The sequence below is a fragment of the Oryza brachyantha genome, chromosome 3, assembly GCF_000231095.2.
Source record: "Oryza brachyantha chromosome 3, ObraRS2, whole genome shotgun sequence".
Classification (NCBI taxonomy): domain Eukaryota; kingdom Viridiplantae; phylum Streptophyta; class Magnoliopsida; order Poales; family Poaceae; genus Oryza; species Oryza brachyantha.
In genome coordinates, this window is record NC_023165.2 from 27,502,910 (window position 1) to 27,628,930 (window position 126,021).

Genomic DNA, 126,021 nt, shown 5'->3' on the forward strand with positions numbered 1-126,021 from the left:
GATATTTTCATAATTTTTTAAATAAGACAAATAATCAAACATTAAAAAAAATCAAACTTTTTACCTCATAAAATGAATTTTATGATGGGAGTAAAAACTTAAAAAAAATACATGATAAAAAACGTCTAAAATATGAAAACAGAAACGAAAAAATAAGACCGTAATAAGGAGCACCGCCAAAAGGCTTGACGGCTATAAGTGTTAAAGTTTGGCACTGGACATAACATCCACCGTTAGGGGGGTTTTGGGAGAGTCCTCGCAGTCTGAAAGTCTGAAACCCGAATGCACGTGAACCCATTACGCGCCAAAGTGCCCGAAAGTGGTCTCAATTCGGTCACCAAGTTCGGCAACTTTACGCGTGTACCACACTACGAATTTTCATTCTGATCACTGATGTTTCTGCACTCTATAAGTGCATTACTGTGATCACATCATCATCGTCAGATTAGAAAGAAGAGCAGCAAGATCGAGAGAGAGAGATTGTTGCTGTGAATTGTGATCGGCGATGGATTTGGCGGCGTGGTTTGGGCCGGTGAACTCGGGGCTGGCGCTGCTGATCGTGACAATGCTGCTGCGCAACCTGCAGAATTTCCAGCTGGTGCAGACGTTCGTGGCGCGGCAGCTCAGCCGGCGGGCGCGGCGGCTGGCGGCGCTCATCGACCCGTACCTGTCGATCACCATCCACGAGTACGACGCCGGCCGGATGACGCGCAGCGACGTGTTCGCGGAGACGAAGGCGTATCTCGACGGCGCCGTCGGCTCGCGCGACGACGTGCGGCACCTCACCGCCGAGGACGCGCGCGGCGGCGGAGGAGGAGGGGGAGGGGGGAGGGGGAGGAGGCGGGAGTAGCAGCAAGGGGCTCGTGCTCAGCATGGCCGACGGCGAGGAGGTGTCCGACCTGTTCCGCGGCGCCACGCTGTGGTGGTCGGTGCACTGCGAGCACGACGACGACAAGGGGCGCCGCGGCGGCGGCCGCTCGTCGCAGCGGCGGTCCTACCGGCTCGTCTTCCACGAGTGCCACCGCGACCTCGTCCGCGCCGCCTACCTCCCCCACGTCCGCGACCAGGGCCGCGCCTTCATGGCCCAGAGCCGCCAGCGCAAGCTCTACACCAACATCCCCAGCTCCCGTTGGGGAGACGACGGGTAATCCAACCCCTCTAATTAATCCTAACGTCTTAATCACTCACACTAATTAACACACACACACACTCAACTTCTTAATTAGGTTGTTAATTAGATTAATTAACACTAATTGTGTCAGGAGCTACATGTGTTCGCTGTGGACGGAGGTGCCGTTCAAGCACCCGAAGACGTTCGAGACGCTGGCGATGGATCCGGCGAAGAAGGAGGAGATCATCGAGGACCTCGACATGTTCAGGAACGGCAAGGAGCAGCACGCGCGGGTTGGGAAGGCGTGGAAGCGTGGGTACCTGCTGTACGGCCCGCCGGGGACGGGGAAGTCGACCATGGTGGCCGCCATGGCCAACTACCTCGGCTACGACGTCTACGACATGGAGCTCACGTCGGTGCACACCAACACCGACCTCCGCAAGCTGCTCATCCAGACCACGTGCAGGTCGATCATCGTCATCGAGGACGTCGACTGCTCCAGCAACCTGACCGGCCGCCGCAAGGCCACCGACGACGACGACGACGGCGGCGGCGGGGACGCCAAGGCTTCCAAGAAAGTCATCGACCGCGGCGGCGGCGGCGGCGGCGACAGCAAGGTGACGCTGTCCGGCCTGCTCAACTTCATCGACGGGCTCTGGTCGGCGTTCGGGGAGGAGCGGCTGATCGTGCTGACGACGAACCACATCGAGGACCTGGACCCGGCGCTGATCCGGACGGGGAGGATGGACAAGAAGATCGAGATGTCCTACTGCGACTTCGAGACGTTCAAGTCCATGGCCAAGATCCACCTCGACGTCGACGACCACGGCATGTTCGCCGCGGTGAAGGAGCTGCTGCAGGAGGTGGACCTGGTGCCCGCCGACGTCGGCGAGCACCTGACGGCGAAGAACCCCCGAGACGACGTCGACTCGTGCCTCGCGAGGCTGGTGACCGCGCTGCAGGAGGCCAAGGCCAAGATGGATGCCGCGGAACGACAGGACGAGGACAATGGCGTGGTTGTCTGATTCTGATGTGCCGGGCCCAGGAATCGCCTGCAAGACATGGTCGCCGGCGGCCAGTCACCGCCGGCCGCCGGCGTCCAAGTGGCGCCGGCGCAGGTCGAGCTGGCCCACCCATGTTGACATTTCGTAGAACGCAATCTTTATCAATGGCAATATCGTAGAATTTCATTTTAGTACAATTATACTCGGCTCATCTTTGAGTAGAGTCCAGTACCCAGGACAGGACACTGGAATAACACACCACAAACCAGCAATGATTTTGGTACACAGTTTCGCTCTCATTTCTCTATCTTGAGTGCTAAACTAGGTGAATCCATCGTTGGGATATAATAGTTGTGTTACAGCATGCTGCGATATTATAAGTTACCTATCAAAATTTTCATAGGGCCAGGGGGGCCTTTGGGACTCATATTGAGCATTTCTAGAATCTTGAAAACTGTCTCTTGTCATCACCACCTTTTCTCCCGTAGGGATTTGCAGCGCTGATGCCGTGTCTCTTTCCACCCTCCACTTTCCTCATCTTCCTCCGGTGTTTGGATGCAGAGCTCTCCAAATCGATGTTCACCTTTGGTGGGTTCTTGAAACAGAAAGACGCCGCCACATGCTGCCAGATAGAGAGGATTTAGATATTTCTCCCCAAATCAATAATCACTACTGGTAATGTGGCAGTGAGTCTGTCATCCACCAACTATATTGTTTCAAAATAGTCCTATATATTGGTACTATTTTTTATCTCTGAAAATCAAGTTTCTATACTATTCTAAAAGGTAATAGAAGGTAATGGTAGTGGCAATGAATCTGCCATATATCAACTATATTGTTTCAAAATGGTCATGTATATTGGCTCTATCTTTAATCTCTAGAAATAAGTTCAAACAATACTAGCATGCGTCTAATTCATTTCTCCGTATCAAAGCATGTGTATTTAGCTAGTTGCTAGAAAAGAAGGAATTAGTCGTAAACACCAACGTACATTAGATAAACTCAATTCACTTTTCAAGAAACCTACTTCTACTGTATTATGAAAAGAAGGCTAAAAAAGCCACCAGGTTAGTACTAAGGAACCTAGAAATTACCATGTTAATCCAGAAACAAGAAGAAACATTTGGTACAGGTTGATTGATACAGTTGCATACAAGACACATTTGCATGTACACTTTATTTTTGTTTGAATTTATTTTTTTTCAACGAAATACAATTCTTTTCTTTCTCAAATAGTTGTATCTAGCTCGGCACAGAATTGCACAAGAAATTCATTTAGTTTAAGATGGTCAATTATCAGCACTTACCTTGCACAAACTATTTTCACACAGAGAGCAAAGTACTACAAATAAACAAGCTAAAATCTACTAAAATTGAAGAAAAATCAACAGGCACTACACTTGACAGCTAAAAAGATTTGGAAAGTGAAAAAAAATAGCATTTATTGTGAGTTGAATGTCCAATGAAACAAAGCACATAATGGGTAACAATTGATCATGCAAAGGGAAACCTAATATCCTTCAGAAAGAACTTTAATAAGCAGTGTACCTTCAGATCGAGTTTATGAACATCAAAGATGTCTTTCATTGAGTGTGAGTCGTATGCCAAAATGTAGGATCTGTATGCTTCTTTAGCTGACTGATTCAAGAAGTAGTTCTCACCAACAATATTCTCCTGCCCAACAACTTGAGTTACAACTACTAGACACATTTGGAAACAGTGCTGAAACAACTAACCACGAAAAAGCACTTACAAGGTGCGATTGCAAATTTGGAACTTTGTTTTCATTGAACACTAATTCTGTCAGGGAAATCTTAGCAGCCTGCAGGCACCAATATATGACAATGTTTAATTTCACTTAACTTCTGAAATGGAAAACATATTACTTATATGTAAAATATATTACCTTCAGGTAGACAAGAAACTTCAGTTCTTGTGGCAGTAAAAACAAAAGTGCTTCTCCTTTGCCTTTTTCACCACGTGCAGTACGTCCAACTCTGTGAATATAATCCTGAAAGTAAACGAGTACGGCAAAATAAGTAAATGAAAATAATAGAAAACTAACTTGGTACATTCAGAATAACCTACCTTTGGTTCATCTGGAGGATCATATTGCACGATGAAATCCTAAACAAGGGTAAACATACTTATATCAGCAGAGGGGGACTCAAACATGAGATATTTGAAGGAAATCACCACAAAAAACTAACCACATCAGGAATATCAAGTCCACGTGCTGCCACATTAGTGCATAGTAAGATACCCTTTTCTGCCTTGCAGAAGTTAAAGAATGTTGTAGTACGTTTCTGCTGCTTTTGTTTTCCATGGATATCAGAACATTCAATCTGGAGGAAATTTAGAAGTTCTGCATGGAACTTGACTGAATTGCACGATGAGAAGAACACCATGACCTTCTTGTTCTGTTTCTTTTTTAGGAAAGCATAAAGAACCAAAAACTTTTTTGCACTATCAATGACACAATATCCTTGCTGTAAGCCCTCAACAGTAGCCTGTAAGAGCATTATGGTTATTATCCTACAAGACATTATGAAAAGAAGGGAAAAAAACCCAACATTTCCTTACATTGGTTTCACCATCATCAACACCGACATAAACAGGTTTTGTTGTACTTTCTTCGTTTTTCTCAAATGACAACTTAGCAAATTCTTTAACCTGTGAAATACATCAACAAATTAGTACACTCATCTAAAGCAAAAAATAACAAAAAGTTTCAATAAACTGAATAATAAATTCACAAACCTGTTCTGTCTGTGTAGCAGAAAAAAGAACTGTCTGTCTATTCTGCATAGCATAAGTAGTGATTTACAAAATAAAAACACATTATGTCAGCATAGAACTACAACTTATGGTTTGCATATAGTGATAATTGTCAGATGCAGATGATATATACCAGAGGAATGCGTTTAAATATCTGTTTCATATCCTCCTCAAAGTTCTGCTCAAGTAGACGATCAGCTTCATCAATTATAAGGCACTACAAAAAAAAAAGTAGCATGGCAAAAAGGTATGCTTTTAGTCCTGGCCGATAAAGGTTGACCCAAAAGCACAAAATGCATTAGCAAGATAGTGTAGACAAGAGAACAAAAACTGATGATGTGAACAAGTTTATATTGCACTACAAATATGAATTTCGTGGCTCCTCTTCAGTTAGCTCATGTGATGGTCCTAATACCTACACTATTTCCAGAGACAAATTATATCCATCCATTGAACCAAAAGAATAAAATGTGAGTTCCTTTACCTTTAGCCGTCTATATATGAATCCCTTGGTATTCTGAAGATGGTCCAAAAGTCTTCCTGGTGTAGCAACCAATAAATTGACTCCCTTTGCAAGCTGATCTGCTTCACCTCTACGGCCATTACCACCAATAATATACCCAAGAGTTTGTGAATGATACTTCATTAATTCCTTGGCAACATTGTGTGTCTGAGGAAAATATCAATTGTAACACATAAATAAGAACAGAATAATCCATAACTGCAATACACAGGCATATACTGTGAATGGAGTATAGAGACTATTTCCTGATGCAAAACCATACCTGGATGGCAAGTTCCCTTGTTGGGCAAACAACAATAACTCCAGTCCCATTCCTTGGCATGAAATGCGCATGGTGAAGCATCTCGATTGCTGGTATGAGGAAGGCAAGGGTCTTCCCTGAACCAGTCTTGGCCGCACCCATCACGTCCCTCCCTTGCAACAGGTGTGGTATAGACCTGGCTTGAATCTGCGAGCACAATAAACAACAACAATTCCATGTGGTTCAAGCGCAATAAGCAATGATAATTCCATGCAGGCACACCTCTACTAAACTCAATTCAGTTAAAGGCATCCAATTGAGTGCCACATTAACCTACAGAACACCTAAGTGTCACAGAAACAGCTACCAATTCATGTGGCGTTCTGAGAACACTGATTCTATGTGGCACACATCTACTAAACTAACTCGGTTACATGCATCCAATTAGTCATGCAATAAATAATTATCGATTTCTCAGAACTAATAGGATATTTAGCAATTTACTAGCTAATGCAGGTAATGAGAAGCTTTGCGCAGATGCGATGGCATGGTTCGTAGGGAGGTAGGGCGAACCTGGGTTAGGTAGGTGTAGTTCATCTCCCTGATGGCTCTGGCAGTGGGCTCGGAGACGCCGAGCTCTGAGAACAGCATGTTTGTCAGAATCCCCGATCCCCCCTCGCTCCCCTTCTTCTTCCTCTTCTTCTCCTTGCTCTTCTCCTTCTTCTCCTTCTTCTTTCCATCGTGTTGCTGTTCCTGCTCCTCCTCTTCCCCTTCATCTTCCTCTTCCTGCTCCTCCATCTGGTCCGGCGCCTCCTCCTCGTCGGCCGCGGGGGTGTCGTAGGACAAGTCCTCCGTATCGGAGTCCGGCTCCGGCTCCGGCGTGGGGGCGACGGGCTGCTTCCGCTTCTTCGACCGCTTGGCGGCGCTCGTGGTTGCAGGTGCTGGAGGTGGAGCCATGGCAGCGGCAGCGGCGGCGGCGCGGCGGCGAGAGGAAGTAGGGGGGGTTTGCCTTCTCTAGGGTTTAGGATCTCTCCGCGACGCCGGTGGAGGCGGACGAGGTCTGGTTTTGTTAACTCTTCGTCCGCACGGAGCCACCAGCCCCTACGATAGGGTGTGTCGGATATCTTTGGCAACCTGGGCCTTGTGGCCCAGCCCAACCAACCTGGCATTGGCTACAGCCCAACTTCTCCTGTCGCTTGCCATTTTTGCTTTTGAATCTCCTTTTTGACTCGTGGCTTAGTTCCCAAAAAAAATTTTACACCGTCACATCGCATGTTTGAAGATATATATATATATATATATATATATATATATATATATATATATATATATATATATATATATATATATATATATATATATATATATATATATATATATATAAAGTATTAAATATAAAAAATAATTACACATATTACGTATAAATCATAAGATAAATCTTTTAAGCCTAATTTTACTATGATTTGGCAAAAATACGATGCTACCGTAAACATTTGCTAATAGCGGATTAATTAGGCTTAATAAATTCATCTTATCTTGTAGTTTCCTAACAAAATCTATAATTTATTTTGTTATTAGACTACGTGTAATTTGTTTATTTATTATATTATGTTTAATACTTTAAATGTGTATCCATATATCCGATGTAACAACTAAACCTAAAAATTTCCTCCACCTCAACAGGGCCTTTAACAGATGCAAATATGAATAGTAGTTTTGTATGAACACCATTCACGAACAAATAGTTCGCTGCTTAAAGCTTTCTAGGTTTTATGGTAAACTGTCAGTGGTTCAAACTCGCGGGAAAGGGAACAAGAATCACTTTCGTCTGCTAGGGTACGCATAGACTGAAGTTGCAACTTGCAAGTGAAGCAAAAAAATACACAAATTAGGGAAAATAGAATCACAACACGAAAGGCAGCGATACATCCTCGAGCGGCCAAGCCACACCAACAATTGTTACTCATTTAGGCCTCGCGATTTCGCAAGCATATGTAGCCGGGGGTGAAACAACAATGACTCGAGAAGAAGAAAAAATGGTAATCTGGCAAGCAAACGCTATCAGTTGATGCGAGCCAGACATCTAGCACACACATTTCACCATGATCTCCACTCAACAGACTGGATCAGCAGAGGAATCCTACCGCTGCACTCATGATGGACCACCTCGTTTCTTCACTGGTTCTTCCAAGTTGGCAGACCGGACGCACCTGCAATCAGGTTGATGCATGAACATCAACCTCTCATGGATGCTCAGTGGCTTATGATAGGTCAACAATGTTACGCAGGATCTGAATCCAGGACATGATCCTCAGCTGCTATCCAGGTGGTCGCCTTTCGCTGTTGCGAGTGTGTGTTTCATCAAAACAGCCAACAGGCGCAACCTCGTTTAGGTCGAGGAATCTTCTCTCAGCGCTTCCATTATCCCTGCTAGGACCAAGCAGAGATGGCCGCTCTTTATTTACTTCAGCCCCTTCTTCCTCCTGGTCTTGACTAGTCGTCGAGAGCTCCATCTCATTTGGTGCATCACAACCAGCATTTGGATCTGATGCATTTATTTTACCTGGCTTTCCCAATTCTGTATCTGTGCCAGAAAGATCATACTGATGATACTTAATTTGTGGGCGGGTGGAACGCTTACTTCGTTTGATGCCTGTTTGGAATCCATCAAAAGATCTCAACTTGGTCTCTCGAGGACTGCAAGTAGCCAATCTCTTGTACCGTTGGGGCTCCTTTTCATCTTCACTGGTACTTGAAGGATATTCCACTTCATAATTATCATCATTGGTTACTTGCTCCAATTGAAATTCTTCATCCTTTTCTAAAAGTCTCGCCTTATGTTGCTTTCGACTTCTAAGATATTCCTCATCATAGATTGCTTCACCCATGATATCGTCATCACTGTCAAAGTTTGGGTCAATGTCCGAGATAGCCTCAACAAAATCTTGTGTGTACCTTTGAGATCTTTTCCTCTGCCTGTACATATAATGGCATAAATATGTCTATAGGTCACTAGTAAGCATCAGCGGAGACCCAGCAAAACAACAAGCATTTAGGAAGTTACCTGCGATCGAGAGTCTCAGATTTTATTTCACCATCACTTCCTTGGTGGCCATAAGACCTTGGTGGATATTCTCCATAGAATCCATTGCACAATGGCGAAGGACCAGTAACATTGGTCCCTATATCTCGTTTTGGATGTACTCTTCTGTTAGAAGTAGTGATGAGCTCAGAAGAGTTCTCACCTTTTCTGTCAATGATAATTCAGAAATTTGCATCACAACATAGTACAGAAATTTGCATCATGCTTCCAAAATTGCAATAAATGAAAACATTAAATCAGAGATGATCGACCTACTTTGTTGATTTTATGGCTTCATTTATTGAACGCTCATAATCATCTGCATGACAAGTAAAAATGTTTTCAGTAGGGGAAACAGTAAATTATGCATATGAATATGAGTTTGCTCCAATTGACACCACTCGGTGCATCAAATGACCAGACTGTGAAACTGAAAAAAAAAATTATACAGCAAACTTGACAACATATCAACAAGTTTGCTGAGAGTAATTTGCTCGCATTTATCAAATAACGAGATAATCAGATTATGTATAGCTTTACTCAAAGCCTCAAAGAAAACAGATAAAAGCTTAGTAAATTACAGTGCATGTTAACTGACATAACAATCAAAACCAAAAGTTGACTGAACATCTAACTACATGGACAAGATGTAAGACTTATGAATTGACCAAAAACATTATTGGGAACTGCCACTGAACCAGATGAAATATTAATAGCAATTCATTTCAATGCAAAAGGATAAAAGAAATGCAGTATTGTCTTTCCAGGAAGAACCATGACACAAAGGCCAAAGCAGATATGGTCCGATATTCCTCCGATTGTCACCTTTTTCCTTAAACACATCAGCTTTAAGCTTACCAAAAGTATAGGTGACACGCTTTCTTTGACGACGAGAGCGGACAGAGGTGAACCCATCCACTGTCAAGCGGTTGTCAAGGAGGAGTGCTTCTCTATGTTGCTTTTTGAGCAGCCTCTCTTTCTTCTATAAGAGGAGCAAAACGTTGTGATAGAATAACATGGTACTATATTCTATGACCAGCAATTTTAACTCTCTGAGACCTGCGGTTAGATACCTTGTGAATCTTTTCAAGATCTGGAAGATAATTGATCTTCAACTTCTTGCCAAGTGAGACCTCAGTCCTGTTCCTACTTGAAAAGAGTTTTTCCTACATAAAATAGGCAGAAAATAACTAGAATCAATAAATTTCCATAAATTTGATCCAAACTACTTCCTCCGTCCAACAATAACTCCACTTTTCACCCATTCCACACATGACACATACCAATACAAAAGCAAAAAAGAGCACCCTTCACTTTATCGATCCCCAATGCGATTATCCCCTACTTTATCTACTTTCAATGTATTATTCTCTACTTCCACAAACTCCCCTGCAATGATTGCTCAAAGATGAAATCATTTTGGGACAAACAAGAGGGTGAAAAATGATGTGAGGTGTAGTACTACAAGATAATCGATTGTTTTGTAAAAGTTCTTATACAATATATTCAATGACAATGTTGCACAACCATCTATATAGGGCTATAGGCTCCTCCTTTTCTAACAAAATTCCAATGCAACATATGCCAGCCACCAGTAACTAAGGAATAGCAAATCTTGTAACCTTTTTTACATGCATGAGAAAGAACTTTTTCTCCTTTACCAAATTAATCTCCACAGTGAGATGTTAATGCACAGACAAACATATGCCCCCATCAATCTTTTAGAGTGATATCATTCAGCTTTCAAGATTTTTGAGGTTACACCTTCATATATCCACAGCCAAAGCAATGTTTTCAAATTGGAAAGTTGAGTCTAGTCGCCTCAGTACCGATTAGGATGACTAATCAAAACTAATCGGGCGACTTTCTAACTAATCACGGTTAGAATCAAGTGTCCTTAGTACCGACTAGAACGACTAACCATGAGTCCATGACTAATCACGATTAGTCGGACGACTTAAAAACATTGAGCCAAAGTACTTTTACAGTATGTATGTACGTATATATATACACACACTATCCTACTACCAGGTGTAGTTACTCCTTCCACGTCTAAGGTGCAGAAACATCTTCATACATATTTATGCTCTCTTCCAACAGAAAGTACAAACTCTATGTATATAGTTGTATCATTCATATGAGATTTAACAGTGTCTATACTTTCTATTAGGTGGGAACAGAAACCGTTATGAAAGTGTTTTTCATCATGGACGTGAAGGAAGCAAGCTACACCTGGTAGGAGGATCTAATTTTCCTACAACAGAGAGAGAGAAAGTGTTGTGAAAAAGTTAACTCCACAGGTTCTCCATCTCAAGTTACGTGATTGTAGATGGCACAATATCCCGTGGTGAATTGTAAGTAATCAGTTCTAAAAGGCACCCATGCATGTGTGGTTGCCAATTTAAGTTTTGGAGGAGCATATGTATCATTTGTGGTGACAAACACACAACATTTTTCCTCTGTTAATTTGCAGAATATGCAATAATAAATGTTAATGCAATCAAAGTTTTAATCTAACAAGCAACAAGGTTTTTGCTATACTGAGCAACCTGCCACAACCCATGAATTCAATCTTATTGTAAGCATAATTGCTACATGGAGAATAAAGGAACAGGAAAACTATTCAAGAGCTTAAATCATAGAAAACATAATGAAATGCATATGTTTCACTCAAAACTTACTGCTGCTACTTCAAATTCATCAAAGTTGCATGCGACAGTCTCCCATTTATAGGATACAACTGGGACACTTGAGATTCCCTTCCCTTTAGCTTTTTTGGTCAGCTCCTTCCCATAGTCCACTTGCCTAATCTCACGATACAACCGATGTCCAAGGATTGAATCCTCATCATACCTGTAGCATATCAATTTATTAGAGATGCCCCTGGACACACAAAAAAAGTGTTCTTGAAATACATTACATAATTATATCGAAAGTTGGCTGTTGCGCACCAGTATGAGATTCCATATGAATCTCCTCCAATACGTTCTTTACGGAACACGGGAAGCTCATAACCGCGCTTTAAAGACCTGTCTATGAAGTTCCGAATATCCTCTTGCTGAAAAATTAGATGTTAATAGATCAGACAATTTGTCAGCAAACTTGGAAGAAACATAAACAATCCATGCTTAAGACTAGAAAACATAACAATAATACTTGCAACTACGTTTGCGCTCCAATCCAACCTTAATGAGTAAGGGCTAAGTTAGCCCCTGCCCCCTGCTCAATTAATATTCCTTTCCTACAAGGATCCACTACAAGTATAAAGTTGCTAATACAGAACAATTTTGGAATATTAATTAGGCTTCACCTTGTTTCTTTGGCACTACAACTGTTTTCAGCTGTCGTATAACAAAGCATCATCATTAAACATAATCTATTTGAGTGTGAAGATAAAGTTTAAAATGCTTCACAAATTGAATAGCTTGTCTCTGGAATACAGCATAAATAATGTACTCGTCCTTGGTTGAATGGAATGTCTAGCAGAATCCACTAAGAAGTTGAGCATGAGACAGTTACATGTAATATGAAGCATGCAGTGGGGGCAAGACAGTGGATCTTAATAGTTACTACACATTGATATAGGAAACTGATTCAAATATATTTCAAAAAAATCACTGGAATCATAGGGAACATACCTCAACACGTATATCACATATCGCTTTCAGGATCACTAATCGTGTTGCTGGCTCAAGTGCCTTGTACATTTCAATTTCAGCTCTGAGCAAGGAAAAACAATTTCAAGGTACAGCTGTAACTGGTGATTCAATCAACAATTTATTGCCTGGGTTTAGAACTCACCCATGTGAGGCCACAATTGGAAGATCACCTTCTGCAACCTGCAGTACTAGCTTTATTAGCTAAATAACTGAATATCATACTATTCCACATAAATATGTTCTTAGAAAGGACAACATCATGTACCCAGTTCCACCAGTACTTCAATTTCCTACATAACACTGTTACCCATGTTCCACGTCCCATAGCCATTCGAGTTATTGGAGGAATCGACTGCAAAATGCAATTAAGAAGCATGAAAATAGGTAATATATCTCAAACTGTTTGTGCAATGTTTGGGAAGTAGTAGATACATGATAGGCAACTCAAAACAGACTTTGCAACACTATGTTGTACACTACTCTACAAACTGGTGTTCTTGTGTTTGTCTCTAATTATCAAGATCGTTTTCTTAAGAAGATATGTTCAGCAAACTGCAAGGTAACATGATTTTACTAGTAAAATGGGCATTAATTATGTATCACAACAATATGTTTGACTAACATAGAAGCATTGTACTATGTTAACCTTCGCCTTGGGTTTCAATTAACCAAATTTCCTCGGTCGTGAATGTTACTTATATGATGATATGGATAAGAAAAGCACATCTTTGGCATCTATAACAGGCAAACACTTTGTTCTCCAGAAACCCCATTCCACGATAAACTAAGACGCAGCGGCCTAATAAAACCTTATAAGGGGAGGCATAAAACGAACTAAGAAATACTACGTGATCACCTTCAGCAGAGGCATATGGACGTCATCCAACGTATTATTGGGACATAGGATCGCCTCCTCCAGCTCCTCCGCTGTGAACTCCACTGCAATGTTCAGCAACGGCCGGAACACCTGCGGCGCCGTAGCAGAGCAACCATGTCAAGCCGAAATACCGAGCACCATACGATACACCCTAAACCCAGAGCCTTGGAAGGGCAGGATTCCTAGGCAATGGGAGAGGCAAGAGGGGGGGCGCTCACGTGGAGGAAGTTGATGACGGACGCGAGCTCCCACATGCCGCGCAGCCTCCACCGCGGCAGTTCCGCGGGGGCCTCGGGCTCCGCCACTAGCGGCGTCACCACGCGGCATTTCGGCGTCTCCTCCGCCCCCTCCTCCTTCACCGCCGGCCTCGCCCGCTCCTGCCGCGGCGGGGGCGGGGGCAGCACCTTCGGCCGGCTGTTGCACGCGCGCGGGAGCCGCGTCCTCCTCGGGGTCAGCTCCACGGCATCCTCCCGCGCAGCCGCCCCCGCCTCCTCCTCCTCCCCCTCCTCCTCCGCCCGCCGCCGCTGCTGCTGCTCCCGCCGCGCCGCCATCGACGCCGAGGCACGTCACAGAGTGCCGGATCGGGGGTCCGGGTGGGGGCAGTGGTAGGGTCTGGGCATGGGCCGGTGCAGGTCACGCGCTCGCGGCGGAATGGGCAGGCTGCGCCGTGGCAGCGGCAACCATTGGGGAGGGCGGAGGAGGAGGAGGGCAAGGAGGCGGAGAGGAAAGGAGTAGAGAGAGAGAGAGAGAGAGAGAGAGAGAGAGGAGAGAGAGAAGGGCAACAAGGAGATTTCGCGTACTACGCGAGGCGAAGGAGAAACGGAACGGTACCGCATCTGCAGGGTCAAGGGTAGAATAGTAATTTTATCATCTTCCGAACCGGGGTTTTCGGGGTTTCTAGTACTGCAGTTGCGCCGGTCCTCCCCCATCGATTTTCTTCTTCGCTTTGGAATTCGTATGAATTTCGTGCAAAACCGTTTGAACTGTCTGGTGAAAATTTTCTCAAATGGATCAAACTAGCACACGTTTAAGTTCTGGAAGTTCAAATTACGTGCAATACATGTTCAAATCCAAAATGAATCATGTGATGACAAAGCAAAATGTGGGGATTTGGGATTTGGCAAGAAAATTATTGATGGTTATTACTTTTTCATTCATACTAAGAACGAGCGTGGCCTGCAGGAATTCCGTGGAATACATGAATCTGATAAACATTGTATCCCGGTACAGATGTAAAAAATACTGCACTCGCAGTCTCTAAATACATGAGCTCCATACTATGTGTGCAATCGAATTTGAATTTGGAGCATGAGAGTTTCGAAAAAAATAATCTAAAGCCGTGGTCTCTGACTGATCATGAACTCATGGTATGCTTTATTTGGGCCACCATCCTGAATTTGTTCTGTTCATGTCACTCTTTCATAGGCGCCACCAATCTGCATGTGGAGCCATTCAGATGGTGTAGATCCCTGGGCGTACTCCCTTGGTGTCTGCGGATCGAACGTCAATCCAGGAGCTGTGCTGTATATCTGAGGACCAAACTGCAACCAAAAGGCCATAACATTTTGGAAGTTTAAATGAAGCCATGGTAGACAGGCCAAAAACAGGAAAAATATTCAATGGTGTCTTAGCCCCTGCAAATCGAAATTGCCTCATACTGTCTTTTTTTTTTTTTGAAATTCAGCAGTATAGGTTCAATATAATTCAGTCAATCTTCAGACGACACGAACAAATAACGTGTTACAGAAAACTAGAACATATAGTAGCATATATCTGGCTTAGTTATAGAGTATGGACCTGTTGCAATTTGAAAAGAACTACATGTCTGACAGAGAATTCAAAGTCAAACAATGGAGCTAAGATAAAGAACAAACAGCACTGTATGTCATAGGATCTTTGTAATATGTCTTATATGTAACACTAATCATGCTAATTGAACTGCTAAGTCTACTACTGGACTTACATCTTTGGATGGAAATGCTTCGATTCCATTATTCACATGGGCATTAACTGCCTCAAGCTTCATGGATAAAAACTGCAGGTAATAGCAATTACAAAACCAGTATTATCTGAGATATGTACGGTAAAGAAATTTCATAAAGTAGAAATAGTGAAACAGTATACCTCAACTTGCCGTTGCAAAGCCTGGATATAATTAATTATCTCATCAAGTACTGATGCTTTTCCGATAACCTGGCCAAGCAAGCAAAAGTCTTATGATGAAAATCACATACAGAAACAGAATCCTGGATGGCTTAAAGCTGAGGTGATGTAACAAAAAAAAATATCTATGGCCCAAATTGTGGCACAAAATAATATATGGACTGCTTGTTGAAAGTAAAATATACCTTGTTGCATCCAGGGACAAGATCCTGGAGAATTTTCATTCGCTCACTTATTTTCTCACGACGTGCCTGTAAAAATTAAACAGAAGTTTCAGAGGTCATATTGTAGTATCAACATGATTGTGACTTTTAGGAAAAAAATTCTTCAGATTCAATTTGTAACCAGATTTGATACTCCTGTAATGGGAATGTGATCAATGAAAACACAAAAAAATAATGCATTAACTGACCCTTTCAGCAAGGCTATGGCTATCGGTAGCTTGACCTCTTCTTGCCCTCACATGGATGTAGTCTTGTTTTGGTAATTCTGGTGGTGGAGGGTTTTTATCAACAGACTTGCTAGCATTTCTTGAATCAGTTTCAGCCTCTGTTCTTAAACTGCCATTATCTCCACTGGATTTAATTGCCTTGAAACGCTTTGCTTCTGAATCAGTCTGCTCATAAAAATGCCACATAATCCGCCGATCAAAATACTGAGCATTTTTTTTCTTTAAAGATTATGGCACAAAAAACTGTATATTGCCTTCTAACCTCAAAAGCAATAAATAAAAATTAAAAAAAACATACAAGTTATCAACACAGTCCGTAATTGGTGAATATAGTGAGCAAAAAAAATCATAAAAGGCACCAATAAAATCAAATATCTAGTATGACAGATAATGATGCCTTCCACCGATAAGATTATGCCTGCCTGCTAAAGATACAGCACTGTTTGCTACTAAATACAGGCAAAAGAGTGTTAACTACATCTTGTATTTGATCTCATGCAATTTCTAGGGTTATACATCTGATGGTACTTCACTGTGGACCATGGAAACACCTAGGATCTGATCTCCAGCCAAAAAAAAATGTGTGGGCCAACAGGTTGTTGATTTTTGTTGGGTCAGAAGTTAGTACTGGAGAATGGAGATAATAAATAGAATTTAATAGTTTGTCTAACAGCAGTTCTAATCCGTGTGAACATAGTTAAAGATCAACAACTGTTGCATCGCAATCATAATTACCAACTACTTAGCATTCAACACAGATAGTTAAGTCAAGTGTTGGCCTATAGCTTGATCATATATATATTCAAGACACATATGGTTTACGTAAAATACAAAATCACAACGAAGGTCTGTTCCAAATATTCCAGTACAGCAAGACAAACATTAGGAAGCTGTATGATTATATTACAGCACCAAATAAGGTCCCAGCAATAACATATTGTTGAGTGCTGACTATGGCTGTGCAGAGAAGAAGATTGAGAAATTCTATGGCATATTATCGTCGATGGGTGATTTGAAAAACACATAGGCTATCAACATTCCAGTGAAACGAACATAACAAGCATTACCAAGTCAGCAACAAAAGTCAAAATATCATAATAGAAAATTCACTCTACATACAAAACACAGCGCTACTGAGTGCTAAATGCATGCTTTCCATCCACAAAAGTTGAACATAAGGTGCAAACCCCCTACAAGCAATCCTTACCAAAAGAGGCACCTAGGGTAAAGATGGATATAGTGTTGCAACCAAAATAGTGGAACATAGCTATAGAGTAGTCATTCTTTTGCCCATCTGAGGCTCCAAGTTTCATCAGTACTAAAGGCCGAACACTACTTATGGTTGAATGAGAAATTCACTTTGGATTTTTTTTACAGTACACCAAAGTGTTGTGAGCCATCCATCTTTCATGATCCAATGGCTAATATTGCTCTTACCGCTTGAGAGGTAATGGTCTCATTTATTACTATCTAAAGACAATTAATGCCAATTACTAATTTACTATACTGCATTAAGGCAAGAATGTGTTTCCTTAATTCAGTGTCAAAATTAGATCTAAAACAATATGAAAAATTATATTCCAAAATATCATTTCAATAAACTATAAATAATCTGAATACAAATTGTGCTACCTGGATTGAAGAAAAAACAGTTTCAGCTTCAGCTTATAATTAAGGGAAAATAGTAATCTATAACTGTTTTAATCATAAGTATGGTGGTACATTTCACAATAATACATTACTAGGATGAAATTATTTTATATTTGTAACTTTCACCTTTTGCATGTAATATTTTCTCGGAATATTACAAAACTCACAAAGTATTTACAAATGAAATGACATGTGAATCCATAGTTAGTATTGCATGCATGCATACTACTTTAGACAGGATAAGTAATTCTCATTCATACTTTTCATTCTTTGATTAATGTCTTTATGGAAGGAGATAATAGCTTTTAGCTGGAAATATAATCATGGAACAATCAACGATTAGGATCTTCTTTCCTGGTCTTACCTTCTAGGGAGGTAAGAGGCATCGTGTAAAGGCTCAATTCTATAACATGAGACCACATGGATGAACAGCTGCACATAATTTAAGCTTATCCTGCACTTCTACAGTTTGGTCTTTATTTTCCCTGTGTAACAGAGCATGACACCGTCAACTGTGTTCTGCATTTTGCTACAATGTAATTCCATCCACAACCAGAGCAGATTATATATCAATCAAAAGGCTCAAAACCTCATATGGTGAAGCCTTCCACGTGCTGAGGCCACATCCCATGTTCCTATGCCTAACTGCATTCAGCACAGACGAAGTGTATTCCGAACACTCAATTATCAAAGGTATGCTAATTATGGATTTTGAAACTATTGATAGTGCTAGCTTTTCCTTACTGCACTTTTTGTGCACGTTCTGTGTTCTTTTCAATTCATACAGCCATCTACTGATCTACATACAGGTTTCACAGAAGCAGCGGGTGGATAGCTACTGCCAGAACTACAGGAGGGCTCATAGTAATCAAAATATGCATCCACGGGAACCCTGCTAGAGCTATGAGAAAGAAAGCATCAGAGCACCATTCCAATCAGATACAAAGGCAGACCGCACAAGCAAACTAATTAAGTGTAAGGCTGCCATTTTCCCTGGTAAATCTCCAGATTCCCACCCCCGAAGGCTGGCACACCAAAATTTACCCGCAACTCACCCAATGCCACACGGATCACGGCCAATGCGAAGCAAAAACCTACCAAATCCTGGCCGCCGCCGCCGCCGGAGGTGGAGACGAGCCTGGACGAGTCGTCCTCGGGCGCCGGGGCCTCCCGCTGCCTCCTCCGCCCTGCGCGGCTCCCACTGCTCTGCTCCGTGACACCGGAGGCGGCGGCCTCCAGCGCCCGGCCGCCTCCGCCTCCGCCTCCGCCACCTAGGTGCGGCGGGCGCCAGAGCTCGGCGGCGAGCGTCGGCGCGGGGTCCATAGCAGCGCGGCTGACTAAGCGCCCGCGGGGACCCCGGAGGTGGCCCGCCCGACGGAGCTCTAGGGTTTCACGGGAGGGGGCGACCAGATCGGGGGCGGAGAGGGAGGGAGAGCTCGCAGTGGCACTGTACACCAAGTACTAGTGAGAGAGAGCTTTCAGAGAAGACCGGAAGCGAGCCGTGGAGAATTAAAAACAGCGTGGAGATGAGCGAGAGAGAGAGAGAGAGAGAGAGAGAGAGAGAGGGGGGGGGGGGGAAGCTCGGGATTTGGCCACGCGGTGATTGGCGGACGCGGTCGTGCGGATCGGAGAGATTCGGAGTGCGTGCCCGTGTGGGTGGTGGATGGATGGATCGGAGATTCGGACCGCTTTGGCCAAAAGATAGCGGTCACGCGCGCGCGCGTGCCCGTTCGCCGAGCCCGCGTCGAGGCGTCGACCAGAGCAAAACTCGCTTCGTCGGCGGAGGCCGAAGGGATTTTTGTTTCCGATTTGAAGAACCGATCGTTTGTTTTTTCTCCGATTCCAATTGATTGTGATACCTGATCTTTGTGCGACATCGCCGTGTCCGACTTGGGATCGAACCCGTTGAGGCAGCATTTTTTTTTCTGCCTATAAAAGCGGGGGGCTGCGTACGGCCGGGTTACAGATCCAGCGAAGAGGAACGTACGCGTCCGCGGGGCTTGGATATGGAGGAGTCGAGCCGTGCCCGTCGTGCCTTGCCTCGCCCTGAAGCACGGCGCCGACGGAGATAGGCCGGCGTTTTTCAGCATCTCCAAGAGGAAGGCCATCATCGACGACGCCGTCGTTGTCCCGGGATGACGAACGGCAACGCCTGGGCGACGCCGCGGGGGTGGATCCTGATCCGCGACGCCGCCGCCACGTTCCTGCCGAATCCCCGGGACCCCGACGACAAGATCCAGCTGGCGCACCTGCCCGAAGCCCTGCACAGCAGATGCAGCTGCGTGCTCTCCGGCAAGCCGACGATCCCAGGGTGCGTCGTGCTCCTTGTCGAGCCCGTCGACACCGTCATTTGGTACTTCCACGTCGGAGAAGACGAGGAGTGGACCAGGCACGAGTACGATATTGGCATACAAATGCTAGACCCACCCATAGACGGCAAAGACCATGAGAAGACGCCGATATGCTCTATCGGTGCTTACCAGGGAAAGTTCTATTTCAACTCTAACTTCAAAGCTATTAGCAGGCTAGAGCTCACCCCGACGCCAGTGTTCAGCTCCATAAGAGCAAATACAACAGTCTAGATAGTTGTTGTAACATAGAGACAGCTAAATAGATAATTTGTACAATGGTCTTTGTTTGATCGTCTATAGACAAATTAATTCATCCTAGGACTCAAAAATCATGGTGATCCAACACATAATTTGATTTTTGTAGCTATTTTATTGCATACATCAGTTCACTCCAAAGGAAGATGCCCACACGCGCTCGTGCGTAGCAGATCCTTGCCGCCGTCGACGAACTGACATCGCCTCCGTACAACGCGTGCTGGCCTCGTCGTATCGCGTGGGAGCACACGCTCTTGCCGTAGATGGATGAGACGACGGCAGCGTTCTCTCTCCTCAATTAATCCCTTCCACATCAGCTGATTTTCCTCAGTTAAACGCGAGTCGACGACAGCCGGCTCGCCGCTGGACATGCCCTAAGGATCACCGACCCCATTGCGGGAGGATTAGGGGTTTCGGGCGCAGCAAGCGAATTCTCGGTGGAATCCGAGAACGATCTTTACATGGTCTGCCAGCTTCTTGACTGGGACATCAGGACCGTCTACGATGTCACTGTTTATAAGATGGATTTCTCCAAGCATAAGTGGTGCGTGGCCGAGGACATTGGTGGCCGTGTGTTCTTGATAGCGCCATGGTATTTCGGCCCTTCGTGTTCGGCTGAGGAGTGTGGGCTGGAGAAGGACCGTGTCTGCGCCATTTTCGCCCATTATAAGTATTTTGAGGTATCCAAGGTGGAGGATGGAGAAACCGATGAGCATGAGCTCATCGATGCTCCATATTCAGAACATGGAATGTGGATTTTGCCCACTGAGACATAGTCTAGTTTTAGAACTAGGATTATTCATAAAGTTCGTTTTTGCATCCTTTTGGTTTGTAAAGAAATAAGTTTTTTTCCTGTGTAACTCATAGTTAATCTATCACTATAGGCACAAACATATTTTACTCATTCTACATCCTTTATTTATTACTTTTTAAATTTAATGGCTAAAATCATCATCGTAAGATCGACGATCGAACGGTGTAACAAACTTAGTGTTCTTTAAATTTTAGAAGATTATTTTACAGTTTTTTAAAACATAGCAACTCCTTGACTTTTATTTTCTTTATCATACTTTACTACATATTGTAGCTAGCTCTGTTTACTTCTAAAAACTTTTTCCAAATACACAAATCTTTGAACAAATAAATAAAGCATTAAACAGAGATGGAAAAAACTAACTGCACAGTTATGGAAGAAATCGTGATACGAATCTATTGAGCCTAATTAGTGCATAATTAGCCAGTGCTACAGGAACTAACATGTGCTAATGACGGATCAATTAGACTCAAAAGATTCGTCTCGTAGTTTTTTGGCGAAATCTGTAATTTGTTTTTTCATTTATGTCCGAAAACCTTTTCTGAATTTAGTCAAATTTGTTTAACGTTTAACATAATATTTGTTCCAAAAAATTTTGAAATATAAACGCAGCTATAAAAAACGGATAATGATTCGCCCAAAACTTGTCCGTGGGTCCCACACGACGCGTCTGTCAACCATGATCCAAGCGCGTCCGCGCCGACCTCTCCGTCCGCCCGTCGACGAGTGGCAGCTCAAGTCTGCGCTCCTCCGCCTCCTCGCCTTCCTCCGCGACCCGCCCCTCTCCCTCCCCGTGCTCCCCGACTCCGACCTCTCCGTGCGTAGCCTCCTGCCTCCCCGACCTCCACAAGTGCCAGCGCGAGGAACCCGTCGCCTCCGGCGTCTCATGGCGGACCCCGCGCCAGAGTCCGACCTCCGACGCGCCCGGTCAGACCTTCACGTCGGAGGACGGCGTGCCGAACGTGCGCGCGCGCGTCCTTGGCGGCGCGCCTGCGCTACGTCCATCAACGCCGGGTTGTACCCGCCACCCGGACTGGTTCCGCGGCCACGGCGAGGTCCGTGTCTTCTCCCCAGCCTTCTCTGCATCTCACTGCCTTCGGTTGTTCATGTGTGTGGAGTTCGGTTTGATGTTTGCTTTGTTCAGGGAATCCTGTAAGGAAGATAGCGAAAAGGCCGGACACCATTGTGTCACTTGTCCAGGGTGGGCATCCAGCTAGTTTGCGGACGAGGACATGGGCAACCATAAGGAAATTGTTTGATTCGGTTCTTTTTTTATCATCAAAAGGTTTGATTCAGTTTTGTTCAATGTCCATGTGTTTGTTGTTCCTTATTTGTTTGTAGACTCATCATTCTTTCTTGCATCCCCATTACTAGTATACACACTTTCTGATAATTTAATGTGCGCATCAAAACTAGCATGACTTTAAATGTTGAAGTTATGTCCATGCTTAATACCCTACTATCTATAAAACAATATCACATAAAATTTAGTAAGCGACAAGGAGATCGTTCCAAGTTATGTATAATTAAAATTATCTCTACGGGCAATTTTTCTAGTTCAATAGAATAAAAGGAAAAACACATTTCAGCACAAATAGAACAAAAATAGGCTTATTGTGCCATTTTTTTATTTTTGGCCCATTTCATACCAACTAATTGAGGCCCACGGCCCTATATTGCTAACCCTAATGAGTGTTTGCCTGTTGGGGGCAGGGGCGGCGGCTGCCTGTTAGACTTGGCTTGAGCAGGCGAGGAGGGAGGCCGGCGGCGGGCGGGCGGGTGCGCGGGCAGGCGCGACGCTGCTGCCCCGCGGAGGCAAGGAGGCGAGGAGTGGCCGACGAGCCGAGTGGGACGCCGCGCCGACCGAGCTACCGAGCAGCGAGCAGGCGAGCCTCAGCCCTCAGCCCGTTAGTCGCCGAGGTCGACGTCCGTCCGAGAGGGCGAGGTCGCGTGGAGCCGCCGACCGGCCGACGGCGCCGTGGCACCGAATCCCGAGTTCCCGATGGCGGCGCCGGGTGCCGAAACCCCGAATCCCGTCCCGGCGTCCCGACGGCTGACGACAATGAGCTTCCGAGGAGGCGAGGTCTGCGGGCCTACGGTGGTGCGGGGCGGTGGTGGTGCGACTGTGCGAGGCGGTGGTCTCCGAGGCTCCACTGCCCTCGTGCTCCCCTTCCACGGTGCCGACATGGAGCTCAGGTTCTTCCTAAGGTCACACTGCCTTGTATGAACATGTTTATGGTCTACGAGTACTAGGCTATGGATTTCACGTTCCTGTTTGGTTCTTGCAATCTTGTTTGATCTGTGGTGGTGTAGCGTGTAGGTACCAGGTGTTTGATGAATTGCTTGTGCGTGTGAGGGCAGCAAGCTCTTCACTGATCGCTACATTCTGTCCTCCTATTGTTTGAAGAGAATAGGAAAAGGAGCGATAGTCCTAGTTTTAAGTTATAATTCATTAGGTTAGCATGTATTTTGGTTTCTCGTTCTCAAATTTTGCACTGCCAATCTATTTTAGGAACATTTGACATAGATTATTTTCGATAAAAGAATTTGTTTTATTAACACAATTATATTAAACTAATACAATCATCACATAGAGTATGGTTAGTTATTTAGGATATTTCGATTTTAATATGCTGATCAAAGTATCAGTGGATATAAGTTTTGTCTCAGCTTCAAGCTATGAGCTCATCATGCAAAGCAGTATTTTGGGTCCTTGTCAATTGCCACTACCTGTTACTGATGAGTGTTGCATTTGATCTCATGTGTTTTAGGTTTTAAAGTACAAGAAGAGCCAGAGGAATGAACCAAAAGCCTTGAAGCCTGTTGCCGTAATTGTCCGCTGCAGGTATGCTTCATCCAGTGCGTTTTCTGAAACCCTTTGCTGTTGTTTTATTGCGTAAATTCAATCTCTATACCGATTCAGTAAAATATGACCCTGGCCTCAATTTGTGTTAGATATAATATATCGTAACATCACTAAATGGTTGATGTTATACAAGTCAATTATTGAGATTTTGGATATAATTTTTTTTATTAATCATTAACATTTTGAATCCCAACCTCTAAATCCTGTGCCCGCCACTGTGTGTGATCAGTCATTAGTAGCATTCAGACCCATTTTTATGACTTTGTTATGCCCTGATAAAATGTATGTATACGTTGTATGCCAGAGTTACTCAATGAAGCTCTCCCCATTTCCATAGCCTAGACATAATCATTTTGATTAGAAAGAGAGTTTCTGAATAAAGTTCTCTCCACTTTCAGGACCTAGACATAATCATTTTGATTAGAAAAGACTTGGACTGTAGATTGTAATAAGTGTCAACTGGCCTTGGCTTTGCCTCTGGTTTATTCTATCGGTGCAAGATATTAAACTAAATTACTAAATTTACAAACGGATGGTAACCTTTATTATCTAGAGGCACATAACAATATCTAAGAAGGTACTCTACAGTGGTCAAACTAAACTTCAAAATTATATGACCGAACCTACAAATTGTTAGGACTATCTCAAAACAGAACAATAAATGGGAGTACCTCAGAACAAAGGTAACAAAACATTTCCGGGAGGATTGCAAGGAAAAAAACACATACACATGTCAAAACCTCAGAACCTGAGTTACAAAATAATCACATAATTCCAAACTTCTTTAGTTCAACGTTTCATTGTTCATCAGTAAATTTATGAGATTTGATATGTTTTAAAATTTTGCAATTGGCGAGACTATACTCTATCACTAAAATTTCGCAATTTAGTTTAACAGCATACAAGAAGTCTGACATCCGATTCGTCCAGTCAGACAATAATCTATACTCTGGTTGTGGAGCTACGCGTAAGTCATTTATATCTCTGGTTGTGGAGCTACGCGTAAGTCATTTATATCAGTTTCGTCAAGTCAGTCTGTTTTGGAGAGCCTGCAATGGCAACAAAATAAACTGTATTAGTTTAAATTTATTAGACATGCTGATATCAAGTCATTTAGCTGTGAAAGTCATTTCTTCAGTGTTACTTTTCTCTCTTGAAGATTAATTTTTGCACTAGGGGTAGGACAACTTTCAATTTGTGCTGGCATGTGTATTTTACTTCACTGAAAGGTTTGTTTGTCCTATTCACTTGACTAATGTCATTCATTTTCGGATACAGGATGCGATTAGTATTTAGATCGACATGGGTGAATGATATTGTGTTTCATTCACAGAAGAATGTTTGTTTTATCTCAAGTCACTTTTCTAAAATTACTGAGTACAGAATATAAAGTCTATATCTCATGTTGCTCATATCGCTTTTGCCCGAGCCATAATTTGTTTCTGGCCTCGCTTTTTGCTATACTGGTCGATTTCTTCTGTCAATGTCTGGTCCACGTTTAACGGGGTGGTTTATCGTGATATGAACATGGAGGAAATCGTCATTAAAACTATCGAAGAAATTGCACAACACAGCTGGTCACTTGTAACACTCGCGTCCGTAAATGTCCATACCTGTGAGCATAAAAGAAAAGCTTAGTGATCATAGTGATCAAGCAAGACGTGAAAATATTCTCAGGACTAAATCTTTTAGGGTATACCTGAGATTTTGTGGTTTGTTTCGTTGATTTCAGGGTATACCTGAGATTTTGTGGCTTGTTTGCTTGTTTCGTTGATTTCAAGTAACATTACAGATATAGGTGGCGAGGTAAAAGTAAACATATTTTTTATGATTGTTCTGAACACATATGGTTTGTATATGTTATTTGATTATATTTTCAGTAAATCTGTTTTAACATATGTAAACATATTAAAATCTAGTGCTCCTATATTCCATACTATCATGGCTAACTTTTTTTTCTTATCGGTCTCTCTATAAACAAACACACTTTAAACACCAAATTTTTTTTCTTATCGGTCTTTCTTTATAAACAAACACACTTTAAACACCAAACATAGTAGTAGCACATATGAACGCCACACAATCTCATTTGATTATTTTTCTGCCTTATTTTTTTTTATTTATGGTTTTTAATTTCTAATAGATTCATATTGGAAACCAACATAGTGACAGAAGCAATACTATGTTGACAGAAGCAATACCTTATCTAGCAACCTAGTACCAAATATATAGACATACGACATATAAATATCTCAAGCTACACGGGACATTAAATAGATATAAGTCACATGTCTCATATTGCACAGGAGGACCATATCATCATATCTCAAATATATATTGCGGTGTTAACTTAATTTGAATGGTTGCCACATGAAAATGCCATCCAGTACATATTACGGGCCAAATTACAAAATACAGTACTATCCTATCATGAACATGTATCTCTCACCAAAAAAACAAACAACAATAAATTTTACGAAGTATTCAACCATGTCACTCACAACTACACTTGTAACATGTCCATTAGTATGACTATTCCTAACCACTTCCAAGTAGCACGTGGGATGTCACCATCTCTTCGGAGTTGATTTGCACTTGTGGGATGTCACCATCTCTTCGGAGTTGATTTGAGAGGTGTGAAACACCCTGATGTGTGCTTTTTTAGCCTAAGACTCCATCTTGAAAGTGTCGACCTAAAACATATGAGTGAAGGTATTCATTGACTTGTTCTAGTCTCTCTGAGATTAGGCCTGCTTCCTCTCAACAACCAACTTTAGTTGTATATGACTTCGACCATTTAGTTGCAAGTTTGTCCTAAAATTCTTTCATTTCCTTCTTTTTCTCTTTCTGAGCTGCTTTTGCTTCCACTAGAGTGTTCAGTCGTTCTGCAGGCTCTACGATGGCTTGTGCAATCTCAGCTAAGACTCTCTTAGTTTTCTTGGTCCTTTTAACTCCTCCAATGGACCACTCTTGTGGTGTTGGTACAACATTCCTGTTTAAGTCAGGATTGATTCCTTGGCCCCTTGTCATCATTTGTAACACGGACATTCCATTTTGGAGAATCACAAACAAACCTCCACCAAATGCACAAACCAAAAAGTTTTTCCATTGCTTTAACTCTTATATAGTTCCATAGCACCATCCATCAACCGATAATCACTCTTACCACTAGCATATGTATCCCTAAGTTAATAGTAGTACCCATAGAACAAGGTGACCTTATTTGTTGTCGTGTGCCAATGCTCCCTTTAAGGAATCAGCATCCCTATTCCTTTTTATTCGGGATAGTCTTATTGTAGGTCGTTTCAACATCTTGAGTCTAAAATGCCTCACCCTTTCTTGACACACCCTTAAATGTATCGGTGAAATTGTTGCGCCACAAGCTCATTTGCACAATACATGTGAAAACAACACATATATAAATGCCTATTATTATTGCAACATAAAATACAGTAGCCATATGTCCTTGTAGAAAATCAAAGACAACATGGATATATAAAATAGAGAATCAACACAACATTGGTGATAGCACAAAAATATTAACTGAAGCACACAACTCGGTGTAGTGAGTAGGACGTATATATGATCAATATATCTCAGGAGTGTAAGTGACAACCAAACCTACATACTCAGTTATTGCCAAAAAATTATAGTACCGCTACAAATGAACTAAATAGATTGTTGTACGGCCACAAGCCGAAAAATATGCTTCTTCATCCCTAAATACGTTCATTTTCAGTTTTTTATATAATGTTGATCTTTTGTTTTATTTGAATTCTTTGTGACTAATATTTTTATTATTACGGCATGATAAAGCATGAACAGTATTTTGTGCGTGACTAATTTATTTAATTTTTTCTAGAAATTTTTTAAATAAGATAATAGTTAAACACTAAACACAGAAATGAAAAAAATAAAGTTATTTTAGGACGAAGGTATCACGCACCAATCAAGCACCAAAGACCATCAAATCAAACATCTCATCTTGGTCAGCTGCTACTATTTACCTATGTTGTTATTATCAAACCAGCTTTTCTGGTTCCCACCGTGGTCACAAGAGAGATCACAGGCATAATGTACTTTCCAGAGCATTGACCGTAGCAAAAGAAAATTTTGTGGATGTGAGCACTAGTCATAAATAACGACCAAGTGGCTAAAAATGAAATAACGAACACGAAATATTTGTGTCTATCCTTTTCAAGGTTGTCATTAGCATGCCTCATTAACTAGTTTGATTAACACACATTCATGATGCAGCTGTAACCTACCGTTGATTTTCGTATTAAACCATAAATCATGAAGAAAAATATACTTGCATACCTTTTGTTTCATTGAAATTAAATGGCTTATTACTAAATTAAAAATAATTTATAAATAAAATTTTTATATACATGTTATTAGTTATCTTACATAAAGAATGAAAAATATAAATATATTATGATAAAAATCCCAGAATTAAATTCAAAATTAATTTCTAAAATTAAATTTTAATAGCTTATAAACACAAGCACAGATGAGAAGATGAGAGTATTAGGCGCAAAGGTCAATATAAACAAACTTGAAATAAGACCGGTCCAAAATGCCAGCTAATCTGCTAATGGCAATCGCTTAACCACAAAGAAAAACAGGTGGCGGCGAGGGGTGCGTACCTAAATAGCAAGAAAACCAAAGGGCCTTTCTGCAAAACTCCACCAACCAAATTTGATTTCTTTTCCATTTCCACCCCCATCATTCCCCCTCCCACTCCCCAAAGCGAAACCGACCTTTCCCCCTCCCCCTCCTACCTTCTTCGCCTACCTCGCCGAGATCTAGCCCTAGGCTTCGCTCCCTTACCCCGGCGGCGAGGAGCACGTCACCGGCGGCGAGGTCGTATCAGCAGGCGAGCGAGGGGAGAGCGGAGAGGGGGGGCCATGGGGCAGCAGTCGCTGATCTACGCGTTCGTGGCCCGCGGCACGGTCATCCTGGCCGAGTACACGGAGTTCACCGGCAACTTCACCACCATCGCCTCCCAGTGCCTCATGAAGCTCCCGGCGAGCAACAACAAGTTCACCTACACCTGCGACGGCCACACGTTCAACTACCTCGTGGAGGACGGCTTCAGTGAGTTCCCCCTCCCAGCCCCCGCCCATCCCGACCGATCACTTGCTTCCTATCCCCGATCGATTCCCTGCGGAGTCCGTCCGATCTGCGTGGATCTGATACGTCGCGTGCTCGATTTTGGATGGTAGGTGTAGATCCCTCTGGTTCGTTGGAGACGCGACTAGGTCGTTTTCGTTTTGATTAGCATCGTTGATCGGGGCGTTAGTTGAGATCGTGATGCGCTCTGGAGTTGGTGCGAGAAATTAGAAATTTGCTCCCAGTTTTGCATTTGTTCACTTTTTGGTTTGGTTAGATGCAGGTGTTGATTAGGATCAGGGCCTTTTATACTTCCGTCGTGTCGAAGTGGATAGGACAATCCATTACTTTCTTCACTCTTATCCTCATTTTTAGACCCTGCCCTCTATTTTACGAGATATGTACTGGGAGATGGTGTAAGAACTGGGATTATCGGTCTGCCTCTACTGTCTGCAAAGCGCGGTAGCCGATGTCAGCACTATACTAGTAAAAGAGTAGTAAGTCAATGGCGCCCCCTCTAGACACACATGCTATTTTTAGTAGACAGAGCTGTTGTTGAGCTTTGCATGCTGTGTCTGTCAATTTTCAGCTCATATTTATGCATTTTAGATGGTGTGGTTATCGAATTTGATTGTTGCCTTGTTATGTTACCGTGTAAATTTAAAGTTCACTCTCCATAGCTGAATATCTTATTGCGATACAATCGATTGCATAAGGCCCGTGGTAGCAATAGAACAGGGAAACTATTATCAATTTTTTGGTTAAAATGAGAGATGCTGTTTCCGTGGTGATTAAAACGCTAGAAATTCCAGTATCCTGTGATATTTAAAAGGGTTTGTATTAATTGTAAGGTATCACATTGCCATTTATTGCTGAATTAGTGCTTGAAAAACTTTCGAAACAGGAAGTAGGGGAAATATATCAAGCAGATGCTCTTTTTTATTTTCACATACTCTCCACTTCACAAAATTGGCACCATTAGCACATTTCTTAAAAACTGGATCCTCTTTTGTTAAAACCTCATCTGAGAACACCCATTATATGTTTTCTCCCATCTCTAACTAAAAGCCTATGACATTGATTTGCTAACACCACACTTTTTCAGCATACTGTGTTGTAGCTGTTGAATCAGTAGGACGGCAGGTTCCCATTGCATTCTTGGATAGGGTTAAGGATGACTTCACAAAAAGATATGGTGGAGGGAAAGCTGCTACTGCTGCAACGAACAGCCTCAACCGAGATTTTGGGTATGTATAGTTGCCAGGGGGAGGCTTGATAAAGATATTGTGGTTCCTTTGAGTAATACTTCTCATATTCACTATTTGTAGATCGAAACTTAAAGAACACATGCAGTACTGTGCGGATCATCCTGACGAGATTAGTAAGCTTGCTAAAGTGAAGGCACAAGTCTCAGAAGTTAAAGGTGTTATGATGGAAAATATTGAGAAGGTACATTGTTTTATTTGTTTCCGTGGATTACTGATTACCTCTACATTTTGTACACCCTAAAATTCCTTTGAACAATGTTTCTGATCTTGACTTTTTTTTCCTTTTGAATGCAGGTTCTTGATCGTGGAGAGAAAATCGAACTGCTTGTTGACAAAACTGAGAATCTGCGTTCACAGGTCCTCCTTCAGCCTGCACCGTAGCTGTTATTTCACTTCTGTTGCTTTTATTGTTAATGCTACTCACATAATACTATTATTTAGAGAGTATAGACCCACTTTGCAATTGATTTCCTTACTAGATGCCACATATTTCTAAATACTTTGAATGTTAGGGGTCTGCATTTCATTGTTGGCCATTGTTGGCCAGTCACTACTTCACTAGCATACTGGTGGTGACTACTTGGGCAGACGCTCTTTGTATGGTTGAGCATCTAAAGACACCAGTCATGGCACTAGCCACTAGGGGTGTCTCTGTTGGATGAAACCACTTATTTGCCATGCTTGGACTATAACAGTGGCATGAATATGATTTCCTCCTGTAATGCCTGTGATGCATAGTTCCATCAGCGGAATGTCTTACCTATTAATTCCAGTGTTCATCAAGGTGCTATTTGGGTGGCAGACTAGCTCCTTTTGGTGATTATTAGGTGGGCCTAGCGTTTTTGCCTTTTAAGAACACAGAATTGTTCTAATTATTATTTTTTGCCAGTGAAAAATGGTGATGAATCAGCATCAGTTTTTACTTTAAAGGTAGAATTATTGATAGTTTCTACTGGGAAGTGCTTACGATCTTTTCTGACATAGAATTATTGATGCTTATTGTCGTTAAAGGAATGAAACAAACTTTAACGTTGATGACTTCGCATTTAAAAGCAGCGTTTGCACATTGAAGTTTCTGGCACTGTTGCCATCTGGGCTAAATCACACGAGCTATTGTAATAGTCATGCATTGGTTTTAGCTAACATGTATGTTGCTAAGGTTTTGGGGCTCTAAGAAGCTCTAAGAAAGGACAACTTGGTATTGTAACTAAAAGTATGAAGCTGAGATTTCCATCATATAAAACATTTTATGAAATTATTATGTAATTTGATACGTCTGAAATAACGCTATATCTAATCCTTTTGCTTTTGGCATATGCAGGCTCAAGATTTCAGGCAGGCAGGAACACAGGTAAGGAGAAAGATGTGGCTGCAAAACATGAAGATCAAGCTGATTGTTCTTGGCATAATAATTGCGCTCATTCTTATCATAATCCTGTCCGTGTGCCATGGATTCAAATGCAAGTAGGCAGAAATTGACACATTCAACTGCACTTACAGTACTGCTTGCTTGGGGCAAGAAGGGAAAAAGAAAAGGAGAGAGGTCTTTGGTTCTTTCTAGTGTGCATCTCTGGCCTGGTTACGGCGCCTGGGCGTTTACGCTGTCGTGTGTGTTGAATGCTGGTTGGTGACTCGGTTCAGTGGGTTGAAGTGTCGTGTATTTTTGGACGCTATGTATGTATAGCTTGGATCTTAACCTCCCTGTTCTATTATTATTATATGATGATGATTAGATTTACTTAATTTCTCCACCGGAATGCTGCCTTTCCTCCTTGTTTACATGCTACAAGTTACACAACGCAACAGAAAAAATCTCGTTTCTAATTTTTTTTCAGCAGCTTCTCATAGGGAAGCAGAGTTCCGTCCTGAACCTCTGGTGTAATAGTACGTGGTATGTCGCTGTGCTGTTTTGTACTTCCAAGTTTTGGAGCAGGAAAGAGTGCTGTTTTGTACTTCCAAGTTTTGGAGCAGGAAAGAGTAAAGTTGGTGCCTGGGTGGTGTGCTGCAGTGGATACAATCAAGGCCTACCAAAGTTGAGCTAGTGCAGTGCGATAGTGCGTGTGCGCCGTGAATTGCTCGGTGCCTCCCGGAACAGGCAGGGCGCAGAGGCTGTTCTAGGCAGCCTCCATCAATGGCGGATACCTCGGCACATGCAGGCACGCAGGCGGCCGCAGGGGAGGGACGCAGGCACCGGGAGAAATCCTGATGGATCCCGACGGATCCGTCGCTGCCACGGCCAATCCGCGCTCACCGCCGCGCCGGGGCCGATGTGAGCGCATTTACCATTCTCTCTCTCTCTTCGCGTAAGTTCCGCCGCGAATTTACTACGGCCTACGTTCAGCTGCTGAGCTGCAGCTCACCAGCTCGCATACCTGCATTTTTTTTGGTTTTTTTTTCTTAGCGGAACGTAAACGATATATTTATAAATAAAACGTTACTTATTAATAAAATTTTTATATATGTGTTTTTTAATAATCTAAAAGTTAATACATAAATTAAAATACAATTAAAAAGCCTGCAAAATTTGCTTTAAATTTTAAGGTTTAAAAAATCAATTGACTTATAAGCATAAGAAAAATGAAAAGATATTAGTATTAGTTTTTCCTAAAACTTACACTTTTATATTTTTAAACTGTCAAACGATATGTTTTACCATGAAGTTCTTAAACAATAGTTTACCCTCTTATATTTTTAGATTAGATTTTCAACTAGTTAATTCTAATATCTTTAATACTATTAAATAACCGAAAAATCAAATCAGCTCCATATCTTACAGCACACCACCCCCGCGCTAGCACTCTCTCCCTCGCGATTGGCGATTGCACTCTCACTGTGGTGCTGTGTTGCTCTGTGCGGCCAAGTCATAAATGGCGCCTCTCGCCGTGCCAGACGCGGGGGGCTTGAGATCAGCCGGAGCCACTGCTCTATCCTCGAATTCGAAGTACACCAGCTCGATGGACAGACAGGTGGGCCCTCCAGCTCGGGCCGTGATGGGATAGGATGGGATCTCGAGGTGGGAATGGGATATGGATCCATCAATGCAGCTGTATCGATGGCCGGTGATGAGCCATGGCTTGGCGCCGTGGGCCAGGGATCTCCTCGAAAGCGACTACACTGTAGCGTATCTCCGTACGACGGCCTCGCCTTCAAAATCCGAGGTCCAAGGATCGATCACTCCTCTGTTGCTGCTAGAAGGCTGCAGCAATGAGTACTCCAATACTCCACCAGTCGAAATTTTTTTTATTACGGGACGTGATATATTCTTATTATAATGATTTAATATATCTTATAATATGTTCATTTTTTTTGAGTGGAGAAAGTAATTGTCAAGACATATGGATATTATTCCGCTAAGTAGTACTCCCTCCATCCATAAAAAATATCATAGTATAACAAATCTAGACAAATGTATGTTTATATTTATAGCAATAGGATGTGTTATATTCCGTAATAGATTGATTTCCATAGGCCGGAGGGAGTAATTCGTGATCGACTTAAGTTGAAATAAATAAACTATTTTTTAAATGTAAATATAAAACTTACTCTCCCTATTTTATAATGTAAGATAAGATGTTTGATTTTTTTGCTTGCAATTCTTGACTATTTGTTTTATTAAAAAATATAAAAATATCATTTATTTTATTTGTGACTTACTTTATTATTAAAAGATTTTAAGCACGCCATATTATTTTTTTATATTTGTACTAAATTTTTAAATAAGACGAATGATCAAACGTTGCAAGAAAAAATCGAACATCTTACGTTATGAAACGGAGATAGTATTTTATTTCTTTTAACTATCGCCGGTCGCAAATTATTCACACGCAGATGCAGCATGGCCATGCATGAACAACGAGGAATAAATTCTATCCTATACTAGCTATAGCAGGAGCAAGTGGAGCAACCACGTTCCACGCACCACTACTCCACTACTAGTACACTACCACCTGATCGATGCCCAAACCAGCGTTGCGAAGCGAACCCGCGATTGGTTTCATCGATCGGGACAGCGACGCCACGCCACGTACAAGCTCTTGCATGAGAGTACCAGTATGCACTCCATCTCGACCCTACTCCTCTGGGTGAGTGCTGTAGTGAACACTGCAATATGCTGCTGGGTAACTAATGTGTCGAGTACTCGTTATTTACGGCAGGTTTGGGTCTAATTGAATTGGGTTACTTGGACCTGGTTTGAATGCGTGTGCAAATGAGTAGTGCCAAGTACACTTGTGATCGAGTATATCTGTATATGTAGTATACAAACTAGATAACTTCAATTTCTTTTTCTTTTCATAAGCATAAACAAAACAGTTTATTAACGGTTAAAAAATTATAGAGGAAATATTTTTTGCACGTGTACCCATCGATCTTAAAACAAATGATATCAAATAACTCATAAGTAATTAAAAAAAATCTAAAATCAACATTAAATTTATAACAGAATCGAAAAGATATGGGCAAAAGCATCTTCATCGGGCTTTTGTTCAGGTTACAAGTTAGGGAGAGAGATTTACCCCCCGGGGATATATCAGAGTATCAATATCGTGCCATGAAACAGATGCAAAGTAGCCATTCCATTAGAGAACATTTTACACGCACGACATTATTCATCATACCATTAACTAGTGATTCATGCACGTGGACGTAACCACGCAACACACAGCCTACTTGCTCGTCTCGTTCTAACAAACCTACGAGTAACACAACCGGAAGCTCCCAGCAAACTCGACTCAGAGCTAGCGTCTTGCCATGCCATCATCAGGCCACAAAACCCAAACTTTTACACAGACTCAGCCTCACTGCTCACTCCTGGACACACACATAAGCAAAAGATAATACTACGTACTACGTACTACACGTGATCGATACATGCATGCATGCATGCAGCGTACGTGTGCTGGCGCGTACACGGCTCAAGGCGTGACGCCGCCGCCACCGAACCCACCGAACGGGACGCCGCCGCCGCCCCCGAAACCGCCGAACGGGGTGCCGCCGCCGCCGCCGCCGAACCCTCCTCCGAGCGGGCCGACGCTGCCCATGCCGCCCCCGACGCCGCCGAGCGGGCCGGTGATGCCGCTAAAGACGGCGCCGCCGTTGTTGCCGAACCCCCCGCCGTAGCCGCCGCCCACGGCCGGGAAGCCCGGGAGGTCCCCCATGCCGCCGACGCCCACGAAGAGGTTCTTCTTGTCCGCCACGCCCGCCCCGGCGCCGTTCTTGGCGTCAGCAGCAGCCGCAGCCGCCGGAAGGGATGCCGTCGTCGTCGAACCGCCGCCGCCGCCGCCGGGCACGGCCCTGGCCGCGGCGGCGGCGTGCGCCATGGCGAGGCAGAGCAGGACTAGGGAAGAAGTCGCAACGGAGCCAAGGCCGCACCGCTTCGCCATTGTCTCCAGCTAGCTAGCTGCCACCACCCGTGCCCCCTCCCCTACTCGATCTCTCTCGTGATCGTCTCGTGTTCGATCTGCGGCGAGCTGAGGCGCGGCCGGCGTCGCTTGCGGGCGGCTTAAATAGAGGCCGGGAGAGAGAGACGAGGGAGAAGGAGAGGGGGGGCAGGTGAACGGCAGTAAATGGGAGCAAGTGGTGGGTGTAAATGCGCGCAGTGAACAGTAGCAGCAGCTTTCGGGGAGGGGGCGGGAGGACGACGACGACGTGGCCTCCGGATGGGTGAAGTGCCAGCGTGCGCGCGAGTGAATGATGTGGAACGGGCTGGGCCGCGAGATGGGCCGGTTCCGGCTGGAGCAGATCGTAGGCCCAACATTGTCTCGAAGTCTCTGGAGCCGTTGAACCGGCCCATCTTTTCTCCAAACCGTGGGATGCGAAGTTGTCGGAATAAATAAGTGGCCATGAAACAAATCATCCCGAATTGCAGTCTACTGGTCAGCTGCTGAGCACAAGTTTGGTTCAGATTACAGTGGCTTCTATAAGTTGCATTCTATATGCCAATTGGCAATACAGTGATTGTAATTTGCAAGTAGACTTTACAAGAGAGAAAAAAAAATCAAACCTTTGCAGAACTCGAGAAGCTGTGATGACTAACAGCTCGGCATAAGAACCAGGGGTCCAGGAGCCCAACCAGAAGATCACGCGAGATCCTGGCTTGGCTTGGGTACACCTGCCAGGCCTGGTAAAGTTTTCTGAACATTCAGAGGTAGATGAACACTACACTCAATGGCGTTCTTGAAATTCCAACGCATCTAAACTTTCCTGTTTGTACCAACGAATGAAAATATAGCAAAACAATAGGGCCTCACTGTCTCAGTGCATCTAGAAAACTAGAGTGAAGATGTGTATCTCTGTCTCTTCTTGAATTGTCCAAACAAGCACTCCCTCTATAATTTTTTTTATACGACGGCGGTGACTTTTAGGTACACGTTTGACCATTCGTCTTATTTAAAAAAAGTATATAATTATTAATTATTTTGTTATAATATGATTTATTATTATAGGAACTTTAAGTATGCATTATAATTTTGCATCTTTGGATATAAATTTTGAATAAGACGAATGATCAAACGTAATCCTAAAAGTCAACGGTGTCATACATAAAATATGGATGGACTAGTATATATTATTGCTGAAATTGTTGCTTAACTAAACCTGTTAAAGGTGCTTATTAGTGTTAGAATTATTCTAGATCACCAGATCAGATGGATCTCATGGATGATCTTAAGTATTCCTTATTTTGTCTGGGATTAAAACAGACGAAAGTGATACTGAAGACTGAAGAGTACATTGATGCAACTCTGGTCTCTGTAGACTGTAGTAGAGTAGTAGTACTATGCTTGAGATCAGAAGAATACAAGCAATGGGTCTATGCTGGGACCCTGGAGCATCTGTGTGGGTTCATGTATAAATAGGAAATATCTCTGTCCCCACTTAGGCCTGCATCTCTTCCAGTGAACAAAGCAGTCCATGCTGCATACACTGCTGGTCTCCATGTTGTACATATCTCAGTTCTTCCAGGACACAAGATGACTGGTCAAGAAAAGAATAGATTAGTCCTTCAGAAGTTCACATCTTTTGGACACAGAAGCAGCTATTACCACAGCCCTCTCCGTCCTTGCTTTGGAGCTCAACCAAGGCCACTTTAGCTGTTCAAACTTCAAAGCTACTAGCTTACAACAAAAGAAGTTAAAGAGGTGAGGGACAATGGGAGGAGAGATGGAGGGAGGAAACAAAAGGAGAGCAAAAAAAAAAAAAGCATTCTTGCAGCTCTGCCTGGCTGCCTGGCTGGTGTTTCTTTCTTTTCTCTTTAGTCTTTATCCTCTCCCTCCCTCTCCCTCGCCCTCCCTCTTTCTTTTCTTTCTTCTTTGTTTGTTTGTGGCATGTTCAGTGTGCAGAATTTGTTTTTTTAGGGTTAAAAGTGCAGTAAGTAAGACAGAAACAAGACAAAACATAACCAATGAGTTTGAATTTTTTACAGCATAAATTAGTCAGTTGGTGCTAGGACACAAGGAAATTTTTACAGCATAAATCAATCAGTTGGTGCTAGGACACAAGGTCACAAGCCGCAATTGATTATCAACATCTCATCAGAAGATAAGAGCCAAAGGCTAAATTTTTTTTGCTGGTCCTTTGTTTCCTGACCTGTTTCCTCTGTAGCAAACTTATGATATGATGTTGTAAGTGATACAGTGACAAGGGAAAAGAATGAATGCCCTGAAACAACAAAAACAAAGTACTACTAACATGTCTAAAGTTACTAGTGCCAAAAAAGAAGGGAGCTCTTGCCCACATCCCTTTGCCAAGAATCTTTGTTGCTTGTTTTTTTTGTGAGAGGGAAGCTTAATACTCACTGCTCTCTTTACAGAAACCCCCCCACCACTAGAACAGCCTTTGTTTGCAAAAAGCTAAAGTTTTTATGCTTAAAACTGTCTTAAATAGCAGTGCTTAGAGAAGATAGGCCACCTCCCCCTAGTTACACCCAACATCCACCAGACCAGACCCACCATAATGCTCTTCTTGTTTGTTCCTTCTTGCAAATTGCAATGCATTGCACCACCTCCACAAATATGCCTTGCCTCCTTGGATTGGAACCTTCCGTGCCTCGGGATGCGTGCCGCTACGCTCGGCCTGGAGATCTTCCTGACTTGCCGGTTCCCCTGCAGAATGCATGGAGGGAAAACAAAATCAATTTTTTTGACCAAGGAAGGAAGGATTTGAAACTGCCTGCAAGTTTGCATTTCAGGTGACCGACCCTACACTGAACCGTTAGACTTTCAGGTGTACTTTGTTTGATTACCTACATATGCATGCACTGTAATCACTTCAAGTATGATTTGTGGATCAATACTAGGACTAATCTACTTGCTTTTGCTCAAATAATTGCATATCATCCTAGGGGAATGTGATTGTGATCATAAGGAGGAAAAGGGATGCGTGGCATATCTTTTATATATTCTTCTAACCTTTTATGCTCAAACAGAATTTTGGCACCAAATCACCTTATCCTCTTTTCCACCGTCCTATCTACAACTTGTTTTCGAGAAAAAAAAAGGATTTGTAGTGTTATGGAGTGTTAGTTTGGTAACAAATTTGAAAAACACAGATATATTTTGGTAGGTACCAGCACATTGCTCACATCTCCTTAACCACAAGTTGGCAAGAAAACAAAGAAAAAAGAATAGAAGAAAAACATGCAATGCAGTTTAGCCTTCTTAACTGAGAACTTCAGATTACTGGTCAAGAACAACGCAGTAGAAGTTCATTATTTTAAATTTGATGAAGAGCTGCAGCAATTTTGTCAACCACTGAAAACACTATAACAAGGCCACACCTCAAACCAAACTAGGCAGCAGCTCCAAACTTCAAGAAACCTATGCATGGACATGAATATGGAAACTTCTGTTCTTTGTTTCTTTCTTTTTTTAAAAAATAAACTCCATTTCTGATTCTTTCAAACGCATATGACATCCGACACTTTGACACACTAATATTTTGAACAGAAGTTGGAGGCACAAATCAAGATAAGAGAGAACAAAGAGGCCAAATCCAAACATGAACCATGGTTTGGTACAATGCAATGCAGAAGAGAGAATGTAAAGTAGGCACCTGTTGTGGATAGGATCAGGGCCATTAGGCACCCTCCTCTTGCTGTCTTGGAAAGGATCATCAGTCTTGAAATCCTCCAGAGTCCTCAGCCCTGCGTCTGCTCCGGCCAGCATCCTCCTCCCGACGACGATCGCCGGCGCAGCCGGTTTCTCGACGCTGTCCATGAGCAATGCCATCAAGACAAGAACCCCGAACAAGATGGCCAATGCCACGGCCGCCGCCGACGATGACCCGGCCGGCCGTCTCATAGTAGCAACCTGGTGGCCTTCTTGGTTCTCACTCTCTGCTTCTTCTTCTTCTTCCTCTATCTCTCTTCTGCCACTTCACTTGCTGCTGCTGCTGCTGCTGCTACCGCTCTACGAGCTTCTGCTGCTCATGGGGGGTGGTGGTGTTGCAGCTGCAATGTGGCTGCATATTATAATGTGGGCAAGTAGAAGCAGGATTTGTGTCAGTCGCTGTTGTGGTATCCTTGCTTCTTGTTTTGTTCTGGGTTTCTTTTGCTTTAGCTGATTCTGCTGTGCTTTTGAAGGACCTAAATGGAGGTGAGAGTAGAATCAAAGGCAAGTGAACCATGCTTTCTTTTTTGCACTTTGCTTTTTGAGTTATGTTGTTTTCTACCCTTTTTCTTTTCAATTTCTCGTTTGTTCTTGTGGATGGGGGAGAAAAGACAGTGAGAAAAGAAAAGTTTTAGAGGAGGCATTGCTATCTGATCCTTAAGGCTGCCACTGTTCTCCCTCAAGTACATTCCTGTTGGAAGATGATTCAGGTCACATATAGAAAGATATGTGGGGAAAAAAATAATCATCTTTCAGTAACTCTAGGAGAGGGGAATGACACATGAGAGATTGCCCTGGCAAAGTGAGGTCCAAAAGACAGCTCCAAAGTGAGCAGGCACCCTGAGGAAATAAACTCTACTTTCAGGTGATGTGTCACAATCCTTTTTACTGAGGGTGAGATAACAGAGCAATTCCCTTCTCAAAATCTGTAATGATTCTGATTCTCTGTTAAGTCCCCCTTTGAAAATGACATTAAAGCACACTCAATGAACTCCATTCATTTCAAATATTTCTCTGCTGGCAATATTGATTGCTCTGTGTGGATGGTATTAGTGTGAAGCCGATTGATTGATTGATCTCACATTATTTTGCAAAAGAAGTGCCTCAAATATTGCGGAGATATTATCTCGTAGCCCATCTTTTCGCTCGTGTTTATGCTTATAAGCTAAAATTTATATTTTCAACCTTAAAATTGAAATATATTATAGGGTTTTTTCATCATATTTTAGTTTTCACTGTTAGCTTTTAGATCGCTAAGAATACGTATATAAAATCTTTACTCACAAATTATTTTATTATTTGCAAATATACTGTTTGCTTTTCCCTAAAGAAGGCCAAATAATTGCCCCCTTACACTGGTGAAATGAGTCTGAATTTCTTTGAAGGAGCATACTGATCCCAAAGTAGCTTCCACATTGTGGAAAGGGCCAAACAAGTTGGTTATCATCGAGACAAGCTGACACAGTCTCTGTTCTGAAATCCACTGTGAAGCAAGACAACAAAAAATAAAGGAGGGAACAGGTCGTTGCTTACTTGCCTGCCAGCATGACACTCTGAACTGCATAACAGTGAATTACATAACACTGCTTCAGCATTTGCAGTAATAACATAATATATCCAACTAATGGCTATTGGTAGTTTGGAACACAAATTCACCCAAAATCACCAACAAAACTGTAAAATCATCTAAGTTCACCATCTGCAAATTTGTCAAATGAAACCAACTAGACTGGGTGAGTCTACCAAATGTGAAATGTTCTATAAACTGCAAGCATTGCAGCTCTTTTGGCACTGGCCTGGTGAGTCTTCTGTGCCAATCATGTAGACCGCATTGTTATCGCATTCACCAGATGCAGCCCAGGCTGCGCAGTTCTCACTCAGATCAGAACATTCTTCACTTTGCTTCAATGCATTGTCGTAAGACCGCACATGAATCCACTTTGGAGCAGACCATTTCTCGCCCTCTATAACCGGGCAGCTTCCATGGAGACTAAGTGGGTCTGGTGTGCCATCAGCCTGAAGATTAAAGAACAGCACAGAATCACCCTTCACTGCTTTCACTGCATAATCAGGCATTGTTAGATTAATTTCTTCCCATGGGTTGCATTCTCACTTAAGTTCTTCGAATATTACCTGCCAAGCCCTTTTTTGCGCAGTCCGAAAAAGAATCATCTTTAACTTGAGACTCCCATCCCTACATCAGATTTGGATTCCGTGTTACAATTCAGAGCCTTAATTGCTAAAACAACAAATGCCTCCAACATTAAATCAGATACCTCAGCATTTGGGAAGATAGTTTCACCTCCTTTCTCAACAGTTGATAGATATGTCAACACCGTTGCATAACGGTGACCGCCTTGCAGTTGATTGACTTTGTCATGAAAATAATCAAAATGAGGATCATACTTTTGCCCGTGCTCGTATCGGAGTATCTGAATGTTCTCAGCATTCTCTGACAAAGTAGCGTTCAAAAATTTAATTTGTTAGCGGACATTAACCAATGGTCATAACTGAAAGAAAAACTAAACACCTGAAGAGGTTTACCTTCTGGAAGCAGGGTCCAAGCTGCAATTCTCTTCTCAATACCGCTAACGACGGGGTCCTTCAGTAGGAAAACATATGATAATTACAAACGATTCAGAAGCATGGAACTCGTATATAAACAGCATGAATTTCTTCCAGGTGCTACCTGTTTCTTGTCCAAGAACATGCCGGAGCTGGTGCGCACCTCGCTCATGACACTCTTTCCCGATTCATTGTCGGCCACCATTGATCTCTTCATCTTCTCCTTCCCCTGGAAGTAGAAACATTTCACGCTTATCCACTAAATCCCTTTATCATTTCAAGAACACAAATCACATCATAAATAGCAAGATGATGTTTATTTCACACCAGCTTGACAAGGTGGTCACATTCATCATCTGAAAGGAAGCCCTTGTAAAGAAATATCCTGCACAATACCACACAAGAATTTAGCAAAACATCGAAGACGCTATACACTGATAGCAATACTACCTCCTCCAGTATCTCAACACCACCGTACCTTGGTTTCCAGGAGACAACTGTGACGTTGGACGAATTGAACGGAGGCGCCGCGACGACGATGACGTCACTAGCACTGCCCTTCTTGTCGGGCCAGAAGAATACCGGGACGACGGCGGTGACGGAGAGGAGAGCAAACAAGACAAGAAGGCGACGCATCTCCATTGGTGGAACAGAAGCCCGACCTCCCACTCCAAGAACTCCAAGATCAATGTCTTTTGATCTTTTCTATTAGTCACCTCAGAAGAATCATTTATACACAGCATCGATTTCTCGAAACAACGTGTCGCCGCCTCGCCGGCCCACGGCATCGCGCCCCGGGATGGCGGAAAACCGCAGGAGCGGCGACCGCAGTAAAAACAACTGCAAGTTGGGGGCTTTTGACTTGGCGAGTCTGACGCAATATGAAAATCCAACCAGCAGCCCACCTGCGTACGTGAATACCTGGAGCAGCGCAACGCCGACACGGAGCCTACATCGCCGGCCCGCGCCGCCGGCCGTGTGTGTGTGTGTGTGTGTGTGTTGGGGGGGGGGGGGGGGGGGGGGGGGGGGGGACAGGCCGCGCAGGTCGGCAGGAGATGCTCCACCAGAACCATCCATAGACGGCTGGCTGCTAGAGATCCACTGGATGGATCCGATGGAAGGGAGGATGGTGGGAGCCCCGCCGCGGTGGTGCTCCGGCGAACGGGCGGCGGCGGCGGAGCCGTCGTTTCTGCTGCCCACCACGTCGTGAAGTGGCTCCCACGTAGAGTGGGCCCCACATGTCATTGGCCCCTCGAGCTCTTCCAACCGTTCGATTCAACTTAGACGGTCGAGATCAAAGTTGCGGCGCGTCATAAATGGGCCTAAACGGGATCGCGACGGAAGGTGCGGCCCGTAAAAAATGGGCCAGAACGGGTCTGCGGCGAAGGTGCGGCCCATAATAAATGGGCCGAAATGAAAGGGCCCATGAGCAGAGCAGTTGGCGGCGCGCGCTCCCCCACCTCGCCGCCGCCGCCGCTTCCTCCTCCGCCGCTCTCGCCGGCGAATGCCTCCCCCGAAACTGAACTAGCGGGTGGGGGTATTTGCCAGGGACGGGTGAGCTTCCCGATGGAGTCGTAGAGGCGGAGGTTCTCCGGCGATGTTTGGTCCCAATACGCGCCAAAATTTGCAAAAACCCAAATGCGCCGAGCGGCCGCCGCCGCCGCCGCGGTGGCGCCAACCGACACGCAGGTGCTGGCGGCGGCGTTCGAGTCGGCCATCGCGTCACGCTCGCCGCGCCTCGGCCGCGCCGCGCACGCGCGAGCGCTGAGGCTGGTCTCCCCGGCACCCCCGCCCTTCATCTGCGCGCACCTCGTCAACCTCTACTCCAAGCTCGACCTCCCCGCCGCGGCGTCGGCGGCTCTCGCCTCCGACCCACACCCAACCGTGGTTTCATTCACGGCCTTCATATCCGGCGCGGCGCAGCACGCCCGCCCGCTCCCGGCGCTCTCCGCTTTTGCCGGCATGCTCCGCCTCGGCCTGCGTCCCAACGACTTCACCTTCCCGTCCGCCTTCAAGGCCGCCGCTTCCGCGCCTCCACGGTCGACCATCGGGCCCCAGATACACTCCCTCGCCATCAAGTTTGGGTACCTCCCCGGCGACCCCTTCGTGTCGTGCGCCGCGCTGGACATGTACTTCAAGACCGGCCGCCTCATGCTGGCTCGCCACCTGTTTGGTGAAATGCCGAACAGGAACGTGGTTGCGTGGAATGCGGTGATGACGAATGCTGTGCTCGATGGGAGGCCCCTGGAGACAATCGAGGCCTATTTTGGACTCTGGGAAGCTGGTGGGCTTCCAAATGTGGTCTCGGTCTGTGCATTCTTCAACGCGTGTGCTGGGGCGATGTTCTTGTCGCTCGGGGAGCAGTTCCATGGCTTTGCTGTGAAGTGCGGGTTTGAAATGGATGTCTCCGTGTTGAATTCAATGGTTGATTTCTATGGGAAGTGCCGATGTGCAGGGAAGGCAAGGTTAGTTTTTGATGGAATGGGAGTTAGGAACAGTGTGTCCTGGTGTTCGATGATTGCTGCATATGCTCAGAATGGGGCAGAAGAGGAGGCTTTCGCAGTATACCAGCGTGCGAGGTGTGCTGGGGAAGAGCCAACGGAATTCATGATTTCCTGTGTGCTCACCACATGTGCTGGCCTGCTAGGCCTTGACCTTGGACGTACTCTACATGCTGTCGCCGTCCGTTCTTGCATTGATGCAAACATTTTTGTTGCAAGCGCATTAGTTGACATGTATGGGAAGTGTGGATGTGTGGAGGATGCTGAACAGATCTTTTTTGAGATACCACAGAGGAATCTTGTTACTTGGAATGCAATGGTTGGAGGTTATGCTCACATTGGTGATGCTCAGAATGCACTTTCAGTATTTGATGATATGATTAGGAGTGGAGAGACAGCACCTAATTACATCACTCTTGTCAATGTGATCACTGCATGCAGCAGAGGTGGTTTAACAAAGGAAGGTTATGAATTGTTTGAGACAATGAAGGAGAAGTTTGGGATAGAGCCACGTATTGAGCATTATGCTTGCGTGGTAGACTTGCTTGGTCGTGCAGGAATGGAAGAACGGGCTTATGAGGTCATTTGTGGGATGCCTATAAGACCTTCCATTTCTGTCTGGGGAGCCCTACTTGGGGCATGCAAAATGCATGGGAAGACAGAACTGGGAAGGATCGCAGCTGAAAAGTTGTTTGAACTTGATCCTCAAGACCCCGGCAATCATGTGCTGCTCTCAAACATGTTTGCTTCTGCTGGCAGGTAATACTATCTTATCCACTTTGAAGTTTATGTTCGCTGTCCAAATATAGCTCAAGCCCAAACACACGTTCGCGCACACACACACACACACCCACACAAACTCCCAACAGTTCTCTATGCTGAATGTGATTCCTTAGTAAATGGTGTAATTCTTCATGGCATTAGATTATTCATAGCTCTAGGCATACCAAAGTACCTTTCATTTCTTTTGGCTTCTTCTGAATGTGGACTATCCCCTAAGCTTTAATGGTGGTAAAAGTTCTCCGTTTTCCATGACCAATGGTAAACTAAAGGCTAAGCTGAAGCACTATATTTCAGAATAATAAGGGACATTCGACAGCATATCTGCCAGATTATAATGCAGATTAGATGAGCATCTGTATGCCATAATCCGTATGCACTTCCAATCAACTACCAAACTATGAATCAGTAATCTAACAAGTTCTTGTTCAAACCTTGAATAGACTAATGCTGGTTTCCTGAAACTTGGCCTTACAGTTAATTGTACTTGCCCATTATTTTTATCACTTAATGTATCTTTCAAATTTATCCAGGTGGGCAGAAGCAACATATATAAGGAAGGAGATGAAGAATGTTGGAATAAAGAAGGACCCGGGTTGCAGCTGGGTCACCTGGAAAAATGTTGTTCATGTTTTCCGAGCAAAGGACACCAAGCATGAGATGTATGATGAGATCCATGCATTACTAAGCAAGCTCAGGAAACAAATGCAAGCTGCTGGATACATGCCAGACACACAATATTCCCTTTATGATCTTGAGGAAGAAGAGAAAGAATCAGAGGTGTTCCAACACAGTGAGAAGCTTGCCCTTGCATTTGGACTTATTTGCATACCACCTGGTGTACCTATAAGAATCATGAAGAATCTGAGAATATGCGTGGATTGTCATCGAGCTTTCAAGTTCATATCTGGTATTGTTGATAGGGAGATAATTGTGAGGGACAATAATAGGTTTCATCACTTCAAACAATATCGATGCTCGTGTGGAGATTATTGGTGAAGCCTCTATGCATGGGCCTTTTGATGAATATTATCTCCAAAAATCTTTTGCAAAGATAAAAGGAAAAGGTATGTAAGCATAATTTTTATCTGACTTCTTTAGCTGCTGTGTTAGTTCATATGCAATAGTTATGTAAGCATAGTTTTTATCTGACTTCTTTAGCTGCTGTATTAGTTGAAAAGTCGGAACCTTTGATACGAGCTTCCAAGTAAGTGTTTTTTTAACACAAAAGGTTGAGAGATTCTACCTTATAACCATGGGACTGAACCCTCATTCCCACCACTGGTCATTGGTTGTCCTTTTAATCATGACAAACAGTTGTTTAAATGGCTAAACTGGACATGAGTGTGTTTCGACTTATTATTTCTCTTTTTTAGTTTTTTATTTTTCTAACAGTTGTTTGTAAGGATATATTTCTCAATATTTTTTGCTCCATTTAGTTGTTTGGATCTCTGCCTGCACAGGAATGTGGCATTAAACATGCAAGATATGGAAACTGATGAAAATAGTCAGGTTGGGCAGATACAACTACATGATGCTCCTCCACTCTCACTATGCTTGGAGTTAATCCAGGTTTACCTAATTAGCTTGCTCAACCAAGTAAAAATGCAGACTGATAAAGCAACAGAAGAGAGCAACTGGCATGAAATTTTGGGGTGTTGGTAGAAACGACGACTTCCTGTTTGATGTGCTACCCGGTATTACCTCAACATTGCATTCCCGCCACTGTTAGCCTGGATTCAGGGACATCAAGGGCACATATGTAGTATGCATGAGAAGCTCAGGGATGTTAATACATGATTGCTGGGTGGACCGTGGACGTAGGATGTGGTGCTAGCTTAAGGATCTCAATGTATGTTATTCTTTTTTATGCAGGGGCAATCTCTCTTTTTGGTACCATTGTTTGGTAGTAAAATATTGAGCTGTAAAAGGATTATAACTTTTCTGCATCTGAATTTTCAGGTCGTGCTAGAGTCAAATTGCCGTCACGACTCATTACAAAGTAATCTTCTAAATAAGTGCACCCTGTGTAGAAATTTGCAAACCGTCAGGTTGAGCCTATTGCTGGCGTCTGTCGGTATCCTGAAGAACTGATGTTTGGAGGCTTGAAATGTTTTATTTTCAGCTTGTAGCTCTTTGTGAATCAAACCGATGAATGCAGAACTCTGGACTGAAGCTGACGCATCACTCATCCCATACCCCATATTTTCCACTTGGTTAAGTAGTTTTTGGTTATTCTTTGATAGGTTGGGTGGATACTTGTCCTGGTTCTGGTAAATTAAACATGGTATAGTTCAGTACTCATTTTCTCGTCTTTTTTGTTTGCTAGTTGGTCTTCTTACTTTAATACACTAAAGGAAAGATGATTTATTATACTGCAAAATATAGTTCGCACACACATTATAGAGAGGAAACCGAATATTTGTTTTCTGTTGGCCACTTTAGCTAAGAAAAGAGTAAAATAACCTTTCCAAACTCCATCTGGGGTTCTTCCCATCCTTGTTTGTGATGATAAATTCATGACTTTCAGATTATGTTCAACGTTTATTTTCTAAAGCTTATCTTAGCTAAACATTACACTCACCTTCAGTTTCAGTTTTCAGTCCTTGGAACAAGGTTGCTCCACAATTTCAACACTGATCTCTTTTGGCCGCTTGTTATGCCTGGGAGCCCACTCATATGTAGGATTAATTGGTAGGGCTATATTAGATGTAGTAATCTGACAAGCAATGCGTATGAAGCATCTAACTAGGATACTAGTATATTTAGTATGGAAACTGGTTGTACACTTGTGTTGTACTGGCGTATTATCCGTGCAATGCAACGAGATTTTATTAAAGAAAATTATTATTAACATTCAATTACCCTTATTTCCTGTATATTCACCTCTTAATCACCGCATAATTTTTTTCCATATAAAATAGAGTTAATATAGAGTGGTTAACTGTAGATTCCATACTATTATTAAGTTGGGACATTTGTAAATTTATCACTGGTTTTTTCTAAATTACAAGGATACCACCTGAATGATAGTTATAGTGATATTTTTGTAATTTTCTAGTTTTACAATAACGTTTCAAATCAGTGGCAAATCTGCTATCGTCCCTATTAAGTTAGATAACAGATTCACCATTCACTGTCACCACATTGCTTTTTCAACGAAGATAATGGTCCGAATGCAAAATAGTAAGGGACCATCTTCACTTTAATGGGCCATCAGCCCATCACAACCTTAGTGGTCAACTTACTTTCTTTGATAGGCTGATATCTTTGTCTTAACAGGCTGTATTCAACTCCTTAATGGACCTACATTTATGTGGCCATGGGCTGTATTCTCTTTGTGGCCCGACCTCAATGGGTGGATGATGGGATATCGCTTATCCTTGGGCTGTACAACACGACGCAATCAGTATTTTTCAGCACAAGTTTTTTTAGTGTTAAAAATTTTTTTGCAGGGAATTGTTTTACCATAAGTTGATACATCTAATACAATACTCCTTCCGATGCAAAATGTTCGACATTTAGGACATAATTCGGTCAAAATTTTAAGATTGAATTAATTTCTGTCAAAAATGAATTCCAAAAAGCCCTACAACATGTACAGAAAGATAGATACAAGGAAACAAAGCAAATCAGCAGTAGCTCTTTAATCCTGAAAAAAAATATCATCACTTTAATCAAGATGGTCTAAGGTTAAACTACACTGGAAAACAAAGGAGTAAGCCTGCTTCATTTCTTATCTACATCTCAAGTAGTGTAGCTGTGTTACACAGAGTGGAGGCCAAAATACGAGCTAACAGCTTAACATTTTTACCCCAGATGACACTTTCAGTTTACATTGGTGGCCGGGTGCAGTTTAAGCATCACAAACACCGCAGCTCTTGCGGCAGAACCCGAGCGAATCCTTGTTGCCAACCATGTATGTTGGGTTTCTAAGACACTCTCCAACAGCTGCCCATCTAGGGCAGGACTCGTTTTCGTCGGAACATGGCACATCCGGGCTTACATCTGGAGGATGATCGAATGACCTGACATGGATCCATTTTGTTGCAGACCATTTCTCACCTTCGATCACCGGACAGCTTCCATGGAGACTCGCTGGATCCGTTGTCGCGTTAACATGGAGACTGAAGAACAGCAGTGCATCGCCTTTTTTGGGTTTCACTGTAAGATAATTAAGAGCACACCTTGGTTTAAGGTTTATGGCAAAGTGACAAATGTACATGAGCAATGTGGAGAAAGGCAAGTCATGTTATCCATTTCCTTCAGAAATGTACTTATGTATAGAGGGTGGAGAGTACCTGCTAGGCCAGATCTTGCACAATCAGACCACGTTTCATCCTTGAGTTGCAAATGTCTTCCCTGCAAGCAATGAACAAAAACTCTGAATTCGATATCGCAGAAAATGCAAAGTAATTGCCAAAGTTAATCGCATACCTCAGCATTTGGAAATACAGTCTCTCCACCCTTTTTGACATCAGTCAAGTACATAAGCACAGTTGCTACACGATGACCGCCCCGCTTAAGGTTGTTCTTGTCATGAAAATAATCGAAGTGGGCATCATACTTCTGACCAAGTTCATAGTGCAGAATCTGAATTGACTCCGCGTTTTCTGATAAACACAGGTTCAGTCATTTAGAGAACGGCAATCTAGCTCCATAGGACAAACAAAGTCCCGCGAATTATTACCTTCTGGAAGAAATGTCCAAGCAGCTACACGCTTTTCAATTCCAGCAACAATGTCGTCCTTGAATGGGTCAAAATAACAAAGGAGCAGATTAGCCGTCTTGACTCTTGAGAGCAGAGTATCAAAGTCAAGCAACAAGGTCTCAAGAAACAATGGTGATAGAAATTGAAACCAAATACTAAATCAATCTCTTTTGCAGTAGCACTACAAAGCCAGATCTGGTGCAATTTCTCGTGATCAAACACAAGCAGCTAATCCAGTATACTTGCCACAAAAAAAGACAACTTTTTTGCTGTCGATTCTCACAATGTATGAACATATCACCACTTATGATTAACTGCGTCGATAGAAATGGCAACACCACGAATCAACACGGCCACAAGCCTAGAAAGACACGAACAACCCAAGAGTTTTTGGTTGGTTACCTCGTGCTTCGCCAAGAAGGTGCCGGAGCTGGTTCGCACCTGGCTCATGATGCTCTTCCCCGAGTCGTTGTCCGCCACCATCGACTTCTCCAGCCTCCCCTTCGCCTAGCACCACAACCCAGCCCAACAACAAAAGCATCAAGATCACAATAACAACAACAGCAACCTCGCATTCGCAATATCGCATCGCGTCGCCAAGAAGCGGCAGCTCACCAGATTGACGAGGTGGTCGCACTCGGCGTGCGAGAGGAAGCCGCTGTACAGGAACGCCCTGCAAAGAGGAGGAGGAGGAGGAGGAGGAGGCTGTGCGTGAGATGCAAAATCGCCAAGCCATCCAACGAAAGGGAAAGAGTGAGAACAGAGAAGAGCATGACTGACCTGGGGCGCCATGACAGCTGGGTGACGCGCGCCGGGTCGTAGAACCCGCGGCTGTCGGGTCGCGCGAGGGCCGGGGCGAGCCCGAGGAGGAAGAGGAGGAGAGGCGCCATGGAATGGGAGCGAGGGGAGGCGGGTCAGGGAGGTTCATGGCGTCGGTTTCTCGCTTAAAAAATACAAATTGTAACGCCTCCAGTGCTATGGCGGCGAGAGGAAGAGGGGAGCAGGAGCGGCGACTCCATCGTCGCAGCGGCGGCGCCCACAGGAGAGGGAGAGAGTGGGAAGGAATGGGCGTCCACGGTTTTGACCTCGCCCGGTCTCTCCGTCACGAGGGACTTTACAACGCGAGTGGTTTTTATTTCTCCATATCATAAGGAAAGGTTAAATACTTGATATAATACTGATTTTTTTTGGCGTTTGAACATTCGTATCATTTAAAAATTTAGTATAAATATAAATAATGATAAGTCGTGTTTAAAATTATTTTGATAATAAAGCAAGTCAGAAGCAAAATAAACGATGTTTCTATAATTTTTTAAATAAAATAAATAGTCAAATATTAAAAGCAAAAAATTAAATATCTTACATTATAAAACGGAGAAAGTACTATTTTTTCGATACAAATATTATTAATTAATTTAAAAATGATATTCCTCTCTTATATGGTTTTAAAAGTGACTTAGAAATCATATATCACGAAATACCTTTTTTCTTATCTTTCTTCATCTTTTATTGTATATGACGCTTATATTTAATTCAATGAACAGCATTTTAGTCAATGCTCTTATATTGATAAATTGAAGGGTTATCCCGATGTACCTGAAACCACTCAAAATAAATCTTAGATTACATATATAAAATCTTTTTATTGCTAGATTTATACGTGTGTTAATAAATTTAGATGCGTATATAAAATTTCATGCATGGATATATGAATAAATCTAGTTAAACCTAAAAATTTTATAGTATGAAACGAAGCGAATATATATGTGTTAAGAGGGAAAAAATATAATTTATTAATATATTCAATATGCGCATTTGATCAATATTATATTATATTATATTATATTATACATGTAGTATGTTTTAATAAAAAACTATAAGTTAAATTATTATAATAAAAATACTAGATACGTCGGTGGGACACTGGGGCCCTGCCTTGTCGGTGCGCCGATTCTCAGAATTTTCTCACAGCTGCCCCTGCGTGCAACGCGAGCCGGTGTTGGTGGCGTGCAGGTGCAGGTGCAGGGTATCGGATTCTCTCCCGTTTCCCCGCCGTTTCTTCCAACGACGGGTGCGCAAACAATGTACAGAGGCTAACGGCGACGGTGTAGGCAGACACCAGTGTTTGAGCCTCCGTTTGATAGCTCAATCACATGCGAACAGCCAAGTCGACACGCGGCACTCGTAGTCTGTTTAGGCCAGGTTTGCAAGGCCAACAGAGTAGATAGCTTTAAAAATTATTACCACCCATATTTTTCCTTTTTTATGCTTATAATCTAAAATTTAAAATTATAATTTTAACTTTGTTTTTGATTTTTGATTCTTAGGGTATTATCACTGTAATTTATTTTAGCGTTTGCTTTTAGATCGCTAAAAATATTTATATAAAAAATTTTATAATTTTTTTCTCTGTAAACATGAAAAAGTTAAGCAATCATCACATATATAGTCTATAACAAATTTAATGTACACTAACGGTTAGCTATTGATATGGATATACGTTAAAACATTAATATTCTGATCCACCCATTCTCCTACATAGCTTTTAAAAGCGTATGTTGTGTTGACTATAGATATGTAACCTTTGTTTTCTTTTATTCCCTAACTCACCGTAAATTGAGACGACGGCACTTACAGTCTATTCATGTATTATTGTTTCAGTTTTGGACGAATCTATAAAAGTTTAACGAGACTAAGAATTTGATCTACGATACATGCCAGAGTCTTAAATCTACGGTCATGCAAATTATTGAGAATTTCGGCTGGAGATTTAGCAACATGATTTCTTCCTGATTTGTTATTCTCTAGTTTATTTTTGTTTAGAGTCTAGTGTCTTATTATCATTACTTGCGTCTAGAGACTTGGTTATTTTTTTGTTGCTATGGATTAAATTTAGGTTGTAATAAATGATTGTAGTTTCATTTGAAATCAAAAGTAAGATTATCCATTATCTTAAAAAAATAGTCCATTCATGTTACCCTGTTTTACCTACTCTAATAGATTGATAGGTAAATGCACATTTTTTAACTTTTAAATGATGCATTATTTTTATAAGAAAACTTTTATAGGTGGATTCTTAATACTGTTTATCATTTTTCTTTAACTTTTTATAATGGTTATTTCATTTATTTTTGTTCTCAAATAGTTATCATAAATCATTTATCTGCTCAGCCATTAACAGTAAGGACAAAATAATACATACTTCGGATGATTTTATTATAGCATGGCAGTAAAGATACGAAGAACGAATCAGCTTCCACCAATGCAGAATTTTTCGTGCCTCGCCACAGGTTCTGAGGACCAACAAAATGACGAGTCAGGATATATTATATACATATATTAACTGCCGGTACACAACTAATACATGGACATCATCAAGATCTCAACTTCCTATGTCAAGAATAATTGACACATGTACATTAACAAATACTGCAAGGAACATGTGGTTAGCATCAGTAGCTGAATAGGCCACTGACCAAAAGAATGAACGAATTGCACAAGCCACAAGGTATACAGAATGCTGATCCTCCAAACACACAGCTGTTCTTGTCAGCGTCCATAATTACCGTATCCCCTCCGCATATAGAGCATTGTGTTGGGGTCAATTTTACTACCTCATGTTGCAACATTGAGCGCTCCCGGATTGCAATTTTCTCCACAAGCAAATCATCTGCTGTGGGGACTGATAGTGTGCGGTGTAGTAGCCATCAAAACAACCGGACTGGAAGAACTTGACATCATGCGAATACTCCACTGGCTGACGGGTGTTGTTGAACTTCTCAACCCACATTCCCATACTCACGTCCTCCATCTTGAACAGCTGCATCACATAGATGGTACGTCCATTTATCAGGTTTCTATGTAAACATAACTCTGCGTTTGTATGTTGGGTGACCAGGGATAGGGTAACATACTCTTAGCGTCTGATTATCAAACTCAGATACAATGTACCGAGCAATGTCCGACGAAATTACATAGCCTGGCCCATTAGCGTAAGGTGGGTATACTTCCTCTTGCCAATCCTGAAAGAAGCAGGAAACGACATCAAACTCCTGTTGAGTAAAACCACATATATATGGAGAGGATCGCAAGTCCACTATGAGAATTTACAGTAAATATGATGACAAATGTCAATACCATGTTTACATAATAAACGATGGTATGTTTAAAAGAGGATCAACTTGAACGCACTAAAGCATATTGATATAAAGTTGAAAAGGAAAATGAACGAATATGGGCTGGCTCTATAAAGCAGCATTATGCTGAACAACTAGGTTCCGTTCCACTGATGCAGAAAATTACAAAACAAAGACCTTTCGATTTTTTTAATCAAGGATTAGCATGGTACATAGTGTAACTCCTTTAGTTACAAAGAAAATGGCATCTCACGATTCTTACCTCATATGAGACAGACCACTTTCCAGATCGTAGTGGTCTGTGGTAGTAGTTTATATTACCAACATACATGCTTCCATCCCTCTGTACTTTCTTCACTTGATCCAGCACTGAATCAATTCTAAGGTATGTATCGTCATCACACTTCATTATGTATTTTGCAGGAACAACTCGCACCTACAAGGTTAACATTAGGATCAAAGTCAATGAAATTGAAGAATGGTGTAACAATTTAAGATGTATTTGTCCACTGAAGTCCAAATGCTTACCCCATACTCAGTAATGGCTATGGTCTTCAAAACAACAAGGTCATAGCTATCCATGAAAGGCACTACAACAATGTCATTAAAGAATTCTGCCTCCTTTTTCAGCTCTTCATTGACCTCTTTTTTCGCATTCTGTGAAGGTGCTCTATGGTTATTGCATCATGGAAATAACATATTTGAGAAAAAGTCAATCATGAACTAAGTGTCTAAGTGCCTACCAGAGCTACAAAGAACCGGGCAACGACATTAGATGATTTTCTTGTGTCAATCATCCATGACTTCCGAACAGCCATACGCTCAGCGAAATGATTGGCTGCAGAAAGGATGCCAATGAAAAGCTCAACAGGTTCAGTTGGCAACGGTGATGCCTTCCACTGTTCAGACATTTCCAGGTATCTGTGTGGAGCAAAACTAGGATGCGAAGTGGGTAAATGGCCCGCAAAAATCGATTCAATATCAAGGTCTCCTTTCAAAGACAAGCCTGTTGCATCCTCAAGACTGTAACCCTGTTACACCAACAATTAACCACAATCAAATTTCATGACGAGACATAAGAAAAAGTATTTTCATCGCTCGGTTGTTTTGTATATCATCTAAATAGTTATAAAAATTTGAAAAAAAGACAAAATACATTAATATGAGATATATCACTCCACTATGCAAGTTCTAATTCGACTTTAAAAATAATAAATTTAACTTTCAATATGTACCTAGTAATAAATTTAAGTTACAGACTTCGAATTTTAACTTACATGTTTATGTGGTGATATATTAATCTATCTAGCCATTTTTTTCAAATATTTTGATGACTATTTAGGTGATGAAAATCCATCTTCGACATAGAAGACTGATGAGCAATCTATAAGAGTACAATAGCACACTTACAGTGCGGTAAGGGAACGATGCAACATGTCTTCCATCAACATTGAGATGGTAGCCATCCAAACCAGCTGTTACAGTTAAAGCAAACAGCCTGCCCTCCTCAAACGGGTATGGCCTATCGGCAGGCATCTTATTTCCCCTACCAACCAAACGGTTTAACCACCATTTCGCATTCGATTCCTCTGCCTCGCTGTCACCATCCCGAATCCATTTCTCACACTTCACTTGCCCGTCAACTGAATGGCCGAAAACCATGCATCAAAATGTGAAAATTCACATAAATCTCAAGATAATTTAACAGTGCAACTTTCAATTATGCATTTTAGAAGTGAATTTAGCTAAGGAATGCAAATTACCCGTCTCCTCGTCTGGCCGCGACGCCCAGCCCTCGCACCGCTGCGGCTGCGCCCACTGCATCCGGTAGCAGGTGTTGAGCTCGATCACGGGGCGGCCGCTGAAATCGCCACGGATTCTGGGGTTGAAGTGCAGTATCCGCGGCGGCTCCTCCCCCTGCACCGCCTTGGTCCCGAGCAGCTCGACCATGAACTGCGACACCATCACCGCCGTCTCCCCTTCCCTCCTCTCCGCGATCCTCGGCTCACGCTCCGGCCGCGCGGGCCGCAGCCGGGCCACCACCTTGACGTGCGATCCCACCCCCATCCCACACGGCAACTCTACCATCACTCCACCGCCTCTGCTGGTAAACCTCTGTGTAGGCACCGATATCGTCGAGGGGCATGAGGTGGACGCGGACGGAGAGGGAGAGGGGGAGGACGACGGGGAAGGGGAAGGGGAGAGGAGGTGGTGTAGGTGGGGGCGCGCGGCGGCGAAGGCGGACGAGGCGGAAGCGTCGATGGACGACGACGAGGAGGAGTTGCTTCGGCGGAAGCGAACAGAGGAGATAGCGAGCGGCGAACGGCGGGGCGGGGTAGGGAAGGCGCTCTTGAGCGGGCGGAAAGGCGAGGAGGCGTACCCGTGCCCCGACGCCGCGGCCGCCTCGAGCTCGCGGCGGCGCGGGCGGTGGGTGGTGGCCGCCGCCGACGACGACGCGGTACCACCGGCGGGGGAGATCGTGACGGAGGGGAGCTCGAAGAGGAGCAGGAAGAGGAGGTACGCGCCGCCGGCGGCGAGCAGCGCGAGGCGGCACGCGCGCTTCGGCGGCATTTCGCGGCGGCCGGCGCAGAGGAGGGGAGAGGCGGAAGCGACAAGCGAAGCGAGGGTGGGGTGGGGTGGAGTCCAGTGGAGGCTTGGGTGTTTAAAGAAAGACCGGACCGTTGCTGGGGTGGGGGCTCACCGGATTACGGGAGCGGGAGCGAGAGGCGGGCAGCGCGCAACGGCTCGTTTTGCGTGTGTTTCCGTGCGTTTTCTTTGCCTTTCGCGTGTGGGCGAGCCGCGACCGCGAGCTTGGCACTGGGAGAGGGCACGAGTACACGACACGGCGGCGGATTTAGGAGAGACCGCGCTGTGCGCTGCGCGAGCGAGACGGCACCGACGACGAGGAGACGAGACGCCGGGGTCATGGCGTTAGGTCGGGGCCGGGTTGGGCTATCCGGCCGGCGTGCTGTTGCTGGTTAGGTTGGTTTGGTTTGAACGCAATGGAACTATCGCGCCCGCTTCCGCGTGGCGTGGATGGCCGGCACGACGACTCGCCGCCCGCGTGAGTGGCGGCAGGTACGACGACGATCTTGGCGTGCCGCGTGAGTGCGGCTGCGCCGACACCACCACCACCGCCTCGTTCTGGCTGGGCTCGGCCACGGTGGGGGTTGGGGGAAGCGCGACGCTGTAATTCTTCGCGGTGGCAGCACGTATGGTTTGGGGGCACGACGGGGATGGGAAGGGGATGGTAGTTCGGGCGGAGACAGTCGCACGGAATTGCCATCACACGGTTCTTTAGTTTGTGGGCGGTTGTCTCGCGGGTTCGGTTTTGTGGTCGTTGCGTTGGCTTGCTCAAAGGAACTGGACCACGCCTTGGAATGGTGTTGCCAGTTGGAAACTTGGAATGATTGTTCGTCTTGTGGTCAGTTGGTGCTAGTGTCCCTACTACATGTTGGCGCAAATGCATTTATATAGGCCCTAGTCTGAAAAATATATGTTGATGCAAATGCATTTATATAGGCCCTAGTCTAAAAAAGTTAATGACATATTTGTGAACAGAAGATGATATATACATAAGACTTTTATATACAGGTTGTTAATGATTTAAAAACAAAGGCTAAAAATTAAACAATACTAAAAACACAAAAATGGACTTTAAATTTATAGTTAAAAAATTAATTTTAAGCTTATAAGCAGAGTGAAAAGATATGAATGTATAACCTTCACACCAGCCCGGACAAAGGATCAGACACCTGGTGGCCAATGTTCATCCGGTCAAACATCTCAACAACGGGAATGATTTCGTATATTCGAAAGCTCATTGTAACTAAAATATGGCTTCCAAGATTGGAGTGCATGGTGTGAAATTGGTGAATGAATGATTCTGGTACTGTTGTAAAGACCTCACGGTAACTCAAATCGAGACATTTCTGTACAATTGTTAAGACTTCTAATTGTCATCAGGCATGTTCATCTGTCCACAACCTCGAACCGAAAACCGAGGCCACGACGTTAGATACAATACAGTTACAACAGCTAACGTTACAATTTTAAGACCTATGACATGGCCGATAAACATCGCTAGACTTGGTATCTTGAGAAAGAATAGAATGGGGTTACTATGGAAAACTCTATGCTGGTAATGTGATGCCAAACAAAACTGCGCAGGTCAGTTTATACCTATTGAGGTAAAGATGCAGGGGCAAATCACCCCTTCTTAGCGAGTAAAGGCTTGAAACCAAAAGAGCCATATCTCAACGGTTAACCTCAGTTTGCAAATCAGAGTTGCCTTCAAAGTAACGGCGTTTTGTTTCACCACGCTGTTGCGCCATTACGCTCTCTGACATTACGAGGGCAAGGTGCAATGATTTCTGCTGACAAAGCTTGTATGGGTTCTTCAAAATGAGAAATCTTGCCTTCTTTGTACCTGAAAACACAACATAGGCAATACTTGATGAATCCCCTTTCTCTAATGCAAACTGCCATTCCCTCGATGTAATGTGGAACCATTCTTTGGTACAATATTTTGTTGCCTTCACTTCCACATACTCCGTGAAACCCTCTTTGTGCGTGATAACAATGTCATAAGGCAATCCCGTTTCACTATCTTGATTCACCCACCTGACATTATTGGACCCAAAAATATCAACAAAATATTGGTGGGCTGCAGCTTCGCCACGCCTGCCAGTTTGCAACACCTCGTTTGTGTCTGGAGCCTTTATGCAGAGCCTATCCCTCTGTTTTGAAACATTGGCCAGTTTATCATTGAATTCTGTTAGCTCAATATCCACAACTGAGTTTGCTGAACTTCCAGTTTCCAAATCCAAATAAGTCGGCACATTGGCAGAGTTATTCGACATCATCATATGAGGCTCATCGCCAGTTGCCACTATACGTTCTGCAAGCACTGTATTTTCTGACCCCAAATCCTCTTCTGTAATCCAATCCCCTTCAAGCTCAACAGGACCCCAAACATATCCTGAGTTTTCACACTCAGCAACCTTGGTTAAGTCTAACGATGGTACACCATTGTTCAAGTTTGTCTCCTGAACTGATGCATACTGGTTATTGTGAGATGTTATGAAATCTGGAGCTGTTCTCCAATCATTAGGTGGCCAACTTGAAGCAACTCCCGACATTCTTTGATACTTGGAAATATTAAGTTCACACGTAGATCGAAATTCAGTTTTTTTACTGTCACATACAGATGGGCATTCAGTTTTTTGGCAATCAACATCTTGGTCGGCCATGACCAAGGAAGAAAAGGACCAAACAGCTTCCTGCTCAGGCAAATCAGGGACATTCTGATTATTGACGATAAAAGACTCTATTTGTTCAGCTGTGGTGCCCGAATCTGCCATGGTTTTGACCATGTGCAGAAAGTTTGCGAAGTGCAGATCAGCAGATCCATCAAAGAAAAGTCTAGACAGCTCCAGAAAAAGTGAATGTGAATCAGCTTCTTGTGTAGCATATAGAATATTTCCCTGGAAATAAGGAACATATCAAATAGACGTTTGCATTGCAAAAAAATTCAAAAGGTGTGAAACTTATGTACAGGAGGTAAGGAGGTCAAATATACAATGCTACCCTAGAGACCCCCACATGTGCACAAAAAAACATTCAAAGCTTAAAATAAAATTACTGCTGGTGCAATTCTAGCAATATAGCATTACTTGGATGTAAATGCAAAGTACACCACTATATTCAGTGCCTCCATGGTACCACATCTGACCTGAGAACAAACCATCTAATTAAGCAGCCAGTCTTCCATCGAGGGTTCTTCTCGAGTCCCGGAAGACCAGCTGGTACCCATGTAGCAAACCAAATGTACCTTACCAACTTTAGTGTAGCCCACAACAAACTTACCAAAATTTGGTAAAGCCAAAAATTTGATATTCTAGTTTATAACAAAACCAAATAATACCTAAACAACGTTACCAAAATTTTGGTAGCAAACCAAGCACCTCTGCCTTACAAAATTTGGTAATACCACAACTTACCTAGGCTTTGGCATTGCTAATTTTTGGTAAGGCATAAAACCAAACCGACCCTTTTTTGACAAAATAAAATGTCTGAAAGAAAGGGCTCCTCCAGAAGCCTCTCTGTTCTGGGATTTCTTATGAATAACAAATAATGGAAAGCAGGTAATCTGTCTGCTAAAAATGGCAGAGTAGAAAGGTAGATACTAACCTGCAATAGACAATTGCATTTGAATCTTCTGTTAGAAGAACTCTCACGTCCTTTCAGCTTATACTTGTGGAATAACTTCTCAACGATAATAACTTGGAGATTGATAAGCTTTGTGATCTCATTTTGTTGAAAGTTTATATATGTATCTCTATGCATCTTATAGATGTAGCGTTGCATATATGATAATAGCAAAGAGATTAATGTAACCTTTTCTCTGTTGTCCATTGTACCATAAAATATTGCTTCACGATAAACAACCTATGAAAAGGGCAACAATTGTGGGTGAGAAACAAAAAGAAAATGGACACTAGTTGTTGCTAAAAATATTCAATATGTAAGTTCCTACTTCTATGCTTATGCAATTTGAAGTATTGAAATAAATGTGTTTTTATAGTTACATAATCAGTGAAAGAAGTATCTGTATGAGAATTAAATATCAAAGTATGCATCCAGCCAGAACGCATACTTCCAATTGCTATTAGCCTGGTATCAACTGAACTGAGCGACTCACGAAGTGCTGCTTGCAATCAATTTTGACAGTTATCTAGAGTCAGCATCATCCAAACAAATATTTCACACTACAAAAAAGGTTTTTTAAGATTTATCCACCTAGAAGTTTCTCCAATTCACTACTACCCACTCACAGGATGAGCTGAGGTGGATCGAAGAAAATGGGTATCTGTGAAGTGCATGAAAAACACACTGGTGTGGTGCCATGGCCAGTTCAGTTATTGCATCATTCTATTTTCTACCTTTTTTGGTTCTCTTGATAGAGATCAATTTGGAACATGTTTTTCATCCATACTAAAGAACACTGAGAAGTTGTCACTGTTCACATAATTTCACATCCAAATGAAAAAAAATGGTTGGTCTTCAAGATGATTTTTCCTGCATGAGAACTTGGCGCAAAGCAGATAAAAAAGGGTCAATGACCGTGCCAAAACAGCATTTTAATTACCTTAGAAAGTGCAGGGATACCTAGGCTTTTCATCAATGCAGCAAGTCTCCCATACAACATTTGATTGTCCTCATAAGAAAGTTCTCCAAATTGTATGAAGTCAACACCATTGTAGTCCTCAACGTGTTGCTTCAACTCATTATCATCTACCCAGCAAACAAGGCCAAAAGAAGGATGCAGAGAGACCCATTTATCACCCAAGGTTGGCAGTATTGTCGTCTCCAACTTTTGAAGAGATCCTTTCAAGAACAATATATCGTTCATGTTGCCATTTGCAGAATGGAGATCATTAGCCCACCTTGCAAACACACGGAAGACCTACATAGAGAGAGTAAATGAGAGCTGGTAATTTCAAGGAGATACTCCCTCTGTATATGCACATTATTGCCACTTTTTCCAATAGTATACTGCGACTATTGATTATTTTCATAATGTATTATTTCAACAACTACGAAAACGAACAACATATGGAAGTAATTTCAAATACAAATCTAATGATACCACATGTGTGACACTGAATATAGTTTAGTAATTAGTCAAATGTTATGAATGTTGACTTTATGGAAAACAAGGATGCCAAATATTTTTTATGCAGAAGAATGGTAATTTATTTTAAAAGTAACAATTAGATGGAAATAGCTACATATAACATTTTAAACATTAAAGTACAACCAACAGCTAGTACCTTCAGTAAAGTTACGGATCATAAAAACAAACAACTTGCCTGATTAGTGACTTGTGAAGGTAATGCAGCATTCGACAGCCCCAACAGTATATCAACATAATCTGATGTCTTTGGAACCTTTGGTACACCACATGCCTCAGTAAAGAATTCACAAAGGCTGGGATAGGTTGAAGATAGCATCCTTCTCGGGAACATACTCATCTTCATTGAAATGGCTTTCTCTGTTATTATTTCAGAACAGCCTGTTGGGTCATGCCAATATAGGTCTTTTGGGGACAAGAATTTTCCAGCAACAGGATCACTAGATCGAGCACGCTTTAGTGGTGTAAATATAGAGAAGCAAGACAAAAATTCCTGTTTAATGTCAATAGTTGCAGCGGCAAAACCTTCTGACACAAAGGTGTAGAATTTGAACATCTGGTCCATACTGGATAAAAGGAACGTCAAAGCATTTTCAAAGTTATTATATTTATAAAAGAACACAGATATGCCATGTACTAAAACTGTACATACATATAGGATATAGATGGGGTCAGGGAATATTTAGATCACTAGTCCTTACATGACTAATTTACACTCTGAAATTGCAGATCACATAATGCTATGATTAAAATGCAGACATTGAAATCAAGTACCTTGCAGTAAAAGGGTTCTGTGAAGCAATCCAGGATTTGAGGATCATCAAAGCATCACTATATGATACCTTCATTTTGAATCCAATATCTTTCGCAAGTGATCTGCTGCATATCTGTTCCATAGGAATAAGGTTATGCCTAAGGTGAATGGGAGTTTCTTTCTTATGGCAGCAAAAAGTTGGTGATCATATTCTTTTATGAGTATTCAGACATGAAGATTAATAAATATAAACACTAACCTGAGGTACAGCATATGGCGCCACACTACCTAGAATGGAGCTCACATCTTCCGTATTATAAAATAAATCTGTTGGATAATGAAGGTCCTCATCCATAGCTGATGCTATCCATTTCAAGCTCTGAATAGAATTCATAAAGGACGATTCAACTGCTATGGTTTCACCAGAATGTGTCACATCTGTGTGGATTTTAGCTTTTGCACTATAGTGAGCATCCCAGAATTTGTCAAGCACCTCCAGAAGATACACACAATTTTCTCGACATTCTTTTGAAGAAAATGTTGACAAAATACTAGCCAATTCTGGTGACTCCCAGTCATACACAGTGCAGTATGCTCCAGAATTATGACCTTGAGAAAGTCTTCCTGCGACAAAAGAACCAGCCTGAGAAATATTTTTCTCAACTTTCACTACCTGAACAAAGTCTGTCACGCCCATCTCCTCAAAAAATTGTCTCCATTTTTTAAGTTCAAGTGGTGGTAATGAATCTGAACGACGATTCATCAAATAACAACTATCAATTTCAATCCATTTTATTTCTACATTCAGAAGTAGCTTGCTTATGTCCACAGAATTTCCGTATTCTTTACTGAAGTGAATTGGTTCATCAGATGGGCACTTGTAGCCATGGTTTGTAAGTAAGATAGGCCTCCTCCGTAGTTCTGACATTATCTCTTCTTTTTCAAAGTTACAGCTTGCACAAGGAGACTGAAAGTGAAGCATTACAAAGCTCACATACTCTATCATCATTGTATTGGCCATATTCGCTTCTGTGTCACTAGACAAGGACACCAGGATGTGATTTTTTATAATGTCATGTCCAGATAACTTCCGCAGTCCCATTTTCAGCAGAATGTCCATCAGGTCATTTGCTCTCATTTCTTCTGTGAGATACTTGTTTTGACCAGACACAGAGAGAAGCTGAGGATTTATTATGCGTAGGTTACTATATAGAACTGGAAAGTTCAGCATGCTACTTTTGGAGTCAGGTTTTGAATTGAGGACATCGTAAGGCAACCATATAGGTCCATCTGCTATGGAGCTAAATGAACCATTTGAAAGTGGAATACATGGTATTTTTCTGAGAGCACATAAAAGATCTTCAGGGCTTGCTGTTGATGAAGGATTTCGAGAAGAATGGTACATCAATGATAAATGAAGAGCAATGAACCAAGCACATAGCCATTCCAGCCCCAGTGACTCAATACAACCATCAACTCCACAGATAGATGACATGATATCAATCAAAACTTTTGGTCCGTAGTCATGAATACCTAGGGCCCTTGATAATGTATCAGATATGATTATATCTTTTGATAGGTATCCAAGACCAAGATGCTCCTGAAGTAAGCTATCAGAAAACAATATTCTAGTCTGTTCATCCCAACCGCGAAGTGTGTTGCATGGGTAGACCCATTGCAAACTAGAGCCCTCTAAAACCAGGCAGCGGGTGAGACGCAACTTGGAAAGGATCAAGTGAGGGAGCTGACAAAAGAACCCATGAACTTCTCCCACTAGAGGAACAAAACTCATGAAGGTTGTAACAGCCTTTCCAGGGCAACTCTGGAAGAAGGGAAGAGCACAAAAGGATTCTTGCGCACTGACAAACAAAGAAGGAAATTCAGACAACAACCACTGGTTCCATGCATTATCAGCATCCACTTCCTCTCTGGAAGAGGGTAAAACAAAATCTCCTTGAACAATGAATTTAAGACCATAGTTCCTTAGAGGTAGATAAGCAAATACGGGTTGTAGCTTCAAGTAAGGCTCATACTCTCCTTTCTGAGTCTCCTGTAATGTAAATGCCACAGCTATCTCTGTAGAGCACACATCATGGCGTACAATTGTGCCCTGTAACTTCTTGCTAACTACCAACCAACTCATTATATCATTCCCATGTGAAATTCTCACAATGCCATTACCAAGGGCCTTCCTTCTCATAACCAAAAGGGTATCGTTCATCATGTTCTTAAACTTGATACATTTTAGTCGATGAAGGAACAGGAGGAGAGATGGGTGGAGATCTGAAAACATAGATGCAATGGAGTGCATACCAGTGCCCTCCCTAAATTTTGCTCTGAATGGAAGAACAATGCAAGTATTCCAAAAGGAAGGAGAGTTCTTGTCGTCTTCAACAGATAGCATTCTACTTACAGAATAGGTATTGTAAGGTGCAACTGCAGTTGGCAATACAAAACCAATTTGACCTTCTGTAATATCAAATTTCACGTGGAAACCATTTGAATGGATCTCTGGAGCATCAGTTACCTGAAAAACACATCATAACAAAATGAAAACAGAACCATTCCCACATAACTCAAAAGTCCTACAAAATGTAAAAGTATAAATAGGAAACAATTGATTGTTGCGATGAGATCATGGAACTGTATGATGACAAGGCAAGCACGAGAGTTTACACCGTACTAAGGTAATAAATAACGCAGTAAGAATTGTTCTATTAAACCTACCCGAAATACTGATTTGAATCCAATGCCCTTATTTCCAATATATCCCTGGTTGGATCCTTTCTTTGTTGAGTTACCAACATCACATAGTGCTCGAATGTTTTCAGCAGAGAAGCCACTCTCATTGTTGAGAACAACAATACCATTGTCTTGAAGAATAAATGCTAATGTGGGCTCAACACCCTCAAGATAAGTATTATCATCGGCATTCTGTACCTGATTAGATTACATGAATGTCAGCAAAAAATATACATATGTTCATGCTAACGCCTCCTGAGCAAGGAAAGGAACCAGGGCAGCAAAAACTTGCAGAGAGAGTTTACCAGCTCAAGAAGTAGGTGAGAATCCTGGGAGTATAGTTCTTGTGAGAGACAATGAAGTGCTCTGCCAAGTCGAGCGTGCTGCTTTTTTAACAAACTATTATCAGTGTAACTTAAGGACTGATCCAAACCAAATTCTTCACGGCGTATGGTCTCAATAACTTGGGTTGCTTCCTCAAGTTTCACTTCTCCCATCGTGGGAGATTGGTTAGCGTTGGATTCTGCAGTATCAAGCTTTGTTGTGACAAGATTTAATATATTTTGGTTTTTACTTACAGCAACAATTTGATTCTCCTTGCCAGACAATGACTTGCCCCTCTCATTTGTTATATCAACATCAGTAGCATTAAGCAAGTTGTTTTCACATGTAGCAACTCCAGATGCATCTGATGGGTACCTAGAAGAAGCATGTATCTCTGCCTTTGCATGAATTTCGTCAGTCAAACATAATCTACGACAATCTTCAGCCCATTCTGCTACACCAAGTGACAACCCAATATCATGAAGCATGCACAGCTGCCCAGTTTCAGTGGCTTCATGCAAGATGGCTGAATAACAATTCTTTGTAATAGTTCGAAGTCCTGCCAATAATATATCTGCTGCAAGACTCCGGAATTCAGAAGGTAGATGACCAAGACAGTCAAGTATAAATTTGGCAACCAGATGAACAGTGTCATGAACATCAGTTGGCATATCAGACCTAATGTTCCTTGCACTAAAGGATTTACCTTCAGAATTAGTGTTCAGCAAATCATTGCCGTTGTCCATTATGATACCTATTGCTCGTTGCGCATAACATTTCAACAAGGAAATTGGAGTGTTAGTAGAACCATTATAAATGTGTAGCAAGGAAAGCAGCTTCGCTGCCACTTGAAATGGTGAACATTGAATAATGCCTTCTAAATATTGGTCAATCGTAGCAGATGGATCGACTCTAATAAACCTACCATCCGTGGTCACAATGCAAGCTAGATCTTGAACTGGACCTGTATTCAGCAACCAGTGTATGAAGGAGCCTAGAGAGGGAGCAAACAACAAATCCCAATGTGACCAAGCAAGTAGATCTGAAAGCATTGGAGCCTTAAGCAAACACTTTATTGCTTCTTGTGATGAGACTGTAACAGAACAAGATTGTTGAACATCATTCATTAGCCCATCAACAGTATCATGGTTACCTTGAACAATTCCAGACCACCGTTTCTCCAACAAAGACATAGAAAACATGATGTTATTTGTTTGTATGTTTTTCCTTCGTCTCTCTATAGACTCGAGAAGTCCTTCTCCAGATTTGTTTTGCACAATATCAAAGCCAATAGTTGGAAATTGCCTTTTAAGAAGCATAGAGAAACTATCCTCTGAAAAACCGCCATCTTCAAGCCAGTTACCCTCAGCTTGGCAGAGTAAAACTTCAATCTGTTGCTGCAGTACAGAAACTTCCACCGATGAAGGAACAAACTTTCCCTCTTTCAAGAAAGGGCTCAACTTCGGGGGTAAATGTTGCTCATGTTTCCCCAAAAACTCGAGGAAAGTACCATGGCCAAGAGCGCTAAATTGGCTGGCTGAAAATTTAGCAGTTATGAATGTTTCACAGTTGATAAGCATTCTCAGGAATGTAGATTTTCCCCCTTGCAAAGCATCGGCTCTGGACACTCCATGATTGGACTCAAAAAATTCAGTAATTCCCCCGATAACATCATCAGTGGTGACACCTGCAGGAATATATAACAAACGTGAAAAGGTGGTATATCTTTGACGTATGAATTGCGCAACAAAAAGGTGGTGGTGGAGGGGTGTGTGCGTGTGTGTGTGTGTGTGTGTGTGAGAGAGAGAGAGAGAGAGAGAGAGGGTACTGAATCCAGGATCCTTGCTGCCATCATTGCTATCATTGGCTTCTTTTGCAACACATTTTGATTTCTTTTTACTTGGTGGGGGCTCAACTTCCATAAGCTCAGTGGTGGTGTCAGCAATACTTGATGATGATTTATTCTCATTAAAGACATTGATCGCGTCATAAAGACTATCCAACAGTCCACATCCCATCGCTCTAACCTGCATATCCATGTCGCATTACATAAAACAAATGCCCCGCAATGGTACTGAATAGCATAGCAAATGGAAAGAAAAAGGAATGAAATGCTCTTAAGCAAGTAAAGTTGGTTTGTCCTGCTCAATATTTCCCAACCAAATGTTTTTGACTGGGCCAGACTTTGCTGGTTGGATTTACATTGCTAGTCCTTTAAAACAACTAAACAAGTCTATTCACTTAATAATGCAAGATGTTAAAACACATTCAATCCTTTATTGGTTCTCCGTACGAAATCAAATAAATCCTTTATTGGCTCTCCATGCAAAATCAAACAAAACCTTCACCAAGAAAGGAAAAGCAAAAAAATCTCCAGGGAAAAAAGCATATGTAACTTTTTCAGCCACTTGATTGCAATTTTTTAGCAGTCACTTGATTGTAAAATGAAAATAAATCAATGTCACATATCCACATGTGGTAAAATCTAAGAGATCTTATCAATTCAATTCTTGAACTGGCTGGAATTTGCAGTAAAACCACCCAAACCAGCATGGAGGAAGCTGTGTACTGTAGCAGCTTCAATTCTGGTAATTCCAGTCCGGAAAAAATGATAATATACTCTTTTCTCACCGTTTTGTATTTATATACACATTTTAGAAAACAGCAGGAACATATATTTCCCACGGTTTGAGGGCACACCCCTGCACCATTGGTGCAGCTCACCGGCGCAGGAGCAATGGGCTGAGCAGTGGCGCAGGAGCTCCATGCGCCACCGCGCTCAGTGCCGCAGCACCCGCACGTGCCATCATAGTGACACGGCAACAGGAGCGGTGGCGCGCCATAGTACCGTGACGCTAGGAGCGGTGGTGCGTGCCCAATGCATGCTATCACTCCCACACCACAGCTCCGATTCTACACATTCACGATGGATAGAGCCAGATATGATTGAGCAGATGGACGGTTAGAAACTGCTTCATGGTGCTTCACTCAACTGAAGTGTGAATCATACACCGTCCAGGTGTATATGTATGGACGAAGCTAGCCCATGGGAGCCCATTGCCTCCCATGCATGCGATGCATTCCTTACATATTAGTGATGTGGAGTATTTGTTAAAAGAAAAACATATCAGTGATGTATTTATATGGTTGAATGCATAGGTCACAAAGGGACTGTACACTGGGTGGCACCGCGTGTTGTTGGGATGGCGGCGTGGGACCATGGCGGTGCGCCCCCGTTCCATGGTATGTGTATATTTTTGTGTTTCTGTGCCAGATGTGTATATATATGCAAAACAAAAACAAAGATTGTATATTTTCAAAAAAAAAATCATTCCAGCCCATCTTGGCGGAATCAGCCTTTCCACTCATTCAGATACCAGCTCCAGATAATGGTTTCTCCATTCCAAGCCAAAATGAAATAATCAGGCTAAACTGCCAGAACATGTACTCATATTTTTTTTGTGTGAGACCAGTGCGATGCTCAATCGGCAGGGAGCTGCCAGGAGCAAGCCACTGGTCAGGGTTTCAATCCCTGGTACTCGGTACTCACCACCCCCCAAAATTAACTTCTGGGCAAGATTGAGTTGCCTCTCTCTTAATACAATGATACTTCTGGGCAAGATTGAGTTGCCTCTCTCTTAATACAATGATACTAAGCTCCTCCTTAATATCCCACTTTTTTTGTTTCAAAATTTATTATATTATAACCCCGCATGGTAAACTGGAATGTGCATGTACCAGAATATTACATTCCAAAAGCTAAACTGGAATTTTCTCCAGGATACATGAAATTGACAAATGTGGGAGGACAGGAGATAAAATAGTAAACACGAGCACATACGTAGGATTCATCACAGACAGATAAATCTTCTTGTGAACCACACAATGATGGTCTCAGACACTGTCAGACATGGAATGGCCCACTCAACTGATGATATAACTTGCAGGTTGCATCTATAAATCCTATGAGTTCACTAACTCTCTGTCTTAAGGTGCACTAGGTAGCAACTAGAATGCTGAAGCCATTTTGCACAATATATCACGGTAGTATATACTAGATATGGAGTACAAATAAAATGAATGAGGGAGGATGGGTTAAAGAGAACAAATCAACTCACAGCAACATTTAGGAAGCCAATGCCAGGGTATTTGGAGAAAAACTTTATTATTTTCTTCTTCTCCTTTGGTGTTTCCACATAGTAATTTGCTAACAACTCCAAAACCTTCATGGTGAAATGCAAGACAATTTAGTTTAGAAATAGGAAATTTCAAGACCAAATTTCTAAACAGTCAACCATGTGTTTTTAAATAAGTAAAGAGATAAAGGGCATTGTACGACCAAACAAGTATGACAAATATCAGAAATAAATCGATATTGGTGAAGGTCATCAGTACAACAGAGCTACATAATTATGGTGTTTGTTTGTGAAGGTCATTCAGGTCCACAATTATAGAAATACAACAAGAATATGATCATGAATATAAGCATACCTGTTCAACTGGATGTTCATGGCATGCTTCTTTCCAGGTGGTTATGAATTTCTCTAACTTTCCTATATTCAGGGAGCAGTTAGGTAATAACTCCTGTTTTTGCATTTGCACCTTTTGCTTCTTCTTCGGCTGCTTGCACATGGAGCTGGGGCTCCTATTTTCTTCAGATTTCCTTTTTTCTCTCATGTAACCCTTTTTGCCACTCTCTTTTACCTTGTTACTATCCAAAGGTGGCTTTTTACTCACTTCAGACTTCAAGCCAAGGCGTTCCATTTCTTCTGTTTTTGAAGGATACGGACAGCTACTAACACGCTTATCAACATCCTTGTTATCAATAGCAGCACAACCATGTTTACTATTGCTGTTCTCAACTGCATCGCACTCGGAGCTAGAATTGCCATCAGTTTCATCATCGGTTGAATCAAAACGGATATGCTTATTGATACCTGGTAATTTCTTAATACGACTAGTTATAGCACTGAACCTCTCGTCCAATGCCTGTTTGCTCAAATGAAATTTTCTATTTTTCACCAAATCCTTCTCATGACTATTATCACATGAGCCACTGGAGGTGCCTTGAATTTTAACAGCAGACACTTCAGTTCTCCTAGCCTGCCGGAGAAAGGAAATATGCAACCTACAAAATCTCCCCAAATTAGATAAACAAAAATATTGTTGAGCCAAAAATAGGCTACTAATAGTAGCAGAAAGACCAAACGAGATTGTTTCTATTTCAAACTTGAATATGCACCACTATACGCATTGGATGCATGAGGGAAGTAGTACATGCCCAATTCTAACATACATACATACCTCAAGCTCTGTATCCGTACACCGAGGTTTTCCTTTCCAGAGATTGAATTTTGCTCTGCAAGATAATCCAAGAAGTTTTCCACTGTAATTTTCTTTTTAGAGCTATCCATAAACTTCTGAAGCCATTTTATAATCTCCTCGCTACTAAGCTTAGGTATCATGGACAAATCAGCAGGTACTGAAAAGTAATGTGCAACAAGTGGCTGCTGAAGAAAAGGCCCCAATCCCAACTCTTCAAACTCCCCAACGCTCTCATTCTTGCATATCTCAGACTCTAAATCATAAACTGATACAATTTTCCTTGCTGCAACATAGCAATGGATAAAAGTATTCACCTAAGAAAAATAACAAGCCATGGCCATGTAAAATAAATCAGCAGCATCACCAAGTAAAATTGAAAGAAATACTGATGGTTTGATTTGATAGTAACAACAAAAATCCAGGAAGCTTTATGCTTATTCAGAAGTTAGAGATGTTTACATGGAAGGTTCTTAATATTCATCTTGTTCTACGTCAAAAGCAGTTTGCTAATTTAGAATTATGTGCTCACCCACATTATAGACCATTCAATCTTTTTGGGATCATTACCATCAAATACCTATCATGACTTCACATAATCACAGCACTATATGCAACTGGTTGTCTATCTTCTGCCAAGACATACTAAGCAACATTGACTTTGGTGATTTACTCAACGGCTTAATTCTTGCACCAACAGCAACAACTTATAATTTCAGGCTAAGAGAGTTTCTTCGCCTTCATATTTATTTTCCTTTCTTCTGTTTCAGCAGAAGAATAGAACAGTATTGTAAAGGAACAGTATTTTAACAAAAAACAGAGAAGAAATGGAAATTCAGCAGGTGATCCAACTATCTGACAAAAAGAAATAAACAAAGATCGCAAGTAATGCTAAAGAAGAAACGTGAAATTTGCATAGTAACGCTACAATTTCTCATAAAACCTAAAGCTTTAGCACCTGCCCACAAAGACTGAGAAGAACATATACGAATTTTGCACGGTTACATAGTAGCAACATTTAATTGCAAACTATTGTACTTGCAACCAATCAAACAAAACTGACCTTGCCCTCGATGAGGAAGAGGTCTCGCAGGAGGGGCACCTCATGGAGCTGGACACCGAGAGAGCCCCAGGAATCCACTTTGAGCGCCACCAGCACCGCTTGCGCCACCTTCCACCCTGTAACGCCCTCGCCGGCCTTAATGATCTTATCCCGTGCCTTCCTCGCAGCCGCATGCGCCCTCTCAAGAGCCGCGTATTGCTGTGGCGGGGGCAGGGATGGCGGCGGCTGTGCCTGGGCCTGCGGAGGCGTCTCCTGCTTCTTCTTATTATTATTAGACTGAGGCTGAGCCGGCGTGGGCGCCGCGGGGGCGGCAGGGCGGTGCTGGAGATTATGGGTAGGGTTCGGGGCGTATGCAGATGGATGGAGGAGCTGCTGGTGGTGGTGGTACTGCTGCTGCTGCTGGTGGTGATGGTAGGCGGCGAGGGCGGCGGGGTTGTGGAGCACATGGTTGAAGACGAGGTTGAGGGGGTTCGGGACGTACTGGGGGTTGGGGACGTAGATGTAGGGGTTCACCCCTGCCGCCGCCGCCGCCGCGGAGGTCGAGGCGTCGCCCTGCCACGCGGTGGCCGGGTCGCGGGGGTCGTACCCTCGGCGAGGCGGCCACTGGTGGTGGTCGCGGCCGCTCATCGGGGCGGCGGGTTTGGTGGGGATGAGCCTGCGGCGGAAGGAGCCACACGCCCGATTGGTTTTGGCGGCGGCGGCGGCGGCGGCGGCGAGAGGGGAGGAGGAGGGTGAGGCACGCGGCACGCCGACGGGAGGAGGAGGCGGCTTTCGCGGGCACGCGTTGAGACGGGGGGCGCCTTGCGGCCGCGGGTTTCCTCTTTGCGTATAGGTCGGCGAGCCCGTTTGGCGTTGGACTCTTGGCCTTGGGCCGAGAAGACGAGAAGTAGTACAGTTGGGATAAAATTTGGTTTTTTTTTTAATTTCTAATTTTATTTATTAAATAATATACAAATTTCATTTTGTATTTTAAAAATTCACGGAACTAACATCTTGCCGTCCTCTAGAAGGACAGAATGCTGATGTGTCAAACGGACACCCGGCCGGGAGGGACAACCGGCAACGGCGGGTCAGTCCATTTTTCATTTAGCCCCTTTCCGCCCTTTGTAAGGACGGCAGGGGGTAAATGCAAAATGGCCGCACACGCCCGATAATTTTTCAAGTGAACACGGTTTGATACATATATGTATAACATATGTCCATTTTTTATTTAGTATATTTCCGCCCTCTGTAAGAGCGGCAGGGGGTAAATGCAAAATGTCCGTACACGCCCGATAATTTTTTAATTAAACACGGTTTGTTTGGGCTTTTTGGTTGGCAAAAATACCAATTTTCATTTAGCCCATTTCTGCCCTCTGTAAAGGTCTGTAAAGGCGGCAGAAGGTAAATGCAAAATGGCCACACACGCCCGAAAATTTTTCAATTGAATGTGGTTTGTTTGGGCTTTTTGGTTGGCAAAAATAGTAAAAAATATACTCATGTGAGGATTCGACCTTAGGTCTGCTAGTAAGAAGAGGTGGGTGGTGACCACCGAGTTAAGGTAATGCTTGTGATCAAATAATTATATATGCTATATATATATGTATCAAACCATGGTTGAATCGAAAAGCTCTCGGGTGCACATGGCAATTTTGCACTTTGCCCCTTGCCGCCTTGCACGGGGCAAAGTGCAAAATTGACACCGCACTATCATCACCCGTCTCCAGCTCCCTCTCCACCGTTTGTCACGTTAGCATTCCGTTCTCCTACAGAGCGGCAGGAGGTTAGTTTTGTGAATTTTTGAAATACAAAATTAAATTTGTAAATTATTTAATAAATGAAATTCAAATTTTAAAATTTGCAAACAGAAAAAATTTGATATTAAGTTACACAAATAACGGCTACAAAATCAGGTATACTCTTATCTATCGAGCCCGGTGCAAATAAAGTGGAGTACGACTTTATCGTTACATCAAGTGAATCATTAAAATCAAGAAATGGACTTCGTGATCTGCTCTTGCAACGACAGAACACGTGCCGTCTCCAAACATAAGAGCTACGATCACTTGTAACATCAAGGGAATTAACTTATAAAAGCAACAGATCGTCGCGCTTCTATTTTCCATCAAAACAAGCATCATCGATCCAAGCAACAATTAACTCGATGGAAGATCAACCATGTCTGTCGGCGTTCCGTCTCTAATTCTCGTTCTCGTCGGCTTGGTGTCCATTGTCCCGCCATCGGCTTGGTTTGATTTCTTTATAAATAGAAACAAGATCCTACGGCTATTTATTATTGTAGTTGTTGTTTTTTTGTTGTTGTTATATTTGGATGTTTTTTGAAAAAATAACAATAAATGACGAAAGACCACATGTGATGTATATCTTAAAATTAGAAGAGATGTGTCATAGGTGCTTCAGATAAAAGAAAATATTATTATTGTTATTGTTAATTATATGCATGTTTCTTTCAAAAAGTAAAGATAAATGGTAGTTGTCGTGAGAACTGCAGCTAAAACACAAAAAAAAACCGCTTCAGCTAAAAGAAAATAATAACAATATTATTATTGTTAATTATATGGATGTTTCTATGAAAAAAATGCCAGTTGTCGTGAGAACTCTAGACATGTCGTTTGGGGATAAACACCTTATCCACGGGACCATTGGTTTGTTTCGTAATTAAGTTGATCGCTAGCTAATTTATGTGATTGGGCGATAAAGTAATATAAAAAAGATAAATTAGCTTTATTGTAATACAAAGGGAATCATTAAAATCAAGACGTGGACTTCCATACGTGATCTGCTCTTGTAACGCAAAACATGTACCGACCCAAAAGAGAGAGCTACGGTCACCTGTCATGCTAACGCTACAGTGAGATAATAGGTTCGATATTACATTATAAAAATAATAGCATTATGGTACCATTTTTAAATATATAGTGTTTAATTATGAAATATAATTTAGCATGAGTAACTCGCAATGCAGCACATGAGTGATTGTTAGCAAGAATAACACGAAGAACTATCCAGGTATGATAATAAAAAATATGATAGTTATAATCTTATTTGCCACTAAACAATATATGTCATGAGATGTTAGAATTATTTACCATGTGCTATAATCATCAGATTTATAACAAATGTCACTCATTTATAATGTACTATAATCATCAAATTTATAACAAATGTAATAAAAGTGACGACATGTTTCACATAACTCCACATTTTCTAAATATCAAGTAAATTTAATATTTAAAATAATATTATGCATATGGAAGAATTAAGGTAACAACTTGTATTAAGAAATTAGTAATTAAAAATTCCATTAACTACTATAAAGGACAAAAATTCTTAAAGTAAATGTGTGCTCAATATATATAGGGGCATCGTTTTGTGAAGTCTTATGACCATAATAACAGGGATTATGTGAGTGACACAAGCCATAATACATGTGGTTTTCTCATATTATCTTTATATTTAAGAAAATTCAAACATTATATTATCACTTTATATGTTACACTATATTTTATATATTTATATTATAACTTTAAAATTTCTAAGTATGATAACTACGTCTAAAATGGGTTGATTTTGATTCTGAAGAAAAATATAATAGTCTAAACCTAACAAATAAGTAAAAAATAATTTATCAAAATTTTTGGTTAAACGTACTTACCAGATCAAACTACTCTTTGCACACTCTGCTACGAGGACATTTAGTAAATTCAAACGAATAACCAAAAGACGATACATCATATGATGATGAAACATATAATTAATAAGGCTAGTTTAAATTCACACAAAAAAGGATCTATGTAGAGTGTTGTTGTATTGGTAGTAATTACAAAGCCACATGCATAAAATGAAAATCACAATGTGTATATGCAGAAACCATCTAATTTCTTATGTGCTTCACATTTTCCGATATAGATGTAGGAATAATGTTGTAAGACTCATGTTTTAATGACACATCCACAATATAAGAAATTAGATTCAGTTAGTTTCTAACATTTTCAGTTAATACACGGCAAGAAACAAGGCAAAAAGATAGTAGTAAATGATTGCTATAATATTATTGATATAGAAACTGGCATGCATTTAATGTAAATTTGATTTTAAAAAATATAACATATAAATTGGTCCAAATATACATACCAAATACAAGTCTTCATCAGAAAGTAGAAGAATAAATGTCTAGTCACAATCGTCAATTTTAAATGAGATCAGAATAGGTGTGGTCAATTGTAATTGTACTTTAGGGAAGAAATTTTGGCCCTAGAAATTATCCTAGTCTTGCAGGCAAGCAGTAGTAGATGTTGTAGAGTCACCGGCCAACATCTTGGCGAGGAAATCGAAGAGGTAGGCACTAACGAACAACAGAGCTTCAGAATTAGGCCTGAAGAGCAGCAGCACAGTAATTTTGAAATTAAAAGTCTCACTCTAAACCAAGGTGCTTAAATTGTATATTGAGCTTGTTTCTTGTATAACCATTGAGTTGCAACAAGCTCGAGTAATGAACATTTTGTCAAGACAAATCATCATTAGACTTATAAACAATACATGAATTGGTTGTCGGCCAATCTGCACCAACACAATTAAACTAGTCACAACCCGAACAATTGTTGTGGTTTCATCGAGTTTGAAGCTCCACAGCAAACAAAGCAACAAATGAAACATGTGCATACTTTAAAAAGTTAACGTCCAAGAGAGATCTGTATGTTTATGAATAGTACAGCTAAGCAAATTTAGATCAAGTGAACACACCAAAATAGAATTAAAAGAGTTGTCAGGTAAAGTACAGTTGAAGTGGGTATTTGACTGATTATAGTCCTTCCAACATTTTGATTCATAATACATAATCTTTTTGTATGACGGATGTTTATTAACCTGAAGTTGGTTCAATGATAAACAACTAAAATCTATATTTATTTATTTGTACACTCCAGTTGGGGTAGTACATAATAGGCAATAGAAGATGTACCTGTGAATCAGAGTCAGAAGTATGTTGTTAGTTTATCCTTAAATTCCCAAAAAGAATAAACTTTTCCTTGATGATACCACTGTCATGATTTAAACCAATAGGTTTTCCCTCATATTTATATATGATTCCTCAACACGTACTTCAAATATTAGAATCACAAGTTTTTTTTAACACCAGTTTCTAATTTGAATTCCACGCCACAAAAAAGGTAAGCAAGTACAGGTTGGGAAAAAATAATGAAATTATATTTTAAATTTGGGATTGATATTTACTAAATTTTGAATCAAACACAACACCTTGGCTGTGTTGTACATAGGTGTGCTCAATTTTCGAGAACAACTCAAATAACTTACATATATCATTTACTAATATATTCCTAGACAACCCTTGCCAGTACAATTTTTTTAGACTCTTCTGTACTCAGCTTTAGATAAAAAAAAGTGTTACCAGATTTTATATTTTACAAAGAAAGTGGCATCATTTTGATTATCGCATTTGCAGGTCTTCCTGAACATTATGTGTGCTCTATTTTCTAATTTATCAAGAAAAATGTTTAATTTTTATACCTTTGGCAGTACAGAAGTATTGATATCAACTTGCATTAGATTTGGCACTATAACCGAGTATTTCATTATTGAGCCCAAACAGATAGCTACCTGAAATAACCAATTGTTTGAGTAGGCGATGAAAGAAGCAACAAAATTTGATAACGTTACAAACAAGTTGATGGTTTGATGTGGTAAATGAATTTTCATTAAATTAAGTATCATCTTGCAATAAAAGGCTAACCAACAAAGAGTAATATGCAAACAAGATTCATGTAGATGTCGAGTGCAAAAGTTATTAGAAATGATTTCAACAGATCATCATCCATAGTTTACTGCAAGAGCATGGACAGTATACAGAAGAGCAAACAAAATATGGAACACCACAAAAATAATATGTCTGATGAAGGGAATAGTTTGATTCACCAGGTAACCATTTAAAAAGCTAGAACTTACAGATTATCTAGGTCGGTCATCTTCTTCCTCAACATGTTGTTAAGATTGAAAAAGAGAATAGTGTTAAATAGACTATTCATAAAATGGGATGAGGATACATTCAATTTAGATAATAAGTTTTCAGCAAAATGACCTTTTTTCTAAATGAAAGGAGGTGCAATGACAAAGTTTTGACTACCTCTAAATGCAAACTTTAGAATCAAATCATTACTTTCTCTTTAAAAACACTTCCAATTTGTAGATTGCTATAAATTGCTCAGCAGAATGCTCTACAAGGCCAAAATTTATCCATTTCGGTGTTATTAGAAATAACTAATTCATTTTTGTTGTCAAATGAGTAACATCTTGTTGCCTTTGCATTTTTCTTATCATCTCGACATAGGGTCCCTGTTTTCCTTTATTTCATTTCTTATAAAATGATCAAACATTCCAAATTTCGGTTGACGCAACATCATTGCCAATGCCAAAACCTTCAATCTTACTTTTTCGTAGGTTTATTTTGTTGTCTGAATTTTCTTAAGATTCTTTTTGTTGTCTGGATTTTATTTTTTCTACAACTATTGGGGAAGGAGGCAATATTACTAATTACTAAGCTAATTGCATTGTTGCACAATAATATAGTCTTTTAGTTCTTTCTTTTAGGGGAAAAAAGGAAGTTGAATCTTGCAGTTGTACAAGGAAAGAAAAGGAAGTTGTGTCTTTCAGACAAATAAAGAGGCGGCGGTGGCTGACCAAGGTGTAGAAGAGGCGGCAACAGACCTGCTATAGAGGAGGCGGCGGCAACACACCTGGCGTAGAGGTGGCGGCGGATGAAAAGGTCATGGAAGAGGTGGCAGTGGACCTGCCATATCACAAAATCTATTTGGTTTTGTCAAATTTTGGTTTATTCTTTTCCTGGAAGTACATTCTACATTCCCAGATCCCGATATATAGCTCTATTTTTATGCATGCTTCAAATTATATTGGCTACTGATTGTATGGGGAGTTTAATCTCGCCTCATCTGTACATGTTATTGGCAATAAAGTTATGATCATGATTCATCTAGAATATTATGTTCTTCGTTCTCGCTGCATAGGTAAAAATATTAATGTGCAGTGCGCTCCACTTTGCATATTATATTCAGAATTAAGCATTCAAGGAAATAATTCTCTTTCTTAATCAACACCTAACTTTCTTCATGTCTCTTTGTTCGTAATTGTTTCACTTTTTTCAGTAGCTTATTGTTAAGTTTCTTGACAGCTATCGTCATCAGCAAGGTTGTTAAAAAAAGCATCATATACACCTCAATGGAAAATGCAACTATACCTCCGTTATGTTGTTTCAGTATGCAAATGTGATGTTCTCTAGCCAAAATGTTTGCCAATCTGCAACCAAATTGTCCCCAAGCTGAACTGGTTGACAACTTGTGGTTTCAGAACTTCAAACATATTACAAAATCGCTTTTATTTACAGTTATTGTTATTTCACATTTTCTATATATGTATAATATCCTTATTTATGAAGAGAAAAGCTCTATAACCTTGAGTACAGGCTACGGCTGCCCAGAACATAGAGGAGACGACAAACGGGGGATGGAGCCATTCGATCCGATAGGGACGAGAGGGCGTAGAAGGGCGGCGAAGAGAGTGGCGGGGTGTGGTAGGGCGGTGGCAGATCGTGGACCCGGTGATGTAGACGGTGGCGGGTCTGAGCTGCAGACATGTGATGACAACGACAACGACTAGGGTTTAGGGATGGGCAAATGAGATGAGGAGGCGGCTGGAGAGAGGGGAGTCAGATTGACCGTCCGATCTAGTATAGATCGATTTAGGCCATTGGATGCGTCACATGATGATGATGATGATGAATAAATCATGTTTGTGCACTATAGGGTAGATTACAAAATTGCTTTTATTCGCAGTTATTGTTATTTCATATTTTCTATATATGTAGTAATATCCTTATTTATGAAGAGAAAATCTCTCTAACCTTGAGTACAGGTTGCGGCTGCCTAGAACATAGAGAAGGCGACAAATGGGAGATGGGGGCATCCGATCCGACGGGGACGAGAGGGCATAGAGGGGCGACGAAGAGAGTGACGGGGCGGGGTAGGGCGATGGCAGACCGCAGACCCGGTGATGTAGATGGCGGGGAGTCCAAGCCACAGACGTGTGATGTCGGCGACTGTGCCTAGGGTTCGGGGATAGGCAAATGAGGTGAGGAGGCGGTTGACAATAGGGGAGTCAGATCGACCATCCGATCTAGTATAGATCGATTTAGGCCGTTGAATGCATCACATGATGATGATGAGTAAATCATATTTGTGCACTCTAGGGTAGAAAAGCATCAGATAGTTGCGCTTCACTTTTCATCAAAAAAACATCGATCGAAGCAACATTGCTCGACAGAAGATCAGTCATGTCTCCCGGTGTTCCGTCTCTGCTTTTTGTTCTCGTCGGCTTGTTGTCCCTTGCCCTGCCGTGCGTCGTCGCGCAACATATTTCCAGTGTAGAGTTCGTGTCACGTCCAGAGTTTTACCCTAGCCTAAAAATAATTAAATAATGTATTAAAAATAATTCATTAATTAAAGTTTAAGAGAAAAACAATGTATAAATATAATTAAATTAATTGGAAGCTTTTCGGATATTCTAAAATATCCCAAAAGCATTTTAAATTATTAACAAGATTTAAACTTGAATTTTAGAGAACAAAATTTTGCTTAAATAAATTAAATAAAAATTAGAAAAAAATTGGAGGTAATTTCTTTTTTCCTTTCCCCTTTTCTCCTTCCTTTTTCCTTTTCCTTCTTTTTCTTTCTTTTTCCCCTCCTTTCTTTTTCTCTTTCTCCTTCTTCCCTTTCCTTCCCTTTTTCTAGCCGAGTGGGCCGGTAGCCCAACTCCTCCTCCTCTCTCCCAGCCGGCCCTCCCCCTCTTCCTCTCTCTCTCCCCTTTGGCCTCCTCTCTTCCCTACTCTGGGCCGGCCCAGAGGCCGCAACCCACTGGCGCCCTAAAGTCCTCTCCTCCTCCTCCCTCAGGACACCGACAGGTGGGGCCCACCTATCGGGCCCGTCCTCTTCCTTCGGCGTCTGCCTTCCCCTCGCACTACGACGTCGCTCGTCGTTGCATCGCATCGCGCCGCACCATACCACCCTCCTCGCCACTCCACCCTCCCGGCCATGCCGCACCCCTGCGCGTCTGCCCGCCGTCGTGTGCCCACGCCACTGCGCCGGTCGTTGCCTCGCCGTCGGACGCTAAGCCTCCACCGCCGATCTCCATCGATGGGTGCCGCTCGCCGCTGCTCGTCTGTACCGGCCGTTGCCACCGTCGCCGATCGCACCGCCGCGCCTCCGCCTTCTTCCTTGGCCGTCCACCGTCACTGCCGCCGATGAGCCCTCTCCTCCCTCTTCATGTCTCCCTCTTTCTCCTCTCTCTCTCGGCCGCCGCCGCGTCACCCGGACGTTGCCCCCATGCGCACGCCTCCGGCCGTCACTTGCCACTAACATAGCCGCGTCGTCGTGGTCTCACCGTTGTCATCCCCCTCCCCTCCTCTCCTCTCCGCCTCACCCACGCCATCGTAATTGTTGTAACTCCCCTAAAATTTGCTAAGTTTTAAAACCGTTTTCTTTTCTTGTGAGTTTTAAAAATTCATGCGTCGAGTTTTTCGTTTCGTTCTATTTTGAAAGTGCAAAGTTCCTCCCTCAAATTCTTCCGTTAACCGATGATCCATCCTATCATCGAGTTTCGGCCCATCTTTTCTTCCCTTAGTACCGACCCGTTTTTGTCAATCAGCTAAAATCAATACATCTCTTTTTATTTTTCTTCTTCCGACCCATACTGATCCGGACCGAGTCGGCCCAGACCAGCCCAAGCTGAGCCCAACCCAGTCCAGCCCAAAAATTCCACCCCCCAACTCCAACCGAACCGACCTTGCCGACGTCGTCTAAATCTTCCAGCCACCAGCATAGCTAGAAGCTACCATCGTGCCATAGTCGGCAACTTGGTCATCATCCTTGTACTCCCACACAGACATCATTCTCGCATCGCAACCCACTCGCCACCTCGCCACCGCCTTACACGACAGAGAGCAAATTCGAGCAAAACTCGTTGCTTCCATCCTGTTCGTCACCACCGGTCATCGGTGTTCATCTACAAAATCCATCGCCCCGCTGCTCCATCCCCAAAATTAACGGTAAAAATGGAATCCTTGCCCCTTCCCGTGCGTTTCCCCTCCCTTTCCCTGACGAAATCGTCGCCGGAATCATGCCGTCACCATCGCCGGAGCTACTGCTGGCGTTCCCCTGCTTGCTGCCGTCGGGCTGCACGGCGCCCCGCCTGTCTGCGCCTTCCCGCGCTCGGCCAACGGCTCCTACACCTCCACCACCCTTCACTGAACCCCTAGGCTGCCGCACCTTCGTCGGAACTTCGCCGGAGCACCGCCGGAGCGGCTGCCTCCGCCGCTTGTTCATGGCCGCCGCGGCCACCCTTGCCTGCTGCCTTCCAGCCGCTGCTACCGAGGGGAAACGGTCCCCCTCGGCCTCCCGTTGCTAGATCTCGCCTCCCCGGCCGGAGTCGGCCATCCTCACCGCTGGCGCCCATCCCTCCATGGCCGCTGCCCCTGTGCACCAAAGAGAGAAAGGAGAGAACGAGAGAAACCGTGAGAAAGAAAGAGAAGAAAGAGAAAATAGGGATTTTCCCATTTAAAAATAATTTCAGAAATTCCCTTTTCACTTTAAACCTGTTTACTTATCCATAAATTCCCTTTTCACTTTAAACCTATTTACTTATCCATTTGACCACCTCTGATTCCACATCCAAGACCTATTCTAGACTTCTTGAATTATTCTGAGTCCAATGAAACCACTTTTATCGCCATCCGAGCATCCGTTAGCGCGACCCTAATTTCGGCTTCTAGGGTTTGCGACCGATAAAAACCCCAAAAATCCCAAAAATCATTCCTAGCATCCTTTCCACCTTTTTCTGCACTTTCTAAAATTCTAATGTTTATTTGGAGTTAATTGCTTATCTATTTTATTTTATTTGTGTATCGTTAGACCGCGTCGCCGTTGATCCAGAAGAAGCCGGATCGGAGTTCGTTGCCGACACCTACGACACCGCAGTTGTAGGGAGTGAAGCCTGGGACGAGTACACCAGCCCTGAAGGCAAGTTAAGCATTCTTTGGTCATAACTGAACCTAATCTGGAGCTAGGTCATATTTTGGGTAGTCGTACTTACCTTCGAGTATATATATATAGCTTGCATGTGTTAATTAATTTAATTATCACCTTAACTAGTAGTTGCCCATTCATTATTTTGCTTTACATATTGCCATGCCTTGATATTGTGCCTGTTATGCCTTGATAACCCTGGTTTAGAATAGATGATTATATATGGCTATCATTATTTTATGTGGAATTATTGATGTTATATGGTTTATTTGAAAAGCTATAAGGACTTAACCACCTTATGCCAGTATATGTGACATAGTTTACACTCATCCACACGATCGAGATACTCGGCCATAGCATATGCTGCTCCAGCGAGTTGATGATCTGCAGCCTATCTATGTATATGGCAACATCGTCCTTAGGTGTGTACTGGTCACTGAGTGTTGGTGAGAATTATATGAGTGAGGGTGCTGCGTGTACCCAGGGTACTGTGTATACCCGAAAGAGGTCAGGAGGAGCTGATGTGCCTCTGAGACGCTCAATAGTGGGTGGAAGTTGTGGCGGGTTGGAACACACCCCCTCTGCGTTCGGGATGGGGCCAATAGCCACAAAATCCTATAACCCGCTAGGTGGATCTTAGATGAACTTGGGGCAGTTTTGTGTTGTGTTATTCATAGCCTGGCTAGCTATGGGTGTCATGTGGGTAAAGCTGGGTAGACGCTGCAGAGTCGTTTGGTATTCGAATACGCCGTGCTTCCGGTTAATGGAGATATGTCTATGGGTGAATTCAGTGTGTTGGCAAAAGGTAGACTTGGCTTATTGTTTAATATGGTAGGTAAATAACATAAAATGATGGTTATACTTGATTATTATGCTGGGTTATTACTTGAGTTTATTTGTAAACTACTGCTAAGGTTAGAGGGTTGAACCAGTTTCCTTCCTTTGTTGACTATGCATTACTATTTTACTTTTTCCCTGCTTGGCTTGCGGAGTACTTGTGCACTCAGTCTTGCATACTTTTGGCTCCAGTTGGTCAGGGTGAAGTTGCAGGTGAAGCCAAAGAGCTTGAGAACCCACAGGAGTGGGACGAAGATGAAGACTTCGACTTTTAGGTCGACTCCACGCTTAGGTTGTTCCTGTGGTGCATAGTTGCGTCTTTTTTTGTTTTTTTAAGTGTAAGGCTGTAGACCCGTCGCGTGTGTCTTAGTTTAGCCTGGAGTTGTATTAAAACTATAATCGAAGTATTGTTTCTGTATCATTCTGCGCATAACCGAACTTCCTGGGTAGTTACGTGAATCGAGGGACGTTTGGATTTGGTCCAGGATCGAGCCCTCACAATTGTCGCCCCCTCGCCGTCGGTGAGCGCCCTCGCTATCCACTCCCTCTCCTTTTCTCCCGGCCAGCCGACCCTCGCCGAGCCCGATGCTACCACCACGGGACAGCGTTTCCCCGCGCTGCCACCACCCTCCATCATTGTCATCACCCTTGCAACGTTGTCGCCGAGCTCCCTCCGCCCACACCCGAGCACGCCCGCGCCACCGGCCAACTCGCTGTCGCGTCGCCCCGATCCCTCTCCCTCTCGGTGGTGCCACCGTTCTCCGCTTCGCCGCCGTCATCGTCGTTGTGATGCTGCCGCCTGCTGTGGCACCGCCGCTGGCTACCTCCTCCACCCGAGCGTCGCCGGCCTCCCTGCTCCCCTCCCTTCCTCTGTTCGGTGTCACTGACGAGGTGGGGCCAGGCCGTCAGCCTCCCTCCCCTCTCTCTCAGTCAGCCTTTCTCTCTCCTCGTAGGCCCCGCTTGTCAGCCTCCCCTTCCGTCTCTCACCGAACCAGGGGCCCACCTGTCAGCTTCCTCCTCCTTTTGTCCTCTCTCTACCTGTAGGCCCCACTGTCAGCCCCCCTTTCACCTCTTGTCTCACTGTCCAATGGGACCTACCTGTCAGCATATCCTCTGTCCTGTCATGCTGATGTCAGCACCTCTAATTATTACGCAATAAATCAATAAATTTTTCTGTTTAGTTTAAAAACACAGTTAAACTTCTAAAATTTATAACTAATTCATCTAGTCTCCGTTTTAGTTCATTCAAATTTCATTAAATCCAGAAAAATGCCAAGAATCCATTAAAAATAGTTTCTTTCTATGTTTTAGTAGTTTTATGGCCTATTTTTGCTTATTTTGCTTTGTTTGTCATAGGTGTTGACCCCGTCACAGTGCCGATCGTCCTCGAAGTCATCGCCGAAGTTCCTCGTGGGTCAGAGCAAGGCAAGTGGCACCATATCCTTGAACATATTGATCTCATGATTATAAAATCCTCGTATTGCATTCAAATATGCATTGTATTTGAATGTATTTACTTTATTTATTTATTGGGCATTTACATTTATAGCCGTTGTTTTCCCAAATATTATTATTGTCAATCCAGGGATAATTTGACTAGAAATAGGCTTAGGCAATGCTTAGTCATACGTAGTTCAACTAGCTCACATGTTATCATTTAATTACTGTTAGACTTGATAGACCTTTAATGGTCGTGATCATGATTAATCTCCTGATGTGGATTAATTACAACTAAAGTATTGCTTATGGTGGGCTGTGAGTACATGGTTTTGAGAGTCGCACCTATGGCAGTTAAGAACCGGTTCTCGAAAAACCCTGGAAGTCTTACACGTACTAACCACAAGCCGAGTATGGGCAAGGTGGGATTTGAAACGTAGCTTCGAACAATTTGACGTAAAGGCAAGGGTGGGCATGATGGAGTATGGATGGGACATCGTGGTGTAATGATGGTCTCTACTGCTTTCGGGTTCACCAAGGCATAAGAGGGGACTGCTCGATTTAGTGTAAAGAATGAGGTGAAATCTAAAGCGCGGTGCGATTTAATAGGGAGGGTTATGTGACGGGTCCTATCACAGATTTCTTTCCGTGGTATCGTGATGATACACCGGCGCACGTTCATGTGTAGTGGAACTGTGTCTTGTGGCTAAAGCTGTACACATGTAATCAGAGTAAAACTATTCAAATAGCTGTGCCTGCAGTTATGAGGCGAACTGACAGACTCAGTGAGATTAGTCAAACCTTTAATAAATTGATGAACTTAGAATTGGTTTGACTCTGTGCAACGTGGTGTAACATTGGTAGTGGTTTGGGCCTGTTGTAACGTGGTGTAACGTTAAACAGCGTGGAGATGCTTTATTTAAATGTTTTACTTATTCCTTTAAATTCAGTTATTCTATTTAAATCTCTATTTTACTTAAGTTGCTGCTTTTGTGCAACTAACCCTAGCCTCTCTTTGAACTGTACTGTATCCATTTATTACTCTTTTTCCGTGCTGCTTGTTGAGTACGTGGGTGTGGGTGTACTCAGCCTTGTGTTTTCCCCTTCAGAGGTTGAGTATTGTTCTGATAGAGGTGATTATGAGATTTGAGGCTCGTCCGCCATCGGGGTGCTGCCTGTGGATTGGAGCCAAGCTACGCTGGAGCCAGAAGCCCTTTATTTTACTTTTCGCTACATGTCGTTAGACTTATATTATCATTTATTGTTGTTTTTAGAACGAATGGTGATGTAATCAATTTTGTTTATTGGTGTATCCCGATTAGTCTTGAACGGAAACTTTAATACACAATAAAATTCAAAAATTCGTCTGGCGGATTCCGCTCCCGGACAGAATCGATGCCCCAAGAGCATCGCGTTTGATGCCAGAAACCAAGGGCCCTTCACCGGCGTCTCGGACGGCCGCGTTCTCAGGTGGAACGACGGGGACGGCTGGACGCCTTTTGCCCACCATGCTGACTACTGGTACGTACGCACAATATTGATTACGTTATTTTATTTATCTGATCTTTTGATAATCTTTAAATAATACAAATAATAAAATTAATTGCGATAAAGGATCCGGTTCGTGTAAGTAAAAAATAAGCTCTAAATTTACAATATACTTAAATCTAGAGTTGATTTTAAGGGGTTTTCATCGTCGTTTATTTTTTAGCCATAGCTTTTAGATCACTAAGAACATGTATACAAAGATTTTATTTATAAATTATTTTTTATTCATAAATATATCGTTTGGTAATCACCTCTCGCGTGTGCTTGCAACATATAGGAAGTTCCCTACATGCACTTCCTATTGTTGTTTATTTAAGTTTTTTTAATAAAACGTGGTCAAACATATGCCAAGATGTTACTCGACTATTCATTAAATTATTTATACATGACATATATATATATATATATGTTATGTATTTTAATAGAATTTTAGATGAAATATTTATTTTTATCCTTGTGGCGAAACACGGTATTATACTATTATGAAAAATAAACTAATATTGAGATTGATGGAGTAATTTTTTACTCTTATTGTCCTAGAGGGATTGTGCGCGTGCGTGAGAGGAGTCCGATCGCGCGGAGAGTCCAATTTTACCATCTCCTGTTTCTAATCGCATGCGTGCGAGAGTCCAATTTTAATAATATCTTCTGTTCCAGACGTGAGAGTTACGGCCACTTAACCAAAGTCTCCTATAAAAGCAACAGATTGTCTAGACTCTTTCCATCAAAAAAAAAAAACACCGAAGCAAACATTGCTCGACGGAAGATCGATCGGCCATGTCTCGTGGTGTTCCGTCTCTGGTTCTTCTGGTTTTCGTTCTCGTCGTCGGCTTGGTCTCCCTTGCCTTTCCGTGCGGCGTCGCGCAGCAGATTTCCGATGTAGAGTTCGCCTCGCGGATTCCGCTCCCGGACGGAATCGAAGGCCCCGAGAGCATCGCGTTTGACGCCAGAAACCAAGGGCCCTTCACCGGCGTCTCCGACGGCCGCGTTCTCAGGTGGAGCGACGGGGACGGCTGGACGCCTTTTGCACACCATACTGTCTACTGGTACGTACGCACAACATTGATTACGTTATTTTATGGATGAAAGATCATCTTATCTTTTGATAACTATAGACAATGAAATTAACTGCCGTAAATAATTCGGTTCGGGAAGCTTGCGCGTAAAATAAACTCTAAATTTTAATTATATTTAAATTTGGAGTAGATTTTAAGGGGTTTTATCGTCGTTTATTTTTTAGCCTTGGTTTTCAGATGACTAAGAATATGTATATAAAAGTTTTATTTATAATTATTTTTTATTTACAAATATGTCACTCTGTGCCGACAACGTACAGGAAGTTCCCAACATGCACGTCAAAGTCAAAGCCACCATCTGAGGAGACGGAGAGCACCTGCGGACGCCCACTGGGTCTAGCGTTTAATCGCCAGACAGGTGACCTCTACATTGCTGATGCATACAAAGGGTTGATGCGTGTTGGGCCAAGTGGTGGCGAGGCAGAGGTGCTTGCCACCGAGGCAGACGGTGTACCATTTAATTTTGTCAACGGGGTCGATATTGATCAGGCTACCGGTGATGTCTAGCACCACCTACACCCGTTGGTACATACTGACAACCTAAATTAGATTCTAAATTTCTAATACATGCATGCAAATTTGCAATATACTTTTGTATATGTAATGACATACAACCCATCGTTTACCTTTGTTATGTTGGTCAAAGTTATAAATTTTCAATCTTAAATTGGAGTAAAGTTGGAGTTTTTCAAAAAAGTTTATTTTTAGCCTATATTTTTATAACGCTAAGAACATATGTATAAAAAATATATATTTATAAATTATTTTTTATTTATAAATATATATCGTTTGGTTTTTTTCCATGACCACCCCCTAATCATTATTAACCTGAGCTGTGTCTTCATGGCGGATGCAGGAACAACATTGAAATCATGCTGAATTCTGACGCGACGGCGCGGCTGATGAAGTACGACCCGAAGACGAAGCAGGTGACCGTGCTGAGGGCCGGGCTGCCATACGCCAACGGCGTGGCCGTCAGCCACGACGGGAGCTACGTCGTGGTGGCGCACACCGGGCCGTGCCAGGCGTTCCGGTACTGGATCGCCGGCGCCAGGGCCGGCGCGTACGAGCTCTTCGCCGACCTGCCGGGGTACCCCGACAACGTCCGCCGCGACGCCGGGCGGGGCTTCTGGGTGGCCCTGAACCGCGAGAAGGTTCAGCTGCAGCCCGACCCGGCGGGGGCGGCGGCGGCTCCGGCCAAGCACCTGGTGGGCGTCCGGCTCAGCGGCGACGGCGACAAGCTCGAGGAGCTGTCGGCCGCCGACGGCGTGACGCTCAGCGAGATCGTGGAGAGGGGCAGCACGCTGTGGCTTGGCTCTGTCGAGCTCAGCTTCATCGGCCTAATGAGACAAGACTAAAGATTTTTTTTTATTAGCCATAGGTATTTAAGAGGGTTAGAGGCAAGTAATTTTATTTAGTAGGGATAGGAACAAAAGCAAATTAGTTTTAATTTTATGTTTTTAAGTAGTAGGATTAGGATTGATGAATTCTTTCTGTCCTATATATGGTTGTGCTAAAGTAAAGTTTAATTAATAGCTACACCCTTTTCAATTTGAGTCTGCGTCAACCACACCGCTCAGTGCCAGATACACCCTTTTAAGGACAAATTATTGAGCCAGAGCAAAGGTATAATTAAATAATCATATATTACATCCGTTTAGCAGCTCAGGTGTTTCTCCAAATTAATATGTTTTAGCAGCTCTCCCGGCTAGAACACTCAAGCTGCATCGGTAATACCGCCTGAATCGATGCCAAATACATTGTTAAATAAATATTAAGTTATAACCATGTTAAATAAATATTGTTGAAACAATGCCATAAGTTATGACCATGCTAAATGGAAATTTTGGCAACAAAATTTCTGTAAAACGCCGGGACGTGGCTTCTTTGTAACTGATGGGTTGTTCATGGCTTTCAACCACAATCAGGCATATACCAAAGGTAGCAATAGTTTTAACTAAGCTTAGCTTCCTACCCTTCACATGTACAATGAAGTCCTTGAGCAGTTCTATTGGTGCCCACTGAACTTCGTCTATATCTTATAGTGAAAAAGAACAGCACTGGCACCACAAGGTTTGCTATTCTTTCCCTCGGTTGTTTCTAGCTGAATGTTTTGATGGTCATCTCTAAATGAATGCAATAATCTGTGGCCACTTGTTAATCATCCGCGGGCTTAATTTACCATCACAAAACAGTCCTTCGATCTTGGGCTCACGATCATTGAAGGGGATCAATACTTCCAGTTTCATCATCGCTATCTCATATTGCAACATTGCGCTTTCCCAGCCTGTAGCTTATCCCACAAACATAGCATTTGCCTCGGTGACTGGTAATGTGCGGTGTAGTAGTCATCTATGCACCCAAATTGGCAGAACTTGACACTGTGGACGTATTGAACTTGTCCGGTGTTATTGAACCGTTCAACCCACATGCCCATGCTCACATCTTCCATTTTGAAGAGCTGCACAACAAGCAAACGATAATTAGACATCTGCCACCATTAGTATGTCCAGGCTGTTTTCTTCTCAACCTATACTCAATTTATTCCGCAACATGACATGAAATATTAGTTTACTTATGAGACATGAGTTATGAAAATCTAAGGTGCTCAATAGAATAGAATATTATATGATAAATCTCCCATTATTTGAGGAGCACGGAATTTGTTAAATCGAAGTTGCCGTGTCCTTTTTAGCACCACAAAAAACTGCCAGAAGCAATCTTCTGATCTTACCCTTAATTTATGAGTTGCAAATTCTGACACGATGGAATCGGCGATATCAGAAGAGATAACGTATCCAGGACCATTTGCATATGTTGGGTAATCCTCTTCTGGCCACTCCTACAAATTAAAACATAAGTGCAAAGATTAGACACACATGAATTTACGGTAGATCTTAGGCAGTCATCTATGCTGATACAAGTTAAGTGAAGAAACAGAAAATGAAATTGAAGGATAAACAAAAGGACATAATTTGTCGGATATCAAATATTTCCACTCCGATATGTAGAATCATACATAATGTAAGCAGGTGAGGAACATACATTACCAACTAGAAATGCATTTACAAGATTGATGGAGTACCGTATTTTCCTAGTATTTGAGTTATAATTTCTAAGCAAATTCAGATAAAAATGAGAACAGACAAGGGCTACTAATCCTAAGAGGTCCTAGGCATCACCAAAGAACACCGACGTAAATTGCATATTTTTCCTATAGATGACACTATAGAGCAACAATGGTAACTGGCTCAGAGCAATACCCGCTTTGACAAGATACTGCATCTTTGGTATGATGAATACGGAAATGAACAATTTACAAAAGAATTGCAAATCTATTTTTCGCACCTAGTTAGCAAATATGGTTAAAATGGCACAAAGTATTTTCTAAATTTTAACTACAAAACCATGCATTGAAACAGCTTCACAAACTGTAAGCCTGATGAAAGGATTCAAGGTTACAAATTCATCCCAATACAAAAAAAGAAACATCTGCGTAGATTCTTATAGACAAAAAGACAAGCCAGCAGCATGAAGATATTCATAAGAAACAGTTGGCGGCATTGCTATTTTAAAAGAGAATAATTATTTAGCTTTTGAAGCTGGCAAGAGGTTAATGCAACCATGGTCAGTAATGGGCATCAGCAACATAAGTTTTATGTCATTGTATGTTTTCTTGTATGGTTTACAGTGAGTGATTCTTTGTTAGATGCTTTAAAAGGGTGAACGATTGAGAAAAGTTCATTCATCACATAATCTGTATTCCTCTGTTAAGATTTCCAAGAATTAGCTAAACCACACTAGGAAGGCCAAGGTCGTCATCTTTTGGCATATTTTAAGGATAAGCGAAACTGTTTATCAAAATTACAAAATAATTTGTGGGTAAAACTTTTATATAAGTATTCTTATCGATCTAAAAGCAAAGAATGAAAATAAACTATAGTGGAAAAAACAAAAAATCAACTTCAATGTTAAGTTTTAAAATTCAAATTTTGGCTTATAAGCATAAGCGAAAAGATGAAGATTCCAATAACTTTTATTGAAAAGTTCTCTACAGCACTTTACTGAAACACCAAATTCAATCAATGATAGGGCATATAAGGTCATTGTGAAATGATAACATACATACCTCATAAGTGACAGCCCACTTCCCATTGCGCAACGGTTTGTGGTGATAGTTCATGTTTCCCGCGTAGAGACTTTTACCTCTCGGTATTTTCTTAAGTTCCGACATTACTGATTCAAGTCTAACAAAATTATCATCGTCGCACTTCATTATATATCTAGCGGAAACAACACGCACCTGAGAAACAGTTCATCGTAGTGATGATGTCAATAGAGTGGCTTGTAAGTAGCAAAAGTCGAAAATAGGTACTGAATCTTAGACATACTCCATATTCACATATTGCGACAGTTTTTAGAACAACTAAGTCGTAGCTGTCCATGAATGGCACAATAACAATGTCCCCAAAAAACTCTGCCTCCTTCATCAATTCCACGTTCACTTCTTTTCTACCGTTCTACAGAAAAGAGAATTCATCAGCTCAAGTTCACAGCATAAGTACACAACTTGGAAATACAAGGCCATCAAATTTGATCTTCAAGATTTTACCAGGGCAACAAAAAATCGGGCCACAACATTCGAGGACTTCTGGGCAGCAGACATCCATGTCTTCCTCACAGCCATACGCTCAGCAAAATGGTTGCCTGCTGACAGTATGCCAATGAAAATTTCAACTGGATCATCTGGAAGGGGAGGGGACTGCCAAATAGGCAACATTTCTAGGTGTTTCTGAGGTGCAAAGCTAGGGTGTGCAGTGGGCAAAGTCCCTGCAAACACCGAATGCACATCAAGATCCCCATTCAGAGATAAGCCAGTGGCATCTTCAAGCACAAATCCCTGCCATTACAATAACCAGTGACAAAAGTTAACCATGATTTCGAACTTACACAGCAATACAACACCATCAATGAGTGTACAACATCCACTTACAGTGCGGTATGGAAATGACGTGACGTGTCGCCCATCAATATTCACATGGTAACCCTCCAATCCAGCAGTAAGAGTAAGAACGAACAGACGATCCTCCACGAACGGGTATGGCCAATCAACAGAGATCTTCTTTGTTCGGCCAATGAGCCGGTTCAGCCACCATGACGTCTTTGACTGCTCCGACCGCTCCTCGTCATCACGAATCCATTTCTCACACTTCACCATCCCATCCACTGATGAACAATATTGTAAATAAAATCTAATCATTGGGCATTGCAATCAAAATCCAATAGTTGGGCAAAATACTCCTGGGTAAGTTAATCGTGTTTCATCTGATGGCAAGGTGGCGCATACCGGTCTCCTCATCGGCACGGGACCTCCAGCCTTCGCAGCGGAGAGAGGTTCCCCACTGCATTCGGTAGCAGGTGTTCTGCTCGATCACAGGCTTGCCGCTCCAGTCGCCGCGGAGGCGAGGGTTGAAGTGGAGGATTCTTGGCGGGTCCTCGCCGTCCACTGTCCTGAGCCCCTGCAGCTCCATCATGAACTGAGAAACCATGATCGGCTCGTCTCCCTCCCGCAGCAGCGTGATTTTAGGATCTCGGTCGGGATGCGCCGCGCGCGGCGTGGCGGCCACCGTAATGTACGACCCAAGCGTCAGCCCGCACGGCAGCTCCACGGCCCGCCCCCTCTCCCGGAACTCGTCGCCGCTGAGGACGACCGAGTGCGGGCACCTGCTCCTCTCCTCCTCCCCTGACTCATCCAGCTCGGTCACGACGGCCCCCGCGAGGGTTTGCAGCTCGGAGAAGACGCGAGCCCCGGCTGCCGCGGCCTCCGCGGCGACCTTGCGGAGCGAGCCGGAGCGGGTGGCGTTGAGGTGCCGGAGGTCGAGCCCGGAGACGATCCCAGACAGCCGGCTCCACCGCCTCAACCTCCCCGCCGCCGAAAGCGTCTCCCGGTGCGGGCGCTTCGACGGCCGCGCCGGCGCCGCGCGCTTGCCCTCCCCCTCGCCATCGAGGTGAAGCGGCCGCGACGCCGCGGTGGCCGCCCCCGCGGCGCCGCCGGCCACGGACGTGGACACGAGCAGCGGCGACTCGAATACAATCACCGCAACCACGTACACCAGGAACACCACCACGAACCCCTGGATCGCGCGGCGCCGGCACGACACGCCGCCCGCCGGTGGCCTCCGCATTGGACGCGCCCCCGCAGCCAGCGGCAGCCTCGACGGCCCCGGCCCGGCCCAGCCCAGGCCCGGCGTCTGTAGCCCTAACCCTAGAGGGAGGAGGCGCAGCAGGATGAGCGACGGGCGCAGCCGGAGCCGGGTGGTGGAAGCGCCGCCGGCTTCGGCCGCGCGCGCGGAGGCGGCGAGGCGGTGGAGGCGGAGGCGGCCACGCGAACCCAACGCAACCAAGGGGAAGGACGTGTGTTAGTTTATTCAGTTTTAGTTAATTAAAAATATTAATTAGTGATATTACTTTATTGCGATCCAAAAAGCAGTGCGTGTAAAATAATTTTAGTGGAGGAATTGCGGGAGAGGCGACGTGGGAAGGATCGCGTGGACGCGGTGTATGCGCCGGTCTCACGTGGCACGAGCCTTCGAGGGTAAAGGAATGGAACTACGTGGTGTATGGACCGCGCCTACGAGGAGCGGCGTGTGGACGGGGAGCACACGTGGAGAAAAGCGGCGCGTGCCGGCCGTGACCGCTGCTTCGATGTGGGCGGGATCGCGTGCGGTGGGGGCACTCTGTTGACCTATCAACACCTGAATCCATAAACTATTCCATATTTTTAACTGCCTAATCCAATATGCATGTGAAGAGAAAGCAGGGGTGGATTTATCATGGGACCGAGCCCTGCTATCCTCTTGGAGCTTTCACGAAGACTCCTAAAAATTTTATGGCAAAAGTTAATAGAAGAGGACAAAATCTCTATCTAACTTATTCAAATCCCCGTAATCTCCACCGGTAAAAGAAAATCTAATCAACCTTAATTATTTGCATTGTTTTATGAGTGATAGTTTGCTCCCAGCTATAAACATATATAAAAGTTCCTCATCGTCTAATTGATTTAGAGTCATTTTTCATTTTATGGTGGTTAATTTAGTTTAGTGGTTTATCTTTATAACCTTAATTAGTTATCACAAAATTACAAAATCAGAACAGAGCCTAAGAATTTTTCCAATAGCTTGGTACAGTATTTGTTTACTAGAGACAAAACTTAAAACGGCATTGCAGAGGAGCAGCGAGGAAGCTGGCAGTGGGGCCAGTGGCCTTGAGCTGGTCCAGGCATCGTAATGTGCCGACGGTCAGATCGGTCCGGGCCAGCTTGGGGTTCTGGCGAGTTCACCATGATTTCTTTTGGGGTCCATCCAGTCCAGGGTTCCAGGCTCCCGGACGATGCCAAAGAATAGAAGCAGCAGAGATCCTGTTTCCACTCGCAAATTCTCTTTTCTGATCTGTCAAAACGGCAGTGATAATAGCCCAGTAACAGATTATTTACTGAGCTATTACGGCAATAGATACAGTGTGACTTGATTCTACGACAGGCTACATATTTTTAAGAAATAAACTTAATATATAATCGCCCTCGTAAGAAAATAGCAACTGTTGGTGACAAAAATTTGTCAACTTCTCTGCCCAGAGGAATGCCATCTAATCTCGACTAATTATAACCATAGTTCTATATCATTCTGCCCTAAGTTTTTTTATATTCCGAGACCAGCATATTTGTTCATAACAAGTTGCTTAAGGCCACATTATCCTAGGCACATTTTTTACTTCCTATAAATAGTCTTACAATACCTTTTAAATTCTTCTTTTAAAGAGTTTAAACCTAACTAATCAAATCATGTGCTAATTATACGGATTAGTTGATCAGCCGAACCGCCAAATCAAACCTGACCTCGTGCTGGGCTTAGGCCCAGTTCGTTAGATGCGAGGGGTTGGTCAGTTATCCGGCGCGAAAAACATGATTAGTACATGATTAATTAATTATTAAAAAATATAAAATAGATTAATATAATTTTTTAAAACAATTTTTCTATAAATTTTTTAAATATCGTTTAACAGTTTGAAAAGTGAAAAAAGAGGGATAATAACTAACTTAGCCAGCGAACGCGGCCAGAGTAGTGTTGGTTGAACAAACGTATTTTTAGAAGAGTTGATATTTAATCCATGGAAAAAAACCGTGAATATCCCTTCTTCATGGCTGTGATATTCTGGGCCACTCGTTCATCGTCGTCTTTACTCTTTGAGTATTGACTCGTTCATAGCCAGCATTTTGGTCGATCTCCTGCAAATTCGCGTTTGTGAGCTGCTGTCAAAATGGCAGTCGATAGATAGTACAGGGAACAAGCCTGACGCCACTGTCCCTTCCCGCGGTTGCTGGTGACACTTCGCGCCACTTGTTCCCTTGTCATCTTGACCTGTTCTTCCTTGGGTTGGGTTGGGTCTCTCTGGGTGGGGGAGCGAGATGGCGATGGCGATGGGCATTCGATTCGCTGAAAGCGAGTGGCGTATATGGTGGTGGCCAACGGGGACAGCACCAGCCGCGCACCGGCCAGTGCCACCGCCGCAAAGGCGCCTCTTTTCTGCCGCGGCGTGCGAAGGTAGAAGACGACGCGGTTGGCTGCAACCCCATCTCACAGCTCGCTCCGAATCTTCTCCATCCACTGATCCACTCCTCTTACTAGTGGGCAGCTCGTTGCAGTTTAGTATTTTCGCTTTTGCTCAGCTTTATTTGCAAAATTATATTTTATAATCTTAAATTTAGACTAGATTTTGAGGGTTTTTTATAATATATATTTAGCAATGTTTTTTATATCACTAAAAATACATATATAAAATTTTTGTTCATATTTTTTTCAAATATGTCATTTGTTTTTTTCTTGATAAGACAAAAAATCCACCCCTTCTAATACCAGTGCTGCCACAGCTTCCTGTCTGAATAATTGGTGCAGTGCAGTATTGTTGTCTTCAAAGAAAAAGGGTCAGCAAACTGCCGCTAAAACTAATACTGCTGCTCACCTTGACACCAGAAGGAGCACACAGGGAGGGCCAACTTGGACACTTGGTTAGGAGGAATTTCACGATGAGTTTGGAGAAATTAATTAAACTGATTCATACAATGATCCTGTAAAACTCCTATATTCCAAAGGAATCCGAAGCATGAAATAAGCTCATATAGAGACTGCTCGATTTTTAGCCTTGAACTTTTGAACAGGAGTCCTTTTTTCAGAGAGAATTCAAGATTGTTTATTTAATAACATTGAAGTTCTAAAAGAACCATCAAAACTGCACCAACATCAGTGAAACTTGCCGGACAGAAGATTCGTAACCAAAATTAAACTTCTGAATAAAGTCTCTGAAAACGGACTGTTCCAGCTGATATTGCATAAAATGAAAAGAGAAAAACGAGGTCATCTTTTCGTTTTTTGAAGAAAAAAGTCAAACGGCATATTTGCGAATAGAAAATAATTTATAAGTAAATATTCTATATATGTGTTCTTAGTGATGTAAGGCAAGACTGAAAAATAAAATATATTTAAAAACCTTAAAATCAACTCTAAATATAAAGTTAGAAATTTAAATGTTGGCTTATAAGCATAAGCAAAAGCAGAAATACATGGGTGAAAAAGTTCATACATTTTTTAATTTTTCTTATTTGTTACATTTTAATGTTACTTTTAAAAATAATCCCTCACAAAATGTTATTTCCAAACTATGGATCGCCTTACCATGCCAATGGGAGGAGTATGAACTGACAATGCTAGAGTTTTGCCGATGGGATTGGCATGACAAAAAAACACTATCACCCCCAACCGGTCATAACATGGTGGTGTTTTTTACCACGCCAAGCAAGATAGCGTGACCATATGGCACAGATTTTTGAAAATGGGGTGAAGTGCATGTACGATGCTTAAACTCATAGAGGTGTGTTATATACCTTACCAAAATCTCAAAATGCATATCTAATTAAGTATATCATTACAATCCTAGATCACCATAGTCCCTACAAGATCCTACGTGGCACTTAAGTGACATGCCGCATAAACAATGACATGACATTATCACTGTCTGATAAATGAGACCCACTTAAAAATTTTCATTCTCTACTTTTACATCTTTTATTTTCTATTACTTATCATTTTCCTTCTCATTCCCTTGTTTCCCTTTGATCTCCTACTCGCCGCAGTCGTAGCCATGTCAGTGTCCATATGGCTGACACGTCAGCGTCGCTATGATCCTAAAGAGGTGTGGCAATTTAGGACTAAAATGCCACACTTTAACACATTCGGGATCTAGATGTATATTTTGAGGTTTTAGGGACATGCATGATACACCCTACAACTTTAATGGTCGCTCGTGCATTTTACTCTTAAAAATAATTTTTGAATGATTTATTTTTAAAAATTAGTATTACAAAGATGGATTTAATTAAAAAAAGTTCAGACCTTTTATATCCAAGAGCTGCATATGCATGTTTTACGATGCCAAGTTGCAGATCAAACAAGGCATTGTGTGGATGGGCCACAATGATATGTAGGTACCGGATTACCGAATTTTTTGGATTTTATTTATTAAATAATTCACAAATTTGATTTTGCATTTCGAAAAATTGCACTTCTAACCTCCTGCCGTCCTCTGGGAGGGCAGAAAGCCTACGTGGCTAACGTCTCGGCGAACAGGAGTGGAGGAGATGATGGCGAGGTGAGAAAAATTGTGTTTAGGACCTTTGCTGCCTCTGTAAAGATGACAATGGTTTTTTTGCAAAACCTACAGCCTCAACCGGGAGGGGAGGCATGGGCTGGAAAATTTGTAAAAAGGCCCTATCCACACCGCCGGCATCCCCTCTTAGTCGTTAGCCACGTAGGCTTTTCGCCCTCCGAGAGGACGGCAGGAGGTTAGGTTAGAAGAGCGATTTTTTAAATACAAAATCAAATTTGTGAATTATTTAATAAATAAAATAAAAAATCCAAAAAATTCCTGGATTACCGCCTATCCAAACAAGGCCCAAATAAGCTAAGCTGTGAGTACCGGCCCACGAACGGCCCGCTTCATGGGCCCATGAGCCCATCGTTCCGGCCCATGTTAACTTCCACCCAGCTCTTCGCCTCCCGGACGCATCGACCCATCACCCGCCGTCGACGACGCCGGCGCCCGAGGAGATCCCGCGGCGATGCCGCCTCCGCCGCCGCCTCCGCTCCCCTCATCATGCCTCCTCTCGCGCCGCCTCCCGCAACTCCTCGTGCTCTCCACGTTACTTCTCTCCTCCGCAAACAGGTCTGCCTATCCCCGATTCCTCTGCTTCGATCCGAGCCGCTTCATCATCATACGGTCTGTCAGCGCGCTTCCCGTCTTGCGTTCTTCCACTGCAGCATGGAGGAGGGAAGGGTCCTCGCCGTCGGCGAGGAGCTGATGGGCGAGACGATGCCGCTGCGCCACGGCCGCCGGCTGTACAGGCTCGACGGGGCGCGGCCGTCCGCGTGGTACGAAGTCAAGATCTCCTACCCGGCCTCCGTACGACCTGACCACCCATTGGCTGAGAAAATTAGGGAAACGAGGCGTCGTTGTAATCGATGCTTCTTGTTCTCAGAAGGCGGTGTTTGTGTGCTTGTAGATACCGTCCAGCTTCTCGATCCGGCTTGTGGACGATCCACACTCCGTGGAGGATTGGGGCAGCATGAACAGGAGGTTGCTCAACACGGAGAAGATAATTTTCAAGGCTGAGAGCAGCAGACCGGTCTGTATTGTCACTATTCTGCTAGACTTGTTGCTTGCCTGCAGAATCGGACTGCGATGACAGCGCATAATTTATAGTGGCTGCGTGATATTGATTTTAGGTTTATGTTCTTGTCACGGTGGAGCCAGAAGGGGTGGTTGCGAAGCCAAATGTGCCGGATAGAGAGTTTGCGATGTTCAACATTGGTACGGCAGTATGGATCTTTATGTTTACTTTTTTTCCTTCAATGATATTATTATGATAGTGAAATTGGATTGATCAAAGCAATACAGCAATTTTAGTAACTCTAACGAATCACCTTTCGTTGCTGTGTCATGGTAGCATTACATTTGTATGTTCTAGGAGTTGGTTAGACCCCATAGGATGAAGGGAGGCTTCGGCAACCTCATGTGTTTCAACCTTAGTGCTCTATATTTGTTCCCTGTCTATCTAGTAATTAGATGATACAATAGCTTTAGGTTGTGAAAATCAATTCTAATAGGCTTGATGCAACACCATTAAGTCCAAATTTTTTTCTTGCAATAATTTAGCAAACTCCACAAGCTAGCCAAATAGCTCGTTGTGTTGTGGTTGTTGCTGTGGACAAATTAGATAAGCTGCAGCAAGAACCTACAAATGAAAGAAAGCAAGGTCAGTCGCATTAGCCGTAGCTTACCAAAGGTGAGGCTTCATTTTGTTTTTGGTTTTCACCTTTTGGATTTGGATATAAAATTTCTTTATCCTTATGCAGTTTGCATGGACTTATTTGGTGCTAGTGTATATTTTTTTGAATGAAATTGATGTGCTACGTTTTGGCTGTTCCAGTTAGTTTGTTGCTTTTCTGCTACTTGGAATTCTGATACTGCCAGTTAAAAAAGGGAGAACTAAGCAGCAATTTGTCTATTATGTTCAGATAGCAAAGAAATCTGTTAGAGTTAATATGAAGTTGTTTGGGACTAGAGGCTGCTGCTGTGATTATAATTTGGAGTTTGGGCATTCTTACATGGTCTAATAAATCTTTTCATAGCCTAATTTGACACAAATTTATGCCTCATTGATAAGCATTCGTACCATATGATGTTTTGTTGGTTAAGTATTTTGATTTTATCTATTTTTGTTTTATAGTTTTTTGTGTTATTTCTATCAGACTGAGATGAATCTTTGAAACTTTGATTTTGCTAGAAGGATTGTGTTTATGCTTTGAAAAGTAGCACCCACTCATTCGGGAATACAGAATAACTCAGGCCTGTTCTGGTGGTACTGTACACAGGCCTTGGTTCATGCAATTGCCGTTAATTTGTAAAACGGTGTGGCCTCTGGTTGACCAGTTGACTGCACGATCATTAATTCCTGTAGATGAGTTATTTACCGCCCTCCTTATGTACGACATGCTCTGGAAACTACAATTTTAGCATTCGTTAGAACATCAAACCAGTGCCATGCTCACTTTTAGAGAAATATGTCAAATTAGTTAGTCCAAATTCTGCCCTCCACTTTTTGTTCGATTCAAGCATTGAAACAACTCTCATCTCAGCAGTGTTTTGTTGTATCGGTTTCTTTTTTGCAGTTTGTGACGAACTTATGCTTGGGATCCCACATTTTGCCTGGTGGGTTGGAATTGGATCTCTGTTCTGCATGGCGCTGGCATCAGTGGTTCCCTATTTTCTCCCGCTGCACAAGCTACTGAATTATGAAGCCACAGAACTGAGCGATGACGATGCAACTAAGCTCTCTTGATCGGACGAAGTGTGCTGGATGGTATAGAAATGTTCCATTCTGCAGAGTAGGCTATTGTACAGGCATCTTTCGTTTTTTTCCTTGCACCAGATGCAGCCGTGCACACGCATCTAACAGGTGATTACTGTACCGTACAGTACAATGGTTGTGGATTAATTCATTTCAATTTTGTAAACTTTGTTTCAGCTGTGAGCTTTAGCTTATGATGTTTTTTTTCCTCATATGCTAAAAATACAGTTTGTGGCTTTGTGCTGTTTTCTCTCGTGTGCTCATTGATTAGATAATTAAAGCACCTGGGCTGTGCTATTTTTTAGATGAATATGAAAGAGTATCTTATGTGATAACTATTTTATAGTATAAATAATGAAATTAATCACAACAAAGTTAGAAAAAAATATGAGATGATTAACTTCTATTCCCTCCGTCCCGCAATAAGCCAACTCTTCGGTTTCTGTGTCCAGCGTTTGACCATCCGTCTTTGAAATTTTTTTAAGAAATTAAGAAAAAAATAATCATACGTTAAGTACTATTTATGATTTATCATCTAATAAAAATAAAAATGTTAATCGTAAATTTTTTAATAAGACGGAGAGTCAAATATTATAGGTAAAAAGTGAAAAATTGGTGTGTTTTAGGATGGAGAGAGTATATATAAACTTTTTTAAAAAATAAACCGTTTTCGCAATATCCGAGGACCAATCTCTTGTAAAGCACGTAGCCCTCCGGTCCGTGGAACAATGACGAACACAATACTTGCGTATTAAATTGTAATCCCTCCGTCCCAGTAACTTAATCTTAGGTCATTTGTTCCACAGAGATTTATTTTTAGATTAATTATTGTATTGGAGTTTAATAAGCGAAAGTCAAATGTCTTGGGATTTGAAAAGCTGGTGATAATTCATTAAAGTTCAAAAAATAAAATTTTAATCTTGATTGCTTTCTATTAGTATACACTAGGTAATCTGAAAATGAAATATGTTAGGAATGGAAAGAGCATGGATTTTTCCAGGAGAAAACAAAGAAAACATGGACGGAGAAGACCCCCTTTTGAAGACGCTGATGCCAACTTTCTTACAACGACAGAAAAGTAGACACAGCAGCGAAAACATTGCTAGCCTAATAACACCGGTTTGTCTGGCCTGAGAGGGAAGGCCACAAAATAATAATAAAAAAAAAATCCATCCACAGGAGTAATAACACTAGCCGCGTGGATCATCACCCGTTTTCGCCTGAGACACACTGACGACAGAAAGTTGAACCACATGAAAATATTTTCATTCCGGCACGGCATCCGCCAACCGCGAACCACCGTAACAACGACGGTGCGCGGCGCGTGGCGCGTGGCGCGTGTGTAACCGCTTCATGCCACCGGCGCCGCAACATCGAACCAAGCAAGCTGCGACCGCAGCCATCTCCGATGGGGATCTGGATTGCGGAAGCAACACGAGTTTTACGCTTTCGGCCGGGAGGTTTCTGTTTGGAGAATTTGGAGAGGTATCATTCATATATCGGTGTAATCGTGGGTGCACTACCCGTATTTTCGCTTCTGCTTATTATTCTTATAAATCAAATTTTAAATTTGGAGTTAATTTTGTGGGTTCTTTATTCAAGTTTATTTTTCAGTCTTGATTTTCATATCACTGAGAATATATGTATATAAAATTTTATTCATACATTATTTTTCGTTTACAAATATATTGTTGGAAAAGCCAAATAATCACCCACTATTACTTCGATTCACGGGTTAAAATAAAAGGAATCTTTACTTTGTTGCCAAAACAAACTCTTTCAAAATTTCGCAAGGTAACCATCTGATCATGATCCAACATAAGCCTCCGCTACTAAGGTTTGGTAATTCTTAAATATCTCACTAAAATTTGGCAAAGTTAACAAACTAAACATACCTTAACACGTCTCATCCTCATCAAATATTAGCAGTGCCAAAATATGGGAACACCAAGATTTGATAGGGTTAATTTATGCATCAAAGTGAACATCCGCTAAATTAGCAGTCAGATTTTTTTTAATAATGAAATTACTAGTTAGAGTAACCTCGACTTCTTTAAATTCTTATCACACCCACATTCTAAAGATTCAGATTAGATCGGTGGTCCGAACCAAAGAATAAATTCTAACTTCTTTAGGACACTCTTCAGTGGCCTATCAAAATCTCCAGCTTCTCTTATTTAATAGCATATGCTAAACATTCGTCAACATCCTGTTAGTTCATGTCGAATATGGTGTGCGTAGTCGGATTCTAATTAGAACTTAAAATTGTACTATGTATTAGGATAGAAGTAGAGTCAAACTCAGTCTTAGACTATCTTATAAATAGGAAGACAGACATATTATAACTAATACGATGACAAGAGCATAGATAGGCTTAGGGAGAGACCGTTGACGGCGTAGCTGACCGACCGTGGTCGTTGATACCAGACAAGTTGTAATTATGTTAAAACCAGAAGGAGCTCCTGTAATTAATGCCCCAGGAAGTAGGCTTGCCCGATCCTCGTTAAGAAATATCGTGTCTCGATGCCGTCGTCATGATTGAATCTTCTACTATGATCGTTTCCACGTTTAATACCGATATCTAAGTTCGGGGCTAGTTTTATAACACATCATTTATTACGTGGCATGGTAAAAATCTTCTGATAAACATACTCCTAAATGATTTTTTTGATAAACACATCGTTAAGCACCTATTATGATGGAGATGACCAGCATCTTCATGGCGACTCACACGTCTCTCTCCGTGCAGTTGCCATTGATTCACAGCATTACGGCAGGGCAGGGCTCTCTGTCATGTCGCCATTAACGTCCGATTGAGCCCTGTAACCACACCTTGATCTGAGTTTATTTATATATAAATCAGCATGTGTTTTGTGCACTCTCATTTCCACAATTAAAGCTGCATAACTGTACGTCTCTTTGTTTCCGAAAAATAGATACGAACCCAGTGCTGGAATGTTCGACGGACTTGGTTGATATCTACGTGTAACCACCCCTGCATCTCCGAATCTTCGGCTAACAGTTAACTACTTAACTATAATTAACTATAATCACTGAAAGATCATCCTGCCTTAGTGGCTTTTAAGATAATGATCCTATCCGATGCAGTTACTCTCTTCACGTCCAAAGTATAGATCTACTATTGTTTCTGTTTTCAGCCGGCCGAAAGCACGGACACCGACTTTTTCTTTTTTTTTTAACATATACGGTTGTAATGTTGATCGAGTTTTATTATGGCTTTCAAATGCTTCAGCCTTGCTCCGATGGCACATGTGCAGATACATCGCTGTACATGTCCACGTGATGGTTTATTGTTTTTGTCAGCATCACCCCTCTTGAGAGTAGTAGCGTTGATCGCTGGAAATTAGGTCATCAACGTCAAGAAAACCTCCATGCCGAATAATGTTGATGTGTGTGTTACGAAAACAGCCTGTAACCACTAGTAATCAATTGTTTTATGATCTCTTGCATTCAAGTGCTATTTTTTATCCGAATGTCCGAACTAAGCATTCGTACATAGACCCTAGCAGCGTCATTTAGAACAAAGAGCTTTTTTTTATCATCTTTGATTCAAGTGTAAAAAGTGTGGTAATTTGAAGTATTGAAAAATTATACTAAAACTCTCGATATCTTAAGATACTTTTTAAGGATGATAAAAATCTCATAGAACAAAACTAGAACACCTTATATTTCATCTGTTCCATATTATAAGATTTTCTAAGTTTGTCTAGATTTATTCATATATCAATGTATATATTTTGTATATATGTCTAGATTTATTAGCATACATATGAACCTAAACAAAACCAAAAAGTTTTATAACATGGAACTGGTGGAATATTTACAAGTCCATTTTCACGACTAAATATCATCCAAAGTACCAGTTAAGTGGTGTTCTTTTGACATAATATTTTGAGACTTTCTGGATTATATGAGTTCATTACAGCTATTCAAGAGTATAGATGACTGAATTAACTGCTATAAAGTTGAAGAATTGATCTAGAATATTAAATGATGAACTTTTATATAAAAATTATTGCATGAAACATGTTGTTTAAGAGTTCGAGAAGTATGCTGAAAAAAATAAAATCCAAACCCCATAACGCGAGAAGAACAGGGCTAGCTGGTGGAGAGACAAGAGATCTAATTTTCACCCTTCAACACAAATGTAAGATGAAGTGCTATGGTGGGTGGAAATTAATTAATCAGATTTGTGTGGGCATAGTGTCAAGATCAAATGTAAGACCGACCATGAACATAACCATGATGCGTCAAAATCAGCTTTTGAAGCACCGTTAGCACAGTGATAGGGGGGCAGAGGTTGGAGTATCCTTCTCCAAGCAACAAACCAAAAATTAAACTCCCATCTTGCGAAGAATTAATCATTGACTCTAGCAACAAACTCTCTCAAGTTGCAGTCAGTTCAACCAGAATTAGATCAGATTATTAATTGATTTTGCAGCCCATCACGATCGAATTGAATCCATTCGATCGATCTGTGAAAGGCAAGCGTGCATGGGCTGAGCTATGGTTAGCTGGCCTGGCCAGTTTAGCTTGATGCATGCCTGTATACACGTCACGACTCACGAGTTGCACGATGCACACATTCCTGAGAGGCCGACACCCTGTCTTTTTTCCGTTTATATCTATGTTTCTATATTTATAAGCTTTTGTAGGGGCTAATTTATAAGTCGCTCTACTTTAATTTTTTTTAGCCCTTAAAATATTAAACATAAGGGATTAATAGAGGCTAAAACTACCTATGTCCATAAGTTCCTGGGAAGATGTCAAAAGGGACTAAAGGCCTATAGCACATCTACTCCACTACTCTAGGTTATATGTGTGTTGTGCTATTGAATAGGTCATTTAAGTTCCTTTTAGTCCCTCCAAACAAACAGGGTAGGATTAAAGATGACTTATATTTTTTTCTAGAACTAATTTTTAGCCATAGGACTTATGAAACAAACATGACATAAATTTATAATTTTAAATCTTAAATTTGGAGTTGATTTTAGGGTTTTACCAACGTTTATTTTCTAGCTTTAACTTCTAGATCGCTAATATATATATATATATATATAATTTATAAATTGTTTTTTCTTGTAAATATATCATTTGATTTTTTAATGAAAACCTTAATAATCACCCCTGAAACATAAGAGCAGCTGCTAATTAAAAGCTTAGCCGGACGAACGGGTGGGAGGATCAGTGCAACAAGAAAGTTGCAATCACGGTTTAATATCATTATTGATTATATGTGTGCTTAATTTAGAGAATTAAACAGACTCATGACAGGTCTCTTTTCTTTTGCCATGGCCCCCATTTTGTGGGAGAGGCATTGCAGTTCTCTACTCTCTTCTCAGAACATATATGTTTTGTAACTGGGCTTGGTGTTAATAGCTGGCATGATTAAGCCAAATATCTTTGGAGTATTTCTTCTGTGTACTCACTCTGTCCCATTCTCTCCTTTTCATCATAAAATAAGTTTATTTTTAGCAATAAGCATATTAGAATTTGTAAAATTAGGAAACAAATGTGTTCGGACTAACAAAGACAGGGATAATTACATGGAATTTAACAAAGTGGTGTACTGAAGGGTATTATAGTCTTTTTTTTCTACTGTTATGTGTAGGTTCGATGAAAATAAAGTTCTTTTAGACGGAGAGAAATAGTTAGATTTATCTTAAAAAATTTGAGCGGCAAATTATGTCCAAATAGTTTGCAACCAAATAAAGTATCTAGCAATGTAACTAGGGGTGGATTCACCGCCCAGGTTCATCGTACGGATACATAATGCAATTTGAATGTTTTTCGATGAAGTGAAAACATAATTTTCGTAACAAACAGATTTATTCAGATTAAAAACTGTTTCTTTATCCACTGTAGTAGCAATCTACAACTACTTTTGTAGCACTAGTTGGCACTTGGCAAGCAGTACAAGGCTCAAAGGAGATGAACAGGGTCAATGTCCTGTTCCAATTTCTCCTTGCTTTGGACACGTATTGCTGTGTGCTGTAGTAGCAGTACAGCTTGATGGAGGGTTCATGCATCAACACCAAATGAAGAAGATCATACATGCATCAACGCCAAATAAAGTGTCCTGACTCCTGACATGAATGTACACCGATTCACTCGTTCACCGCTGGGGTGAAACCAAAAATTTCTCAAACATAAGAAATTAAGAACAGGGATAAATGTAAATCTTTTAGATAAATTTTAGCTAAAATTTAAAACTTTTCTAATATACTCCCTCCATCCCTAAATATTTGACGTCGTTGATTATTGTATACACGTTTGACTATTCATCTTATTTAAAAAATTTACATAATTAATAATTATTTTTGTATCATTTCATTTGTTGTTAAATATATTTTTATGCATATATATAGCTTTACCTATTTTTTAAAAAAATTAAATAAGACGAATAGTCAAACGTGTATAAAAAAGTTAACGGCGTTAAATATTTAAGAACAGAGAGATTATTATTTAATCAGCGTAAGATTAAGGCTAAAGCTGCTCTCCGTTCACCGGTATAAGATGACATGCAATGCACGCATATGCAGGGTTGTGGTCAAATCCGTCACTGCAGATAAACTGGCCTATGTGTTCGGTCGCTAGTGCGCCGGCCATTACGTACTGCGAACGCGACAAACCTGATCAGCATCAGATCACTGGACGCTACAGAGCAACGCATACATATATTCAGCTGTAGCTTAATTCAACAACCGAACACGGATTCAATTCTCAAAGGGATCGAGCACGCCGAAGTAGAAGAAACAGAAGAAAGCCCGAGCAACCCAGCCCCACCCCATAAATTCAGCAGTGAGAGTAAGGCGAAATTTCACTTCAGGATAATCAAATTTTGTGTGATTTATTGGTGAGCACTGTAGAAATTAACAAGTTACGTTTACGAGACATCCAAAAAAAAAAAACCCCAGTAATTTGTCACAATTCCCTATTCGCGTATGGTGTTGCCTCCCCTCTAAACCATTATTTGTGCAAGAGATCTCTGTCTGCAGTGACGGATTTGACCTCAACCCTGCATATGCGTGCATTGCATGTCATCTTATACTGGTGAATGGAGAGGCGGCACCAGACGTGTGGAGCAGCTTTAGACTTAGAATGTTAAATAATATTTTCTCATTCTCTAAATGTTGACGCCGTTAGATTTTTTTATGTATATTTGATTACTTGTCTTATTTAAAAAATTTACATAATTATTAATTATTCTTGTATCATTTTATTTATTGTTAAATATACTTTTACGTATTTATATAGTTTTATATATTTAAAAAAATTAAATAAGATGAATAGTTAAACGTATATAAAAAAATTAACGGCGTAGCTCAATTTAGCCCACGAACGTAAACGCGCGTACACAAAATTAGGGGAGCATTCACCTCTTCCCTGCGGCACCGAATGATGCCGATGGATCGATTCTTCTCGGTGTTGCACGCGTGTATGTCACACTCACACGTACGGTCACTGACTTTGATGAGCTAGCTAGCCTGCCGCGGCCATACATCGCATCGCACACGGATTACGTGCTGAGATCGATCGACTGGTCTCCGATTCTCCACGTCACTCTCTCGCTCGATCGATCGATCTGCTCTCTCCTCTCCTCTGCACGAGCACACGCACGCACGCAGCGCAATCTAGCGATCTCCCCAACCAACCCTAATAACTAATCACCCCATCGATTGATCCAAGCTCGTAACATCATTAACTACCCAACGCTAATAAATTTCATTCAAGAAAGAGAAAAAAATGTGAATGCTACCATTAATTATTTCTCTTCGCTAAGCTGACCAATCACCAGTAGTGCACTAAGCTAGCTGAGAGCGAGAGCTCGATCGATCAGATCTCCAGCTATATATACACGCACCCAGACCACACAGCAGCAGCAGCAGCAAGCATCCATCCATCCAATGATCAATTAATTGATCGAGCTGTAGCAATGGCGGCGAGATGGGTACTGTGGGTGGCGGTGGTGGCGGCGGCGGCGATGGCGGGGGCGGCGGCGGGGGACTTCGCGGCGGACAGGGCGGAGTGCGCGGACAAGCTGATGGGGCTGGCGACGTGCCTGACGTTCGTGGAGGAGAAGGCGACGGCGAGGGCGCCGACGAGGGACTGCTGCGCGGGGCTGGGGCAGGTGGTCGCCGGCAGCAAGAAGTGCCTGTGCGTGCTCGTCAAGGACCGCGACGAGCCCGCCCTCGGCTTCCGCATCAACGTCACCCGCGCCATGGACCTCCCCTCCCTCTGCTCCATCCCCGCCACCTTCTCCGACTGCCCAAGTACTCATCGCTCTCTTCCCATTAACACACTAACCTAGAATTAATTAGTTAATTAGTTAGCCAGTTCGATTCATCACTTGGCTGTTTCTGGGATTGGTAGCCGGCCGCAACCAAAATTTATTTTTGAAGCTTCGTTTTAGATTTGGTTAATTAGTTTTTAACTTTTGTTTCCCAGTTGAGTCGATCTTTTATAAACCGCTAAAATAACTTAATTTTATTGGTTCCGTTTATGTTTTTACGCAGCACAGTTCATACTTTGCATTGCACGGCGTACTCAGATACTCGTATCTTTTCATTTATATTTATAACTTATGCTTATAAATTAAAAATTAAATTTTAGAAGTGATTTTGGAGCTTTTGTTCTTAGATCAGAATAACACATATAAAACTATTTTTTATAAATTATTTATTTTTATTTGTTAATAAGTCAAGTTTCGTTTATACGATAAGACAGCCAATCTAGTTAGATTCGTGGGTGCATGCTGCAAATTAATCGGTCTAGAATCTAGACGGTAGTACCGGTACGCACGTATAATTTTGGTTGGAATATCGTTGGCCTGTACCCTGTACAGTAGGAGTACAACTACATATATCGATCTTGATCTGGTGAATTGAATGAAACACTAACCTGGAGTTGGTGTTGGACCATGTACATGCTAATTAGCCTTTTGTCGTGCCTGCACACCGTACAGTAACACGTACCTTAAAATGCACGGCCAATCTAGCTTTAGCAGGGCCCGACAGATCGACCAAATAATTAAGTACTACCACAACAACTTTCTTTACTAAATTTGCCATAGAAATCAGAGAGCACCTCTCTCTTTTTGTGTGATGCTATTTTCATTGCCATGCTTAATTATTAATCTGTTGGTTTTTGTTCATGATCAGTTATCTCTTGGGCAACTAACTAATCATTAAATGCTTGATAATTTGGATGGGCGTGTGCAGAGTTGCTGAACATTTCGTCTGACTCCAAGGAGGCAGAGATCTTCAAGCAGTACGCGAGGGAGCACGAGTCCAGCGACGGCACCAAGGCTGCTCCTGCCGCCGCTGCTGCTGCCACCGGTAATAACCAGTTTCATGGTCTCATCGAACAAATAATAAAATAATAATCAACTTGATTGATTGATTTCCTTCCATATCATCACATAACCAAAAACGCCTTGTGAGTAATCACAGTAGTTTGTTACACTTTTTTTTTTGTTGAAAAACATAGTTTACACTGCTTGACAAGAAGAAATAATTACACGGCGAACTCGTGTTTCAGGATATTTATCTTTTTATGGCTTATACAAATAACAATTTGATCTGGCTTGGGAAGAATGAGAGGGATGTGAAGGGTTGGGGGATTTTTTAGGGTTTTTAGAGAGGTATCGTACCATCAATGATTAAATTGTCATTATTCCAACGTTCTTCATCGTGATGAAGGTAAATTATAAATGTTTTTCCTACGTTGATTGCCATGTCGGGAGTCAGCCTAGGTCAAATGAGGTTTAGACCCGCTACGAATCATCAAATCAAGATTATGGATCTAGATATGAAGTTTTTAAATTCATATACCTAAGCGACACCCGGCTCTCAAGTTTAAAAACCGTTCGTATATTTTACTATATATATAGAAATTTTATTTATAAATTATTTTTTATTTATAAATATAACGTCAGATTCTTTTGCCTTTTGTCTCTACCACCGTGGGGTGCCATGCCGCGCGTGCACGATCGAGTTAAAGTCGAGAAAGCAACAGCAAACGCTGGTACTACACTAGCTGCTGCATTCATGCCTGATGTAGTGCAGTGACACGAGAAATCAATGCCGTCCTCTCCTCCATAGTAGTAGACCTCAGCAACCTCCATGTATGGTCGTCCATGAACTACTACTACTATTCAGTTTATGTACTTGTAGTCTTGTACAGTGTACACTGGATACTGTACCGGAAACTTTGCAGCTAGCAGCAGAGCAGAGTACGCTCTACTATGCTCGGAATTTTAGACCAGATCATGCAGCTGCTGCTTGAATGTTAGGTAGTGTTTAGCTTGAGAAAATTTTTGGGAGAAGTATCACGTTAAATGTTGAAAGGGGTTTTTGGACATAAATGAAAAAACGAATTTCACAGCTAGCCTAGAAACCGCGAGACGAATCTTTTGAGCCAAATTAATCCATTATTAGCATATGTTGGTTACTGTAGCACTTATGGCTAATTATAGACTAATTAGGCTCAAAAGATTCGTCTCAAGATTTCTTCCGTAGCTATGCAATTAGTTTTTTAGTTCATCTATGTTTAATGCTTTATTTAGGTATCCAAAAATTCAATATGATGTTTTTAGAAAAAAAATTTAGAAATTAAACAAGGCCTTAATCTGGCTTCATGACCGAATCTCAGCCGTCCATCTCAAGATCGAACAACCAATTAAAACTCTTTTGGAGCATAGGCGGATCTACTATCGGGGCTAGGGGCTTCAGTCCCTCTTACCCGATCTGTGTTATTAAAGTCTTCTTAGTCTTCACAACAAAATTTCTAGAATTATTAAAGAGAAGAAAGATCTAAAAATAGTTTTCTTTTCGTTCAGTCACTCCTAATATTTTTTTTTCCGCCACTGTTTGGAAAGTAGGATTTTTACATGAAACTGTTCATCTTTTTTCTGTAGAAACCCATGAAATTTCTTTGTTCAGGCCAAGCACGCATGTTTATACCAGGCTCTCATTCTCATTCGTGCGCATGTGTGGCGTCTGCAGGTAGCGCGGGCACGGCGGCGTCCACGGGCGGCGCCGGCGACGGGCAAAGGCGGCGCAGCTCGCTCGCCGTCGCCGCGGCGGTGCTCGCCGCCGCCGTGTTCGGCCTCGCCGTCGCCTGAAGGGGGGCGACGGACGGACGGACAGCAAGACGGTCGATCGGGACCGTACGTCTTGCTTTGAGATCCGTGCTGACGACGACGCTCCAGCACCGCCACCGCCGGCAAGGCCATGGCGACCCCGGTTGTACTGTCTAGTGTCTACCCAGCTGCCTCCTCCTCCTCCCTGTGCTGCTGGAGGGGCTTTCCAGGCTGGCCCTCTTTAAATGTGAAGAAGCAGAGATTATTGGTTGTTGTTTGATTAATTAGTTGCCTGTCTGTTCCTATTTTAATCGGATTTGTACTGTTTTTGTTTTATTCCGTGGTTGTATGGGTTGTGTTCAGGAGATTTGCAATGGCAGGGTATGTATGTAGTAGTAGAAGTTTACTTGACAATGTGTCCTTTTTCTTGAAAGGTTCTCTTATGATAATTTGCTATGGGTTGAGGGAAAAGACCCAGTTCTTCTACTGTCTGATGATCAAGCTTGCAGTTAAGTAGATTTCACAAAATAAAAAGCTTGCAGTTAAGTTCCGAATCCGTTCTCAATGCAGACATCGAACTTTTGCATTTTCAATATATATTAAAAAAATTATTATACTCAATATGTAGTCAAACCTGGGCAGTAATAGATTTGCCATTGAAAGTAATTTCATATGGCTGTATTTTTAATAAGTTTTATAAATGTATAATTGGAAAAAAGTAACTATGAGACGTGCATCAGAGACAGACTGTTTCCAAAATGATATTGGTGGTCATTGTCAGTATATTTGTAAACAAACTATAATTTATAAATAAAACTTTTATATGTGCATTCTTATTGATTTGAAATACTGAAAAATAAACTATGATAACAAATCTTCCAAAATCAACTCTAATTTAATATTGAAAATTTAAATTTTAGCTTATATGTGTAAATATAAACGAAAAGAAATGTATAAATAAAACATAAATCGCTTAAAACAAAACAAATACTAATTTCATTCCATAATATAAGGCAAAACCATTTTTTTCTTTTTCCTATAATATAAGACGTGCATATAAGTATGTATTAAATAATATATTTTTTATCATCAATACATCTAGTCACATTACATACATGTATACACGTATCTAGGTAATCTAAATAAGAAATAAGAAGTTAGTTATAACTTTTAGAGTAATCTAAACAGTGTAAAGCCACCGGTGTGTACTAAACAAGAAGACTCATGCTCGTTAGCAGCTTTATGCTACAGCCGGTTGCGCTACCCGGTAGCCTGTAGGGTATGATTTATAATTTTACATATTTATATAAAAATTCTAAATAAAAAGTATTAAACGTAAATGTAAAATTCTATATCTTTGTTATATCTTTGTTCGTATGAAAAAGTTTTAGAAGTACTACTTTTGGAGAGTGAGATGATTAGATGAACCATAACATAAGTAGTAGTACACGTGTATTTATTCTCTTTTTTTTTTGAACAACTGTATTTTTCTCTTTGAAAATTCTCTTGCCGTGTGCTGTATGTATAGAAGTCTTTAGATAAGCTTTGGTCCTCCACATGTCAATTAAAAAACAGAAAACAAAAACAAAAACAAAGAAGAGTGAAGGAAAAACCCGAGCCCCTAGCCCCGAAGCAATTCGAAGAACAGCTAGTGCCTTTCCTCCTCCGGCAACCGTCCAACTCAACTCCTCATTATTCCACTTCCCCAAACAAAAACCTCCCCAAAATTCTTTTTTCCCCCGAAACACCCGAAAAATTGAGCGAAGCTGCGCGAGCTGAGCTCTCGATCGAGCTTCGTAATCGACGGGGGAGGAGGAGGAAGGGGAAGGGAGGGCGCGCCGGCGGCGATGGCGTCCGCCAAGTCGTCGAGGTCGCGCCCGGCCGGCCACTCCGGCGTGCTGCCGGCGAACGCGACGGCCGGCGCCGGCGACGGCGGGGTGCCGCTCGCCGACAAGCTGAAGATCTTCAAGACCGACAACTTCGACCCTGACGCGTACGTGCAGTCCAAGTGCCACGCCATGAACGAGAAGGTGAGGGGTTGCTCTCCTTTCGTGGAACGGGGTAGAGAGAGAGTAGGGAAACTGGAATTTTGGTTGAAAAGGTCGCACCTTTTGCTGGTGTGTGTTCGAGAGGTGTAAAGGGATATATGGGGCCTCAGGTTTTTTTCTCCTTCCCGTTTCATTCGAGCTATCGAAGTGCGAATTGAGCGTTGCTAGGATTGCATTTCAGGGAGAATGGTGAATTGGTGGTCGCATGGGATTAGCTATGTTATGGCGGTGTCAAGTTGTGCTTGAATTTGTCATGTTCAAATACTGGACTGAATTATGGAACTCTCCTGTGCGAAAAAAAATATTGTTTCTGCCCTATTCTGACAAAATTTCCGGTTGCGCTGCATGCTTGCATAGATGAAATGAGATCGAATTACGTTAGGGAATAACCTTGAATTCGCGTCTGTCTGGAGGTTGGAGGGAGCGCTGAAGGAGAGTGATGTTAGTTTATTAGGTTTTTGTTATCTGCTAGCGAAGTGGCTACATTTAGATTTATACATATTTGCAATATGCGTTTATAGAAATGGAGTGTGTACTGTATTATGGTGGTTCTGGTTACGATCATGTTTTACTTTTGTAAGACTAAGTTTTTTTAGTTGTAGAGAGTTGATATTTATTGTATGAGATGAATGGTTGCCTTTAAATTGCTTTCGCCTATTGTATTGTGTTGGAGGCCAATTCTGCCCTTAGTTATCAAAGGATTTGGGTAGCACCGTATGGATGATTCTACACATCTATGTTCTCTGCATGAGTCATACTCTAACTTAAAACCTATTTTGCAGTGGTGCCATATCATGCATACATGCAATTTCTGAGGCTGTTATTCAAATGTTGAGTTTCGCTTGGATGCTCTCTCTCTCTCTCTCTCCTTTTTTTTTCAAAGCATACCGAGCTTGAAGTATTACTTTGGTAAATGCACTTCATGCTTACAAAAATCTAACAGGGCTGATGCTCAAAAACTGTGACAGGAAATAAGACACCTTTGTGCTTATTTGCAAGAACTAAAGAAGGCTTCTTCTGAAGAGATGCGTAGAAGTGTTTATGCGAATTATGCTGCATTCATCAGGTGTGAACACAATTGTTGAACTTTTAATCTAACACAAGGGAGTATATCCTTGGATTCAAGACTATTGTGTCTGATTATTCTCACATTCTTATTATTTTTGTTTGTCTGAAATGGTTATGCCTGCTATCTTTGTCCACTGCTAATCTTTGGCCGCTCAACTGTTGCATTCCATAGCTGTTTATAGAATTTTGAATTAACATTTTGTAAAAACTCACAAAACAATGAATTATTGACGATAGGCAGCGGATTTGTTCTGTTGTTTCAAGTGGATGCTGGAGTACTGGTGTTTTTATTGTCATTTCTGCAAAATTGTATGCATATCTCATAAAACTTGTTGCATGCGAAATAAATGAATGTATTTTTTCACATCTGGATTTTCTTGGTTTCTGTTAGTTACTTCATGTGTTCGTCCTTTGTTTTATCCAGTTCATAACTTTGGGATAAAATGTCTATAACCCAATCTCCTGTTTTCAGAACATCAAAGGAGATATCAGATCTTGAAGGGGAGCTGCTATCTGTCAGAAATCTGCTGAGTACACAGTCAGCTCTAATTCATGGTCTATCCGAAGGGGTTCAGATTGACTCCTTAACTTCAGGGCCTGAAGGTTCTGAAGAAGAGTGCATATCCACAGATGAAGACCAGGAACCCTCAGAAATACAGAACTGGTGTACAGATTTCCCTGAGATGCTTGATGTTTTGCTAGCCGAGCGAAGAGTGGATGAAGCATTGGATGCTTTGGATGAAGCAGAACGTGTTGTTACTGATGAAAAACAGAAACAGACACTAACCACAGCTGACATTCTGGCCTTGAAGAGGACTATCTCTGATAATCGTCTGAAGTTGGCAAATCAGCTAGCAGAAGCTGCTTGCCAGTCTTCTACTCGTGGTATTGAACTTCGTGCTGCAGCTTCTGCTCTCAAGAGACTTGGCGATCGACCCCGTGCTCATAGTTTGTTGCTCAGCGCACACAACCAGAGGCTTCAATGTAACATGCAAACTATACATCCATCTAGCACATCACACAGTGGGGCATACACTGCATCTCTTGCGCAGCAAGTTTTTACTGTTATAGCCCAGGCTCTCAGTGACTCTGTAGAATTGTTTGGTGATGAACCGTCTTATATGTCCGAACTGGCTACATGGGCTACAGAGCAGGCAATGTCTTTTGCTCTACTTGTAAAGAGGCATGCTTTAGACTCTTGTGCAGCTGCTGGGGGCTTGCGAGCTGCTGCTGAATGTATTCAGATCGCACTTGGTTATTCTTCCTTGCTGGAAACTCGCGGTTTGTCACTTTCATTTATTCTGATGAAGCAATTCGAACCCTCTGTTGAGCAAGCACTGGAGTCCAGTTTGAGAAGAATTGAAGAGAGTACTGCTGCTTTAGCTGCAGCTGATGAATGGGAACTTACCTATCCTCCATCTGGTATAAGGACATTTTCTAGACCATCTGCTAGTAGTTTGGTGCTCCAACCTAAGCTCTCAAGCAGCGCCCATCGCTTCAATTCAATGGTCCAGGTAATGATCTATTGCTTGACAAATGTTTCCAGCCTTTGTATTTGGGATTTGTACATAAAACTATTCTTCTTTTGATGGTTTACTCTATATTTTGCAGGATTTCTTTGAGGATGTTGGCCCACTGCATAGTTTACAGTTAGGTGGTTCTGCAATGGATGGGCTTCTGAAAATATTCAATTCATATGTCAATTTGCTCATAAGTGCTTTACCAGGCTCACTGGATGATGAAGCGAATCTAGAAGGCTTAGGAAATAAGATTGTTAGAATGGCAGAGACTGAGGAACAGCAATTAGCATTGTTCGCCAATGCATCCTTACTAGCTGAAGAGTTGCTACCTAGAGCAGCTATGAAGTTGTCGTCTGTAAACCAGACCAGTATGAATGATATTCGTAAAAAAGGTGTAGACAGGCAAAACCGTGTAGCAGAGCAGCGAGAGTGGAAAAGGAAGCTGCAACGTGTAGTGGACAAAGTTAAAGATAGTTTCTGCAGACAGCACGCCCTTGATCTTATATTCACGGAAGAAGGTGACACCCATCTGAGTGCAGATATGTATATCAGTATGGATAATAGGGTTGAAGAACTAGAATGGGTTCCATCTCTAATTTTTCAGGTTCGTACAACTTTTCACCGTTAACAACTACCTGGATAAACATTATCGCTTATATTCATTTGAAGAGTGAGGTTCATTATGACATTCATCATTGAGTTAGTTATTTTATGAGCTCATTGATTTTAGATGAATTGTGGTAGAATGAGTAAACCAAACCGTTTTTCTGAATCTGTCATCTATAGAACTTCCTTTCTTGTTTATATGGTAAAAATTGCATCCAGCTTGCAACTATTTTCCTAGTTATTGCTTGTGCTATTTATGTTGGCATTTTTAGACCATCATTAACAAGACAAACCAGATTGTAAAACCAACAAGGCAAAAATACTGAAATATAGTGAACTAGGATCTCTGCTTTTGTTCAGAGTGGTGACCAAAACACATTTTGGCAGCTAGCTGTCTTGTAATCTTGTTATAAGAAATGCTTTATTTAGAAAATCGAAACCCAGAAAAATATGCACTTAGAAAAATCTAACGAAGGTACTAATTTTGAATTGGATAATAGACCTTCCGTATTTTTGTCAGGCAGAAATTTTGGTAACGTAAAGCAGATGGCAACTCATGGAACTTGGGCAGTCATGCTGCACCTTTCAAATCTGCCCAAGAAACTTTTCCTTTCTGCATCAACTCATTTATATTGTTGCAGGAATTATATGCAAAGTTAAACAGGATGGCGAGCATTGCTGCAGATTTGTTTGTTGGTAGGGAAAGGTTTGCTACATTCCTACTGATGCGGCTTACAGAGACAGTCATGCTATGGCTATCAGAGGACCAGAACTTTTGGGAAGAGATTGAAGAGGGACCAAGGGGTCTGGGTCCCCTTGGACTTCGGCAGGTGAGCTCCGTTTGTCTTCTTTTGATCTGATTACGCCAACTATTGTTCTTATTCTCACCTTCTTTTTCAGTTCTATCTGGATATGCAATTTGTCATCCTTTTCGGGCAAGGCCGTTTCTTATCTCGGCATGTACATCAAGTGATACTGAAAATCATTGATAGAGCGATGGCAGCATTTTCTGCTACAGGAATGAACCCTGATAGGTGTGTCACTCCCTCTAATTTCAAATAATTGACATCAGTTACTATTTATTTGGTAACTTTGACCATTTGTTTTTTTTGTATAAGTATTGTGTATATCGAAAAATATATTATATTAGTTATGTATGACATATAAATTACAACAATACAACTTTCACTAATTATCAATTGATTTTTTAAATGTTATTAATGGTCAAAGTTAAAACAACAATGGTCAACGGTGACAAGTAAATGAAAACGGAGGGAGTATTATCTAACAGACATTCCCTTATCATTTCAAGGTTTAACATTTATGCACATTGTACTGTAATAGCAACTAGATGCCTGCATGTGTTTTGCTCCACATATTACAATTGTGTTATATATTCCTCCAATACCAGAAACTGGCTGGCGTAAGCTAGCAATTATGCAATTCTCGGTTTTATTCCCCAAGGCTGCTGGCCTTCAAACTGAAGATGATGACATACCTACTTATTGTCTGCAGCGTCCTTCCAAGCGACGACTGGTTCATCGACGTTGCTAATGACACCATCAGTAGGATCAGTGGCAAGGCTCGAACTGCCAATGGAGACAGGGAGGTGAACAGCCCGACAGCCTCCGTTTCAGCGCAGTCTATATCATCGGTCAGATCCCATGGCAGCTCCTAGTGTGCATGGTAGGCTGGTAGACTTTCTAGCTATGTGACTATGTCCTGTAGAGAAGTATGAAAATTAGTTTCTTTGTTTCCCTTTTGTAATTTTATATCCCTTGTAGTTGTATCTTCTGGCTCTTTTTTCCCATTTGTATCTACTATGATGTTGATGCTAGCATAGGTTGATGATGGGTGATTTGTTTCAGACCTCCTTTGGATGAGCCTCAATCCCAGTCCATCCATGTGTATCCACTGGGATTCTGAACTAAAATTCAGGAGTTTTTTTACCGTCCTTAAAAAATATCTCGATGTACCATATTTTTTTATGTAAAAATTAAGTACCTTATGATACAAATGTATTAAGGCACCAAATTTCTGCACTAAAATTTTTGGTACATCAAGATATTTTTTAAGGATGGTAAAAATAAAAGCCCAAACTGGATGGTAAAAAAAAGCCCGAAATTCAGAGTCAAATTCATGGATAGACTTGAATTATGTTTATTCCAAAGGAGCCATATGGAAAAATCTTTGAATTGAATTGATTGTACATAGATAAATCTTTGAATTGAATTGATTGTACATAGATGTGACTTAGTAAATTTGGTGAGGACTATTAGAAGCATGCTGTCATTTGTCGACTATTCTATTACGCGTGGACTGCCACTTGAGTCCTGACTTTCGTGCTGATTTGTTCGTCCGAAAGAGTTTGTCCTATGGCTTATGCCTCCTCATTTTCTGTTAGCAAGTCCCCGAATCAATAATAAACAGTGTGTTCCATAAATATAAATATAAATATATAAGTTTCTTCATAAAATCACATAAATCCATTTTTTAAAAGTTTCAGTAGTTAATATTCAATATTATGCATTAATGACCTATCTTGTTTGCCTGTCATGGATAAGCTTTAGCTAGAAGCTGAATCAACCACTGCCTAAGGCTGATGTTGAAATCTAATTATCTAAGAGAGAGGGATCCAAATCTGCGGCGCCTGCTTGGTAGAGCTCCAAGTCTAAAGATAGGAATATATTTATTACTGAGGAAAGTTAACTAAATGTGCCTAATTTTTGGCTTTTGAAGAGAATAAGCGAAAAGATATATTGTAAACAAAAAAAATTGTGAATAAAATTTTTATATATGTTCCTAGTGATTTAAAAGCCAAAGCTGAAAATATACTATGATAAATAAAAACCTCAAAATCTGATTAAAAATTTAAATTTTGGCTTATAAGCATAATTATAAGCCAAAAGACGAGGGATATACATTTTTGGAGCAGATAAATCAACTCTACTATTAAAAAAGAGGATCCGATAACATTTGGTTTGGCTCCCGCTCTATAAAAAAGATAGAGGAGTTAAGACATCGACAAATAGATCTAATGTCAGTATCAATGGGGGTTTCGTGAAGGTGTCATACATATTAATTAGGTGATACATTAGCACAAAAGGGAATATTTGCATGAAACTATAAGGAGAGAGAGATGGAATTCGTTTAATAGACATGAAACGTTTGTGCACCGTTACCAAGCCCTCGGTAACACAGTAAAACTCATATTGAGGGGTTTGAGGTGTTTCATGCCATCAAACTTTCGGCAGTAATTAAATGCTTTATTTAGATTTGAAAATGATATAATAAAATATTGCACTGTGAGTGAGTAGTTATTTCATCGAGCTAGCATGTAGTGATACTGGGCACCAAGATGCAATGAACAGGCACTACCTGCCAACCATTGACTTGCACCTTTTATTCCTCCCACAGTGTGGTCGTTTTCCAATTTGTATGGTGGGTTACCAAAGAATTATTAATGACTTCAATAATTCACTTCCTTTGGGGCCTTGGAGAGCAAGAACTCACACTCCATGACCCGGTCATCTCTACCAGACCGTAACCCCGTCCACGTCATGCATTAAGTCAGTCAACGATGACGACGATTTACCAATCTCCACCCATCACGCGATCCGACGGCCGGGATCATCCGACGCGCTGCCACTTGACAGATCGGGACATGGTTGAAAGTGCATTGCCTCTCGCGATCCATCCCATTTCACCAACCGCAAATTGATTTTTTAAAAAAGTGATTAACAACTCTCCAAAGAAGAAGAGGTAATTATCAAAGCGTGGGTGATGATTATCCATGGAAACCACCCGAAGACCTGATAAACTTTCGGTCTTGTTCGTCATAATTGATTATTACTATCATCGTTTTTTTACTGTTAATTTTTACGTGTATGTTTGGTCATGCATTCTATTTAAAAATTTATATAAATATATAAAATATAAAGTTGTCTTAATAATAAATTAAATTATAACAAAATAATTAATAATTATATAACTTTTTAAAAAAAGATAAATGGTCACGTATATTTAAAAGTCAACGACGTCAAATAAATAAAAGATACAAATAAGTACTAACGTAAGCTTTTTATTGTGATCTAATGTTTGAAACCTTCAAAGCTTCACAAAAGTTTAACTCCAAATTTGCTTTTCCACACTTCTTATATAAAATTGCATATTTCCATTTGGCGCTCAAAATATCGAGCTCATCACCCATGGCCATGTCGAGGCCGTCGTCGTCGCCGCTGTTGCTCGTCCTGACGGCGGCGCTCGCCGCGCTGGTCTCCACCTGCGTCGCCGACCCTGAGCCGGTGCAGGACTTCTGCGTGGCCGTCCCCCCTGCCGGCGGCGGCGCCGCCGCCTACCCCGGCTTCCCGTGCAAGCCGGCGTCCGCGGTCGTCTCCGACGACTTCTTCTTCGCGGGGCTCGCCGGCGCCGGCAGCACCGACAACGCGTTCGGGTCCAGCGTGAAGCCGGGGAACGTGCTGTCGTTCCCGGGGCTGAACACGCTCGGCCTCGCCATCAACCGCGTCGACCTCGCCCCCGGCGGCGTCAACCCGCTGCACAGCCACCCGCGCGCCGCCGAGCTGGTGCACGTCGTCGCCGGGCAGGTGCTCGTCGGGTTCGTGAGCACGGCGGGGAAGTACTACTCCAAGGTGCTCACCGAGGGGGAGAGCTTCGTCATCCCGCGCGGGACGATGCACTTCCAGTACAACGTCGGCAACGCCTCCGCCCGCGCCATGACGGTGTTCAACAGCCAGCTCCCCGGTGTCGTGGGCGCCGCGGCGGCGCTGTTCGGCGCCGACCCGGAGATCCCCGACGCCGTCCTCGCCAAGAGCTTCCAGGTCGACGCCGAGATCATCAAGCTCCTCAAGTCCAAGTCCAGAAAGTGACGCGCTTCTGCCCGATGGAGACCATGGCTAGCTGCAGCTTTCTCTTTGCTTTTAGTTTCACGTTTGATATTAAATCGCATTCGATGACTTGAAATTTGAATCCTCCTGAGCAAATCACTCAAATGTATCAAATTCTGAATTCGAAAAAAGTTTTTTGCGTTGCATCTGATCTTCACGCGTCTTCTTATCTTGTTCCACCATGACAGTAGAACGAGCCGCCGCTCTCCGTCCCTCATGGAAATCTTCGTTAGTGTGGATGAATAGCGAGGGGAGCGGCCATGGGCGACGGCGAAGCAGGCGTTGACGCCGACGGACGCGCTACCCGGACTTGAGGAGTCAGGAGGACCGACCGGACGAAACAGGAAGAGACAGGAAATGGCCAACTACTACATTAATTATTTTTTTTGCAACTGCTATAATAATATATTTATATATTTACCATCTTACTTGTCTCAAATGCCACATATGAGAGTAGCAAATACCCCCTCTATCCCTAAATAAGATAAATTTATTTATATTCCTTAACGATAAAATCGGATATAAAAACCATTACAAATTGAGACACTCAATACTATCGAGATGATTTCAACTATAGTGGTATACTAACTAAAAATAGGTTGCATTCTTGGCTTATTCCTCAGTGTTTTCATCCTCCTCTATACCTTATCTTCTTACCTCTTGTCAGACCAACGTTATGTCTCTGTAGCAACTACGTCTTAGGTATCTCCTATAAAATATTCTAATATTTTTTTGTCGTTTTACATATTTGTTTGGTTTGTGTTTTTTTCAATGCCATGTCAACGCCCCACGGATAAAGACCAGATCAAATACTACGTTGGTTGAAATTTTTATCAATACTATGTTAGGGCTCGATTTGTAATCTAGATTATTGAGTTAGATTACTGTAAACTAGATTGTTATAATCTATAGTAGAATAAGTTGTGAGTTATTTTTTATAGATTATTAGAGTCTAGATTATTGGATTTGCAAGTCTAAAGAGGGATAAAGAAAGAGTGGAGTGGCATGATGGGTAATTTTTCACTCAATAGTCTGGAAAAAGCTCACCTAAATGAGCTTATCAGATTATAATAAGCTGGACTCCAGATTATAATAAACTACTTTAGTAAGTTATATGTTTTTTTAGCTTACTCTCGATAATATGGATTATAATAATCTCCGGAGCAAAGAAACAGGGCCTTGCACTGGTATTGAATTATTGATAGTTAGACACTATATCCGGTTTGCAGTTGAGGGACGTAAATAAAACTTAACTCAAGAGTTGAATGAAGAAAAAACGGACCTTTTCCTCTAGAACAAGAGCTAAAATGCAAACAATCCCCTTTGGGCCACGGTACTCAACTAATTGGGCCAAATGCTGGTGTAGATAACTTCAGTTCCAGGCTTTCAGCCCCATGACGATCTTGGAACCAGAGTCTTCCAGAGACCAGAGCCGTGCATGTGCAAGAACAATTTATCAAAAAAAAAAAAAGCAAGAACAACACCAACTCATCTAAAAACAAGACCAGTTGCTGAATGCCAGGTTGCAAAAAAGAAAAATAAAGCGATCAAATGTATGGCCTGCATAAACATACATACGTGGGCATACACATATATTTATATGCTACCATATTGTCTTTGTAACGGAATTTTATTAAAAAATATCATTAGCATATTATTAAAATAGAGTTAATAAAAGTGGTTTGATATATAGATTTTATTTATTTTTTCAAAAAATAGAATGGAACAGATGACAAATTCACCACCGTACATCACCATCACTGCCCCTCTTTATAAGAATATAGATAGACACCAGTGATTTTTTTTTGTCTTTTTCATGTAAAAAGTTAAATAACATATTTGTGAACAAAACAAGTAAATGAAAAATGTTATATATATATTCTTAGCGATATAAATTATAAGACCGAAAATAAACTGAGATTAAAAACCTTAAAATTAATCCAAACTTAAGATTAAAAATTTAAATTTTTATTATTAAGTGTAAGTAAAAATGAGAAGACGGTCCGACACACTGGTCATACGGGTTGAGACACCAACAAAAGTTCACGACGCCGCGGCACACGGCGCACGTAAGCTGCTGGAAGGCGGCGATCTTATCGAGTGAACGAGCCGTCGTCCTCCCTCTCCGCCGTTGCCAGCGAAAATCACTGCCCATCGGCCAGGAGCCCGGGGCCCATCCGGCGTGAGACCGCCACTTCAAGATCACCGCGGTTTGCACGCTTCTGCCCCTCTCACGGTATAGTTTCACCGACGACAACTCAACTCGAAGAGTTAACAACTCTCGAAAAGATATCCCTGATCGATGCTGCGAAATGATGATTATACAGTACACGGAATTACCACCCTAAAGACCTGTCAATCTCTCACTCTAACTGAAGTCATTAGCGATTAATACTACACTGGCAGAGAGTTTTTTTTATCTAACTAGGATGTCAGCCCGCGGATATGCACGAGCTTAATGGTGTAAAAATGTACAAACATATTTTTGAAGATAAGTTTTAAATAGGTATCTTGGGTATTTAAATACTTTTTATTATTAGTTACACTAACAATCAGTTACATATTTAGCTATTAAAACTTTAAATCTACATTACACTCTTCTAAAATATAAACATTTCTAATGTTTGAAATCTGTACCACAGTATAAATATTATGGGACATTGATTTTGATGCACAAAAATCCAATCAATTTCAATCAATCAGATGGTTGGGAGGAGAACATAATAAATTCAAATTTTGATTACAAGGGTGGTTGAAAAGGAATCTTTTCTCACGTTAGTATTCACCATTGCGTATATTTTTGAATGGAGGGAATATACGATGAACAGACCAGCATCGCACCATTGTGTCTTTTCCTTGTCATGTGCATAATCAGTACACATAGATTGTGAGTATTTTATTTTAATAATACCGGAAGTTAATCTGCTTGGTTGTTTATTAAATAGGACAATATATATTTCAAACTGATTTTTTGTGCTACTATCATATAAAAAAATACAATGGGTGTACCATGTCTCCGGGAGCATGTTCACATAAACTTTTGTGTAAAATGTTGGGATACTGTGTTCTTTCTTCAATGATTTTTTTATAGCTATTTAATAATACAAATAATAGAATTAACTATTATAAAGTTGAACATCTACTTTTAAAAAGGTACGTTGACGAGCTTCTATATACAATCTTTTTTAAAAAAATATGTTATTTACAAATTAACGAAAAACCGAGAATAAGTTGGCTTGGAAAACGAAGCCTTACATCTACGTTATTTTTATTTGAATAAAGATAACCTTTTGTGCAAACTATTCTTTAAACATCTATTTTCTATCAAAGATTTCAATCCCCTTTCACTCATACCCTAATTGAGTAATTTGAATAAGATTCCCATAAAAATCCTACAAAATCT

The 126,021-nt window shown here is 42.0% G+C and overlaps 18 protein-coding genes, 1 long non-coding RNA gene and 2 pseudogenes across 24 annotated transcripts; 10 read left to right on the top strand and 11 right to left on the bottom strand.

The window, feature by feature from the left end:
• The first annotated feature begins 463 nt into the window (after nucleotides 1–463).
• Nucleotides 464–2,324, top strand: LOC102716109 (annotated as a pseudogene).
• Nucleotides 2,325–2,379: 55 nt separating this feature from the next.
• LOC102700046 (DEAD-box ATP-dependent RNA helicase 27) lies at nucleotides 2,380–6,731 on the bottom strand. Its single transcript, XM_006651857.3, has 12 exons — nucleotides 6,231–6,731; nucleotides 5,679–5,864; nucleotides 5,378–5,563; nucleotides 5,027–5,110; nucleotides 4,876–4,917; nucleotides 4,699–4,788; nucleotides 4,326–4,625; nucleotides 4,204–4,242; nucleotides 4,022–4,126; nucleotides 3,869–3,937; nucleotides 3,664–3,789; nucleotides 2,380–2,737 (listed from the first exon to the last, which is right to left on the bottom strand). Exons 1-12 carry the CDS (start codon nucleotides 6,612–6,614, stop codon nucleotides 2,555–2,557), a joined length of 1,794 nt encoding a protein of 597 aa, XP_006651920.1. The 5' UTR covers nucleotides 6,615–6,731; the 3' UTR covers nucleotides 2,380–2,554.
• Nucleotides 6,732–7,585: 854 nt separating this feature from the next.
• On the bottom strand, nucleotides 7,586–14,022 carry LOC102716390 (DDT domain-containing protein DDR4-like). Its single transcript, XM_006650683.3, has 12 exons — nucleotides 13,494–14,022; nucleotides 13,255–13,365; nucleotides 12,664–12,750; nucleotides 12,541–12,578; nucleotides 12,378–12,459; nucleotides 11,691–11,797; nucleotides 11,421–11,592; nucleotides 9,813–9,905; nucleotides 9,598–9,721; nucleotides 9,016–9,058; nucleotides 8,722–8,907; nucleotides 7,586–8,633 (listed from the first exon to the last, which is right to left on the bottom strand). Exons 1-12 carry the CDS (start codon nucleotides 13,824–13,826, stop codon nucleotides 7,976–7,978), a joined length of 2,034 nt encoding a protein of 677 aa, XP_006650746.2. The 5' UTR covers nucleotides 13,827–14,022; the 3' UTR covers nucleotides 7,586–7,975.
• A 373-nt stretch (nucleotides 14,023–14,395) lies between these two features.
• LOC102700326 (transcription factor BHLH089) lies at nucleotides 14,396–19,057 on the bottom strand. The gene is made up of 6 exons (XM_006651858.3): nucleotides 18,638–19,057; nucleotides 15,851–16,054; nucleotides 15,624–15,689; nucleotides 15,400–15,468; nucleotides 15,239–15,310; nucleotides 14,396–14,816 (listed from the first exon to the last, which is right to left on the bottom strand). The coding sequence occupies exons 1-6, from the start codon at nucleotides 18,860–18,862 to the stop codon at nucleotides 14,682–14,684; spliced, it is 771 nt and encodes a 256-aa protein (XP_006651921.3). The 5' UTR covers nucleotides 18,863–19,057; the 3' UTR covers nucleotides 14,396–14,681.
• Nucleotides 19,058–19,521: 464 nt separating this feature from the next.
• Nucleotides 19,522–21,072, top strand: LOC102700612. Its single transcript, XM_006651859.2, has 2 exons — nucleotides 19,522–20,098; nucleotides 20,521–21,072. The coding sequence occupies exons 1-2, from the start codon at nucleotides 19,675–19,677 to the stop codon at nucleotides 20,919–20,921; spliced, it is 825 nt and encodes a 274-aa protein (XP_006651922.1). The 5' UTR covers nucleotides 19,522–19,674; the 3' UTR covers nucleotides 20,922–21,072.
• A 1,119-nt stretch (nucleotides 21,073–22,191) lies between these two features.
• Nucleotides 22,192–25,624, top strand: LOC102716666. Its single transcript, XM_040521821.1, has 5 exons — nucleotides 22,192–22,212; nucleotides 22,673–23,167; nucleotides 23,731–23,804; nucleotides 24,716–24,792; nucleotides 25,104–25,624. The coding sequence occupies exons 1-5, from the start codon at nucleotides 22,192–22,194 to the stop codon at nucleotides 25,112–25,114; spliced, it is 678 nt and encodes a 225-aa protein (XP_040377755.1). The 3' UTR covers nucleotides 25,115–25,624.
• A 2,912-nt stretch (nucleotides 25,625–28,536) lies between these two features.
• Nucleotides 28,537–31,958, top strand: LOC102716857 (vesicle-associated membrane protein 721-like). The gene is made up of 5 exons (XM_006650684.3): nucleotides 28,537–28,925; nucleotides 30,046–30,187; nucleotides 30,269–30,389; nucleotides 30,503–30,565; nucleotides 31,530–31,958. The coding sequence occupies exons 1-5, from the start codon at nucleotides 28,736–28,738 to the stop codon at nucleotides 31,674–31,676; spliced, it is 663 nt and encodes a 220-aa protein (XP_006650747.1). The 5' UTR covers nucleotides 28,537–28,735; the 3' UTR covers nucleotides 31,677–31,958.
• Nucleotides 31,959–34,765: 2,807 nt separating this feature from the next.
• LOC121053938 (glycine-rich cell wall structural protein 1.0-like) lies at nucleotides 34,766–35,669 on the bottom strand. Its single transcript, XM_040522587.1, has one exon. It carries the CDS (start codon nucleotides 35,587–35,589, stop codon nucleotides 35,122–35,124), a length of 468 nt encoding a protein of 155 aa, XP_040378521.1. The 5' UTR covers nucleotides 35,590–35,669; the 3' UTR covers nucleotides 34,766–35,121.
• Nucleotides 35,670–37,634: 1,965 nt separating this feature from the next.
• Nucleotides 37,635–39,674, bottom strand: LOC102717141 (CLAVATA3/ESR (CLE)-related protein 25-like). Its single transcript, XM_006650685.3, has 2 exons — nucleotides 39,257–39,674; nucleotides 37,635–38,307 (listed from the first exon to the last, which is right to left on the bottom strand). The coding sequence occupies exons 1-2, from the start codon at nucleotides 39,502–39,504 to the stop codon at nucleotides 38,268–38,270; spliced, it is 288 nt and encodes a 95-aa protein (XP_006650748.1). The 5' UTR covers nucleotides 39,505–39,674; the 3' UTR covers nucleotides 37,635–38,267.
• A 1,144-nt stretch (nucleotides 39,675–40,818) lies between these two features.
• On the bottom strand, nucleotides 40,819–42,822 carry LOC102717418 (probable prolyl 4-hydroxylase 4). Its single transcript, XM_006650686.3, has 7 exons — nucleotides 42,356–42,822; nucleotides 42,205–42,262; nucleotides 42,002–42,106; nucleotides 41,857–41,914; nucleotides 41,589–41,764; nucleotides 41,446–41,506; nucleotides 40,819–41,372 (listed from the first exon to the last, which is right to left on the bottom strand). Exons 1-7 carry the CDS (start codon nucleotides 42,517–42,519, stop codon nucleotides 41,071–41,073), a joined length of 924 nt encoding a protein of 307 aa, XP_006650749.1. The 5' UTR covers nucleotides 42,520–42,822; the 3' UTR covers nucleotides 40,819–41,070.
• Nucleotides 42,823–43,347: 525 nt separating this feature from the next.
• On the top strand, nucleotides 43,348–47,590 carry LOC102700887 (pentatricopeptide repeat-containing protein At4g14850). Of its 5 annotated transcripts, none has more exons than XM_040522837.1 (5): nucleotides 43,348–45,137; nucleotides 45,692–46,225; nucleotides 46,598–46,670; nucleotides 46,770–47,010; nucleotides 47,121–47,590. In XM_040522837.1, the coding sequence occupies exons 1-2, from the start codon at nucleotides 43,516–43,518 to the stop codon at nucleotides 46,155–46,157; spliced, it is 2,088 nt and encodes a 695-aa protein (XP_040378771.1). In that variant the 5' UTR covers nucleotides 43,348–43,515; the 3' UTR covers nucleotides 46,158–46,225; nucleotides 46,598–46,670; nucleotides 46,770–47,010; nucleotides 47,121–47,590. The 5 variants fall into 5 exon arrangements, with proteins under 5 accessions (XP_040378771.1, XP_040378770.1, XP_040378769.1 ...); XM_040522836.1 differs by having other exon boundaries at nucleotides 46,622–46,670; XM_040522835.1 differs by having other exon boundaries at nucleotides 46,598–47,010.
• A 1,201-nt stretch (nucleotides 47,591–48,791) lies between these two features.
• On the bottom strand, nucleotides 48,792–50,944 carry LOC102717693 (probable prolyl 4-hydroxylase 6). Its single transcript, XM_006650687.3, has 7 exons — nucleotides 50,650–50,944; nucleotides 50,485–50,542; nucleotides 50,272–50,376; nucleotides 49,849–49,906; nucleotides 49,596–49,771; nucleotides 49,460–49,520; nucleotides 48,792–49,322 (listed from the first exon to the last, which is right to left on the bottom strand). Exons 1-7 carry the CDS (start codon nucleotides 50,757–50,759, stop codon nucleotides 49,015–49,017), a joined length of 876 nt encoding a protein of 291 aa, XP_006650750.3. The 5' UTR covers nucleotides 50,760–50,944; the 3' UTR covers nucleotides 48,792–49,014.
• Nucleotides 50,945–53,058: 2,114 nt separating this feature from the next.
• Nucleotides 53,059–56,576, bottom strand: LOC102701161 (hydroxyproline O-galactosyltransferase GALT6-like). Its single transcript, XM_006651861.3, has 7 exons — nucleotides 55,769–56,576; nucleotides 55,416–55,648; nucleotides 54,749–55,036; nucleotides 54,534–54,662; nucleotides 54,268–54,441; nucleotides 53,784–53,891; nucleotides 53,059–53,689 (listed from the first exon to the last, which is right to left on the bottom strand). The coding sequence occupies exons 1-7, from the start codon at nucleotides 56,574–56,576 to the stop codon at nucleotides 53,480–53,482; spliced, it is 1,950 nt and encodes a 649-aa protein (XP_006651924.2). The 3' UTR covers nucleotides 53,059–53,479.
• A 1,306-nt stretch (nucleotides 56,577–57,882) lies between these two features.
• Nucleotides 57,883–72,533, bottom strand: LOC102701437 (protein NO VEIN). Of its 2 annotated transcripts, none has more exons than XM_015834629.2 (13): nucleotides 71,907–72,533; nucleotides 70,826–71,160; nucleotides 70,013–70,649; nucleotides 69,640–69,744; nucleotides 67,350–67,548; nucleotides 65,503–67,208; nucleotides 65,183–65,395; nucleotides 62,715–64,982; nucleotides 62,476–62,588; nucleotides 61,880–62,267; nucleotides 61,156–61,473; nucleotides 60,198–60,455; nucleotides 57,883–59,491 (listed from the first exon to the last, which is right to left on the bottom strand). In XM_015834629.2, the coding sequence occupies exons 1-13, from the start codon at nucleotides 72,531–72,533 to the stop codon at nucleotides 58,262–58,264; spliced, it is 8,397 nt and encodes a 2,798-aa protein (XP_015690115.2). In that variant the 3' UTR covers nucleotides 57,883–58,261. The 2 variants fall into 2 exon arrangements, with proteins under 2 accessions (XP_015690115.2, XP_040378026.1); XM_040522092.1 differs by having other exon boundaries at nucleotides 70,826–71,129; nucleotides 71,907–71,951.
• Nucleotides 72,534–87,585: 15,052 nt separating this feature from the next.
• On the top strand, nucleotides 87,586–89,551 carry LOC102701716 (annotated as a pseudogene).
• On the bottom strand, nucleotides 89,510–94,094 carry LOC102701996 (hydroxyproline O-galactosyltransferase GALT6-like). The gene is made up of 7 exons (XM_015835716.2): nucleotides 93,257–94,094; nucleotides 92,903–93,135; nucleotides 92,522–92,809; nucleotides 92,301–92,429; nucleotides 92,039–92,212; nucleotides 90,644–90,751; nucleotides 89,510–90,370 (listed from the first exon to the last, which is right to left on the bottom strand). Exons 1-7 carry the CDS (start codon nucleotides 94,092–94,094, stop codon nucleotides 90,164–90,166), a joined length of 1,977 nt encoding a protein of 658 aa, XP_015691202.2. The 3' UTR covers nucleotides 89,510–90,163.
• Nucleotides 94,095–98,603: 4,509 nt separating this feature from the next.
• LOC121054007 lies at nucleotides 98,604–99,615 on the bottom strand. Its single transcript, XR_005811478.1, has 2 exons — nucleotides 99,525–99,615; nucleotides 98,604–99,427 (listed from the first exon to the last, which is right to left on the bottom strand). It is a non-coding gene; the product is annotated as an uncharacterized LOC121054007 (long non-coding RNA).
• On the top strand, nucleotides 99,055–101,611 carry LOC102717971. Its single transcript, XM_006650688.3, has 5 exons — nucleotides 99,055–99,183; nucleotides 99,279–99,420; nucleotides 99,521–99,643; nucleotides 99,744–99,828; nucleotides 101,190–101,611. Exons 1-5 carry the CDS (start codon nucleotides 99,080–99,082, stop codon nucleotides 101,357–101,359), a joined length of 624 nt encoding a protein of 207 aa, XP_006650751.1. The 5' UTR covers nucleotides 99,055–99,079; the 3' UTR covers nucleotides 101,360–101,611.
• Nucleotides 101,612–109,256: 7,645 nt separating this feature from the next.
• Nucleotides 109,257–112,958, top strand: LOC102702273 (non-specific lipid transfer protein GPI-anchored 13). The gene is made up of 3 exons (XM_040522796.1): nucleotides 109,257–109,662; nucleotides 110,611–110,727; nucleotides 112,396–112,958. Exons 1-3 carry the CDS (start codon nucleotides 109,326–109,328, stop codon nucleotides 112,512–112,514), a joined length of 573 nt encoding a protein of 190 aa, XP_040378730.1. The 5' UTR covers nucleotides 109,257–109,325; the 3' UTR covers nucleotides 112,515–112,958.
• Nucleotides 112,959–114,048: 1,090 nt separating this feature from the next.
• Nucleotides 114,049–120,013, top strand: LOC102702551 (exocyst complex component EXO84B-like). The gene is made up of 7 exons (XM_006651865.3): nucleotides 114,049–114,502; nucleotides 115,489–115,586; nucleotides 116,061–117,102; nucleotides 117,200–117,712; nucleotides 118,356–118,544; nucleotides 118,615–118,748; nucleotides 119,230–120,013. The coding sequence occupies exons 1-7, from the start codon at nucleotides 114,320–114,322 to the stop codon at nucleotides 119,390–119,392; spliced, it is 2,322 nt and encodes a 773-aa protein (XP_006651928.2). The 5' UTR covers nucleotides 114,049–114,319; the 3' UTR covers nucleotides 119,393–120,013.
• Nucleotides 120,014–121,830: 1,817 nt separating this feature from the next.
• On the top strand, nucleotides 121,831–123,080 carry LOC102718253 (germin-like protein 3-7). The gene has a single exon (XM_006650689.3). The coding sequence runs from the start codon at nucleotides 121,923–121,925 to the stop codon at nucleotides 122,598–122,600; it is 678 nt and encodes a 225-aa protein (XP_006650752.3). The 5' UTR covers nucleotides 121,831–121,922; the 3' UTR covers nucleotides 122,601–123,080.
• The last annotated feature ends 2,941 nt before the right edge of the window (nucleotides 123,081–126,021 follow it).

Coding starts and splice junctions, on each gene's coding strand:
- LOC102700046 (XM_006651857.3), bottom strand. CDS start 6,614: ATGGCTCCACCTCCAGCACCTGCAACCACGAGCGCCGCCAAGCGGTCG. Junction 5,111..5,377: donor TCATATATAGACGGCTAAAG/GTAAAGGAACTC, acceptor TTTTTTTTGTAG/TGCCTTATAATTGATGAAGC. Junction 4,243..4,325: donor GACTTGATATTCCTGATGTG/GTTAGTTTTTTG, acceptor ACCCTTGTTTAG/GATTTCATCGTGCAATATGA.
- LOC102716390 (XM_006650683.3), bottom strand. CDS start 13,826: ATGGCGGCGCGGCGGGAGCAGCAGCAGCGGCGGCGGGCGGAGGAGGAG. Junction 13,366..13,493: donor CCGTCATCAACTTCCTCCAC/GTGAGCGCCCCC, acceptor ACGGCGCCGCAG/GTGTTCCGGCCGTTGCTGAA. Junction 12,460..12,540: donor CCAATTGTGGCCTCACATGG/GTGAGTTCTAAA, acceptor TTCCTTGCTCAG/AGCTGAAATTGAAATGTACA.
- LOC102700326 (XM_006651858.3), bottom strand. CDS start 18,862: ATGGACCCCGCGCCGACGCTCGCCGCCGAGCTCTGGCGCCCGCCGCAC. Junction 16,055..18,637: donor GCGGCGGCGGCCAGGATTTG/GTAGGTTTTTGC, acceptor TTTTATGAGCAG/ACTGATTCAGAAGCAAAGCG. Junction 14,817..15,238: donor AAGCATTTCCATCCAAAGAT/GTAAGTCCAGTA, acceptor TTTTGGTTGCAG/TTTGGTCCTCAGATATACAG.
- LOC102700612 (XM_006651859.2), top strand. CDS start 19,675: ATGACGAACGGCAACGCCTGGGCGACGCCGCGGGGGTGGATCCTGATC. Junction 20,099..20,520: donor GACGCCAGTGTTCAGCTCCA/TAAGAGCAAATA, acceptor CTGGACATGCCC/TAAGGATCACCGACCCCATT.
- LOC102716666 (XM_040521821.1), top strand. CDS start 22,192: ATGGGCAACCATAAGGAAATT. Junction 23,168..23,730: donor GAGCTCAGGTTCTTCCTAAG/GTCACACTGCCT, acceptor CATGTGTTTTAG/GTTTTAAAGTACAAGAAGAG. Junction 23,805..24,715: donor GCCGTAATTGTCCGCTGCAG/GTATGCTTCATC, acceptor TTCGCAATTTAG/TTTAACAGCATACAAGAAGT.
- LOC102716857 (XM_006650684.3), top strand. CDS start 28,736: ATGGGGCAGCAGTCGCTGATCTACGCGTTCGTGGCCCGCGGCACGGTC. Junction 30,390..30,502: donor TGATGGAAAATATTGAGAAG/GTACATTGTTTT, acceptor TTTTGAATGCAG/GTTCTTGATCGTGGAGAGAA. Junction 30,566..31,529: donor CTGAGAATCTGCGTTCACAG/GTCCTCCTTCAG, acceptor TGGCATATGCAG/GCTCAAGATTTCAGGCAGGC.
- LOC121053938 (XM_040522587.1), bottom strand. CDS start 35,589: ATGGCGAAGCGGTGCGGCCTTGGCTCCGTTGCGACTTCTTCCCTAGTC.
- LOC102717141 (XM_006650685.3), bottom strand. CDS start 39,504: ATGAGACGGCCGGCCGGGTCATCGTCGGCGGCGGCCGTGGCATTGGCC. Junction 38,308..39,256: donor CCTGATCCTATCCACAACAG/GTGCCTACTTTA, acceptor TGCATTCTGCAG/GGGAACCGGCAAGTCAGGAA.
- LOC102717418 (XM_006650686.3), bottom strand. CDS start 42,519: ATGGAGATGCGTCGCCTTCTTGTCTTGTTTGCTCTCCTCTCCGTCACC. Junction 42,263..42,355: donor GTTGTCTCCTGGAAACCAAG/GTACGGTGGTGT, acceptor GGTATTGTGCAG/GATATTTCTTTACAAGGGCT. Junction 41,765..41,856: donor TTGGACCCTGCTTCCAGAAG/GTAAACCTCTTC, acceptor CTACTTTGTCAG/AGAATGCTGAGAACATTCAG.
- LOC102700887 (XM_040522835.1), top strand. CDS start 43,516: ATGCGCCGAGCGGCCGCCGCCGCCGCCGCGGTGGCGCCAACCGACACG. Junction 45,138..45,691: donor ATGTTTGCTTCTGCTGGCAG/GTAATACTATCT, acceptor AAATTTATCCAG/GTGGGCAGAAGCAACATATA.
- LOC102717693 (XM_006650687.3), bottom strand. CDS start 50,759: ATGGCGCCTCTCCTCCTCTTCCTCCTCGGGCTCGCCCCGGCCCTCGCG. Junction 49,772..49,848: donor TTGGACATTTCTTCCAGAAG/GTAATAATTCGC, acceptor TGTGTTTATCAG/AAAACGCGGAGTCAATTCAG. Junction 49,521..49,595: donor CTGTATTTCCAAATGCTGAG/GTATGCGATTAA, acceptor CATTGCTTGCAG/GGAAGACATTTGCAACTCAA.
- LOC102701161 (XM_006651861.3), bottom strand. CDS start 56,576: ATGCCGCCGAAGCGCGCGTGCCGCCTCGCGCTGCTCGCCGCCGGCGGC. Junction 54,663..54,748: donor CCCGGTTCTTTGTAGCTCTG/GTAGGCACTTAG, acceptor GCACCTTCACAG/AATGCGAAAAAAGAGGTCAA. Junction 53,690..53,783: donor TTGATAATCAGACGCTAAGA/GTATGTTACCCT, acceptor TATGTGATGCAG/CTGTTCAAGATGGAGGACGT.
- LOC102701437 (XM_015834629.2), bottom strand. CDS start 72,533: ATGAGCGGCCGCGACCACCACCAGTGGCCGCCTCGCCGAGGGTACGAC. Junction 71,161..71,906: donor TCTTCCTCATCGAGGGCAAG/GTCAGTTTTGTT, acceptor TATTTTTCTTAG/GTGAATACTTTTATCCATTG. Junction 67,209..67,349: donor CAGCAAGGATCCTGGATTCA/GTACCCTCTCTC, acceptor ATATTCCTGCAG/GTGTCACCACTGATGATGTT.
- LOC102701996 (XM_015835716.2), bottom strand. CDS start 94,094: ATGCGGAGGCCACCGGCGGGCGGCGTGTCGTGCCGGCGCCGCGCGATC. Junction 93,136..93,256: donor CCGTGCCGATGAGGAGACCG/GTATGCGCCACC, acceptor ATTGTTCATCAG/TGGATGGGATGGTGAAGTGT. Junction 92,430..92,521: donor CCCGATTTTTTGTTGCCCTG/GTAAAATCTTGA, acceptor TCTTTTCTGTAG/AACGGTAGAAAAGAAGTGAA.
- LOC102717971 (XM_006650688.3), top strand. CDS start 99,080: ATGCCGCCTCCGCCGCCGCCTCCGCTCCCCTCATCATGCCTCCTCTCG. Junction 99,184..99,278: donor CTTCTCTCCTCCGCAAACAG/GTCTGCCTATCC, acceptor CTTCCACTGCAG/CATGGAGGAGGGAAGGGTCC. Junction 99,829..101,189: donor GTTTGCGATGTTCAACATTG/GTACGGCAGTAT, acceptor TCTTTTTTGCAG/TTTGTGACGAACTTATGCTT.
- LOC102702273 (XM_040522796.1), top strand. CDS start 109,326: ATGGCGGCGAGATGGGTACTGTGGGTGGCGGTGGTGGCGGCGGCGGCG. Junction 109,663..110,610: donor CACCTTCTCCGACTGCCCAA/GTACTCATCGCT, acceptor GGGCGTGTGCAG/AGTTGCTGAACATTTCGTCT. Junction 110,728..112,395: donor CGCCGCTGCTGCTGCCACCG/GTAATAACCAGT, acceptor TGGCGTCTGCAG/GTAGCGCGGGCACGGCGGCG.
- LOC102702551 (XM_006651865.3), top strand. CDS start 114,320: ATGGCGTCCGCCAAGTCGTCGAGGTCGCGCCCGGCCGGCCACTCCGGC. Junction 117,713..118,355: donor TTCCATCTCTAATTTTTCAG/GTTCGTACAACT, acceptor ATATTGTTGCAG/GAATTATATGCAAAGTTAAA. Junction 118,545..118,614: donor GTCCCCTTGGACTTCGGCAG/GTGAGCTCCGTT, acceptor CTTCTTTTTCAG/TTCTATCTGGATATGCAATT.
- LOC102718253 (XM_006650689.3), top strand. CDS start 121,923: ATGGCCATGTCGAGGCCGTCGTCGTCGCCGCTGTTGCTCGTCCTGACG.